Consider the following 105,718-nt stretch of genomic DNA (forward strand, 5'->3'; position numbering starts at 1 on the left):
AGGTTCTTAAATTAAATCCAAGTCTTCAGTTTCTGTTTACAACACAATGGTATATGTGCCAAACGTATCAAAACATCAATCAATCAAAGCAATAATTTCAAAACAGTCCATAGGCTGGAGAAACTAGCGATCCTGAGAGGCTGCTTTGCTCCAAATTACTGCACATATTTGCTGCCATGCCATATTACACCACTAGAGGCTGCTGTTGCCTAAGAGTAGGCAGTGCGTTTCAGTTGCATGAGTTTACGCATCAACCACACTTGGCCCATGTAGCTAAAATATTGTTTTTCTCCTGTACAACTAACACCCACAAAGACACATTAGGATAGGACTCCACAGTTGTTTGAAATACATAATGCTTACAAAAGTCGTATTGTGTAAGTATTAATATGACAGCTCCTCACTAAACACTCTACCTCTCTTTCTCTCCGATACAGAGACAAATGAAACACAATAGGCCATGGGTTAAGCAAACATTCATTTTCTACAGTCAATGACACCAAATATGCTTGTCATCTCAGTCAACACTCCCCTTGTCACCTTGTCCCCTTACAGTACACATATGCCATCTCTACATCCCTCTCCCCCTCATTTCCCTCTACAAGAGCCGGTGGGGTGGGGGTGACTAAATAGGAATTAGCACTGCTTGTCACTGAATACAGAGGGGAGATCATGTAGGAGACTTTTATTTATAATTCTCTTCTCCCCTTTCAATTTGTAAAGTTATATCACAGGCAACACACACACACAGACACACACACACACACTTGCATGTCGACAAATTCACAGAGCGCAAACAAATGAAAATGCTTTCACAATGGTAAAACTATGTCTGTTATCATTGAGTGAAGACTGATATCCCCTAGGACAGGCCAACTGACCTATGTACTGTAACTCTAGTGAAACCAAACCAGAAGCGTCACTCTCATCTCTCGCCCCTGTCCCCCTGTCCCTGTGTGACCTCGTGCCACATTCTAGCACCGGGCAGTGCTAAGAGCAGTAAACTAGACCAGCACCCCTCCAAACATGTCCCCTCATCATCCTAAATCTATTATTTTTCGCCAGGATCGGAGTCCATCCAAACTAAGTATGGGGAAAGTGTTCCAGGACTATCTCTGCCCATCCCCCCCGCCCATCATTCCTAGTCTGTCTTAATTTTTCCAATGGGCTGTCAATCGATCTCTTGCTCTTTCTATTTGAAACCATCGCCTCTGTCTCCCACCATCCTCTTCTTCACTGAAGGAGAGGTGGGGGCAGTCTGTTATTCCTCTCTGACTCCGCCTTCTTTTAACCCAACACACAAACACGCAGATGCAGACACACACCCATGAAAACTAGCACACACACACACACACACACACACACACACACACACACACACACACACACACACACACACACACACACACACACACACACACACACACACACACACACACACACAGGATCTGTGTCTTACTCTCGTCAGCCCTGTCACCTCGCCAGCCACTCTACTTCCCACCCACCTTCTTTGCCACACACACGCACGCACGCACGCACGCACGCACGCACGCACGCACGCACACACACACACGCACACACGCACACACACACACACACGCACACACACACACGCACACACGCACACCTACATCCATAATTGAGCCCACCCCCTCTTGCTCTCTCTGCCCTGTTTCCAGCTCCACGTGTGAGGAGTTGGTCTTGCTCTGCTCTGGGTGGTGGGGATCGGAAGTCCTTCCTCATTTTTAAGAAAATATTTAAATTTTAACTCACTGAAACTACAATTAATTTCCAAATAAGCAAAGAAACATGAATTGGAGCTGGGTGCTTATGGCAGTCCTTCTGTCTTGCGGGGGACTGTCATGGGGTGAGCAGGGTTTGGACTTCCCTGAGTACGATGGGATGGACCGGGTCATCGAGCTGACTACCAAGAACTACAAGTCTGTGATGAAGACGCATGATGTGATGGTTCTGTACTACCATGAGCATCCCGGATCCGATGCCGTTGCCCAGAAACAGTTTGAAATCGAGGAACTGGCCCTGGAGGTGGGTCACGGGGCAAGGAGGACTTGGTCAGGGGACAGGAGGCTGGGAGGACTGGGTCAGGGGACTAGGAGGACTGGGTCAGGGGACTGGGAGGACTGGGTCAGGGGGTGGGAGGACTGGGTCATGGGTCTAGGAGGTTAAGGGGTTCTTGGAGGACTTGGTCAGGGGGCTGGGAGGACTGGGTCAAGTACTAAGAGGACTGGGTCAGGGGACTGGGAGGACTGGGTCAGGGGACTGGGAGGACCAGTGGAGGCTGCTGAGGGGAGAATGGCTCATAATAATGGCTGGAACAGAGCGGCTAGAATGGCATCAAACCATGTGTTTTATGTATTTGATACCGTTCTACTGATTCCGCTCCAGCCATTACCACAAGCCTTTGCTCCCCAATTAAGGTGTCACCAATCTCTTGTGGGGAGGACTGAGTCTTGGGACTGAGAGGACTGGGTCAGGGCACTGAGAGGACTGGGTCAGGGGACTGGCAGGACTGGGTCAGGGGACTGAGTGGACTGGGTCAGGGGACTGGCAGGACAGGGTCAGGGGGCTGGGAGGACTGGGTCAGGGGACTGAGAGGACTGGGTCAGGGGAGTGAGAGGACTGGGTCAGGGGACTGGCAGGACTGGGTCAGGGGACTGAGTGGACTGGGTCAGGGGACTGGCAGGACTGGGTCAGGGTAGTGAGAGGACTGGGTCAGGGGACTGAGAGGACTGGGTCAGGGGACTGAGAGGACTGGGTCAGGGGAGTGAGAGGACTGGGTCAGGGGACTGAGAGGACTGGGTCAGGGGACTGAGAGGACTGGGTCAGGGGAGTGAGAGGACTGGGTCAGGGGACTGAGAGGACTGGGTCAGGCGACTGGAAGGACTCGGGCAACTGAGTGGGGGATGGTGAGGAGAGGGGATGGGTAACTGGGAGGTAGAAGTGGGACACACAGTGCCTGGGTAGGGATGCACCATCACTGCTATAATGAATCAACTGGATGAGGCATGATAGTGTGTATTAAGGGGCTACGTGGATACAGACAGTATTTACAGGTAACTAAGTGTTGTTGTTAAGGGTAAGGCAACTCAAATGTGGCCTTTGAAACATGCCACAACAGAGACAATGATTAAATTAAGATGTTCAAGGCAATATATAAGAAGCAAAAGCTGCAATGGTCCAACTATTGCATGGATTGGACAGTTTACTGAATTTGAAAGGCTTTTTAGTGAATGAATTTGGTCATCGGGGTAAATGGGTAGAGGCAGACATGAGATAGTAACATAAATTAATAATCAGCTGATACTATAAATTGCTAAATAAGCGCTAGTGCCTGGAGGGGACTGTAGGAGTACTGTGTTGACTCACCTGCTGTTCCAGAAATCTCTGGGTTGCTGGAAATATCCCTGGGGTGTATTGTTTTAAGACTGACTCATGATTTTGTGGTCTTAGATGAAATGGGAGATGGTAGAGATGGGTCTGTCTTTAAGGAATGGCGTGGGGCAGGAATTAGTGCAGAGACATAAGAGAGACAAAAACATTTGTCACGTGCCTGTGGCATGGAGGAGGTGTGAGACAGCATTCTTCACATGCAAAGTGCTGAGTCGTGAGGACACGGGATCCCATCACAAGTCCTGGCAAATGGTTGACAGTACAGATAGCAGGTGTTCGACCTGCTATCTGTACTGTCAACCATTTATGACTCAAACATGACATGGACAGAAGTAGCAGGACCCAAAGTCATCAGCTCGTTGACTGATCTGATTTTACAATCCATAAGGATAATCTTTTCTAACTTCCTAACTTCTATCAGAAATGTCCTACATTTCTTGTATTGATTGTAATAGGGTGTGCGGAGTAAATCCATATGTGTGTGTACATGGCCATATGTCCATGTTGATATGTGTGTGTCGCCATGGGTGTGTTGTGTGTGTCTGTTTATGTGACCCTGTTCTTTGAAGTACGCCCCTCGCTACATCCATCACACACTCAACTGCCCTTTTTCTTCTCCCTGATTTCCAACTGGCCTTCCTACCAGCCAACATGCCATCCCAATAACCCCTCACGATAGGCTAAAGGTCAAAGGTTAAAGCTCCATCCTGTCACTCAAGACGTTCAGCTGCAGAACAGTCCCGTTCAGCCTGGTGAGAGGGTTACACCCATAGCATGATCATTTAGACGCGTCATCGCCTCATTTCAACAGTGTCTGACAGAGTTACACCGTAGGTCTGCTTCAGACTACAGCTCCGTACATAGAAGAATAATTCACCCATAGAAATAAAATGTGTACATTGTATTTCAATGGCTACACCACTCCATTGTAAATCTGTTACTTAGAGAACTCCACATAGGCCTACTGTCAACACAATTCCATATGTTCAGTGAGAGATGTGCAGCTATTCCTCATTCACTCATATCTGAGCAATATGGATCACAAGAATGTGTGCATTGTGTGATTTCATAGACACTTTTTTGATTAGTTTTGGCACCAAAGCAAGTGCCAACCTACATTTCGAATTAACTACATTGTTCAATCTTAAACCCCTGCACTTTCTCACCCTTGAAAGGGGATAACGGTTCTTGATCTCCAGTGAAATCAGTAGCCCTCTCAGGAGGCACAAAGGTTATCTCATTCAGCAGTGAAACCCATAGGGTTTATAAAGTGGTTTATAAAGAAATATAAATGCTCTTCAGATGGCCAATGAGCTAATCCTCTCAAATCCAGCTCTGCCAGGACTGGCCCAAATTCTTAGGACTACAATTTAACCACTTTGGACTACATCTTCCAGGATTCCCTGAAGAGAAACACAACATAGCTCTGAAAGCCTGAAGGGCTATTTTGGGACTGGTGCCTCTTAAGGAGTTGTATGGTTTACTTTAACTCATTTAATCACCTGGGAAACGAATAACAAACAAATATACCAAAGTCTACTGTAGAATTTTGCCATGACCAGGTTCCCAGGTTGGAAATAAACGCTTCAGGAAACAAACACATCCACTTGCGTGTGTGCATGTATGTATGTATGTATGTATGTATGTATGTATGTATGTATGTAGGTCCGACATGTGTGCATGTATGTAGGTCTGTGTGTGTGTGAGACATATGTCTACTCAGCAGGGTGTTTTGATTAATGATATATTAATCATCATCTGAGAATGCTTGCCTGCCCCCTCCTCTGTATGTTATGGGACATCGAGGCCTAGACCAGGAGGTTCAGGCCCCAGTACTGCGGTGTTGGCTGACTGGACTGGGATGACTGACAGACGGCTGCAGTACTGTACCTGTCAGCGGATCCTAGAGACTTGAGCGTCACCAGCACCTTGCCAAAATAGTCCTTGGTTGGTGTGGCTCTGGGTCTATATTTATCAAGTGCTGCTGTTGTGGATGTTTGTGTATCCTAAAGTGCTGTGTTGCTATTTGAAAGGTAGTAGTGCCATGACATTATGTGAAATGAATGTGCACTCTGCACTCTGTTTTGGTCTATTGCAGAGAAGGAGAGAGAGAGAGAGAGAGAGAGAGAGAGTATATTACATAGAATGAATAGAACGGGCTTGGAACCTCTAACCCTGGCAATTTGACTGGTAAACTGATGTGTACACTCGCAATAGATGTGGTAAAGAGTTACAATTAAAAAACAAAATTGACTACCATAAACGATTTATATAAGCTAGCTATTCTAATCAGCTTCTATTCTAACTAATCACTTCTTCTAAACCTGAAAAGGGACAACTTCTACATGTTATGCAGCAAAAACTGCCAAATATATCCAAATCGGACTTAAGTAAACACATTGTGTGCCTATTCAATACCACCTTGCACACTCTTGCCTGCATCTAGCTGATCTAGGGTGTAATCATTAGTCCAAACAGTTGCAAACAAGAGTTTCTATTGGACAAGTTCAGGTATGTTTATCAGCACTCTGTTTTGTTTGCTTCCGTTTAAGATTCATTTTTACAGAATCGGCAAAATGAATACACCCATGATCCCCACCAACCACAGCTCACTTTCATAACAGCCACATACAAACAGCATGACCTCTTTGCTCATTGTATAATTCCTTCTCGCAGCTACACGCTATTCTGTGACCAGGCAAAAAAAAACTTTCCAAGCCAAACCTTCATACCATAACCGCTACACACAGCTTACATCAGGGTTTCCCAAACTCAGTCCTTGGGACCCCAAGGGGTGCACGTTTTGGTTTTTGCTCTAGCACTACACAGTTGATTCAAATAATCAACTAATCATCAAGCTTTGGTAATTTGAATCAGCTGTGCAGTGCTAGGGAAAAAAACACATGCAACCCACATGCTCCCAGGGACTGAGTTTGGGAAATGCTGGCCTACATCATTGTCACCATAGCTACTAAAACTAACGTGTTAGTAAACCCGATACAATCATGCAGTACAGTGTACAACAAGCGATACAGGCCCCTGTGGGAATAGATTAATACAACCAAAAGTTTACCTTGACTTGGAAGAGTTCCAGTGTTGGAAAGCCATAGCTAGTTAACATAGCATCCCTCTGTTTGAGCCGTGTGTCTCAGTAGGCTAAACTAGCTAGCTAGCTAACTATTTCACAGCGGTTTAGATGGTACAATGATTCTCTACACTATACTTGTTTTGTTACAAACTGAAATTAAGTGAACTATTAGAATTTTAGCAAGAAGGAAATGGCAGAGCAACTTCTACATAGTGCATCTTGAAGTGGAAAAATGTATACAACAAAATATAGCTAGCTCTCTCTCTATCTCTTGTATCTCCTTCATTTTGAATATTTATTTATTGAAAACTGTTCAACTATTGTCTCTCTCTAATTGAGTCACCTACTCATCCCATTGTATGCACTGCAGTGCTAGCTAGCTGTAGCTTATGCTTTCAGATTCGTTCTCTGATCATTTGATTGGGTGGACAACATGTCAGTTCATGCTGCAAGAACTCTGACATGTTGGAGGACATCCTCTGAATGTCGTCATAATTACTGTGTAAGTCTATGGAAGATGGTGAGAACCATGAGCCTCCTAGGTTTTGTATTGAGGTCAATGTACCCAGAGGAGGAAGGAAACTAGTTGTCCTCCAGCTACACCATGGAGCTACCCCAGAGAGTACTGTTGAGGCTACTGTAGACCTTAATTGCAAAAGTGTGTTTAATCAATTATTTGGTGACATGCATATGGTTTTATCTAAAAATGTTAACTTTTTTAAAAATGTTTCACTATTTTTATGAAATTCAGTGAGGAGGATGGTCCTCCCCTTCTTCATCTGAGGAGCCTCCACTGCATTCAAATGATGCTAACTGATGTGGCTCATGGAATGGAATTCATTTTTTTGTAGTGTCAGTTGAGTTGATTCAACAAATCGTAGCACAGATTGATGGGTACACTTCCTGCTTTTTCTTCCTGCTTTGCTGCTATGGGTACACTCTCAATGGCCAATCAAAAGAGAACCATCGCGCTCTCCCAGAAGCTTGGTAAAAAAACTGTAAATTAGGACAAACAAAAGGTGTAATGGGTCTGCACTCAAAAAGATGTCTCATAAAACGTACTTCGTTTTGAGAGAAAAAATTCACTACATCAGGGATAGCGTACACAGACGTTCCGGCTTTGCAGCCTTCTTCAGTGTGTAGGTAGAATTCCTTTTGAATTCAAAACAGCATTTGTAGGGAACAACCGATGAGACTGTTATACAACACTGTCCATATCAGATTTTACATATCGTTTATGAGTCAGTCCCACATATTTATGAAAGGCTGAGCTTCATGTCCTTTGCAGTGGGCTATCTCATGAATTGATGCCAGTCCACCCATTATGCCATCATCGACTTGAATGGAGACACCCATTCTATTCATTCTATTTCTATGGTATAATCTAGGTCAGGCAATGAGATAGATGAGGATAGCATGTCATCTCATTTAGATGTACAGTATGTGCTCCTCCCTCCTCCCTTCCCTGATTTGTCACGAAGCGAACTCTCCCCTTGCACTCAGGCAACAAACCTGCCCGCTTCACAACACTTGCCCCCAAACAGCAACCTTATATAGCTGTAGTAGTCTGTTTGGCTAAAAGCCTTTAGCTGAGTTTAGCCCTCAATCTATTTAACAGGCCGATCTAGATCCTGACCCCCTTAGAACCTCTTCATATGAATACCACTCCTCACATGACAAATATGGACACATAACTCACTGTGCACAGACGTCAGTTCAGCGTGTAGTTTTGATTCATATTTGATTGAGTTGTCAACTAACACGAATTCAAAGTGAAAATACCAAAAAGTCAAACCATGTCATTGAATTTAGGTTGGGTGAAAAAAAAATACAAAAAGTTCCTAAATTCATGCAATTTTCCACGTTGATTCAACGTCATCAGATTGAATTTTTTGTTGTTGAAATGACATGGAAACAAATTTGTTTAAACCAGTTTGTACACAGTGGGAAGTGTCTATGAGGAAAAACCTATTAATCTGACAAGTAAATAGTGGGGACTTTAGCTAAAAATCTGCTTTCCTGGGACAGCCTGCTATTATAATACAGTATAATAATTCACCTCGGACATTTGGGCCGCTGTTTTACAGTTAATCACAAATAAACATTCCCCCAAAAGGTACATAATATCAAACTGCACACCAAGACATAAAGCAGGGACCACTATTGCTTGCATCCTGCGGTTTCTGGCTAGGATCTTTAGGCCTACCATCAGTGCCAGCTATCATCATTGCCATGGTGTGGAACATGACAGCCTGGTTATGGGATTTTGCTATGCAATTAAATTAACTGCACAGAAGCACTGATAACTTATCCTTCATGTCAGTTTGTGTGTCTCTGTGTATGTATGTTTGGGTGCCTGCACCTCCTTGATGAAGTGCTAGAAGAGATATGTGAAAGCAGGGTTGCACCTGTTACCCCAACGCAGTCAGCAGAACTGTTATCCCACCCCCTCCATAAGCAGGCCATGGATGTGGCGACATCATTGGTTGAGCCGGTTGTCAGTTATAAGGGTCAAGTTTCACACAGATTTAGAAAGTGCATGGACAGCGCTCTGAGTCCCAGGTTTTTATGGTGGAGGAACTGAATGAAAATGTGTGAAATAAAACAACAACATTTCTGTTTGCTTTAGTGCGTACACAGTGCACTGAGAATGACACCTGTCCCTCCAGCAAACCCACAAAGCTGAGGGTGAAGTGAATGCACATCAAATTCCTTACAGAATACTCATTAAAAAAATTAAAAACAAACTCCCCAAAAGTCCTTATAAGTTCTTCGTACATACAGAAGATATTCCTGCTTAGGCATAAGGCTGCTACTGTGTTTTCAGTTATGTGAAAGTGTTGTTTTTTTCACAGCTTGCAGCTCAGGTACTTGATGACCTTGACGATGAGGATATTGGATTTGGCCTTGTTGATGAGAAGAAGGGCAGTGTTGTTGCTCAGAAACTAGGTAAATACGCACAGAAATAGACACTAATTACAGATATTCAAGATTCACAGGATTATTTATAGTTCTGAGGCCAGTTATGGTGAAATTGTCACCATCTTTAAACATGATCCATTTGTCAAAGTGTCACAATCTAATCTAGACATCACCACTGACCAGGTATGTGCTCAGTGGAGTAAACTGCTTGACCGGACTCAATGGATGCATCTCAATAGTCATACGTGGATTCCTCTCCTTGTCTTGCCTCCTTCCTCTGCAACTATCAATGTAGATAATTTCCCCTGTGGAGAGTGCTGCAGAACACTATTTCCCATTTCTACTTGTTTATGTGCACGAGCTGCTGTGTGGGTCACACTTCGACAGGCTGCTGACTAAGATACCTCACTCTTAAGATGACAGTTTTGCGGAGTACTGTTTTTCAAAAAGGTTCTTTTGAAGGAGGGGGTCACTGAGACTTACACTCTCCCAGAATTAGGAAATATATTATAGGAGAAAGCAATATGCTGGACGCCCATTGCCCACTGAGACATCACCTTTTGAATTATCTCACCTCAGTGATGATGAAGTAAAGGAAACAAGGAGAAGCCACTACACTTTTGAGATGGACATCTTGTGTCACTGTGCTAAGGCAACCTATGAGCAAGCCTGACCTCTAGTGGATTCCCGGGTATGACTGGATATGTAAAGCCCCGAGTTGAAATTCTGTTGTCTCCTCAGGACTTGAGGAGGCAGACAGCATCTACATTTTCACCGAGAACGAGATCATTGAGTACGATGGGGAGCTTGCTGCAGACACAATTGTGGAGTTCATCTATGATGTATGTGAGAGTAATGTAATCTATTTATGCTCTCTTTTACCTGGCTGCAATTTGTAGGAAACAGACTATTTATCCACTACTAATATATTCTGTACTGTTTCACTCTATTTTCCCACACCATGATATTCCTCTCTCCATACATCCTTCTTTTACTCTGTTCAAGGTTCTTGAAGACCCAGTTGAGATCATTGAGAATGATCCGGAGGTTAAAGGTTTCCATAACATTGAGGAGGATATCAAACTGGTTGGCTACTTTAAGAGCGAAAAGTCTGAACGTAAGAATATATCATGTATTATTTATTTATTTATTTCATTTCACATTTATTTAACCAGGTAGGCTAGTTGAGAACAAGTTCTCATTTACAACTGCGACCTGGCCAAGATAAAGCATAGCAGTGTGAACAGACAACAACACAGAGTTACACATGGAGTAAACAATAAACAAGTCAATAACACAGTAGAAAAAAAGAAAAAAAGAGTCTATATACATTGTGTGCAAAAGGCATGAGGAGGTAGGCGAATAATTACAATTTTGCAGATTAACACTGGAGTGATAAATGATCAGATGGTCATGTGCAGGTAGAGATACTGGTGTGCAAAAGAGCAGAAAAGTAAAGGTAGGTAAATTGGGTGGGCTATTTACCGATGGACTATGTACAGCTGCAGTGATCGGTTAGCTGCTCAGATAGCAGATGTTTGAAGTTGGTGAGGGAGATAAAAGTCTCCAACTATTTTTGCAATTCGTTCCAGTCACAGGCAGCAGAGAACTGCTACTGTATATGTAGCGAGGGCTAGCCGACTAGAGCATACAGGTCGCAGTGGTGGGTGGTAAAAGGTGCTTTAGTAACAAAACAGATGGCACTGTGATAAACTGCATCCAGTTTGCTGAGTAGAGTATTGGAAGCTATTTTGTAGATGACATCGCCGAAGTCGAGGATCGGTAGGATAGTCAGTTTTACTAGGGTAAGTTTGGAGGCGTGAGTGAAGGAGGCTTTGTTGCGGAATAGAAAGCCGACTCTAGATTTGATTTTAGATTGGAGATGTTTGATATGAGTCTGGAAGGAGAGATTACAGTCTAGCCAGACACCTAGGTACTTATAGATGTCCACATATGTGGTGATGCTAGTCAGGCGTGCGGGTGAAGGCAGCGAACGGTTGAAAAGCATGCATTTGGTTTTACTAGCGTTTAAGAGCAGTTGGAGGCCACGGAAGGAGTGTTGTATGGCATTGAAGCTCGTTTGGAGGTTAGATAGCACAGTGTCCAAGGAAGGGCCAGAAGTATACAGAATGGTGTCGTCTGCATAGAGGTGGATCAGAGAATCGCCCGCAGCATCATTGATATATACAGAGAAAAGAGTCGGCCCGAGAATTGAACCCTGTGGCACCCCATAGAGCCTGCCAGAGTACCGGACAACATGCCCTCCGATTTGACACACTGAACTCTGTCTGCAAAGTAGTTGGTTAACCAGGCAAGGCAGTCATTAGAAAAACCAAGGCTACTGAGTCTGCCGATAAGAATATGGTGATTGACAGAGTCGAAAGCCTTGGCCAGGTCGATGAAGAAGGCTGCACAGTAATGTCTTTTATCGATGGCAGTTATGATATCGTTTAGTACCTTGAGCGTGGCTGAGGTGCACCCATGACCGGCTCGGAAACCAGATTGCACAGTGGAGAAGGTACGGTGGGATTCGAGATGGTCAGTGATTTGTTTGTTGACTTGGCTTTCGAAGACCTTAGATAGGCAGGGCAGGATGGATATAGGTCTGTAACAGTTTGGGTCCAGGGTGTCTCCCCTTTGAAGAGAGGGATGACTGCGGCAGCTTTCCAATCCTTGGGGATCTCAGACGATATGAAAGAGAGGTTGAACAGGCTGGTAATAGGGGTTGCGACAATGGCGACGGATAGTTTCAGAAATAGATGGTCCAGATTGTCAAGCCCAGCTGATTTGTACGGGTCCAGGTTTTGCAGCTCTTTCAGAACATCCGCTATCTGGATTTGGGTAAAGGAGAAGCTGGGGAGGCTTGGGCGAGTAGCTGCGGGGGGGGGGGGGGCGGAGCTGTTGGCCGGGGTTGGAGTAGCCAGGAGGAAGGCATGGCCAGCCATTGAGAAATGATTGTTGAAGTTTTCGATTATCATGGATTTATCGGTGGTGACCGTGTTACCTAGCCTCAGTGCAGTGGGCAGCTGGGAGGAGGTGCTCTTGTTCTCCATGGACTTTACAGTGTCCCAGAACTTTTTGGAGTTAGAGCTATAGGATGCAAATTTATGCTTGAAGAAGCTGGCCTTTGCTTTCCTGACTGACTGCGTGTATTGGTTCCTGACTTCCCTGAACAGTTGCATATTCTGGGGACTCTTCGATGCTATTGCAGTCCGCCACAGGATGTTTTTGTGCTGGTCGAGGACAGTCAGGTCTGGAGTGAACCAAGGGCTATATCTGTTCTTAGTTCTGCAATTTTTGAACGGAGCATGCTTATCTAAGATGGTGAGGAAGTTACTTTTAAAGAATGACCAGGCATCCTCAACTGACGGGATCCAACTTCCAGTATACCCGGGCCAGGTCGATTAGAAAGGCCTGCTCGCAGAAGTGTTTTAGGGAGCGTTTGACAGTGATGAAGGGTGGTCGTTTGACTGTGGACCTGTAGCGGATACAGGCAATGAGGCAGTGATTGCTGAGATCCTGGTTGAAGACAGCAGAGGTGTATTTGGAGGGCCAGTTGGTCAGGATAACATCTATGAGGGTGCCCTTGTTTACAGATTTAGGGTTGTACCTGGTGGGTTCTTTATGATTTGTGTGAGATTGAGGGCATATAGCTCAGATTGTAGGACTGCATATCCCAGTTTATTTAAAACATTTTATTTCTGTGTTTTTACTGTATATTATAAGTTATGTGTACATTTTATGGATAAAACAGTGTATTAACAGTGTATTTGTCAACAAAAAAATCTAGATTTGACTAAGGTCTTAACAAATGCCTGTAACATTTCAGATTATTTGGCCTATGTGGACGTGGCTGAGGAGTTCCATCCACACATCAAGTTCTTCGCTACATTCACTCCCAAGGTGAAGAACCGTACCCACTAACAAGTACATCCTCAAAATTACACTGGAGCTCTACTCTCCTTTAAAAGTATCCCATTGTTCCTTCAATTCAATCCTCTGTATTCCAGGTTGCCAAGGATCTGGGCCTGAAGGTGAATGAGGTGGACTTCTATGAACCCTTTATAGATGAACCCATAGTTATCCCCGGAAAGCCCTACACAGAGGAGGAGCTTGTCGAGTACATCGAGGATCACGACAGGTGAGATTCATGGCCACAGTGGTCAGAATGGCGATATACATAATGAGATGGGTCAGGTGTTCCTTCCTGGCTTTGTGATTTGACTTGTAAAAACCCTATAACTAGGTGTAAAGGGAATTTTCAGGTGAACCAAAAGGAGGGCAGTCGTTGATAATATCAATCAAAATCAACAGTTGCAACAGGGAGACACCTCCAGAAAAAATGTATAATCGGGACTGTTGGAGACGGGCCCCTTTACATTCTAATCGAACAGTCCTAAATGTTCTCTAAACATCAGCCCACGAGGCTTGTACAAAGTCAAAACAAAAGACAGTAACTTTTCTGCTACAGAATCACAGAGGGTTCATAATGTCATCAATACAATACTAATCAGTGTGTCCTTGTTCCTTGTACCTTGAGTAGCTGCGGCGTCAATCCCTATCAAACGATATGAGAACAATCCATAACAGTCAGTAACAAGTCTAGTGACCATCAACCCGTACACAAATGAGTGTTGCAAATAGGTCTCTGGAAGTCATGTGTATTACAGAAAGGGAAAACATATAAATATGCTAAGTATTGTGTTAATTACTCTTAACTGGCTATTCCCATTAAAGTAAGACACAAAGTTTAAAAAGTGTAACCTTGCTCAATGAACAATAAATAAATATCTGACGTCCTATTTCTTTATAGACCAACCCTGAGGAAGATGGAGCCTGATAACATGTATGAGATCTGGGTAAGCTATACCAACTATTACCATAAAAATCACCCTACAAAACAAAATGGATGATGTCTTCTTAGTAAGCATGCCTCCCCAATTTTTATTAAGTATACTGAACAAAAATGTAAACGCAACATGCTGAACAAAAATATAAATGCAACATGCTGAACAAAAATATAAATGCAACATGCTGAACAAAAATATAAATGCAACATGGAACAATTTCAAAGATTTTACTGAGTTACAGTTTATATAAGGAAATCAGTCAATTGAAATAAATTAATTAGGCCCTAATCTATGTATTTCACATGACTGGATAGGGGTGCAGCCATGGGGCGGCCTCGGATGGCATAGGGAGCCAGGCTCAGCCAATCACAATGTTTTTCCCCACAAAAGAGCTTTATTACAGACAAGCCAGATGTGGAGCTCCTGGGCTGGCGTGGTTACACGTGGTCTGCAGTTTTGAGGCCGGTTGGACGTAGTGCCAAATTCTCTAAAACGACGTTGGAGGCAGTGTATGCTAGATAAATTAACATTACATTCTCTGGCAACAGCTCTGGTGGATATTCCTGCAGTCAGCATGCCAATTGCATGCTCCCTCAAAACTTGAGACATCTGTGACATTGTTTTGTGTGACAAAACTGCACATTCTAAAGTGACCTTTTATTGTCCCCAGCACAAGGTGCACCTGTGTAATGATCATGCTGTTTAATCAGCTTCATGATATGCCACATCTGTCAAGTGGATGGATTATCTTGGCAAAGAAGAAATTATCACTAATAGGGATGTAGACAAATTTGTGCACAACATTTGAGATAAATATGCTTTTGTGCGTATGAAACATTTCTGGGATTTTTTTTCAGCTCATGAAACATGGGACCAACATTTTACATGTTGTGCTTATATTTTTGTTCAGTTATGTGGCCTAAATGTGCAAACAAGGATGGAAATAGAGTTGTAGGTAGTCTATATTCCCTATCCCAGTTTTCTTACCTGGTGTTAGTACGTTTAAGGAGTCTGTCTTTTCTTAGGAGGATGACATCGATGGTGAGCACATCATTGCATTCGCAGAAGAGGATGATCCAGGTACAGAACCAAAGGGGAGGCTAATGAGTCAATAGGGCTGGGTGGGGGAGGAGGGAACCATTGTCAGCAAGAGGGGTTTCATAAGGCTTTATGTACATTTGACACTTGACCTTTGACTTCCAAGATGGTTTTGAGTTCCTGGAAATCCTAAAGGAAGTAGCAGAGGAGCACAATGATAATCCCAACCTCAGCATTGTCTGGATTGATCCAGATGACTTCCCGCTGGTAAAATCATGGTCACTTATCAATACAATATAATCCATCTATCCAATTTCCCACATGAAATATGGGGGATAGTGATATGAGATTCTGATTGCTGTTGATTTTTTCCTGGAATATTATCCATCCTCTTTAGCTTGTCCCATACTGGGAGAAGACCTTTGGAATTGACCTGGGCTCTCCCCAGATTGGTGTTGTGGATGTTGAAGATGTGAGTAATGTTTCTGTCATGTATGAGGAGTCATGTGGTTCTACACATAGAAATAGAATGAATAGAACAGGCTTGGAACCTCTAACGCTGGCAATTTAACTGGTAAACTCATGCGTACACTCTGAATGTATTTTTTTGTAATGTCAATGTGTTGTTCAGTAGATTCAACAAATTACAGCACAGATTGATGGGTACATTTCCTGCTTTGCTGCTATGGGTACACTCGCAATGGCCGGCAGTGCACCCATTATGCTTTCACTGACTTGAATGGGGACACCCGTTCTATTAATTCTATTTCTATGGTTCCACTGGCATTAAAAAACATTCAATAGTCTATCTCTGGCACTGAATTGCTTTTGTCTCTCTATAGGCTGACAGTGTATGGATGGAGATCGACAATGATGACGACCTACCAAGCGCAGATGAGCTTGAGGAATGGATTGAAGATGTTCTTTCAGATGAAATTGATCCAGATGACGATGATGATGATGACGACGAAGACGATGATGATGATGAGTAAATTGTTTATCTCATCATTTCACTGGCCTATGTCTAAATCTGGCCAATATAATAGAATTGTCCAATCACATCATCCCCTTCCTCAACTTGTCCTTGTCCTCTGTTGTAACACTTCATTAAATTAAATATGTCCGCTCATATGGACATCCTCATGTTTTCAACATCCTTGCTCAGAGCATCTTGTCAAAATATTGTTTCATTTTTTTCACTTTGCTTTGAATCCATAAAAGACAGTACTTTCTCAGAGACCCATTTTTTTTATTCACACCACACCTGTAACTTTGCCATCCATACAATATGAAAAGGACACAAAAAATAAATTGTGAAAATAATACATTCAAAATACAACTATTGGATATTCATTAGTACTAAATCTTAAAACACCTGATGCTTCTGATTTTTATATTTCAAACAAATAGAGGGGTTACTTTGTTGATGCATTTTAAGTCTGAGTCCATCTGTAAACTTGTCGTCTGAATGTATTTTATTTTTGTTTTATTTTCTCTAGATTAAATGTTCACCCCTCTCCTAACATGTCAAATCAAAGGGTGCAAGCAGGCTTTTCCTACATACAGGTCATGGGTCATACCAACCTACTCTGTTGAATTATTGTAACTTTAGTTGGTAAGCTTTTTTTCTTCTTGTGCACTGAAATGTGCTGTAAATCACATGGATGTTTTCTACTGACAAAGAAATATAACAACAGTATTCATTTTTTTTTAAACAAGAAAACTTAAACATACTGTAAAGGCTTAAAATAAATGACAGTTTGGAAAAAGATTTGAAAACGACTTGTGATCTGGATTATTGTGTGTGTGTGGACATGTTTAACTATTCTTGTGGGGACCAGAAGTCCCCACAAGAATAGTAAACAAACATACATTTGACCAACTGGGGACATTTTGTTAGTTCCCACAAGGTCAAATGCTATTTCTAGGGTTTAGGGTTAAGGTTAGAATTAGTGTTAGAATTATTTTAAGGGTTAGGAGCCAGGGTTCATTTTAGAGTTAGGTTTATGGGTTAAGGTTATGGTTAGGGTAAGAGTATGGGTTAGGTTTAGGAGTTCGGGAAAATAGGATTTAGTTAGTTGTACAATACTGTGTGTGTGTGCCATAAAACTCAGATAAGATAATAACAACAATTATCTCTCACTGTTAGCATTATTTTATTTTCCCCCATATTACATAATGAGATATTACCATATTACGCACCACGCTTTCCCCGGAAATAGAATGTATTTGGCACAAGACGCTAGGCGTACGTGTGGTCGTCACTAGTTAGCACAGCCACCAAATACTAAACCCCGCCCATTTCTACAATTTATCTTCTTAAAATGTGATTTTAAACCTAACCTTAACCACACTGCTAACCTTATGCCTAACCTTAAATGAAAAGTTCATTTATTTTTACGATATACTTTGTGGCTGTGGTAACTTGTGGAAACACGTACTTTTTTTTCATTAAACGTCAGAGACACGCCCCCGGTTTCTCAGACCATGTGGTTGATGATAAACACAGTTTAATATCGCGCCATGTTAAGTTTTTTGGTTTTAACATTTGTTCGATTTTAGTTCGATTTCTTACCGCGCGCTCACTATTAGCTGTCACCATGTCTGTTTCCGACGATGTGAATTTTGAAACCCAGATTGCGTCTGTTTTGGATTCACTTGCAAAGGTGGCCGTGGTGGAAATAACGAAACTGTTCGAGAGTCGCTTCCTTGCTTCGGGAACCACTATTCTCATTGAAGGGCAGAGTGAACAAAATGAAACCTTGCAAACAGTGGACGCTGTAAAAAAGTCTGGCAAAAAATGTCTTCGCAGTATCGGAGTTCAAGTGGATGAGGAAACAACAACGTCCTTAGAGCTACATGAAAGTATGTTGGCTAACGTTAGTAGTACTTCATTACACTGGTAAATCCATGGTAACGGATTTACGCAGAAATTCTATGTTTTCCAGATTAACATGTATACCAAACAAAAAACATTGATTTCAAAGTTTAGCAAACCATACAACTCAATGCACAAATACTAATTTTAACAATTTCCACTGACAATTTTACAAAAACACATTTACAGGAAGAACTTGTGCAGATAAAGTTGGGTAACAGAATGAAAACGGACATTTTACCATAATTCTGTTACCAGACTGCATCTGCACAGTTTATGTATTTACTGTGTAAATTGTTCAAAGTAGCCATTGTGCATAGAGTTGTATGGTATGAAGTCAATGGTTTTTGTTTGGCATACATTTTTTAAATTAAAACGTCGGGTCTCATTGTCCTGTAGCAAACATTGTTGCTCTGCAGAGAGTGCAGTGAAACGTTGTTCACAATCTCAACAAAACAATTCTTCTGGATACTTTGAAGCAAGTATACAATCGTGTTCTCACGAGAGCCATATGTTAAATTTTCCAAATTTGAGTAAATACACACGGTTTAGTATGCATTATGACTCATCATCTTTCTCTCTGAATGTGACTGTTGAAATACTTAAAAAAAATTATTGTAGGACTTTTTATTTGTCTTATGACTTATGACTTATGTCAACAAACAACATTTTTGGAGGCAAAAAATAACAAAGAAATACACACAATTACTGATTTGTTTAATCTCTTTGTTATTATTGTCAGTACTGATCTGCACCATGCTGTCTAACAAATGGAATGTTTGTGTGCTTTGCTTTCTACCCCTCCCCTTTCCCATGCATTCTCCAGACCCAAAACAGTGCTTGTCCTTGGAGGGAGGCAGTGGTTCTTTGAATGGGAGCAATGAGGAGGAGGGTCCTGCACATCGTATCCCCCTGCTGAAGGCTAATCAGCCTGCTGAACTCAAGTGCTCTGTTCTAGAAGAGAAGGTCAGTGAGTTGTTTGGGTTAAAGGGATACATTGTGATTTTGGCAATGAAGTCCTTTGTCTACTTCCTTCGAGTCAGATGAACTCGTATAATTTGTCTTTATGTGCATTTTGAAGGAAGTTGCTAACTAGCATGCTAGCTGTTACCATAGACTTCCAGACATTGTGCTAATGCTGATTAGCATTGGCTCACAAAACTACCTCAAACCTCCTTCATGCTGGATGTAGAGACATACAAATAGTATCCACGAGTTCATCTGACTGTGGGTAAGTAGATAAAGGGCTTCATTGTGAACCATAAGATGTGTTTGTTGTTTGTTACTAGGACTAATGCCCTTTTGACTTGTAGGCTTCAAGCTAATTTGATTAGCTGACACCTGTATTACAGAACCTAAGTAGTTGTCTTTTTGGCTTGTCATCTGTCATCAGGTTGTGGAGATGGTGGAGGGGATTAGTCTGGAAACAAAATCTTCAACAACCACTGAGCCAGAAGAAGAACAAGTGATCTATTCTGGTAAAAAAACACATTTATTCTAGGAGGTAGTAGTGAAGCTATAGACACTGAAATATATTTGCTATAAACTCTTTGTATATAAAGGGTTGAGGGTACTATTTAACAACTATTTTATTTTCTGTCCTCTAGCCATTGTGGATCCAATCCACCTTTATGTTCCTGTTCAAAGCTCCCCAACTAAGCAGAAACCCCAGCCCCTCAAGACAGAAACTGAGAATGGAATCAACATAGAATGTGAGACTAAAGTCATCTGCCAAATGGTCCCAAAGGCAGAGGACATCACACGACAGCCTGCATGCAAAGAAAAGCCTACCCAGATGGAGCCCCAGCAGGCCAGTTACAGGACCGCCAAAGGGACAGCCTACAGCCCATCCTCCTCAGATGGGGCTTTGGTTCCTGTACAGGCTAAGAGTAAGTTGAAATTTATGGGTGTAACAAACGCTCCCTCTGCTCTAATGAAGAAAAAGGTGGATGTCAAGCTGGACCAGAAAAAGAAGGTGGATTTCAAGCTGGACCAGACAAAGAAGAAGAAGGTGAACTTCAAGCTGGACCAGACAAAGAAGAAGAAGGTGGACTTCAAGCTGGACCAGACAAAGAAGAAGAAGGTGGACTTCAAGCTGGACCAGACAAAGAAGAAGAAGGTGGACTTCAAGCTGGACCAGACAAAGAAGAAGATGGTGGACTTCAAGCTGGACCAGACAAAAAAGAAGAAGGTGGACTTCAAGCTGGACCAGACCTCCTTGGAGCAGAAGTTGACGAGGCCTTGCTCTGTCCAGCTGGTGAACCTGCTTTTGGTGCCCGGAAGAAATAACTCTGGAGGGAAGAAGGCTAATGGTAGCAACTGTCATGACAACAAGAGGTTCCCCATGCCAAAGGACCTCAAGACCCACCAAGGCCTCCACACGGGCCGACGCCTCTGCTGCTTCACTCAGTGTGGGAACGGTGTCTGGCGGCTGCAAGGGGTCGTCTCCTCAAGCCGCGCCCATGGCTGCAAGATCTGTGGGAAGCGCTTCAAGCGCAGGAAGATCCTGAGGAGGCATGAGCGCTTCCACACCGGTGAGAAGCCCTACTCCTGCTCCCAGTGCTCCAAAACGTTCGCCCTGCGGAAAAGCCTCCGCAGGCACGAACGGTTCCATACAGGGCAGAGACCTCACAGCTGCCCCCAGTGTGGGAAGAGCTTTCGTCTCAGGGACAATCTGAAGGCTCATCTGCGCTTTCACACTGGTGAGAGACCTTTCACCTGCTCCTTCTGCTCCAAGAGCTTCAGAATCTTCCGGAATCTTGAGAAACACAGCATTGATCACTTGGGAGCGACAGCGAAATAGCACATTTTCCGGCGAAAGACAACTGTGCTAAAAGCATGAGCAGCCTTCTGTAGGCCACCTTACAAAACTGTCCTACCTCTAACTGAAACTACTGAATGTCCATTCCTCATTATAACCAACCATGTTGGTTATTTTTGAAAAGGTGCTATGATGGTAAATTGCAATCAGGTTTGGATTGTCCAGAATGATCATCAGAGTGCAAGCTTCAGTGGACACTGATGTTGTTGACAGCCATAATGTTCTAATACGGTAAGGGCCTGTTTTCCAGACACAGATTATGCTGAATTTTAAACCAAAAAGTTATTTCAATGGAGTTTTTCTATTGCGCGTGCTGGACTAGGCTTAAAGAGACTCTTCGGGATTTTGGCAATGAAGCCCTTTATCTACTTCCAGAGAGTCAGATGAACTCATGGATACCATTTTGACTCTGCATTCAGTTTGAAGGAAGTTGCTAACTGGCACAATGACTGGAATTCTATAGTAACTGCTAGTATGCTAGTAGATAACATAGATTTCCGGTCATTGCTCTAACGCTAGTTAGAATTGGCTTGCGAAACTACACTACATGACCAAAAGTATGTGGACACCTGCTCGTTGATATCGGAATGAGATGGTCAAACTTTACAGTTGGCACTATGCATTGGGGCAGGTAGCGTTCTCCTGGCATCCGCCAAACCCACATTCGTCTGTCGGACTGCCAGATGGTGAAGCGTGATTCATCACTACAGAGAACGCGTTTCCACAGCTCCAGAGTCCAATGGTGGCGAGCTTTACACCACTCCAGCCAACGCTTGGCATTGCGCATGGTGATCTTAGGCTTGTGTAAGGCTGCTCGGCCATGGAAACCCATTTCATGAAGCTCCCGACTAACAGTTCTTGTGCTGACGTTGCTTCCAGATACAGTTTGGAACTCTGTAGTGAGTGTTGCAACTGAGAACAGGCGATTTTTACGTGCTTCGGCGGTCCCATTCTGTGAGCTTGTGTGGCCTACCACTTCGCGGCTGAGCCGTTGTTGCTCCTAGATGTTTCCACTTCATAATATAAGAACATGTAGTTAACCGGGGCAGCTCTAGTACGGCAGAAATTTGACAAATTGAGTTGCTGGAAAGGTGGCATCCTATGACGGTACCATGTTGAAAGTCACTGAGCTCTTCAGTAAGGCCATTCTACTGCCAATGTTTGTCTATTGAGATTGCATGGCGGTGTTCTTGATTTTATACACGTGTAGCTGAAATAGCCAAATCCACTGATTTGAAGGGATGTCCACATCATTTTGTATACACAGTTGAAGTCAGAAGTTGACACACTTAGGTTGGAGTCATTAAAACTAGTTTGTCAACCACTCCACAAATTTTTTGTTAACAAACTATAGTCAGTTAGGATATATACTTTGTGCATGACAAGTAATTTTTCCAACAATTGTTTTCAGACAGATTATTTCACTTATAATTCACTGTATCACAATTCCAGTGGGTCAGAAATGTACATATAGTAAGTTGACTGTGCATTTAAACAGCTTGGAAAATTCCAGAAAATGTCATGACTTTAGATGTTTCTGATAGGCTAATTGACATAATTTGAGTCAATTAGAGGTGTACATGTGGATGTATTTCAAGGCCTACCTTCAAACTCAGTGCCTCTTTGCTTGACATCATGGGAAAATCAAAAGAAATCAGCCAAGACCTCAGGGAAAAATTGTAGACCTCCACAAGTCTGGTTCATCCTTGGGAGCAACTTCCAGACGCCTGAAGGTACCACGTTCATCTGTACAAACGATAGTACTCAAGTATAAACACCATGGATCCACGCAGCCGTCATACCGCTCAGGAAGGAGATGAATGTACTTTGGTGCAAAAGTGCAAATCAATCCCAGAACAACAGCAAAGGACCTTGTGAAGATGTTGGAGGAAACGGGTACAAAAGTACCTATATCCACAGTAAAACGAGTCCTATATCGAACATAACCTGAAAGGCCACTCAGCAAGGAAGAAGCCACTGCTCCTAAATCGCCATAAAAAAGCCAGACTACGGTTTGCAACTTCACATGGGGACAAAGATTGTACTTTTTGGAGAAATGTCCTCTGGTCTGATGAAACAAAAATAGAACTGTTCGGCCATAATGACCCTCATTATGTTTGGAGGAAAAAGGGGGTGCCTGCAAGCTGAATAACGCCATCCCAACCGTGAAGCACAGGGGGTGGCAGCAACATGTTGTGGGGGTGCTTTGCTGCAGGAGGGACTGGTGCACTTCACAGAATAGATGGCATCGTGAGGAAGGAAAATTATGTGGATATATTGAAGCAACATCTCAAGACATCAGTCAGGAAGTTAAAGCTTGGTCGCAAATGGGTCTTCCAAACGGACAATGAACCCAAGCATACTTCCAAAGTTGTGGCAAAATGGTTTAAAGACAACAAAGTCAAGGTACTGGAGTGGCCATCACAAAGCCTTGACCTCAATCCTATAGAAAATTTGTTGGCAGAACTGAAAAAGTGTGCGATCAAGGAAGCCAACAAACCTGACTCGGTTACACCAGCTCTGTCAGGAGGAATGGGCCAAAATTTACCCAACTTATTGTGGGAAGCTTGTGGAAGGCTACCTGAAACGTTTGACAGAAGTTAAACAATTTAAAAGCAATGCTACCAAATAGTAATTGAGTGTATGTAAACTTCTGACCCACTGGGAATGTGATGAAATAAATCAAATCTGAAATAAATAGTTTTCTCTACTATTATCCTGACATTTCACATTCTTAAAATGAAGTGTTGATCCTAACTGACCTAAGACAGAATTTTTACTAGGATTTAATGTCAGGAGTTGTGATAAACTGAGTTTAAATGTATTTGGCTATGGTGTATGTAAACTTCTGACTTCAACTGTATATACAGAGACGTAAAAATGGTATCCATCAGTTCATCTAACTCTGGGGAAGTAGATGAGACTTCAATGCCAAAATTATTCCTTTAATCTGGGTCTGGAAAACTGTCTCTCGGTCTTTACACTGTATTTCGTTGGACAAAACACAAGGGATCTGGGCTGAGATTAGTTTGAGATTATTTTCAGACCACGATCTGTGTTCATGATACATATCATCACTTTGTTGTAAATACCAACAGATTGTTCCTTTGTATCTTTGTTTATAAATTGTTTTAGAGATGGGTGTGAAGTTTGATACTTTTATCTCTAACTCTTACTAAACCATTATGCCAAATACTTTAGTAATGCAGCAATGTTCTCTCATTCTTTTTTATCCGTACTGCTGTGTTTGTCAGGTAAACATCCTCCTTACTTTTTCCTTTATAGAAGTAGGGAAGTTTCTCTAAAAACACATGACTTAGTTCAAAATGGGAAGTATGATGTTTCCTTTTAATGTGTAGTGAGAAGTTATTTCATATGTATTATGCAATTATAGCTGATGTCTCTGGCTTATTTTCTGAAGATATTAGAAATATATTACTTCATAGCTTTTTTTGTCAACTAATTGTATTCAATTCTAACCCAAAATGCTGTAATCTGTGATCCAATTAAAAAAAAACATGTTTTACTGGAAAATAGTTTTTGTAATCTGTGTGAAAATACTAATCAAAGGTCTGTGTTTTATTGTATGGATTTTAGTAAGTACTGTAGTAATCTTGTGGGAATTCCTGATTGTTACACAATCACAGCCACAAGTTGGCCCTTTGTCTGGCAATAAAAGACATCACCTGTATTTTTGGTTTGACTAATGACTTTTAAACATTCACACAACCAGACACTTCTGATGTGTCAGTCTCTGTTCCCTTTGTTCCAAAAGTTCATGTATGTTACAGTAGCATATTCTATTTTATAGCATATTCAAAAATTCCAGCCGCAAAGATGTCATAACTGGTCCTTGCTATCCGGTTTCCTTGGGACATCCCTGCCCCGTTGAAGTTTAAAATGGTAAGGGTTAAAGGAAAATTCCACCCAAAAACGATCTTTAGGTATTTGTTTCATTAGTTCATTGTTGATATAGTCCCAATGTTTTGTATGTCAGCGATAAGTTTTCGAGATGTATTACTTTCGAAATACAGAAATACAGCCAGTGTCATGCATTTTGCAACATATGAGTGAGCTTTGCTTTCAGTTTTGAATGCTTGAATTGCACACCGAGAGAGGGAGAATCTCAATTTCACACTCCTTGCGTCCTCTCTCCCCGCCTCTTCAAAACTCATTGGATGAGAAAGGCAGAGGTCTCTCCACTCGGACCTTCTCCAATTGGTTTTTAGAAGGAGGCAAGGACAGAGGATGTGAGGAGTATCCAACTGAAACTCTCCCAGAGAAATAAACACAGGCAAGGACTCACGGACAACCTCATAGGGAGGTTATTTTGTTTGATTTAGTTGCACAGACCTTCCCAGGGCTCATTACCTACTGTGTTAACATGCCATTCACTTCAGCATGTGGCTACCATTGAAACAGGCAACTTTGAACTCTCTGGGATTACACTCCACATTTCTGCCTTCTGCTCCAATCGTCTTTGAACAACAGGAAGGGAGCAAGATGGACAATAAATGTACCATTCCTCCCTCAAGGAGAACCCAGCTGGAGGTGATGCTGATATGCCCAGTGTGCCAGGACATAAGGACTGGCGCCAGCTGCCCTGTGGGCACAGCTACTGTATGGTGTGTCTGGAGGGTGTGATAGACTTCGCCTCGGATATGCCCTTCCACTGCTCATACTGCGGAGCCATCATTGGGGTCCAGGAATGCTATGCTACCCCTGGCTAACATCACAGAGGGCTAAAGAGAAATCCTGAAGGTGCTCCTCTCTTTGTTCACTGTTCTGGTTTATTACTTTTGCCAAGACTTCTGTCTTGTGTCTTGATATATCTGTCACTGGATTGGTTTGGTTGCCTTAGTATGACTGTGTCATGACTATCCATTTGATTAAAGATGCACTATGTAGAAATCGCTCCGCCATTTCCTGGTTGCTAAAATTGTAATAGTTTGCCAAATTTCAGTTTGTGTGACAAAATAAGCAAATAAAGTGTAGACAATCATTGTACCATCTAAACTGCTGTGAAATATATTTTCCATAACCAAAATAATTGTATTGTCAGCTCGTTGATGTACATAAACTGAAAGTAAAAGACGCAAAAACGAAGCTTCAGAACGGGAATCATAGAAATAGTGCTCTGGATAAGAGCGTCTGCTAAATGACTTAAATGTAAATGTAAATGTAGTGCACATACAGTACTTTCGGAAAGTATTAAGACCCCTTTAAGACCACATTTTGTTAGGTTACAGCCTTATCCTAAAATTGATAACATTGCTTCCCCCCCCACTCATCAATCTACACACAATACCCCATAATGACAAAGCAAAAACAGTATTTTAGAAAATGTTGCTAATTTATATTTAAAAAAATACCATACACTGATAGTACATTTACATAAGTATTCAGACCCTTTACTTTGTTGAAGCACCTTTGTCAGCGATTACAGCCTCAAGTCACCTGTATTTGGGGAGTTTTTCACATTCTTCTCTACAGATCCTCTCAAGCTCTGTTGGGTTGGATGGGGAGTGTAGCTGCACAGCTATTTTCAGGTCTCTCCAGAGATGTTTGATCTGGTTCAAGTCTGGGCTCTGGCTGGGCCATTCAAGGACATTCAGAGACTTGTCGTTGTCCTGTTGGAAGGTGAACCTATGCCCTAGTCTGAGGTCCTGAGCGCTCTGGATCATGGTTTCATCAAGGATCTCTTTGTGCTTTGCTCCGTTCATCTTTGCCTCGATCCTGACAAGTCTCCCAGTCCTTGCCACTGAAAAACATCCCCACAGCATGATGCTGCCACCACCATGCTTCACTGTAGGGATGGTACCAGGTTTCCTCCAGAAGTGACACTTGGCATTCAGGCCCAAGAGTTCCATCTTGGTTTCATGAGCCCAGAGAATCTTGTTTCTCATGGTCTGAGAGTCTTTAGGTGCCTTTTTCTGAGGAGTGGCTTCCATCTGGCCACTCTACCATAAAGGCCTGATTGGTGGAGTGCTGCAGAGATGGTTGTCCTTCTGGAAGGTTCTCTCATCTCTACAGAGGAACTCTAGAGCTCTGTCAGAGTGACCATCAGATTCTTAGTCACCTCCCTGACCAAGGTCCTTCTCCCCGATTGCTCAGTTTGGCCAGGCAGCCAGCCCTAGGAAGAGTCTTGGTGGTTCCAAATTTCTTATATTTAAGAATGATGGAGGCCACTGTGTTCTTGGGGACCTTAAATACTGCAGACATTTTTTGGTAACCTTCCCCAGATCTGTGCCTCGACACAATCCTGTCTCAGAGCTCTACAGAGAATTTCTTCGACCTCATTGCTTGGTTTTGCTCTGACATGCACTGTCAACTGTGGGACCTTATTTAAACAGGTGTGTCAAATCATGTCCAATCAATTGAATTTACCACAGGTGGACTCCAAGTTGTAGAAGCATCTCAAGGATGATCAATGGAAACAGAATGCACCTGAGCTCAATTTCGAGTCTCATAGCAAAGGGTCTGAATACTTGTGTAAATAAGGTATTTCTATTTTATTTTTATTTGCAAAAAAAACTGTTTTCGCTTTGTCATTATGGGGTATTGTGTATAGATTGCTGAGGATTTATTTTACTTTATTTAGAATAAGGCTGTAATGTAACAAAATGTGGAAAAAGTCATGGGATCTGAATAATTTCCAAAGCCACTGTAGAACAGCTCTACAGCTTCTTAGACTTGCTTTCAATGCGAATGACAGATCTATAACCCGTATTTCTATGTGAAATTGGTTGGGTTGCCCAAAAAATTACATATTGCAGGTTTAATTGATTGATTTCTGATTTCATTGAAGGCTAAGAGGACTAAGTGTGTATTGTGACTGCTGTCCAGAGAAACAGAGCCTGGCGTTGAAGACGTGTCTGAAGTGTGAGGTGTCGTTTGTTGGAGAAAAAAAGAGAGCAAACACAAACAGGCTCTTCTAGCCTTAATCTAAGAATCATGTCACATACTTGAGATTAGATCAGATTAGATCAATGTTATTATCCCAGGGGGAAATTAGTTTGGTCATGTGCTTAAAATACATAATATATTAAACAGAGAATGATACTCCACCCAGATACTCGGCCTATGCAGAGTGATTGGCACAGTATAATCAGGCTGTTGATTGGAATGTTGCCTCACTCTTCAATGGCTGTGCGAAGTTGCTGGAACACGCTGTCCTACACGTCGATCCAGAGCATCCCAAACGTGCTCAATGGGTGACATGTCTGGTGGGTATGCAGGCCATGGATGAACTGGGACATTTTCAGCTTCCAGGAATTGTGTACAGATCCTTGCGATATGTGGCCTCAGGATCTCCTCACGCAATCACTGTGCATTCAAATTGCCATCAATAAAATACAATTGTGTTCATTGTCAATAGCTTATGCCTGCCCATTCCATAACTCCACCGTCACCATGGGGCACTCTTTTCACAACATTGACATCAGCAAATTGCTCACCCACACGACCCCACACACATGGTCTGCGGTTTTGAGGCCAGTTGGACAGACTGCCAAATTCTCTAAAGCACCGTTGGAGGTGGCTTATGATAGAGAAATTAACATTCAATTTTCTGGCAACAGCTCCGGTGGACATTCCTGCAGTCAGCATGTCAATTGCACACTCTCTCAAAACTTGAGATGTCTGTGGCATAGTATTGTGTGACAAAACTGCACATTTTAGTGGCCTTTTATTGTCCCCGGCACAAGGTGCACCTGTGTAATGATGATGCTGTTTAATCAGCTTCTTGGTGGATGGATTATCTTGGAAATGGAGAAATGCTCACTAACAGGGATGTAAACAAATTTGTGCACAACATTTGAGAAAGAATATGCTTTTTGTTAGAATGGAACATTTCTGGGATCTTTTATTTCAGCTCATGAAACATGGAGCCAACACTACATGTTGCGTTTCTATTTTTGTTCAGTGTATAATGCTTTTAGTGTTTTTGATTTATTTTGAGATTCATAGTTTAATTTTTTTGTGCACAGAGGCGGACCTCTAATACCAATGACTCCAGCATGAACAGTTACTGTGGTGCTGCTGTGCCTCTGATTCATTGTCCTCTATTATGGTCTTGAATTTGAATATAGCATTCTTGCATCATCAGGAATCATTGCTCTCTTACCCACCCCAAATAACATTGTCAATGATTGACCTGCATACACTTGGACTTCGGCTAGGTGTATGTGTGAGCGTGTGCCTGTATGCCTGAGTGTGTGCACAGATGTGTGTGCAGCTATGTGTAGGTGTTTGTGTCTGTCTGATTATTTTTTTCCTACATCGTAGCCTATAGTTCCTCTGTTTAAAATCAGAATTTCACAGATACACTGAAGACACGGCAGACTCTCTTCCACAATGTCTACTCCTCCATGGCAGGTGAACATGTTGCTCTTTGTAGATAATCAAGCTTTAATATTATGGTACTGTAGTCATAAGTAGGTAATTACATATTTATTACTTGTTTAAGATTATTTGTTCAAGATTAAGATCACTTTACTGGTCAATTAAGGTCCAACCAAAATTTGACTTCCAACCCCCCATGAAAGACACACACAGGGTTTTTTTGGCAGTGGGGGGGGGGGGGGGTTGCCACACTGGGCACCCAGGGAGCTGTTGTTGTGGGGGATTAAGTGCCTTGCTCAAGGGCACAATGGCAGGAAATGGCATCTAGGATTTTATACCAGCAATCCTGTTTGCCAGCTCACTTACCACCAAATCTTTCCTGTCCGTCCCAGGATTCAAACTAGCAACCCTCCCGTTCCAGGCTCACCTCTCTAACCACTAGGCTACCTGCCACATTACTGTATGGTAATAAGAGATGTGATGTAGTTATTTACAGAATTCATGGTTTAAAATTCACCAAAGGGCCACAGAAATGCAGACATCAGATGAGCCCAACGTAATCAGTGTTTGTCACTGATCTGTGTCCATTTGTCTTCTTAGGTGCCTTGAATCTGGACATAGACTCAGCCAGTTATTTTCTCAATGTGCCCCTGGGCCGCCAGCAGTAAAAATACTTTAAAGTACTACTTAAGTAATTTTTGGGGGTATCTGTACTTCACTCTTTATATTTTGACAACTTTTACTTCACTACATTCCCAAAGAAAATGATGTACTTTTTACTCCATACATTTTCCCTGACACCCAGAAGTACTCATTACATTTTGAACCCTTGGTCCAATTCACACACTTATCAAGAAAACATCCCTGGTAATCCCTATTGCATCTGATCTGGCGGACCCACTAAACACAAATGCTTTTTAAAAAAAAATGTCTGAGTGTTGGAGTGACCCTGGCTATCTGTATATATTTTTTAAAACCAAGAAAATGGTGCCATCAGGTTTGCTTAATATAAGGAATTTTCAATTATTCTTACTTTTACTTTTGATACTTAGGTATATTTTAGCAACATTTACTTTTGAAACTTAAATATATTTAAAACCAAATACTTCTAGACTTTTACTCAAGTAATATTTTCCTGGGTGACTTTCACCTCTACTTGAGTCATTTTCTATTCAGGTAACTTTACTTTTACTCATGTATGAGAATTGGGTACTTTTCCAACACTGACCTCCAGTCTGTGGAGAGTGTGGTTAGAAATTGTCCCTCCCCCACTTTGACAAAGCACCTGAGGTTCTCACCACCCAGTGCTACTCCTCTGGGAGACATTACTGGGAGGTGGAGGCCGTGAGCTACTGGGATATAGTTGTGTCCTACCAGAGCATTTAATGCTAGGGCCTCACTTTTGGCCTCAAAAATGAATCCTGGAACATCACACACAAGGGCAATCGGTTTGCCTACCAAAACATGAAGAGGGAAATCGCCAATTCCCTGAAGGGCAACAGATTGGCAGTGGTGGTAGACTTTGGGAAGGGAACCATCACTTTTTCTCAAGTGGGTATGAAACTGACCCAGCTACACCAGTTCAAGGCTCAGCTCAGCCAGACTGTGACTTGGATTCAACCTCTACCGCATAGATCCTCCCAGTAGAGTCACAATTATAGAGACCCGGTAGTGGTCCTACTTTAGCCCTGCTTCTACCTGGTGCTAACATGTGCCCTTTGTCCTGATCTTGCCCACATTCTGATTGTGCTCACATTTTTAGAGCGGTGTAGATAAGACACATTGTGATCTGATCTTCCTGACAACCTCCAGAGGTAGTCAAGAACCCATTGTCTTGATATTTTATTTAACCTTCATTTTAACTAGCCTAGTCAGTTAAGAACAAATTCTTATTTACAATGAATGCCTACCCTGGCCAAATTTGCGCCGCCCTATGGGACTCCCAATCACTGCCAGATGTGATTCAGCCTGGATTCGAACCAGGAACTGTATTGACGCCTCTTGCACTGACATGCAGTGCCTTAGACCGCTACGCCAGTCGGGAGCCCATCGATATCAAGTGTAAACATATGATTGTCAAACCATTTAAATCATTAGAGGCTTTTAAAATTGGTGACAGGAAGCACCATTGACTAACGCAGTGTTCCCCAAACTCAGTCCTGGGGACCCCAATTAGCTTTTGCCCTAGCACTACACAGCTGATTCAAATAATCAAAACTTGATTATTTGAATCAGTTGTGTAGTGCTAGGGCAAAAAGCTAATTGTGCACCCATTGGGGTCCCCGGGACTGAGTTTGGGAAGCGCTGGAAGCGCATACTGTAAGCGATTGTCTTAAAAGAAATGCATGATTTTGAAAGAATATCTGTAAAATATTTTGCATACAGGGATGCACCAGCTAATCTGGTCACAATGTGGACACAGCGGAAGGATAAGAGACAAATTTTAATAATAATACAAGCGACAAACCTTGATCAGATCACAGAACACGTTAGCACAAGGTGTAAATGAGGTTTATGACACTATTCACCAAGCACTGAACCAAATGTACCGTTGTCTCAGGTTTCTTTTATATTACAATGTTGACATGACGCCATAGTATTTTGATTTAATGTTTTGTTTATGTACAAATATCGGTGTATTTAACTATTGCTTATTGTCTATTGTAAAGGATGTATTAAGGAAATGCATTATACAGTGAGGCTCAGAAATGACTTACTGAAATGCTGTCTGTTGTCTGATTTGATTGAAGCATACTCACAATAAATGAGACCAGAGTTTGAGCTCCATATCTTCATTGCTCTTTTATTCAAAATGTAATAACAAATTGACCTTGATTTCTGCTGATGTTTACTCACCACCGACACAGTGAACATTTCCTTCAGAGTAATGAAAAAATAAGAGTATTGGCCCTAGAGGGCACTAAACTAAATGTAAAAAGAAAACAAGAGAATTGTATGATACACTACTCCAAATCACATATTTTCAGTTTCACTGAAATGTTTTGTATTTTCCTGATTCTGTTTCTCTAAAAAGAAGAGACTGACAAATGTTTTTCAAGGAGCTAAAGGCAACCCCCCAAAAAAGGTGGGTATCAAATATATGTTTATCCAAATAGTTAAGATAGCACACTTCATTAAGCTTTTGGCTGCCATGGCTCACAAAAAATCTTGTATCCTAATTTCTCTCTGTCAAACCTGATTTCAATGAACCTATCAAATGGAGCTTTGTAACAACTAGTGGCACTATGTTCCAATGTACCCTCTGGAATAGAACCCTTTGGAATCCCACTATGACTTTCTTCTAACACTATCAGTGTGACTTAGACCTGTTAAAAGGTATGCACGTCCAAACAATAAAACATTAAAACATCTCGGCCACTGTCTCAACTATCCATGAATGTGTCAATGAATCCCATGTGTAATGTTCATAAATGATTTCCAATGGATCGCTTCGTGGTACACTGTGCTTTTCTTTTCCCCTCCGAACTCCATCTTTTCCTCTCGCCCCAATTGGTCTACCGTAGGCCTGTTATCACTCAACCCAACAAGACACATTCCTCCCTTTGTCTGGGTAATGCTGGTCTTTACTTGACAACCATGGTGTTGTGATTCCTGATGGAGCACCAGGCCATGAAGATATCCCTGAAGGAGAGAAAGGAGACAAGTGTTTAAGTCAGTTAACATGTTCCCATTTCTACTCCAACACCACTTTCATTTAAATGTCCCAAAAACAACATCAACCTTCCTCACATAAATAAAGGAACACATACATTTAAATACAAACCCACACACCTGCAGTGAGTGGCGACACATTCATTGCTGCAGTACTCTTTGTCCCAGTCCGTGCTCTCTATTGCAGGATTGGTGCATCCTGCGCGCACACACACAGTCAGAGAGCCAGAAGCCACATCAGTGGCACCTGGAGACACATTGAACTCCATTTCCATCTGAAGAAAAATAGGGAAAAGTTGATGATTGAAACACCAAGCATATTTAACATGCACATTGGGTCAATTTACAAAGAAAAACCTCAGCCTACCTCTCCTGACGTGAACTCTTCCGTAACTGCATCCTCATCTGCACTGGCCGTCAAGTCAGTGGACTTTGCCAATTGCAGAGCCACTGTAGGGGTGGAGTAAGCAGATGTAGGTACAGTGGAATTGGTGACACAAATTGAGTTGGCGGTTGCTGTTGTCGTAACAATAATGGGCAAGGATGCGTCTGCTTGCAAAGAAGCAGGGACTATCGTGATCTGTAGTGGAGGGGGAGGTGTCGCGGTGATGGACACAGGAATCCCAGGTCCAGCACTTCCTCTGGGCTTGGCCTGGAGGGGAGGCGGGGCTGGGGAGTGTACCATCTGCTGGAGCCGTGGGGGAGGAGGGGCATGCTGCATCTGCTGCAGAGGTGGGGGCTGGCGTGGGGCTGAGGGCAGCAGGGTGCGCACACCGCCAGGGAGCACAGTCACCATGGAGGTGGGGATCTGGTGGAGCTGAGCCCCGGCCTGGAGCATCTGTTTGGAGATGATGATCTTGGTGATGGTGGGGGTCAGCGTGGCTGTGATGTTTTGGATCAGGGTCGGGGTGGCTGTGGGGCCCAGGGTGAGGGGCTTGTGAGCCCCTGTGCGGGAGCGTGTGGTGACCTGGGGGACGTCCAGAATGATGTTGGAGGTGCAGATGTTGGTGATGGTATTCTGGTCAGGGTTGTGCTGGGGGAGGCGGGAGGGGCGGGTGGGAGCCAGGAGGGCCACATTCACTGGCTCAGGCACTGGAGGTGGTGGTGAAGAGGCCGTGTCCATCATCTCAATAGAGGGCTAAAGAGAACACAGTAAAAAAAATATATATAATTAATTGAATTGGTGAGATTAGAGTATATTACATTTGAGAAATTACAATATTTTCAATATAACATTGTCATGGCTACAGTCACACGATTTCTAAGCAAAGACAGGCCTAGAGATTTTACCTGTGAGAGCTGATTGGCTCTGTAAGCTGCTAATGCCTTCAAATACTCATTTTTCGCTGCTTCCGTCTTCCTCTTATACACCTAATAGTGATGGAGGGTATAATTATGTAGATAAAGACAAGAGTAAACACCAATCCTGTTTACATGAATTACAGTATATCCTTTTATCCACAATGTCCTTCAATTGTTTTAAGTGTCCCGTAAAACTTAAATGAAACGCAGTCTCAAATAGCCGCCTGTCCCTTTTAATAGCCGGGCATCAGCCCCGTCATTTCAACAAATAAATTCCTGTTTCAAATAAACGCCGGGTTCAAATGAATTGTTTACGAGTTTCCTGCAGTGTGTAACGTAAAGATTGGCAAAAGATGATAAAGGAAAGCAACATCATTGCCATGGATCAGACAGCTGTGTGGTTTGACATGCTCGGCTCAACTACAGGGGGCACAAAGCGCAACGAATAAGCTGTGTGCGTTTAGAAAATAGACTAATACATTTAACCTTTATTTAATTAGGCAATTTACAATGACGGCCTACTGGGGAACAGTGGGTTAACAGCCTTGTTCAGGGGCAGAATGTGTGTCAGCTCGGGATTCGATCCAGCAACCTTTCAGTTACTGGCCCAACGCTCTAACCACTAGGCTACCTGCCACCCCTGTAAATAAGCACCTGGGCTATTCATTGAAGTTTTACGGTATATCTTTTAGTAAAAGTGTGTATTGTATACCTGTTTCTGCTCTTCCCCAAGGCTGTCCCACATGGAGGCTACGATCTTGGACACCTCTCCAAATGTGGCATTGGGGTTCTGGCCCTTGATGGCAGCCTGGGTGTCCCTGAAGAACAGGGCGTACGCAGAGACGGGTTTCTGGGGCTCGTTGGGGTCTTTCTTCTTCTTTCCCTTCTTCCCTCCTCCAGGCCCTGCCGTAGCGGCCACCATGGCCGGCTTTCCCCCGCCGCGCCTCACTAATGCAGGGGAGATGGAGGAGGAGAGCATGGGGGCAGAGCCTGGCATGGTGGAGAGGTGGGAGAGAATTGCAGGGGAGACCGACAGGGACATTGGTGAGTCAACCAGCACACTCTTCTGGGTGACAGTGGGACCAGTGGACAGAGAGACAGGGAAAGATACAAGGCCAGATCAGTTGACTTAGCAAGACTTCAGCAACACATGACAAACCAACAAGTCCTATACATATAAATAAACATACAAACAGACACTCACCCTGAAGTCATCCATGTCATCATCCTGGAGGGAGCCTGCTGGAGAAGGCGTGGCAGACAGCTGGTCAGGGGACTTGGAACGGGACAGAATGTTCCCGCCATGAAGACCAAGCCCAAGCTGGGCACTCAACTCTGATTGATCAATAGTGGTTAGCTGATTGTGTCCCAATAGGCCATGATTCATGTCACCAAGTGGGACATCAATGGTCATTGGAGAGGAGCTGCTGAAATGGGAGCCAATGGAGTGGCCAAGTTCCTAGAGAGACAAAGACAGGAGTTTTCACAAGTCTTAAAGGATTACAATTTGAAAAAAACATTGATGCAGAAAGTCTTCTAGTAGTATTCATAAGTACACCACTTACCACCCCCAGTGTTGAGCTGAGCAGGGCCCCCCCTCCAGACTGGCTCATCACCCTAAGACTCAGGTGCTCCAGGCCCTGAGAGTTTGGGTTCACATAGGTGGAGGCAAAGGAGGGGTCATTGCCCCCCACCACAGCATTCCTCGCCAGGCTTTCAACCCCAGAAGGACCCCCTGCTCCCCCCGATAGTTCCCCAAAATGGGACACCTCGTCCCCCACACTGAGGGCAGAGTCCTGGTCCAGGGAGATGGGAGGGATCTCAAACACTTCATCTCCAAGACTGGGGGTATGGAATGTCTGCTAAACAGAGAGAAGGAGAAGGACAACTGTTAATGGGACAAATCGATTACATGAACATTTTCGGTGTGAATACACTGCACAATGTGAATAATACGCATTGCGGAATGTGTGCAGGCTTTGAGGATCATGACACCCACCTCAGAGGAGAGAAATGGATGACCTGCCCCAGAGATGGTGAGGTAAGTATCACTGCCTCCCGGAAACTGCAAAACACACATTGTTTTCATGTTGTGTGAATGGTCTCTATTTTTTGTTTATAAATAGGCCCCATACCTTGTTAACTGGGTCGTATCCATTATAACCCTGTGCTTCCAAGAACTCCTGTTCGGCATTCTGATCGGTGCCATCAGAGAGGTCAGAGTAAAAATGAAGATCCATCGTGACAGACCAATCAAAATTGTGCAATTTAACAACCAAGAGTGGTGAGCTCTTTGTGATGCAGTCTCCTAACCACTGAGCTATAATAAGAACTCCAAACTAGCTAGAGAGCACCATCATGCCAAAGGAGACGAATCAATCGCCTCACTTTAACTGGTGTGCTAGCTTGCTAACCACTAGCTGTACATCAATATACGTAAGCTGATACATGTTAGCTAGGTAACTTTGATTTACAAAATTACATTGCAAGTAAAGGATTTGTTCAGCATTATCAGAGATCTAATTAAGTATTTGACGAAATTAATTTAAAGTACTTAACCAGCTGGCAGGCTAGCCAACAATGCTAATGATAGCTTCCAGGGAATCATTCCGATTTAGCTCACGTTTGCTGTTATTTTTAACTAATTATGGGAACAATCTTTGTTCCCCATAAGAACCTAAATGTGCCCGTATGATATTTAGCTAGCTATAAGCAATGTGTCAAAATCACGTTGATAGGGTTCATTCCGTCCCTACTCAGCAAGCTCGACCACTAATTTTAGGCAGATATATTAGAAAGAGGAGAAAGGAATCCCATTGGTCAATGAATTGAACGTATAACGCATCACCAAGCAGCCTGTAGACCAATCGCGTTCACGTTGTCATGCTGCGTCAACACGGTTGCAAAGCTAATCGCCACGCCATCGCTTCTCAAAATCAGGTTTTCGAGAAACCTGCTTATTTTCCTCGAACGTACGTAATGTTACGATTCCAAAGCTATACGATATCACAGAGAACAAGTTATTAATATAGTTATTTATATGTCGGAAAAGATTTGCATTGTTGTACTTCTTGACGAAATTGCTAATGTTTGGTTTTTGAGCTTAGTGCCCAATTGACTGCTATTCACTAATTGAAAGAGAGCTCTCCTTATTCCAGAATGCTCGGCACACTGCCGACGCATACATTTCCCATCTCCTCAAAAGTATAAATTTAAATTCAAAGGGCCACATTAGCATGGGAAACATGTAAACATTGCAAAAGCAAGTGAAATAAACAAAAATGTACAGTAAACATTACGCTCACAAGTTCCAAAAGAAAAATACATTTCAAATGTCATGTGTCTATATAGTGTTATAATGATGTGCAAATAGTTAAAGTACAAAAGGGGGAAATAAACAAATAGGTATTTAGGTAAAGATGAAATAAATTGCCCTTTTCTTGTGGCAACAGGTCACCAAACTTGCTGCTGCGATTGTACACTGTGGTATTTCACCTATTGTCCAGTGAGTAAGTGACTCGACGCTCTTGATTGAAATATCGCTGGAACGTCTATCGTCAAATCTCACTCTACTGGACGTCGATATATAACTCTGCTGAGACCTATCCAACATGTCTAGGAAGTTGGGATAGAGGTAAATTTGGAATTATGTCACCATTGTCCTAAAAGAGGACTGTACACCCCCTCGTGGATTATCAAGGAATGGATTGGTGTGATAGTGGAAACTGGAAACCACCTAATTTACACCAACAGACTGAATAGGTTTCGAAAAAGTTTTGCCTAAGTATAGGCGTAATGAATACACCCTTGTTTACAGGGAGGCTATAACTACTGTACTTAGCTAAATATTGCCATAGTAAAAACGTGGTGTGATAATCGCTGTGAGTTGTTTATCAGCTTGACAAATGACAACCAGCATGATGGACGTGTCAAAAATGAGTGTTGGGGAAGTTTTGGTTAACAAGCTACCTGGCGTGGCTAATTCTTAGCATAGACTGAAGGCTATTAAAAGTGGAAAGACGGTACAAAATATCAAGGCGTTCAGTAGACTTAATCACACTCAATCTTCAGTAAAACATTTTTACAAATTCCTACGCTTCTTATCCTCTCTCTTACCTCCATCCTCGCACTACATCGGTCCACTTATTTTCTAATTAATTGTTTTAGTTGATACACTTGGTTTCCGGGTTTCCTTGATTCGGGGAAATGACGTCATTTAGATTCCGTTGGCCTTATTTACTGGTTATCATCGGTCATAATGTATTTGATAACAAAACATACCATAAGAATGCTATTTACAACACACAATTCACAATCAAATTAAGTAAAATAGAACAATAAGGGGGTTGTTCAAAAATATATATACTTTATTCACTATTTTCATTGTCATCTTGAAGAACGAGTTGCCCATTTAAAGTAACCCCAACAAATATTGCCCAACATAATTCAATATAACGTTAATGGGTGGGTGAATATTCAGTAGAGCTAATACATACCAGTACTTGCAACTATAGCACATGAATTGGAGCCCTGTCACTCGGTGCCGCGAGAACCCGTGCCCGGATGGCCCGAGCTGGTGGGCTGGCCCGCGAGGGCCACCTTCTGAGATGGAGAGATAGTGGGTTTGTTATAAAGCCATATAGAACGAAAACCAGTTATGCAATCAATGCCGGTCGCGAGTAATTGATATAATTTTAGTTGATAGAATTTAAGAAACATGGCAGCCCGCTCACACTAAAGACATGTCTAAAAGTCTCATTGGGGCTTGAAAGGCAGGAGAAATTTCACTCCAGTATAGGCACCAGATAAGGTACGCCAGAGTCGTGGCTTTAGACTGCTTTCCGGTGACCACTTATAAACGTAAATAGATTGTGACCAGCACCATGCTTGTTTATGTCAGAGCACATGTCCACTTGATGGATATCTGGTATTGCAACTTTACACTGTTCGTGTCCCCTGAAAAACGCCTGTGACTAGAAGGAGTAGGTTAACAAAGCACCAACCTTAACCGAAGTCTCAACCTGCCACCTTAATTATTCTAACCTGCTGCGTAAATAGTCCTTACCTGCATACGAAAAAGTCGCTTCCGGTCAGAACCCTGAAAACCAGCGACCTGGGGCATTGGTTTCCGCCTTCACAAACGTGGGATTTTCCCAAATATACATCTTCATTTAATCCTTTTTAAAACTCAAGATTGTAAGTGAACAGGGAAAATGCCTGAAAAAAACTGCTTTTTCTTGACAGCATGTGTTCAGCTATTTCACACAAATACACAAGGACAAGAGGACTTGGCTGCTTTCACTGTAGATTGTTATTCATATCACAGATACATTCAGGTCATAAAACAAGAATATTAACTCATCGTGGTCATCTTTGCACCATAGCACACAACTGACCAGTTCTACATTGTACAATACACCCATCTTCCTAGCACTGGATCAGTAACTTATATACCGGTACCCCCCCACCACCACCTTTACCCTACCAGAAAAAATGTACATCACAAATTGGACCCCTTCAAGTTCACTGACTCAACAGGGAGCAGAAATGGCCTATGACATCAGACTCAGGCATCATGGGAGCAAAGTTCTGGTCTGCTCAGTACGCATGTCCTCTCGTCCAGTTATACTGGAGGACTAGCTAGGAGGTTCTTTGATCAAATGCCTTCACAGCAGGGCTCCCCTTAAAGCTGAGACTGGGAATGGGTTTGAGGGAGAAGAGGAGCAGTGGGTTGAGAAACAGAGTTGGGTGTGGACTCACTGTGTGGTAGAGGGTGCCAAGGGGATGGTCATGGAGGGAGGGGGAATATCATGAATGAAGGGAATGGAAAGAGTTGGGTGCAAACCTGGTCCTTTCCAAAAATCTACATAAACCAAGTGAGTAAGAGGAACAAAAACCAAATTCATCCAAAATTCAATATATATCATGATAAAAATAAACAATGAGCAATAACATGAAAGGGAAAATAACATGATTTTTCTGGGACTATATCAGACTAAATGGGCTTGGTCAATCCTCTGAGCTGGAGGAAGAGTCTGAGTCCTTCTGAGTCATGATGACGTCGTCCAAAAGGGCCTCCCTGTCAGAACTCTCGTATCCGCCTTGTGACAAGCTGTCGCCGCCTTCCATCTTAACTTCAAAAGCTTGAGTCAGGAAAGGGGAATTCTCCAAGTCTTCGTCCTCCATCATGTAGGCCCCGTCTGAGACCAGGGTCTCTTCTACACCTCCGCCCAGGACTGGGTCCTCCAGCGGGGCAGGCTGAGGGGCATGGTGGTGGTGGTGGTGGTGGCGGCGGCGGACTCTCTTGGGGATGACAGAGCGTGCAGAGAGGAGCCGGTGGAAGAGGCTGTCTGGCAGAAAGCCCTGGAAGGACAAAATGGAGTAAACCAGGATCAGTTTTTGGAAATATTTTACAATGTGAAGCAGAACTGATTCACTGAACTTGATGTGTGCTAGGGCTGGGCGATATATATCGTGTGACAATAGATGTTTTCTATTGTTTCATATTATGCTCTATCGTTTATTTCATTGTGTCGCAAATCACTCTTTACGGCAATATTTTTTGTCAATTGGACAACACTTTGCGTTCACGTGTGGAAGGAAATTCGCAACACAAACATGGAGGAGAGTGAATGTGACACAGAGCACGGAGACACAGAGCTCGTACCTAAAAGAGGGGCTACTTCGGTTGTATGGACGTGGTTTGGGTACGAAGTCTGACACGGACCAGAAAACCGTCCTCTGCAAAATATGCCTCAGGCTAGTCCCAACAACAGGCTCAAACCACTAACATCTTTTACCACCTACGCAAGAATCATGTGAAACAGTACAGAGAGTCTACGGACGAGACCCCAAAAAGTATAGTCGAGTGCTCAAATCAAACCCCCAACTCAAACGTTGCAAGAGGGTTTTGCCTGCGGCACACCATATGGCAAAGAATCACGAAGCTGGAAGGAGATAGCATCTGCAAAGACACGGCCCCAATATACACGGTTGAGAAACGGGGGTTTCGTGAGTTGGTGCTAACACTTGACCCAAGGAACCAAATGCAAATTGATAAGACTAATTAATGCCAAAATAACATGCAAAACAGGCAAGCCCCCAAAAATATAAATATATATATATAGTTGAACTATAGTTGAAATGTTTTCTATTTACCTTTAGATTTTATACATTAATATTTCATATTTTGTTACATGCTTAATTGAATATTCGCACAAAGGTTCTATATAAAAGGAGAAATAATAACATATGAGTACGTACCTTTTATTTATAATAATAAAAAATGTAATAAGAAATAGGCCTTTACATGTGGTCATTTTATATAAACTATTTATTCATTGAATTTACAGAAAATGTGCTACATCGTGATATGTATCATTATCAGGATTTGAAATTACCGATATCAGGATAGGAGATTTTGGCCATATCGCCCAGCCCTAACGTGTGCTGTAAATAAGTTAAGGGTACTCACAGAGCTCTGGACCATCTCAGCCCATTCTGGTGCCACTGCACAGTCAGGGTTCTCCTCCAGAAACACCCTCAGATCCTGCAGCATAGGTCCATACGTAGCCCCAACCTGAATAAAAGGGAAAGAAAATCCACCCTTGAGCAATCAACATCCACAAATAAATATTTGACCGAGGATCCCAATGCACCCATGTAATTCATCCTTTGCCATTTCTCACCTTCTTTCCTGTCCTCATATCAATGATCTTAACCTTCTCACTGCCCAACAGTGCTGCGGTCTTCTCAGTCCTCTTCTTCCTCCTCCTCCTCTTCTGGTTCACAAGGAGCTGGGGGGGGGGACACTGTGAAAATCTCAAATGATACTGTATTTCTCACAAAGTGCAGTACTTCTGGCCTGAGCCTCAATTGAGACATAGGCAGAGACAGACATGGACATACTCTTCCAGGTAAATCTACCTCCAACATGTCTCCCTCCACCTCATAGTCTGGGTTCTCTTTCAGCCAGTTGGGCAGGTCTCTGCGGCGAGGGGCTCGCTCCCCACTCAGCACTGTGCCCGTCATGGCATCGACCACCGGGACCGCTCCGTCTGGATCTGACAACTAGGTGGAAGATTATGAATGAGGCATGATAAATGCAAACATTACATGAATGTTTGAGTACGTAGATTTCATAGTTTGTTTCTTTGTCTGCACATCTGTGTATTACGAGCAGTCTTAACCTCTGACTATGAGAATGTGCACTAGTATTGTATATATGTGTACTTCTTGGTCCCTACGCTTCCTGCGTCCGCTCCCCTCTCCCCCTGACCCATTGGACATCAATGCATGCTTAGAGAAGGTCAGCTTCAGCCCCTCCTCCTAAGAGAGTAGGAAGTTAAAAAAAAAAAGGGGGATGGAGAAAGAGACAATTTAGTCATTCCATCTGTACCTCAGTCAAAGAAGCTTTATCCCAATGTACTTCAATGGCCTAAAAAGCTGAATCAGGTGTTATTACTGGGCTAGAACAAAATACTGACCACTCTGTGGGTCCCCCAGCACCAGAATTGATTCAACTTTTCGGTGTTCCTCTCATCTCACCTTCAGGAGTTTGACGGTGAACTCAGATTCCTGTCCGTCTGCTCCTTCTCCACCGGGCGTGCTGTTGCCTTTCCGCATGAGCCGTGCAAAGCTGAGCTCATCCCCTGCCCCTAGGTCGTCAGAGCCTGGGTTGAGCTGAGCATCAGAGGCATAGCGCCGCCCTGTTGGCCACTGCCCAGACAGCACCAGGGTACAGAGGCTGTCCAGCCGGTTTATCAACACACGGTCCTGAGGGAGAAACCAGCCAATCACTCCACCAAAACAACAATCCCTTCTTCTGTACAGTTCATATTCAACTTCCTGTTAATACTGTATTTGAAGTACTAATGTGCAAGCAACCAGAACATCATCCACATATCTGGATCCATCCATACTCTATAGTTGCAGACTGTATATGTCCCCAACCTACATACCTTGGGCCAATCAACCCTGAATGGGTCGGTAAGGGACTCTGGTGGCGCACCATCTTGAGATGGAGTCATTGAGAGCAAGCTGTTCTCCCCATCTTCCTCCATCTTCAAAGCAGCTGAAAACAGAATTTAAAAAAAACTCATCAATGTGTGTTCAACCCCATCAATGTGTGTTGTCTTATCTCAATCCTCACACTTCGATATCACTCAGTCCCCACTCACCTCTTTCCCTCTCTGTTTCACTGTCGCCACTGTCGTCAGAGCTGCCTGATCGCTGGGAGGAGGTAGACGAGCCAGAATCAGAGTCAGAATCGGAAATCCCTCCTACACTTCTTTCTCCTTTATTTCCTCCACTTCTCGGCCCTCTCCCCCTGCTCTTCTTCCATCCCAAGCCGGTCCAGGCTCGGCCCTTCCCATCAGGACGGGAGAGGTGTGTGAGCTGGGTATCTGAGTGGCCGAGAGCCTCAGAGGCTCCAAGGATGCGGGACTCCTTGTCCAGACCCTCCTCTTCTTTGACGACTGAGCCCTCCTCTGCCTGTGGTTGGAGGAGGGGAGTGGCGGGGGCGGGCTGGTTCTGCTGGTTCTCGAGGTAGTCGTGGCGGGCCTGGCTGAATGAGAACTGCGGGTCGAGGAAGACCGAGAGCTCAGTGCGGCTGACGCCGTGGAGGGCGGAACCCAGCATGAGCTCCCGGTCATGGGCTGGAGTGCTCCACCAGGCAGGCAGCTCAGAGCTGGGCGGGGCCAGCAGAAGGAGCTCCTCCAGGGAAGGGTGAGGCAGGACGTGCTCACGGAGACGGCGCAGCAGGCTGATGCGGTACAGGGTGCGAGAGGCTCGCTCCTCAGTGATTGGGGCCAGAGACTGGCCCAGCTCTGAAGGGTCTGGGGACGGAGAAAGGGGTTAGAGACCCGTCTCTCTTCAGATCTACCAAAATATTAAACACCATACACTGAACAAAAATATAAAAACGCAACATGCAATAATTTCAAAGATTTTACTGAGTTACAGTTCATAAAAGGAAATGAGCCAATTGAAATCAATTCAATAGGCCTTAATCTATGGATTTCACATGACTCGGAATACTAATATGCATCTGTTGGTCACAAAAAAAAAAAAGAAGTGCATGGATCAGAAAACCAGTCAGTATCTGTTGTGACCACCATTTGCTTCATGCAGCGCGACATCTCCTTCACACAGAGTTGAGCAGGCTGTTGATTGTAGTCTGTGGAATGCTGTCCCACTTAGGGATGTGGCGATCATGACATTTTGTCAGCCGGTGATTGTCAAGCAAATAACTGCCATTTTCACGGTAATTGACCGTTAATTAACAAACACATTTAGCATCTCCTGACTTCCACACACAGCCTACAAACCACTGATGCAGACCTTTGGAACATCTACATTTTAAAAAGTCGAATAGATCCATGTAATATAGTCTACACCTTCACAATAAATCCATTATTTTAGACAGGTCTAAAGAAACATGATATGAAGAAAATGTAGTCTATTTCAGAAGAACAGAATACTCAGTTGTTCTAATGTTATGCTCCGATCTGGCTATGCCATATGGCTGTAGGCTACACTCGTTCATTTAGCAGAAAAGATTTGCATAGAATTCTGTGGCATTATTTTACAATATGAAGAATACAAGTGAACATAGCATAATAAAATACAATTATATTTTCTCCAAACAATTTTTGCAATATGCAGCTATTGCGTGTTGAACGGTTAACAAAGCACCAGGTCCACCTATATGCTTAATTTAGAGTTATTTATGCAACTTTAGTTGTGATACAAACGTTGGGCTATATGTTTAGATTTCTATTACATTCGAAGGCTGCATGAAGCAACTAACAAGGATTAGAAAAGAGTCGCATGAAAAAGGCATGCGCTCTGCTTTGGTTTTTCCTCGTGCTGCACACACTTCAGTCTCTAATTCACAATTTGACAAGCAATTGATAATGCCTTGAATTTCCCGGCAGCATCAACCTTTGTGTGGACGTAATGCCCCTTAAAAAAAAACATGCCTTTTGCAGCCAGTGGCCGTTGTGTCCTTCGGATGAATATAAATTAGAATTCCTTTCTCCTGGCTGCATGCGCCGAAGCACCTCTCACTCACATGGCTCTCTCAAATAGCTAAATTCTCATTAGACAATGCCCGTCACGTGATAGGTTATTTCTCAAATGCTACAAGTGAAGACAGACACATCAGGGATGCAACTGCGTGCGTCCTTATTCAATTCCGAGGTGCATATTAAAGATATTGGAAGAACGGTCCACATTTACTTTGTCAGCCAACAAGATGAGTAGGCCAAAAGAACAGCAAAAGCACTAGCCTATGTCAATCTAATATTCACCATAGTACCAAGAGCAACCAGGATGCCTGATTGCTCTTTAAAAGTGCTTTCCATCTTTCCTCTCCATCCCATTCAAAAGATGTAGAACCAGGAACAGATATAGCCCTTGGTTCATCCCAGACTTGACTGCCCTTGACCAGCACAAAAACATCCTATGGCGTTCTGAATTAGCATCGAATAGCCCCCGCGATATGCACCTTTTCAGGGAAGTCAGGAACCAATACACTCAGTCAGTTAGAAAAGCTAAGGCTAGCTTTTTCTAACAGAAATGTGCATCCTGTAGCACTGATTCCAAAAAGTTTTGGGACATTAAAGTCCATGGAGAATAAGAGTACCTCCTCCCAGCTGCCCACTGCACTGAGGGTAGAAAACATTGTCACCACTGATAAAACTACGATAATTGATCATTTCAATAACCATTTTTCTACAGCTGGCCATGCTTTCCACCTGGCTACCCCTACCAACATCTCAGCACCCCCTGCATCAACTTGCAATCTGGTTTCTGAGCTGGTCATGGGTGCACCTCAGCCACGCTCAAGGTCCTAAACGATATCATAACCGCCATCATCGACCTGGCCAAAGCTTTCGACTGTCAATCACCGTATTCTTATCGGCAGACTCAACAGCCTTGATTTCTCTAATGACTGCCTTGCCTGGTTGACTAACTACTTCTTAGATACAGTTCAGTGTGTCAAATAGGAGGGCTTGTTGTCCGGACCTCTGTCTCTATGGGGGTGCCACAGGGTTCAATTTTCGGGCCGACTCTTTTTTCTGTATATATCAATGATGTCGCTCTTGCTGCTGGTGATTCTCTGATCCACCTCTACACAGACGACACCATTCTGCCAACATCTGGCCATTCTTTGGACACTGTGCTAACAAACCTCCAAATGAGCTTCAATGCCATACAACACTCCTTCCGAGGCCTCCAACTGCTTTTAAATGCAATAAACACTAAGTGCATGCTCTTCAACCGATTGCTGCCCGCACACTCCTGCCCAACTAGCATCACTACGCTGGACGGTTCTGACTTAGAATGTGTGGACAACTACAAATACCTAGGTGTCAGGTTAGACTGTAAACTCTCCTTCCAGACACATTAAGCATCTCCAATCCAAAATTAAATCTAGAAATCTGCTTCCTATTTCGCTGCCAACATACCCTCCTAAAACTGACTATCCAACCGATCCTTGACTTCGGCGATGTCATTTACAAAATAGCCTCCAACACTCTACTCAGCAAATTGGATGAAGTCCATCACAGTGCCATCCGTTTTATCACCAAAGCCCCATATACTACCCACCACTGCGACCTATACGCTCTCTTTGGCTGGCCCTCACTACATATTCGTCACCAAACCCACTGGCTCCAGGTCATCTATAGGTCTCTGCTAGGTAAAGCCCTGCCTACTCAGCTCACTGGTCACCATAGCAACACCCACCCGTAGCACACGCGCCAGCAGGTATATTTCACTGGTCACCCCCAAAGCCAACACTTCCTTTGGCCACCTTTCATTCCAGTTCTCTGCTGCCATTGACTGGAACAAAATTGCAAAAACCACTGAAGCTGGAGTCTTAGATCTCCCTCTCTAACTTTAATCATCAGCTGTCAGAGCAGCTTACTGTACACAACCCATCTGTAAATAGCACAACCAACTACCTCATCCCCATTTTGTTACTTATCCTCTTGCTCTTCTGCACCCCAGTATCTCTATTCTCTACTTGCACATCATCATCATCATCATCTGCACATCTGTCATTCCAGTGTTAATGCTAAATTGTACCTCCCTACTCTTCTACATTTGCACACACACTGTACAGTCATGGCCAAAAGTTTTGAGAATGAAAATTAATATTTGTGTTAATGTCTGTTGCCTCAGTTTATATGATGGCAATTTGCATATACTCCAGAAGGTTATGAAGAGTGATCAGATGAATTGCAATTAATTGCAAAGTCCCTCTTTGTCATGCAAATGAACTGAATCCCAAAAATATATTTCCACTGCATTTCAGCACTGCCACAAAAGGACTAGCTGACATGTCAGTGATTCTCTCATTAACACAGGTGTGAGTGTTGACGAGGACAAGGCCGGAGATCACTCTGTCATGCTGATTGAGTTTGAATAACAGACTGGAAGCTTCAAAAGGACGGTGGTGCTTGGAATCATTGTTCCATGGTTACCTGCAAGGAAACACGTGCTGTCATAATTGCTTTGCACAATAAGGAAGACTGCACCTAAATCAACCATTAATCGGATCATCAAGAACCTCAAGGAGAGCAGTTCAAATGTTGTGAAGGCGGCTTCAGGGCACCCAAGAAAGTCCAGCAAGCGCCAGAACCGTCTCCTAAAGTTGATTCAGCTGCGGGATCGGGGCACCACCAGTACAGAGCTTGCTCAGGAATGGCAGCAGGCAGGTGTGAGTGCATCTGCACGCACAGTGAGGCGAAGACTTTTGGAGGATGGCCTGGTGTCAAGAAGGGCAGCAAAGAAGCCACTTCTCTCCAGGAAAAACACCAGGGACAGACTGATATTCTGCAAAAGGTACAGGGATTGGACTGCTGAGGACTGGGGTAAAGTCATTTTCTCTGATGAATCCCCTTTCCGATTGTTTGGAGCATCCGGAAAAAAACTTCTCCCAACCATCCGGGAACAGTTGTGACTAACAATGCCTTTTCCAGCATGATGGAGCACCGTGCGCCATAAGGCAAAAGTGATAACTAAGTGGCTCGCGGAACAAAACATCAATATTTTGGGTCCATGGCCAGGAAACTCCCCAGACCTTAATCCCATTGAGAACTTGTGGTCACAATCCTCAAGAGGCAGGTGGACAAACAAAAACCCACAAATTCTGACAAACTCCCAAGCATTGATTATGCAAGAATGGGCTGCCATATGTAATTAATAGCATGCCAGGGCAGATTAGAGGCCTTGAAAAAGAAGGGTCAACACTGCAAATATTGACTCTTTGCATCAAATTCATGTAATTGTCAATAAAAGCCTTTGACACGTATGAAATGCTTGTAATTATACTTCAGTATCCATAGTAACATCTGACAAAATATCTAAAGACACTGAAGCCACAAACTTTGTGGAAATTAATTTGTGTCATTCTCAAAACTTTTGGCCACGACTGTACATAGATTATTCTATTGTGTTATTGACTGTACTTTTGTTTGTGTAACTCTGTTGTTGTTTTGTCACACTGCTTTGTTTTACCTTGGCCAGGTCGCAGTTGTAAATGAGAATCTCAACTGGCCTACCTGGTTAAATAAAGGTCAAATAAAATAAATAAATAGTACAATAGTTGACCTACTCTATCCTGTGCGAGAAATATATATTTCAAACGTAGTCGGACAGTTATGGGATGCAATAGAGCCCAAATTAATACAACCCAAAAACTTTTATACTCAATTAGGCTGACGCAACAGATCAGAACGTTTAGTTGAACATTTTTGATAGCCTAATAGTTTATTTCTTCACATAAGCGCAGCAATGCGCACACGGCAGTAGGCTATAAGCGCAGCAATGCGCACACGGCAGTAGGCTATAAGCGCAGCAATGCGCACACGGCAGTAGGCTATAAGCGCAGCAATGCGCACACGGCAGTAGGCTATAAGCGCAGCAATGCGCACACGGCAGTAGGCTATAAGCGCAGCAATGCGCACACGGCAGTAGGCTATAAGCGCAGCAATGCGCACACGGCAGTAGGCTATAAGCGCAGCAATGCGCACACGGCAGTAGGCTATAAGCGCAAAAATTCCAAAATGCAATCAATTAGCTGGAAAACACTATTCTCAAAAGTGACTAGAAATGCGATTATGCATGTAATGCCTTTATTATTAAAAAAGGTGCCTTTTTATGGTGAAAATTCTCCCCCAAACTTGAAACTCACATGCTGCGTATGTATGCCAATTAGGCTCTACACTCATTTTAAAGCGGATTAAATGTGTTTAATTTTAAAGAAGTTATTTGGACACTTCAGTTGAGATACAAACCTTTTAGGCATTTGGGCTAGGCTACATGAGGTTTGCGACTACAATTTGAAAAAAAAAGAAGAAAAAAAAGGCATGCGCTGTTTCTTGCCTTACTGCACCCAAGCTGGTCATCATTCACAAGTGATAAGCTAGTGTTATCACCCATCAGACTATTCCTGATTTTATCTGGTCTTTGTACTAAATCATATAAGTGTAAAATTTGTTTTGATTTAGAATGGATCATTATCATGCACCCGTCTCGAAACAGGGGCAGGGGAAAACATTTATATAAAATGTCATATATGCACTTAAATTGTGAATGGAGGACGCTTTTCCCGTGGTCAATTTTTATGCCAGCCAGGTAGGCTATACTCATATTGTAAAGAGAAGCAATGTGCTTAATATTAGAAAAGTTGAGATTTAAATATAGTAGGCATAGACTCTAAAAAGGTGATTGGGATCCTTTTATTTGAGTGCAGCACTGTTTTCAAGCAATTGCATAGCCTATAGAAAATGTTATGCAACATTAGCTCTCATGAAGTGTTTGATTAGATTTTCGAAAAGATTTGCATTGATGTTAGAGTGATTAGAGAGATAATAGAGTGCTAAGTACCAGGCAGTTAGCAAGTTTGATGGGCTACTAATGACCATCAGCAGCATCAGAGCTTGGAGAAGCCCAATTACCGTGACTAAACAGTCCAAGAAATTTGACTGCCGTCGTGGCATTATTACAGTCACCTTAACAGCCCTAGTCCCACTCCTCTTCAATGGCCGTGCGGAATTGCTGGATATTGGCGGGAACTGGAACAGGCTGTCATACACGTCAATCCAGAGCATTCCAAATGTGCTCAATCAAATCAAATTTTATTAGTCACATGCGCCGAATACGACAGGTGTAGACCTTACAGTAAAATGCTTACTTACAAGCCCCTAACCTACAGTGAAGTTAAAAAAAATATATGGATAAGAAAAAGAGATAAAAGTAACAAGTAATTTAAGAGCAGCAGTAAAAAATAACAACGGGTGACATGTCTGGTGAGTATTCAGTCCATGGAAGATCTGGAACATTTTCAGCTTCCAGGAATTGTGTACAGACCCTTGCGACATGGGGCCGTGCATTATCATGCTGAAACATGAGGTGGAGGCGGATGAATGACAAGACAAGGTGACTCCGTACCTCGTCACGGTATCTCTGTGCATTCAAATTGCCATTGATAAAAAGTGTTTGTTGTCAGTAGCTTATGCCTGCCCATACCATAACCCCAACGTTGACGTCAGCATACCACTCGCCCACACAATGCCATACACGCTGTCTGCCATCTGCCCGCGTCAGTTGAAGCCGAGATTCATCTGTGAAGAGCACACTTCTCCAGCGTGCCAGTGGCCATAGAAGGTGAGCATTTGCCCACTTAATTCAGTTACGACAGCGAAACTGCAGTCAGGTTAAGACCCTGGCACGCAGATGAGCTTCCCTGAGACGGTTTCTGACAGTTTGTGCAGAAATTCTTCGGTTGTGCAAACCCAGTTTCATCAGCTGTCCAGGTGGCTGCCAATTGCCTCAAAACTTGAGACATCTGTGGCATTGTGTGTGACAAAGCTGCACATTTTAGAGTGGCCTTATAATGTCCCCAGCACAAGGTGCATCTGTGTAATGATCACTGTTTAATCAGCTTCTTAATCTATACACCTGACAGGTGTGGCATATCATCTTGGCAAAATAAAAATGCTCATTAACAGGAATGTAAACACATTTGTGCACAACATTTCAGAGAAAGAAGCTTTTTGAAAAATGTCTGGGATCGTCTATTTCAGCTCATGAAACCAATGTTACGTTTATATTTTTGTTCAGTGTATTTGACTGATTTAAAAAGGTAGACTCAACGATATGACATTGATGCAGAAAGTAAACAGCACAGTGGCTGAATTTCCACAATAACTAAGAGCATTGAAGCGCAAGGCTCAACTTCTCTGCTGTTTGGATCCCGTGGCTACCACGCTGTACAGAGTGAAGTGAACCCGTGCACATGCGCAGATATTGTTTGTGACTGTGTGAGAGCGAAGTCTTGCATCTCGCACATCTCAATATATGCGGTGCGGCTCGTGGCAACGTCATTTTGCTGAGTCTACCTTTTAGTGACTACACACTTTATCAACACCTTGACTGTAATAACATTTGATGTAGTTCTGACCTTCTCCGGAGGCGGGCCGCAGGTTGCACACCCTCCGGCACATAGCCATGAAGCAGCGGAAGTAGCGGCTCAGACTCTCGTCAGTCTTCTTTTCTAGACGGGCAAATGTCCGGAAGCGAGCCCATTCCAGTTCAGCCTCTTCCCCCTCAGGGGTATCTGCCGCTTTCTTTATTCGCTCCACACCGAATGTGGACACCACACGGTAGAAGTCACACTCCTCTCTACGGGTCCACCTAGCAAGGAGACAAAAGACTAATGTTTAAAGTAGTAAAACACTAAAAACTCACTCAATCTTATACCAGAATGTACGGTTAGGGACAGTTCCAAATTCACATGACCCTCCCTTTGTACTGTAAAAAAAATAATAATCTCACTCTCCTTGATTTAACATTGACGCTATATTTATAATTATATGTAACACATTTTCCACCAACAGGTTGTGCCAATGCACCACACTCAACCAATAGCCTTGTGGTTAGACCAGTAGCCTTGTGGTTAGACCAGTAGCCTTGTGGTTAGAGCGTCGGACTAGTAATCGCAAGTTCGAATCCAAATACAAATCTGTCGTTCTGCCCCTGAACAAGGCAGTTAACCCACTGTTCCTAGGCCATCATTGAAAATAAGAATTTGTTCTTAACTGACCTGCCTAGTTAAATAAATAAAAATAAAAAAATGTAGTAAACGGCAGGACAAGGAAGTGAAACCGGGTCACTGGCGTAAAAGCCAAACACCCTACATCGTGCCAATAGTTAACCCACTTCGTAGGAAACTGTATCATGGCTCATATAGAGAGGATTGTGATTCTGTACTGCACATGGCAGAGTATACCAAACAAATGTGCACCCGATTGATATAAATCATCATGATTTATCATGATTTGATCCGTATCATTCTGCTACTTTGCAGTCAACATTTAAATTGGGAAGGTTTTTGGGGAAAATCATTGAAAATGACTATAAGCACGCTTTGCTGATTTTATAGAGCCGATAAGCTATAGCCATCTTACGTTTAGAAATGTTTACTTCAGGCTGACTACAAGCATCTATTGAGTTGCAGTGTCCCATAAATATAATATCCAAATCAACTTCAAGAATCTACAAAATCAGTATATTACATTTGTATAGCCTTAACAAGATCAATAGGAGACCTTTGAGCTGCATGTCACATCTGTTCTTTCATGCAAGCAGGTAACATTCGGCTATAAAACATTCGGCTATTCTGGACCCCCAACCCAGTAAATTTCAAACTGTCCCTTACACCATACAGAGACATTAAACAAACATATCAACAACTGTACCTCAGTTTCAGGACACATATGCTTGCAGAGTTAATAGTTGAGGGTAGTAGTTGGTACCTCTGTTGGCGTTCCTGGCGTGCAATCTCCTTCAGTTTACTGGCCTGCTCACACCTCCTGCGCCTACGGTCGCCCTTCTCTGCTGCCTCCACCTTCAGCTGCTCTCTCCTGTAGCTGCGCTGGTATGCCGTGATTAGACGACGGAGCCGCGCGGTAAGTGATGAGCTGGTCGGCCACTCACAGGCTTCGGACTGGCCAGAGGGCGGCCCCTTGGTTTTAACAGGCAATGCCTTGTCCTCGACACAGATATCATCATCCATGTTCAAGGAGTCAGCCTGGGGGAGAGAAATTATCACTAATGTCAACAATATTCTACAACCAAAATCAAATCAATGAGAATAATAAGCACTGATTCACACCTCCTCGTATAGGTCTTTGGTGTGCCTTAACGCAGGCTTGAACTCCGGGTCTTCAGAATACTTGTCATCGTCTCCTCTGGGGGAATTGTTTTTTCAAGTTAATGGTGGTGAGGCCAGCTCTAAATAATTCAGTAATATATAGTTAGCGGGTTGTTTGGTGAGGTGCTAATAAGGTTAGCCAGTGTAGCTCACCCGTCTCCCAGCTCTGCGTCTGCAGAGTGCTGCTCAGCATCAATGGCCTGGTCGTCAGGGCGACCAGCTCTCTCCAGGAAACAGAGACAGTCGTCGGCACGCATAGTAGTGTACATCTCATACCCTGGAGCAACACACTGTGGAGTTACTACAAAACACACTCACTAAACACCACGTTCCTAAACAAACTCCTAAATACTTTTTCACATTCACACACACCATGTTTGAAAACTCCGACGAGGAGGGAACGGTCTGCCTCTGTATCCCACCAACCCGATGGCACCTCAAGCTGCTCCATCTCAGGCATCCAGATGTCAATATCCCTACGAGGACACAGACAGATGGATTCAGTATACGCCTGAGAGTGTGTGTAGATGTATGTGTGTGGGCATGTGTATCGCAGATAACAAGGATTTTTAATAGGTTGAGACCTGGCATCAGCTCCTCTCAGCACAGAATCAGCATGTTCTCCAATAACTTCCTGTCTCAGGTAGTACAGCATACGTACTCTCAGCAACACCCTGACGACGAGGAAAGGGTTAATGCTCTGACACTGAGCACAAACACTTCAGTACTCTCTATAGAGGTTGAGGGTGAATACACACTGACTTGTTGCACTGGTGCTTGAGATGTTTGCGGTAGCTGTCGTCCAGAAGCAGGGAGTCGGGGTTGTACTTGCGGATCCACTCCACCTTCTGAACATCAAAGGAGCTCTGAGCCTTCACTCTCTTCCCCTTCCTGCCCCGAGGAACAGGGATGGACAAACCTAGACATTGAAACACATTGAAACATATACGCAGGACCCTGGAAGGCAACGTTAAAGTGAGAGAAAATACATTAACAAAGTTATCCAAAACAGCAAGAAATATTTGGACAATGGGTTCGGTCCGTACCAGAGTGGTTGAGGGGTGTGTGGGGTTCAGTCCGTACCAGAGTGGTTGAGGGGTGTGTGGGGTTCAGTCCGTACCAGAGTGGTTGAGGGGTGTGTGGGGTTCAGTCCGTACCAGAGTGGTTGAGGGGTGTGTGGGGTTCAGTCCGTACCAGAGTGGTTGAGGGTGTGTGGGGTTCAGTCCGTACCAGAGTGGTTGAGGGGTGTGTGGGGTTCAGTCCGTACCAGAGTGGTTGAGGGGTGTGTGGGGTTCAGTCCGTACCAGAGTGGTTGAGGGTGTGTGGGGTTCAGTCCGTACCAGAGTGGTTGAGGGTGTGTGGGGTTCAGTCCGTACCAGAGTGGTTGAGGGGTGTGTGGGGTTCAGTCCGTACCAGAGTGGTTGAGGGGTGTGTGGGGTTCAGTCCGTACCAGAGTGGTTGAGGGGTGTGTGGGGTTCAGTCCGTACCAGAGTGGTTGAGGGGTGTGTGGGGTTCAGTCCGTACCAGAGTGGTTGAGGGGTGTGTGGGGTTCAGTCCGTACCAGAGTGGTTGAGGGTGTGTGGGGTTCAGTCCGTACCAGAGTGGTTGAGGGTGTGTGGGGTTCAGTCCGTACCAGAGTGGTTGAGGGGTGTGTGGGGTTCAGTCCGTACCAGAGTGGTTGAGGGGTGTGGGGTTCAGGGTGTGTGGGGTTCAGTCCGTACCAGAGTGGTTGAGGAGTGTGTGGGGTTCAGTCCGTACCAGAGTGGTTGAGGAGTGTGTGGGGTTCAGTCCGTACCAGAGTGGTTGAGGAGTGTGTGGGGTTCAGTCCGTACCAGAGTGGTTGAGGAGTGTGTGGGGTTCAGTGGTTGAGGAGTGTGTGGGGTTCAGTCCGTACCAGAGTGGTTGAGGAGTGTGTGGGGTTCAGTCCGTACCAGAGTGGTTGAGGAGTGTGTGGGGTTCCCGGCCGTTCTCTGGCGGTGTGATGAGCTCCCAGATGAAGCTCTTAATGTTCTCGTCTCCACGGTAATGCAGCAGGCAGAAGACCAGGATGACCCTGCAGATAGTCTCCACGTCTCGCTCACCGAGGCGCCGCTTACAGCGTGCATGAGACAGGATGTCCCTCCAGCGCCCCCACCTGGACAAACACAGGTCGCAGAGTGAGAAAGGAGGCTCAACACAATAGCGTGGAGCTTACTTTATTATAAACTCCGGTAACAACTTCACTATCATATGTATTATAACTACACCTGTACAGAAAATTTAAAAAAACTCCAGGCCCTAGCCAAATACACCTACCCGTAAACAAGCAGATGTTTCTCCACACGGAAGCAGTCGGTGCGGCCGTAGCCGTTTCCAGTGTGGCGCTCGGAGCGCCTAGAGGACCGGGACTGCCGGGAATTGGCGGGCGGGTACTCGTCGTCGCTATCGGGGTCAGATATCTCCCCACCCTCGCCCCTCAGGGTGGCAAACTGACGGGTCTGCTTCCTCACCCTGGGCGTGTCAATCACCAGGGTGTTCTACAGGGATGGTGTGAGAAAACATAAGGAAAATTAGCTTTTCTCACAAAAAACAAGCACAGAGTAAACATACACACGCCTGAGACGTCAGTATTACCTTCCTATTCATGGAATCAAAGTCTATGTCTGCCCTCTTGGCCCACTTCTGCCAGAACTCGGGGTCGTCCAGGGCAATGTCGGTCCTGTTCTCAGTAGCCACGAAGCTGGCCTTGGAGAAGGTGGAGCCCTTGCCCTCACTCTCAATGGTGATGGTGGTGGCTCTCCTTTGGAGGATCTGGTCAATGTCCTCCTCACAGAACTTGGAGCCCTCGTCCTCCTCGTCCATAATGGCAGCATACGCCCCCTTCCTCAGGAGGTCCTCGATCTCCTTCTTGGAGAACTGCTGGATTTGCTACGAAACGGGTGGAACAGGACGGACATTAACCAGTTAGCATCTAAACAAACAGCAGACAAAAAAAACCTCCATATTAAGTAAACAACAGCTTGGACCTCCTTACTCCGTTGACATTGCTCTCCTTGTTACCGCTCATGCTCTGCAGTACAGCCCGGTCTAAACCCAGTTTGAGGCTGGCCTTGTCTAGCATCTCCCTCTCATAAGAGTTCCTGGTGATCAGACGGTACACCTTCACCGCCTTGGACTGGCCGATACGGTGACACCGCGCCTGAGCCTGTTGGGAGAAGGCAGGATTAGTACATCAATAGAATGCCATTTGTACAGTGTGGTAAGGGTACTAGGACGAAACATTGGAAGGAACCAGACACAAAAGCGGGAGATCAGACATTACCTGCAGGTCGTTTTGAGGGTTCCAGTCGGAGTCAAAGATGACGCAGGTGTCAGCAGCAGTTAGGTTGATGCCCAGACCTCCAGCCCGTGTACACAACAGGAAGACGAAACGGTCCGAGTCTGGTTTGCTGAAGCGGTCAATGGCTGCCTGACGCAGGTTCCCTCTCACTCTGCCATCAATACGCTCATACAGGTATCTGGGCAGAACGTTAATAAAGACAACTTCTTACTCATCTAGATTACTCTTCACATCCAGTCTGTCTACTTTTAAAATTACCCACATCCTAGTCTACTACCACAGGCTGATAATGTAGTAAAACAAAACTTACTAGCAAAATCTATTGTTTTCAACATGCCCATACCCGTTGATGAGGCAGCCAGTCGATCTAGACCGTCATAAATATCATTTTATTTGTCACCTAAGCCAAATACAACCTTATCATGAAATGCTTACTGAACAGTCTGACTTGGGTAACCGGAGTCTGACATTTTTTGGGGCCTTCCTCTGACACGGCTAGTATATAGGTCCTGGATGGCAGGAAGCTTGGCCCCAGTGATGTGTTGGGTTGTACGCATACCTCTTGTTGATGAGGCAGTCTATCTAGACCCGCATACCTCTTGTTGATGAGGTAGTCCTCCAGGATGTCCAGGCAGCGCACCATCTGGGAGAAGATGAGCACCTTGTGTCCCCCGGCCTTCAAGCGAGGCAGCAGTTTGTCCAGCAGGACCAGCTTGCCTGCGGATCTCACCAGCGCCTGCAGGTGAAAGTCTGGGGCCACGGGATTGTAAACACCCCTCAGCTCAGCCACAATCTTCTCCTCTGCCCCTGGACAGAACAGACAGAAGGGGGGTTACTATCCCATTGTATACCATTGCATCCTGGGAAAGGTATGAAGACAGTGGCGTATACAGATGAACAGTTGGAGTGATGTTAGGTCAACAGATGCTGTGGTAAGCATCAAGTGACTGCAGGCTAGCTGCATTAAGAGTCGCTGTTGGGGTTATTGTTTTTGGAGGAGGAAGGGTATTGAAGTGTTGTTGTGGTGTAAGGTACCAGTAATAAGGTAGGGGTGGTTGCAGCACTTGCGTAGCTCCATCATGGTGTTGAGCAGATTGGGCACGTTGCTGTTGCTGGTGGCTCCCATGCTGAGGAAACTGAAGTTCCTCTCTAGGATGGCTCGGTAATATTTCTTCTGCACATCTGTCAGCTCCACCTGTGTAAATAAGGTTGTATTAGCTTGATGGTTATGGTCCATTAAGAAAAACATTCTGCTACGCATATACAAGGTCACCTTGGTTATATGGTGCAATATTATTAATTTTGAGTGTCAAATCTTACCTCAATGATGGTCTCCTGTTTTGGCGCCAAGTTCTTCTCCACGTCCTCTTTGAGTCTGCGCAGCATCATAGGCTTCAGAATGGCCTGGAGCTTCTGGACCTGCTCCTCTGTTTTGAGGTCTCCAAAGTCACGAAGAAATTCAGCCTCTGATGAAAACTGAGCTGGCTCCAGGAAGTGCAGCAGACTGAAGAGTTCCTCCACTGTGTTCTGGAGGGGGGTACCAGTTAGAAGCACCTTATGCTCCTGAGAACCAGGGAGGACAGGGGAGTGGAATCGAGAGTGGAGGAGGAAGACAAGGAGATGAACAGAGAGAAAAAGAGGTAGAGGGGGTGTTTTTATGCCTCTTTTTAAACAAGACCAAAATGTTGTCACATCACAATACATTTGTCACCCTGTCCCTTAGACTATCTATCCCCTGATTACTCACCAAGTCCAGCATCTTGAGACTGTCCAGCAGCTTGCAGTTGCGGTTCTTGAGGCGGTGAGCCTCGTCAATGATCACACAGCGCCAGGAGATCTCCCTCAGCTCAGGGCAGTCGGACAGAATCATCTCAAATGTGGTGATCAAGGCATCAAACTTATACGCCCCTGGGATCAGATGATCCTGTAATACAACACTCTAGTTAGAGGAACTAAATGTCGATGTACCAAGAATCAAATGATCTGAACACGAGAGAATCATTGTCTTCCGACAGTTCCTACTGCACAACACTAGCACTGCAACCACTGTAATCCATTCTTCTGTTCTAAGGTTACACAAATAGAATGCGACACACACACCTTGTCATCCTTGCAGTACATTTCGTACTGCTGGATCATCTGCCTGCTGGCCAGGCTGCCGTGGTAGACGATGGCGTTCATGTCAGTCCAGGTGGCAAACTCCCTCTCCCAGTTGGTGATGGTAGAGAGAGGAGCGATGACCAGGAAGGGGCCCTGGACCCCGGCACCAAACACCTCGGACAGCAGAGAGATGGACTGGATGGTCTTCCCTAGACCCATCTCATCTGCCAGGATACAGTTCTGTCTGTAGGGCGAGAGGATGTGTTAATATGGATAGAATGGGATGTGAAATGCATTCAATAAAAGAAACATTAGTACCTGTTGTACCAGTTGAAGAGCAGCCAGTTGACTCCTTCTAGCTGGTATTCTCGGAGTACGTTCCCACTCTTATACTCTCTGAATTCCTCCAGCTTCTTCCATGCAGCTGCTTGGGGTCGGGGCTAATGAGAGGAGTGAATGGTTTAGACTGTGGAATGATGACTTATTGGATTAAAGCAGTGGCACTACTCACATGGAACGTTGTGAACACACACGACCAGTGAATACCCACACGCACCGTTCTCTTGAGTTGAGGTTGGCGGTCTTGGATCTTCCTGAACTCCTCCACCTTGACCTCGTCCACATCCTCTCTTAGCTCCCAGGTAGCATCTTCATAGGGCAGAGAGCACCACTTCACCAGGTAATACACCACCAGCTGGAAGATACAATACACACTTAGACAAATAATCCTAACCCAGAATTTTCACAATGAGATCAATTCATGGTTTACAAGAACAGATTAAGACTTGTCCTTTAGAGATCAGAATTCAGTCATTGACTTCTCTCACCTCTCCATTGTCCACACTGTTGGACTCATCCAGGATCCGGTCCACCTCCACATAATCTGGGTTGAAGGGCTCCTCTTCCTAAGGACAGGAGCACAGAGAGGATGACACACACAAAAAACACAGCGAATCCCTAAAGTTACACCTCTATACACATACCCACCTACTTCACAATCGGAGGGTTACCAAAATGTTTCTGTGAAAGAGGCCATAATTATTCCCTTACCTCCTGTAAAAGGTGTCTCATCTGTGCATGTTTGGCCTTGAATCTCTTGAGCTTCTGATGGATCCTCTTGTCTCTCTCCAGCTGCTCCAGAGTGGCCCACTCACAGTGCATGTAGGAGCTGAGAGAGAGAACAGGGGGGTCAGGGGTCAGCCATGGATGTAAAGGAAGACACTCCCCATGCACTGTTGATCTTGGATGCTCCACAAACAATTTCATGGATCTCAAACCGACATTTTAGTCAATAGACATCCCCAGGAAAGAGTGAGACTTACTAGTTCTTATATTTGACAAAAAATTCCTCAGCATTGATGTAATGTCCTGGAGACACCTTTAAAATATGAAGAGAGGAACAAACATGATACATAATGATTTGCAACTTCTTAAATTAGCAAAATCCCCAAATACTAACACAGAAAAAAAGCACAGTAAGCACACTCACCTCCTTTTCAGTTAACCTCATGGACAAAACTTTGTCAACAATTGCTGCATCTTCCTCATTGGGGTTTTCCTGTGATACATATACATGTGTTATACAGCTGTCATGTACAGGTGATAACACTCACTCAACAGAACAGCTCAAACCTGATCAAAATCTCCCACTCACCACAAAGAACTGCATGCTAGAAAGGCTGTCCCCGTCCAACTGCAGCTCCTGTTTGAGCTGCTCTCCCATCAGCTGCCCCGTTGCTCCTCCGGTAATGGACGCCACCGCCGCCGTTGTGGTGGTTACGTCCACGTCCTCCTCCGGTTCGTCCTCGTCGTCAGTGATTTTGATGTCCAGATCCTCAGTGTATTTCTTCCTCTTCACCTGACGGTTAGAACGTCTCTTCTGGTGGAAGAGGGAGATGACATGGAAAAGTCAGACATCGGTCAGGAAGTCTTGACAAACATCCAGTGCAGTACTGTACGTATTATGGGAGGAGGGGGGGTTGTGTGTAAGTGTGTGTCAGTAGGAGGGACGTGACTCACCGCAAGCATGTCCTCATCCAGGGCTTTAGAGGGAGAGGCGGGGCTCAACTCCCCATCAGAATGGTCTGAGGAGGCATTCCTCTTCCTCTTCTTACCCCCCACTAGAGTGATTGTACTGGGGCGAGAGACAGGGGAGGATGAGAACGAGAATTAGTTGGAGAAATAGATACAACACCCCCCCCAAAAAAGACAGAATGAGAACATCACAACTTACTTGATCTTTGCCTTGCTTTTGCTCTTGCTGCAGCCGGTTCCAGCCGCCCCTCCAGGTGTCCCACCAGCAGTCCCACCTGCTGCCTTGGCTTTGCCCTTCTTTTCTGCACCAGCCCCGCCCTTCCCTGCTGCCGACACTGGGCTCTTCTTCTTACTCCCTCCTCCCTTCTTCTTGGCTCCAGGTGTGCCAGTGGTCGTTGCAGCTGCCCCTTGGTCAGCAGCCTTTTGTCCGGCAGGCAGTTCGTCCTGGTTGAGGACTCGTGGAATGTTCCTCTCTCCCCGGGCCTTGGCCCTGGCAATGGCCTCAGCCACAATACGGTTGGCCTTCTCCTGCTTGCACAGGGTCTCCAAACGACGTACAGGCTCCTGGGCCTTGGCTATCCGTATCCCTGGTGACGACATAGTGGTGGTGGTGGAAGGGGTGGAGCCAGCAGCTGAGGTGTTGATGACCTTCACTACGGAGACAGCTCTGCCTGCTGTCGAGGTGGCATTTGTCTGTGGAGGTATATATAGATAGATACCTCTTAAGTTGTTAAGAGGCAAAATAACCTGAACGTGTATGGTTTGAAAAGTGAGATTTGAAACTCGATACATCTATCATGTAGACGTGTGTATATACAGTACCAGTCAAAAATTTGGATACACCTACTCATTCAAGGATTTTTCTCTATTTGTACAATTTTCTACATTGTAGAATAATATTGAAGACATCAAAACTATGAAATAACACATGGAATCATATAGTAACCAAAAAAGTGTGACACAAATCAAAATATATTTTATATTTAAGATTCTTCAAAGTAGCCACCCTTTGCCTTGATGACAGCTTTGCACACGCTTGGCATTCTCTCAACCAGCTTCACCTAGATGCATTTAAATTAACAGGTGTGCCTTGTTAAAAGTTCATTTGTGGAATTTCTTTCCTTTGCGTTTGAGCCAATCAGTTGTGTTGTGACAAGGTAGGGTTGGTAAACAGAAGATAGCCCTATTTGGTAAAAAAACAAGTCCATATTATGTCAAGAACAGCTAAAATAAGCACAGAGTAACAACACTTCATCATTACTTTAAGATACGAAGGTCAGTCAATCGGTTTCTTCAAGTATAGTAGCAAAAACCATCAAGCGCTATGATGAAACTGGCTCTCATGAGGACTGCAACAGGAAAGGAAGACCCAGAGTTACCTCTGCTGCAGATGATAAGTTCATTAGAGTTAACAGTTTTTGCAGCCCAAATAAATGCTTCACAGAGTTCAAGTAACAGACACATCTCAACATCAACTGTTCAGAGGATACTGTGTGAATCAGGCCTTCATGGTCAAATTGCTGAAGAAACCACTACTAAAAGAACACCAATAAGAAGAGACATGCTTGAGCCAAGAAACACAAGCAATGGACATTAAAACAGGTGGAAATCTCTCCTTTGGTCTGATGAGTCCAAATTTGAGATTTCTGCTTCTAACCTGTCTTTGTGAAACGCAGAGTAGGTGAACGGATGATCTCTGCATGTGTAGTTCCCACCGAGAAGCAGGGAGGTGGTGGCGTGATGGTGCTTTGCTGGTGACACTGTCAATGATTTATTTAGAATTCAAGCCACACTTAACCAGAATGGCTACCACAGCATTCTGCAGCGATACTCCATCCCATCTGGTTTGCACTTAGAGGGACTATCATTTGTTTTTCAACAGGACAATGACCCAACACACACCTCCAGGCTGTGTAAAGGCTATTTGACCAAGAATGAGAGTGATGAGTGCTGCATCAGATGACCTGGCCTCCACAATCACCCAACCTCAACCCAATTGAGATGGTTTGGGATGAGTTGGACCACAGAGTGAAGGGAAAGCAACCAATGACTGCTCAATATATGTGGGAACTCCTTCAAGACTGTTGGAAAAGCATTCCAAGTGAAGCTGGTTGAGAGAATGCCAAGAGTGAGCAAAGCTGTCAAGGCAAAGGGTGGCTACTTTGAAGATTCTCAAATATAAAATATATTTTGATTTGTGTAACACTTTTTTGGTTACTACATGATTCCATGTGTTATTTCATAGTTTTGATGTCTTCAATATTATTCTACAATGAAAATAGTAAAAAAAACTTTTGACTGGTATGTATGTATGTATGCATGTATGTATGTATGTATGTATGCATGTATGTATGCATGTATGTATACCTGTGGTTGCAGCAGCAGTTTGAGGGGCACGGCTAGTCTCTGTCCACCTTGACCCTGGGAGATCTGAACAACCTGTGGGCTACTACCTTGCCCCCCGGACACCAGCTGAAACTGCAGGACAGAGACCGTTCTAGTTACAGATCAAAGTCTTCATAGAACAGGTCAGTATTTCTGATTAGTTAACTGAGAGTGGAGAATTTCCTAATTACTAATTCAAGCCACTCCTCCTCCTCCTTACCTTGGGTCCCCCCTGTTGGTTGGGTTGCTGCTGCACTTGCAGCTGGATGGTGAGCACTTTAGGCTGTGTCCCCGTCTGCCCTGCCCTTGCCTGGGTGAGAGCAGCCAGCTGACCCCCCTGGAGGACCAGCTTCCCTGGGAGATTACCCAACACCAGCCTCTGCTGCTGGCCCTGCTGCAGCTGACCCGACCCACCGACTGTCACAGCACCCCCCTGGGCCGCACCACCCTGAGGCTGCTGCAGCACCAGTGTGATCCTCTTGGCTTCACCCTGAGAGAGAGAAATGATCAATTAGAAGATAATAATTTAGTTAGAAATGTGCAATCTTGAGACCTGAGGTGAAGAGCCCTGGTTAATGGAGGTTACTGACTACTGAAAACATAGTATTTGACAATCCTGATGGTTAGGCCAAGTTGAGCTCAGAGGGCAATCTTACCTGTTGTGGTACTGTAGTGAGGGTGACCCCTTGTGGTCGGACTGTAGTGGTGCCTGTAGCAGCAGCGGTTACCTGTGTCTGCATGGCAGACTGCAGCTGCACCTGTGTCTGGGGCTGTAGCTGGATTTGTGTTGCCTGTCCTTGGGTCTGGAGCTGCACTTGAGCCTGGGCTTGGGCAAGCTGGGCTTGCGGTATCTGCACCTGGACAGTCTGAGTCTGGCTTTGGGACTGGCCCTGAGGAATGGAGATCAACTGTACCTGCTTCAGGGGTCCGTTGGGCGACTGAACCAGCCTCTGTACCCCAGTTCCCACCTTCACCTGTCCCTGCCCAGGAGACGCTTGGTTCAGGACCGTTCCTCCAGACAGTATCTGCATGCCGGGCCTGAGTTGGGTTCCAGACAGTACCCTGGCAAAGGTGACCTTCCCCGCTTGGGAGCCTGTCCCAGCAACAGTCTGCAGCAGCTGTGCTTGCCCCCCAGGTCCTTTCAGGATGACGATCTTGGCACCTCCCTGGCCTCCGGCCTGCTGGGTGATGGCAGCTAGCTGCTGAGGAGTAAGCTGCTGTGCGATCTGTGTAAGCTGCTGTGTGGTGAATTGTTGTGTGGTGATGTGTTGCGTGGTGCCAGTAGAGCTATTGACAGTCAGAGGTGAGCTCAGCAGGACTGTGGCAGCCCCACTGGTGTTACTGGCTACAGAGAGTGTTGTCTGAGGTACTGTTGTAGCTATTGAAACAGTCTGAGGGAGGGCAACCGGGACTGGGGCCAGCTGCTGCACAGGTACTGGGTCTGGGATGGTTGGAGCTGCCACTGGTATGCTGAGCGCTGGGGTGGAGAGGTCTGGGGTTGGTTCAGAGGGGGGGTCCACCTGCCCCAGAGCCAGTTTCAGAGCCTCCTCCACGGGGTCTGTGAAGGCATCGTCTGGCAGGGCATCCAGGTTAAACAGTGGCGTGTCATCAAAGAGGTCCATGATGGGGTCTGCCATTTTTCCCAGTCCACAGAAGATATAGAGAACAAAACAGCCTTGCTCTCAGTCAGAAAGATAGGGAAACCGTAGATCTGACCAGTATGTCCTAAAAAAAACTATCGGAAAAACAAAAAGATCATAAATATCCTTCTGTGATTAGATAACCAAAACACATTTCTATCAAAACGTCAATCACTTACTAAAATGGATTCTGAGGTTTCAGTCCTGTGCAGACAATTTACGTGGGCTTTGTCTGTGTATCCTCTAATGACATATTTGGGTAGTGTAGATGGGGGGGGGGGAATCTACATTTAAGCTAGATACCAGAGAAAGAGGTTCGGGGAAGAGGAGAATCGCACTATTTTTTCCACCTCTTCCTCACCCCTTTCCTCTTCCTTGTTTTCAGTGCCTACTTCTCTCTGTGTGCAATGATCCCCATCTGAGAGATCATTCGCTGATGTCTCTTTCCTAAAGAAGACAGAGAAGATAAGGGGTTAGCTTAACCAGGGAAAATCACTATTCCAATATACTTTCTGAAAGTAGCAGGCAAAGTGTGCCATGACACTCGCTGCTCTTGGTGGGATGAAATTGTCTGAGTTGTCATGTGGTATCTAGTTAGCTAGTAACGTAAGCTAGTTCGTAATGTAGTTAGTAAGCTAACTAGCGTATCAGGGGCCCTGTTGCTGACGTATTTTCATGATTTTGGTGAAAATAGTATAACATAAAAGCTTTGTTTCAATAATACGAAAACAATCGATGCATGCAGCTTCAAGTAGGGGTTCTGAAAAACTATCTATATCATCATTCCCGTATTGTTTACCGTTTCCCGGAATCATAAGTTGATCCATCGATGCTAGCTAGCTATAACAACAACAAACACTAACTAGTAGTTTGTTTTTCCTTCAATCAAACATGCCTTCATTGAGATCATAGACTATTTTACGCGCAGTGTTTGTATGGAAAGTAATAGTTTAAATGGCAAGTGGGCGAAAAACATCCGTCTAGGATAACATGGATTCTTTCCGACCGTGTTGTTCTCCGCAAACCCGCTTCAGTACAGATATAACGTTAGCATTAAATTGCTATTTGCATTGGATGAGGCTGTTTTGGGATAGATCTATTTTAAATGGTACGGTACTATATAATAGGTCAGTCAATAGGTAGCAGCATCTCCATAATTTACTGCATAACGTTACCATCCACTATTTCAATCTCATCAACAAACCAGACCAAACCAAAGGCAACGTGCCACAATAACCATAGTCTGTCTACGATCAGACACGGGTAAGGCCGCAATACTATTTGGGTTGGACTGCGTCTGTTCATCAGAAAAAATATCCCCTAATAACCATACTATCCACTGCCCCGACTCTCAGTTACAATTTAGGGGTGCTAAATGTACCTTTCCATCGACACACATGGCTTTCTCCGTCTCACAACACTGTACGATTACAGGAAACGGCCAGCAAAGAGCAGGAACTAACGTTCTTGCCAGCGAAAACGTTGAACGTGTGCCCATCGAATCCCATCCGCTTAACTATCATTGGTCTGAATTTACACAAACCGGCAGGATTCTAACATACCATTGGCTTAATACGGCTGTCCATCATATAATGAACGGAATACTGGGCGGGAGACAGTAATAGACGTAGTTAGGTTGAGAAAACAATAAATGCGGCCTAGTTGGGACAATTTGGCTCAGAGGTCCAACACGTTGGATTTTGCTGTCAAACATCCAAACAAACGCGTAACCACCAGTTTACTGAAAGTTTAACTTGAATAAGAAGTAAATATATGTCCTATTACCTGCATAATGTATATAATAATGGGGAATGTTTTGCTAACCATCCAGGCAATATTACAATTTGACCTCTTATATTTTCAGTCTCTTCAAAAGGTGACCATGTTGACTCAATTATATAACTATTCACTCAAAATTTTAGCTGTGCCCAGACCGGAGATGCAATGCTTATTTTAAAAGGTTCTTAATTATATTATTTCTGTACACTAAATCAAAACTGAAATGAACATTGAGGCTTATGTGGTGATGGTCTCTATAGAAGGTGCATCCATCAAATACATTATTATTAGCACTGGATTCACTAACAAAATCACTGGCAGCAGAGGAATGTATGACACCTCACCTCAATTCTTTCAAATGCCCAGTTGTCCATTAACTGCTACCTAATGAGATGCCCTCATCTCACCTTTGCCCATTATGCTCCAAGTAGATGATTTTCTGTATGGTGCTCTCTATTTAAGTTGAAACTGGGTATTTTCTTGTGTTTTTATTTTCCTGGTACACACAAACTGAACTGGTACATTATAGTAAAAGTGGCCTGCTAAATGAAAGATAGCTTGCCAACAGTTACTGTATTTTTACAGCTCTAGTATCCAGTAACGGATTTTCGGTGTTCCTACATGGCTTTGGAGACCTCCAAACAGAGGAACAGGTTCACACTCACAGTACACACACACTCAACATTGCCACCTAGAGGTGATAGTGTGTGTAAACTGAGTGTGAACCTGTTCCTCTGTTTGGAGGTCTCCAAAGCCATGTAGGAGCACAGAAAATCAGATACTGGATACTGGAGTTGCAAAAATCCAGCAACTTTGCCCAAATGCCATTGTTTTCCAGAAATCCTGGTTGGAATCAGGAAGGAATAACAGGATATCTGTAATCCTCCAACCAGGATTTCTGGAAAACCTGTGAATTTTGAAAAATTTACTGGAGTTTTTGCCACCCTACTTGATACAAATTACATGACATCTTTTAAAATATTTAAGGTACCCCCATGTTTAATAAAAGCACAAATAAACACGTTACATTTAATTTTTGTTACTCATTTTCAAATGTACTCATGTAAAAAGTAGGCTATTAGCCTTGAGTACATTTTTTTTAAGCAAAGTAGTAAAGAAAAGTAGATTGTCACGTTTAACAACTAGTAAAGAACACTCAATGTTCTGACAAGTATAATTAAGTAAACATTCACGTTTAACAACTAGTATACTATGTTCACATTTAACAACTAGTACATAACTCAATATTCAAAATATATACATACATACATATATATACACTGAACAAAAAAATAAATGCAACATGCAACAATTTCAAAGATTTTACTGAGTTACAGTTCATACGAGGATATCAGTCAATTGAAATCAATTCATTAGGCCCTAATCTATGGATTTCACATTACTGGGGAGGAGCACAGCCATGAACATTCTATTAAATGGTAACAGCTCTGTTGGGCATTCCTGCAGTCAGCATGCCAATTGCACGCTCTCTCAAAACCTGCAACATTGTGTTGTGTGACAAAACTGTATATTTTAGAGGCCTTTTATTCTCCCCAGCAAAATGTGCACCTGTGTAATGATTATGCTATTTCATTAGCTTATTGATGTGCCACACCTGTCAGGTGGCTGGATTATCTTGGCAAATGAGAAATGCGCACTAACAGGGATGTAAACAAATCTATGCACAAAATTTGAGAGAAATAAGCGTGTTGTGTTTATGGAACATTTCTGGGATTTTATTTCAGCTCAAGAAAAATGGGACCAACACGTTACATGTTGCATTTATATTTTGGTTGAGTATAATAATGTCACGCAGACAAACATTTTTCAAACATAAATCTCTGTTTAAATCTCAGTGCGCACGGCCTTTTGATTACTTTTAAACAGCTTAACAAACACAACCAAGAATACACCTCTAATACATAATCTGTGAGAAAAATCCCATTCCTTTTTCATTCAGGGAATATTTTGTCCTGTGTGCATATTTTGCTGTTGTAACGCAAAAGGAGAACTTGCTCAAACTGATCATCAGTCAGACCATTCCTTTGGGGGGTGAGAATGTTCCCATTATGACTGAAGAGGCGCTCCACAGGAGCACTTGAGGGTAGGATGGTGTTGAATTTGAGGAACAGATTTCTCACTCTTGGGAAGTATTTCAGGCAGCTGAGATTTTTGCTGGTTCCCTCTAGGTACCTCCGGACTTCCTCTTCTGTGTCACTGTTGCCGGTCCCAGGTCCGAAACTGAAGAATTCATCTTCTGACTGCATGTCGTCGCTGCCGATTGGTGCACCATCAGTCAGCTCCATTGGGGTCGCCTCAGCTACTAGCATCAAATGCATGTCTTCTCTCTCAGCTTCTGGTAGCCACCACAAACGAAATTGTGGAGTAGTTGCTGTTGCCATTTTTGCATCCAGACTAGCAAACAGCTGTTTGAAGCGGGAATCTATTGCTTCTAGAACAGGGTTGATTACGTCAAAGAGATAGAGTGTAAGAGTTTTCTTCTCACATAGCTTTTTCTTCAATGTGAGTACCGTTGGTATGACCAGTCCAAGAAAACATTTTTGCTCTCCTTGGAAGAGGTCCAACGCAAAAGCAAGTGGCTTGAAGACATCTACGTATTCTTTTAAAAATGCTATCTCGTAAGATAGCAGTCTTGGGACCCCCAGGCTGTCACAAACATCCATTAGTTTTGTTTCAGGGAGAGAAACCATCTTTTCCACTGCACAGTATTCAGAATTCCAGCGACTCTCACAAGGAGCAGTCAATTTCATTTTCTCTATGTCCTCCACTGCTGCTATAGTCAATGGGGATTGGTGGACTCTGTTCCATACTACAGAACACTTGGCCATTGAGCTGTAGTACACTTGGGCAGTTTCTCCCTGTGATAGAGCTTGCGCTAGGTCATGGGAGGCAATCAGATTCAATGCGTGTGATGCACATTTCTGGTGCGGCAGCAGAAAGAGGTGCATGGCCTCATCTGCTCCATCAAGAATGGTGCCCACGTCCTCAAATTCAACATTGTCATCTTCATCATTTTCATTGTCCCCCTTTGAAAACTCTTTAAAGACTTTGACGAAGTTGCTCCCATTATCAGTGACAGTAGCCTGAAGTTTGTTTTCAATATTGTAGGCCACATGAATCTCGTTTATCTTCGCTGCAATTGTATCAAATGTATGTGCGCCCCGTATTCTGGCACAGGCAAGTGCAGCAGACTTCCTCTCCAGCTCATTCTTCTCAATCCAATGACATGTCATCCCAATGTAGCTTCTGTTGTGGGCTGTCCAGATATCCGCTGTAGTGCACACTGATTGTACACTGTCCAGATTTTCCTTTAGTTTATCCTTCATTTTGGAGAATGCCATCTCAATTCTATTGATAAATGTATTTCGGGTCATGGACATCTTCCCTCCACTTAAACCCTCAATCAGCTTCCTGAACGCAGGCTGTTCCAAGACAGACAGCGATTGGACATCATCCACCATGAAGTTGAAGACCAGGGCGTTCACTTTTGGCTGTGATGTCATTTGATGGACTAGGCTTTCCATCTTGGATTTCTTGTACTTTGGCTCCTTAGGAGAATCTGAGGTGGTTGGTCCATTTGGTCCATTCATCTCAACTTTAGGGGACTTTAAATACATGCTGGGATGCTTTCTCTGAAATACAAAAATAAAATGCATTAATACAGAAGCATACATATCAGAACATCTGTTATATTTGTAATGCCCAAAATATTTGCCCAACCTATTTATTGCAATATACACAGAGCCCATCCTTGTGCAATTGCTTCTGCAGGTAAAAACACACATACACACTGACCACCAGTAGAATCCCGTTTACCCATATGATATACTTCTCATGCATCTCAAGTCTTAAGTGGCATCCTCAGTCCTCTCCAGCTTTACTTATAGGACGAGACAGGCTATGTGAAACTATCAAGATCCCTTTACTTTCACTCTTTTCTTTCTTTATTTGTATGCAAAACACAATCTTAACCAAGTCACAAAATATATCAGTCAGTCAGCAAATGAACAAATGTGATGCTCTTGGACATGGCTACTCTATTGAGAAGCGCACCCCTTCCCAAATGTCTTTGTGGTTGCTGTCTTTTTGTTGTTATTTTTCAGTAGGTGAAAATGACAACGCATTGCAATGCTTAAGAATGTTCGAATTACATTTCCAATATACTTTTTTGTCTGATCGTGTTATTGTATATGGGGGGTATGTCGACGCATGAGGGAACCAATGAAATGTCTGTATTATGGGCTGGACGAAATACACCGCCACCCAATCAAAACACAGCGAAGCCTTCATTCTTTATTGGGAAAGAGATGGTAGCAGAGTAGTAGCTAGGCCACAGCTGGTATATAAAGTTGATACGGGCTTTGGTTACATTTTTTATAAACTATCTGCATTTTTAACACGCCATACAACATGTTAATTGAAAGCATTTACTAACCTCTAAATGTTTCTTCAGATTTGATGTCGAGTTCTTGGAGGTAGACAGCATGCGGATTTTGGGTTTGCATAGAACACATTGAACGATTATATTCTTGTCTTTTACTTCCTTGAAAATAAAATGTTGTCGATATCGCCAGACGTGGAACGATGTGGCAAGAGTACCGGTATCCATACTGGTATCCATTTTTTAACAATTTATCCGTACAATGTGTTGCATTTAGAGCGAGACAGCAATTTGTGGAAACAGACAAAGCACACTGCGGTAGTCTGATTACGTAACCACGTAATCCGGATTACTTGTAATGCGTTACTACCATTGGTTACTTTCTACCGAAGTAACCCAGCCCCCTGTATGTTTGTGGCTTTGTTCCAAATGGTCTTTATTACAGTCGTGTGTATGATCACAATTTAGGAGATGATATTGATGTGGCACCTGGGTATAATTACTTCCCCAATAGTGAGTTTTTTCTAGAAGGGATACATATTTTGTCAAATATAACTTTTCGTTTTATTTTTTTTATTTATCTAGGCAAGTCAAGAAGAACAAATCAGGGAACAGTGGGTTAACTGCCTTGTTTAGGGGCAGGATGACAGATTTTTTACCTTGTCTGCTCATGGATTTGATCCAGCAACCTTTCAGTTACTGGCCCAACACTCTAACCACTAGGCTACCTGCCACCCCAAAGGCTGTAGGTTTAAGAGAATTTATGCAGCAGGTTCAAATCAAATGTTATTTTATTTGTCACATACACATGTTTAGCAGATGTTATTGTGGGTGTAGAAAAATGCTTGTGTTTCTAGCTCTGACCGTGCAGTAATATCTAACAATTCACAAAAATGCACATACTATACACAACCTAAAAGAATGGAATTAAGGAATATATAAATATTAGGATGAACAATGTTGGAGTGGCAGACTAAAATACAGTAGAATAGAATACAGTATATACATATGAGATGAGTAAAGCAAAAATATGAAAACATTAAAGTGGCCAGTGATTTCAAGTCTATGTATATGAGGCAGTAGCCTCCAAAGTGAAGGGTTATGTAACTGGGTGGAAGCCACCTAGTGATGGCTATTTAACAGTCTGATGGCCTTGAGATAGAAGCTGTTTTCAGTCTCTCGGACCCAGCTTTGATGCAACTGTACTGACCTCACCTTCTGGATGATAGTGGGGTGAACAAGCAGGGTGGTTGTTGTCCTTGATGATCTTTTTGGTCTTCCTGTGACATCGGGTGGTGTAGGTGTCCTGGAGGGCAGGTATTTTTCCCCTGGTGATGCATTGGGCAGACCGCACCATCCTCTGGAGAGCGCAGCGATTGAGGGCGGTGCAGTTGCCATACCAGGCGGTGATACAGCCCGACAGGATACTCTCAACTGTGCATCTGTAAAAGTTTGTGAGGGTTTTAGGTGCCAAGCCACATTTCTTCAGCCTCCTGAGGTTGAAGAGGCGTTGTTGCGCTTTCTTCACCACGTGTGTGTGGGTGGACCATTTCAGATCGTCAGTGATGTGTACGCCGAGGAACTTGAAGCTTTCCACTGCAGTCCCGTCGATGTGAATAGGGGCGTGCTCCCTCTGCTGTTTCCTGAAGTCCACAATCAGCTTCTTTGTTTTGTCGACATTGAGTGAGAGGTTATTTTCCTGGCACCAAACTCCCAGGGCCCTCACATCCTTTCTGTAGGCTGTCTTGTCATTGTTGGTAATCATGCCTATTACTGTTGTGTTGTCTGCAACTTGATGATTGAGTTGGAGGCGTGTGTGGCCATGCAGTCATGTGTGAACCGGGAGTACAGGACGGGGCTGAGCACGCACTGTTGTTGGGCCCCTGTGTTGAGGATCAGCGAAGTGGAGGTGTTGTTCCCTACCTTCACCACCTGGGGGAGACCCGTAAGGAAGTCCAGGACCCAGTTGCACAGTGCGGGGTTCAGACCCAGGGCCCCGATCTTAATGAGCTTGGAGGGTAGCTAAAGAGTTAGTAGAATAGTTAGGGTTAGCTAAAAGGCACACATTTGGGGGGGACAAAAACTGTATGACTCAATAGTCTGTCACCAATTACATTTCAAAGCAGGTATGGGCAACTCCAGTCCTCAGGGGCCTGATTGGTGTCACTCTTTTGCCCCAGCCCTAACTAACACACCTGATTCCAATAATCAACTAATCATGATCTTCACTTTAGAATGCAATTACTTTAATATGCTGCGTTTGGTAAGGATGAGGAAAAAGTGTGACATCTCTCCAGCCCCTGACGACTGGAGTTTCCCGTCCCTATTTTAAACTTTTGAAAATGGTCCAAAATAACTCAATGATTTTGATTACTTTAAACATCTTCTTCAGGACCGCTGGACTGATTGGCACCAAATTTGGTATCCATCATCTCTGTCCCTATGTCTTTAAACGCAACATTTTCCATGATTTTAAACTCAAACTATATGGCTACATTGAGCCAATGAGCATGCATTAATGTTTTTTCATGTCCAACAGCGCCACCATGCGGCATAACTGAACCATACTTTACAGGCTAGCTAGACTCGTATCCCTGAGCATGTGTTCCAATGTAATCACTGAATCGAACAGATTAAGGTATGTAAACATGTGCCCTTTATAGTGCCACTGTGTGGTTGATGTGCTTAAATATGTCTTCACAGTGTTTGGAACATGTGTACCAAGTTGTTACAATATGAATATCCGTGACTGATTTATATGCAATTATGTGCCAGACCACGCCCATGTGAATGCTTACTGGTCAATAGCGGCCATGTTGTCTTAGGTACTAGTCTGGAAAATGTTGTGTTGGGAGAACTTTGTACATAGATGCCACATATGAAGTTACATACAGATTGGTCATTCGGTGCCAGAGGAGAAGCTTTTTAAGTATTTTTCACAAAATAAAAATGGCGGAAAATCCATCATGGCAGACCTTATGGGTCCTTGAGGCAAATTTGTTCATTGTGAGGAGCGGGACCTACGTACCGAATTTCATGACTAGGTCAAACGGGGTAAGGGTCAAAGGTTGCATGTTAAATCGATTGTTATAGCACCACCATGTGGCCGATTGGCAAGACATTGCAGGGGAGGGTGTGGCCCTTGGACCTTTACCATCATACCAGGTTGCATCCTCCTAGGCCTTATAATCTCACAGGAATTTGCATTTTAATTTGGCTTTACAGAAGTAGAGAAATATTAATTAATGCTGCAAGCTCCGTTGCCGGGGTTCAGCTGTGCATCCACTGTGCCACCATCAGGAAAATGTTTACGGATTTCCCTATGACAAGTTACTTCTGTACTATTTATCACACTTGACAAATATCAGAACTCAAAATCAAACTGATCATGCAATATAATATGCTTTTGAGGTATTTTGGAACATTTTCAATGATATTGAGGACCGCTGGACTGATCAGCATCAAATTTGGTAGATAGCATTTACAGCATGTACCCATGTTTTTAAACGCAACATTTTCCAAGACTAGCTCAAACAATATGGCCACTATGAGCAAAGAGCTTGAAACCAAACTAAACCATGCGTTAAGAGGTTAGCATGTCCCTGAGCTTGTGTGCTAAATTTCATCACTCGGTCAAACAGATTAAGTGATATAAACATGTGCCAATTATAGCGCCACTGTGGGGTTGATCTGAATGTGCTTGCATAGGTTGAGTATAGTCTGGGAAAATGTTGCTTTCAGAGACCTTGGCCAATGCATGACATGTATCAAGTTACTTTTAGATTGGTCATTCGGTGCCAGAGTAGTAGAATTTTAAGTGCTCTTCACAAAATTCTAAATGGCAGGATATACAACATGGCGGACGTTATGGGCCCTTGAGGAAAAGGTGTTTCTTGTGAGGAAAGAGACCTATGTACTGAATTTCATGATCGTAGGTCACGTTGTGAGGGGCGTGAGCTTCCAAAGTTTGTATTTTAATCGCTTGTTATAGTGTCACCATCTGGCCAATTGGCGTGGGATTGCAAGAGAGGGTGTGGCACACGGGACTTTACCATCATGTTAAGTTGCACCTTTGTAGGCATTATCATCTCACGGAAGTATACATTATAATAATGAACTGGAATAATAAAAATAGGTCTTTAGCAGCCTATGCTTGCTGAACCCCTAATAATAATAAAACGCTAACAAATACAATAGGGTTTCACCAGCTTAGCTGCTGAACCCCTAACTAGGGAAGCGTGACTGACTAGTTGTGACAGCACACCACACCACACTTGATCCACAGGAGTCCGGCTAGGACGTGCTTGTGTCCTCGCCAAAGACTCCATCTGTTTGTGCATGACTGTTAGCCCTATGAGGAGTATCCGTTATTCACTATGCTAATGCTCTCCACACTTGCCAATGCCCTGCCACCATGCCAACTCTGGTGGTGAGAGCTATATTTACAAACAGCTGTCATGATATTGGTTCAATGAAGAACACAAGAGTGAATATTGATACTCTGTAACCTAATGTAACATGCATAAAACAAAAATAATAATCTAATTCACATAGTACTTCGAAAGACTTCTAAAGAGCTAATGTAAACATTAATTTTAATATGACTTTTAAAAATCTTCATAAGAAGTATGCACTCTGCAAAACACATACATGCCAATAGGGAATATAATCCTTCACAAGAAAAACAGGTTAAACAAAACAGGAAACCATGGGGCTGGCCAGATTGACAGGTAAAAATACCAGAGATCCAAATGTCAATCGAATGTTGTATTCAGGTCTTGCCATGTTTTAAGGGCTACAGGATTTACTTACTTTATTACTTTTAAAAGTGAAAATGAAAAAGATACAAATTGATTGCAGATACTGCTCATCATCAACTCTGGTATCTGAACAAAAATAGTCTCAATCCTCCATCCTACAGGACAAGTTACACATAAACTGGACACGGCATGAGACAATTCACATACCCACAGCTGTCAATGTTCATTACGTCTTTCTGTTTCACTCCATCTTTCATCTATAACTGCCTCTCTTAGACGTGAAATCCTATCTCTTTCTCAGTCGCACCGTCTTACCACCGTATCACTCTTTCACTCCATATTTCCCTCTGTCCTCCTCTCCCTCCTGCTGACTGTCTCCCTATAAGGAAAAAACCAAGAAGCCGGAGGAGGTGTAATACTTCCAGCCACCCATCAGGTTTCCCCTCTTCAGTTTGAGGTAGGTCTGGTCTCCCTTCTCCATGATCACCAGGCCTGCGTTGGTGGCTGCCTCCCGCGTCACATTCTGGTCCCCAGTGAAGGCTGAGATCATTGGCCACCCATTCACCATCAAACTAACCTGGGGAAGAAGAACCACAGAGTCTCAATGCCAAATAACTAACCGTATGTGAGACGTGTGATTGCTACATATGATGTATGCGTGGTGTGTATCTCACTTGGATAGTTTGTTATAGGCCTTCACAACATGGCAGTTAAAGCTGTAGACTCCCCTCCTGGGGGCTAGGAAGACACTGCTCTCCTGGTCAAAGTGATTTCCCACATTCACCAGGATCTGAGGTAAGAAGAGAAAGGGAGATAATTAATACAGGAGAATAAGAGAGATGGGGAGTGGTGGTATAGAAATCATCCTGAAGAAGGCACAGTGATGCCGAAACGTTGGTGATTTACCCAATAATTTACTGGGAGTTTATAAACTCAGCAAAAAAAGAAACGTCCCCTCACTGTCAACTGTGTTTATTTTCAGCAAACTTAACATGTGTAAATATTTGTATGAACATAACAAGATTCAACAATTGAGACTTAAACTGAACAAGTTCCACAGACATGTGACTAACATAAATTGAATAATGTGTCCCTGAACAAAGGGGGGGGGTCAAAATCAAAAGTAACAATCAGTATCTGGTGTGGCCACCAGCTGCATTAAGTACTGCAGTGCATCTCCTCCTCATAGACTTCACCAGATTTGCCAGTTCTTGCTATGAGATGTTACCCCACTCTTCCACCAAGGCACCTGCAAGTTACCGGATATTTCTGGGGGGGGATGGCCTTAGCCCTCACCCTCCGATCCAACAGGTCCCAGACGTGCTCAATGGGATTGAGATCCGGGCTCTACGCTGGCCATGGCAGAACACTGACATTCCTGTCTTGCAGGAAATCCTGCACAGAACGAGCAGTAGGGCTGGTGGCATTGTCAAGTTGGAGGGTCATGTCAGGATGAGCCAGCAGATAGGGTACCACGAGGGAGGAAGATGTCTTCCTGTAACACACATCGTTGAGATTGCCTGCAATGACAACAAGCTCCATCTGCAAATGCTGTGACACACCGCCCCAGACCATGATGGACACTCCCCCTCCAAATCGATCCCGCTCCAGAGTACAAGCCTCGGTGTAACGCTCATTCCTTCGACGATAAACCATCACCCCTGGTGAGACAAAACCGTGACTTGTCAGTGAAGAGCACTTTTTGCCAGTCCTGTCTGGTCCAGCGACGGTGGGTTTGTGCCCATAGGCGACATTGTTGCCGGTGATGTCTGGTGAGGACCTGCCTTGCAACAAGCCTACAAGCCCTCAGTCCAGCCTCTCTCGGCCTATTGCGGACAGTCTGAGCACTGATGGAGGGATTGTGCGTTCCTGGTGTAACTCGGGCAGTTGTTGTTGCCATCCTGTACCTGTCCCGCAGGTGTGATGTTCGGATGTACCAATCCTGTGCAGGTGTTGTTCACGTGGTCTGCCACTGTGAGGATGATCAGCTGTCCGTCCTGTCTCCCTGTAGCGCTGTCTTAGGAGTCTCACAGTACGAACATTGAAATTTATTTTCCTGGCCACATCTGCAGTCCTCATACCTCCTTGCAGCATGCCTAAGGGACCTTCATGCGGATGAGCAGGAACCCTGGGTCTGTAAAGGTCTCTTTAGTGTCCAAAGTTTTCATAACTGTGACCTTAATTGCCTACGGTTTGTAAGCTGTTAGTGTCTTAACGAACGTTCTACAGGTGTTCATTAATTGTTTATGGTTCATTGAACAAGCATGGGAAACAGTATTTAAACCCTTTACAATGAAGATCTGTGAAGTTATTTGGATTTTTACAAATTATCTTTGAAAGACAGGGTCCTGAAAGAGATGTTTCCTTTTCCTGAGTTTATATAGTGTGCGACTCTTTATTTTATAGCTTATAGTTTATTCGCCGTTAGTCAGCACCTCTACATAGAATTATTCTATCTGGGTGTGCGCCAGCTCATGTTTTTTATAAGGTATAGAAATCAATCATTCATCAATGATCAATCATAGAGAAATCAATCAACATCCAAAGGGAATTCATTAATCAGAATCAGAACGCATGAGTCAACTTCACCTGCTGATGTGATACTTTATATGGTCAGTGTTTCTTTGCATTTGTTCACCTGGTCGAAGTAGATGATCATGGTGGGGTTGCTCATGGCTGTGGGCTCATGGTTGGTCTGGCCGGTGGCAGAGAAGGCCACCCGGCCCGTGCCTGAGCGTACTGACATTCCCAGGGCATTTCCAGCTGGCTCAGAGTTGGGAGTGGAGTCACAGATTACCAAACACTTCCCTTTTAGGACAATAGGCTCTGTGTCATTCTGGGCCTGAGCCCCTAGAGGCCCCCATAGGAGCAGCAGCACTGTGGGCTCGAAGTTGGAAGGATGAACCAGCCTGGGATACATGCTTTTAATTGGCTGTTTTGAATGTAATTCTGTGATTGATTCAATTATGGAGGAATGTTACGTAGAGACATAGATACACATGCTCAAGCAAAAGAGGTGTACGACTTATAAATCAATAGATATTCTGTCCTTTGCTGGTTGAACTTGGTCGAACACCCTGATCTAAGACAGCAGTCTCTTATCCCACCTAGTGTAGACCCTAAATAGGAATTCTTCCAGTAATAGAAACAGAGGTGAGTCAACAGGTAGGACTGACAACCAGGTTTTGTGGTTATTAGTGTTCAGCAGCAGGAGCCAAATTCAGAACACATGCAGTCGCTTGCTCTATTTCCCACCCACACTATCTGTCTGTCTGTCTGTCCTTCCCTACCTCTCTCTCTCACTCACTCAGTTCTCACCGATGTCTCTCCTGTGGATTATGTGCTTGTTTGCAACTGCGGCAGTAGGGGGAAGGATGGCAAGGACAAATAGACATTTGGGTGTGTTCCAATCTACTTCATCATTGCACAAGACCTGAGGGAGAGAATGAAAAAGGGAGGGAGGGATAAATTGAGAAAGGTAAAGATAGGGCACCTGTGAGGAATCTTGGCATTGGCTACCAGAAAAGCTTATGAAGAGGAGGTTGAAGAGGAGAATATTGTTAGTAGGGGAGCAGGGGAGGATGTACAATCCAGGAGATAGTGAGAAAGAAAGAGGGAGTGAGGGAGCAACGCCCTCCTGACGTTCAACATGCCCCCCTCCTCCTCTCACTCACCATGTTATCACTTAGTGTCTCTGTCCTTCTCTTTCATTTACTCACTTAATTCCTCAGGTGTTTCTTTTCACAACTAAATATATGGTTACTGTATATCACACAGAGAAGATGGCACTTAATCCAGTATTGATAGTATACATATAGGTAAATGCCCAAATAAAGGAAACACTTGAGTAAATGAGGAATTCAAAAGTACATTGAAAGCAGGTGCTTCCACACAGGTGTGGAATTAACATCCCATCATGCTTAGGGTCATGTATAAAAATGCTGGGCAGGCCCAGGTGCCCATTATTTTGGCTACCATGGCGAGAAGAGATCTCAAGTGACTTTGAAAGAGGGGTGATTGTTGGTGCACGTTTTGCAGTGACTTTAGTGACGAAGACTGCTTAACTTGCTGATGTTTCACGATATGCCTTGGCCGTCTCAGTCACACAATCTTATGGGGAGAGTGTTACAGGAGATTCTGGAGCGGCCCCAGAGACAGCTTTTTCCACCACCATCAACAAAACACCAAATTATGGAATTTCTTGTGGAATAATGGTATCGCATCCCTCCAACACTTGTAGAATCTTTGCCAAGGCACATGTTTTGGCAACTCATCGTAGCCCAACGCCCTATTAAGACACTAAATTGGTGTTTCCTTTATTTTGGCAGTTACACGTAGAACAACATTTTAGACTTTATACTCTGTTTGTGATTTCCTTTCCTAAAATAATCTCTCTACATTTTGTAAATTCAAGTGTAAAAAGACACGGACATCTGATGGTCACACTCTTTGACTTTAGTGATTAACCTGTTATAAACAACCTTTTAAACTATGACATTAGTGATTAACCTGGTTATAAACAACATTTTAAAACAACCTTACACTCGCTCTTCAAACACCCACGCACTCCCTCACACGGACCCAACACGGTATGTTTCAGAGTTGGTCCCCAATATTCAATAAACAGTCAGAAGATGAACAGTTTTCCTGAATGATCCAATATTTTAAACACAAGCAATGTAGGGATTTGCAAAACTAGGCATTTATTCATTGAGTACTGTAATACAATCCTGGAGTCTAGGTTTATGTTAATAATTTTAAAAAAGAGATGATGATATCACCTGTTTCAGTTTGAAAGGTGTCCTCCTTGCTTTCCATATCAGTTGAAGTCAGTCATTTGTCCTTAGAGATGGAGTGATAGCAACACGTTCTTCGTAACATCTCTCTTCTCTGTTCTCCCATTCTACAGTATCAGACACCTCCCTTTGAAACAGGCATCTAAATAGCCATGCCAGAGGACCCACGGCTCTCTCTCGCACTCACACTCGTTTTTTCTCTAAAAATGAAAAGTGCCAGTGAAAGTATTGCATCTGAGATGTTTCAATATTGAAGGTTATTTTGTTGAAGGTCATACCTTGACCATCTTCAAGTGAATACTTTTCAATATAATAGACTACGTAAAAGGAGTGTACAAAACATTAGGAACACATGCTCTTTTCATGACATAGCCTTCACTTAGATTCACCTGCTCAGTCTATGATCCATTATTGCTGTCACTTCAATCAGTGTAGACGAAAAGGAGGAGACAGGATAAAGAAGGATTTGTAAGCCTTGAGACAATTGAGACATGGATTGTGTATATGTGCCATTCAAAGTGTGAATCAGCAATACAAAGTATTTAAGTGCCTTTGAACAGGGTATGGTAATAGGTGCCAGGCGCAACAGTTTGTGTGTCAAGAACTGCAACCCTGCTGGGGTTTTCAGTTTCCTGTGTGTATAAAAAAAATGGTCCACCACCCAAAGGACATCTAGCAAAACATGACAACTGTGGGAAGCATTGGAGTCAACATGGGCCAGCATCCCTGTGGAATGCTTTCGACACCTTGTAGAGTCCATGCCAGACAAATTGAGGCTGTTCTGAGGGGGCAAAAGGGGGTGAAACTCAATATTAGGAAGGTGTTCATGATGTTTTGTACACTCAGTGTAATTTAACTTTTGTGAAAGCTTCTAATGCCTAATGATTTTGTAATCTATATTACAATATGGTTCAGTCCACATACCTTCCACCTTTTCTTAACAACATCATTTATGGTATTTAGCTTGGTACATGGGTGCCACAGAACGCATTGATTATTGTATGCATAAAAAAATTGTCTAAACAAACTCGTGAAAGGAAATGGGACCCCATAGCTGTTACATCACAATAATCTAGAACTATCAACTGAATGTGTACTTTTCTAATTCTTTAAGAATATTGTCCTGTAGTTTGGATGTATTTGATCAAAAAACCTTCTGCCTTGGGTCCAAGTTACCTGGGTCTTTCAAATTCCCCTAAACTGTGACAAATTTAGGACATACACATCCATTCCTTACTGATTCAAAGTCATAGTTCACATTATTTCAAGTCCTGAGTGCTGTAAGAATGTAGTCTTACAATTATTCATGCTCACACAAGCTCTTTTGTTCATAGTCCAATCCCTCATGAGATCCTGGGAGATGTTCCAGAAAGAAACCTCCCACAAAGTCTCCATCCCTGAGGCCCACCCCGAAGGTGTCCCAGCTATAGAAATATAATTTTTATTCTCTGGTCTCGAATGATCCCTCACACCCTCACTATAGAGATTCTGCTGTGGAGTTCAGCCTTGTAGAGGCCAAAGCCTAGGCACACAGGCTGGTTGAAGGAGGTACTGAAGGTGTGCAAGTGGGTCAGGGTGTTGGAAGGCCCCACCTCTGAGAATGTGATTGTGCCTATGCCATAATCCAGGGCCACACCCACACGGTTGCCTGACATCCGGCTGGAAAGGCGGGTCTTCCTGCGGTTGTGCCAGGCAGCCAGCTTCCTGTCGTGCTGCTGCGTCAGGCTCCAAGACATCTGCAAGTCAAAACCTCATCCATCATCTAGCAGTTAATAGAGAAACCAACCAATCTCTCTTGTGATGTCAGTTGTATTTAAATAGACCAATTAAATTCCTCAATCAGTTTACAAAGAAATTCAAAAAGGCTTGGCTACCACCATCAAATAAACTAATATCTAATACTACTCTTATTACCACAACTGTTCCTATTATTAAAGACCATATGTAGAAGATGGGTGATGATAATATACCTTGTTATTCCCAAAGGCAGTGCCCTCCTTCCCTTTCCGCCCGATGCTCCGGTAGGACACCGCAATGTCCCAGAAGCCCTCTGCCTCCAGCTCCCAGTAATGGGTTCCTGAGGAGAAGGTCTGGACGGTCAGGACTTGAGCCCAGTGGTCAAAGCGGTCAGGGTGAGCGGCACACGGAAGGCGCTGTTTGACCCGCATGGCTGACCGCAGGCCGTCCGAAATGCTCAGGAGAGGATGGGCAGAGTTAGTGTCCAGAGTCAACGGACTTGTTACTATGGAAATAGAGAAACAGACATGCAGTGCATTCGAAAAAATATTTAGACCCCTTGACTTTTTCCACGTTAAATAGTTTTTCTTCATCAATGAACATACAATACCCCATAATGACAAAGCGAAAACAGGTTTAGAAATTCTAGCAAATGTATTAAAAATAAAAATAACAAATTCCTTATTTACAAGTATTTAGACCCTTTACTATAAGACTCGAAATTGAGCTGAGGTGCCTCCTGTTTCCATTTGATCATCCTTGAGATGTTTCTACAACTTGGGAGTCCACCTGTGGTAAATTTAATTGATGGGACATGATTTGGAAAGGCACACACCTGTCTATATAAAGGTCCCAAAGTTGACAATGCTTTTCAGAGCAAAAACCAAGCCATGAGGTCAAAGGAATTGTCCATAGAGCTCAGAGACAGGATTGTGTAGAGGCACAGATCTCGAAGCGTACCAAAAACATTCTCTGCAGCATTGAAAGTCCCCAGCTTGAAGCGTCATACCCAAGAAGATTCAAGGCTGTAATCACTACCAAAGGGGCATCAACTAAGTACTGAGTAAAGGGTCTGAATACTTATGTAAATTTAATCTTTCCGGGGGGGAGGAAATAAATTTGAAATACCTGTCTTTGCTCTGTCATTATGGGGTATTGTGTGTAGAGGATAAAACACTATTTGATCCATTTTAAAATGTAGAAAAAGTAAACGGGACTGAATACTTTCAGAATGCACTGTACGAAGCAGAGGGAAACAAATATATGAATGAATAAACATCCTGAATTCCTCCCATCTCAAATATATGGGTTGAAGGTTTGGCCTGTGCACTCACAGAGCTCCCTCTTGAGTTCAGTGAGACAGCGCAGTGTCTCGGTGATGAACTCTCTGTACTTGCTCTCGATATCCTCCATAATATACTTCCTGTCCAGGCTGAGGGAGTCAGGAGTGAACAAGGGACAGTTCAGGTCCGCAAGCAGCCTGTTACACATAGCACAGCAGGTTAGACATAAATCATATTATACTCAAACACACAAACAAACAAACACACACAATATCATACTAATGAAGGTCTATTTTTTATTTACCTTGAGTCATCAGATTGAAATGCCTGTGGACAGAACAAAAGAACAGGAGTCAAGGACTGTTGTAAGACTTAAAATGCACTGTTATAAGACAATAATAATAAGACAATAACACAAAACTGTTAAAGGGATAGTTTGGGATTTTGGCAATGAAGACCTTTATCTACTTCTCCAGAGTCTCCGGGGTTAGTAGATAAAGGGCCTCATTGTCAAAATCCTTAACTATTCCTTTAATAAAGTTAATCAAATTTTCCATCAAGAAAATAGACATTCATTGACGGTAATGAATTGAAGCACAAAGCCTTTAATGCCATCGTACAAATCCTGCACAAATGGCCCAGTGAATCTCCCCCAGATGGACAGGGAGGTAAACAGATTAGTTTAAATCCTCCGTTATGTAGTATACAACAGATGCTGTCTCATAAATAAATACAGTAGGTGGTTAAAACATTGCTGTACAGTACAAAGGTGAATGTTGAGATTTAGAATGATTACCAGAATAGTGACGTACTGTATGGAATCTGGTGGTTTGAGATGATGGCTTTGATCTATTTGGTTTGTTGGACATTATTCAAAGGTTGTGTCTAACACACAGAGAATAACTGCCTGAAATGGTTACTGTGAGGTTGGATATGTATTGCCATATCGCAAAACTGACTCTGGAGTAGTCACAAATAATCCCATGGAACTTGTCCCAAAAGTAGGGGTGTTAACTCCACTAGCCTGGCTGAATTCCCAAACTGGCTCCTCTTACTACCATGGTCCCCAAATCATCCCCAGATACAAATTGGCTCCTTCAAACCCTCTCCCCTCTCTGGTCATATTGGTAACTGGTAAAAAGGTTATTAATAAACATTTCACCCAGATGAGCAGGAAGGGGTCTGTCTCCTCCAGCAAGGAGCCCAGGTAGTGGTGGATGTCCCGGGTCTGGCTCAGGTCCTCTCGAACCCTGCTGCAGTTGTTCTGGAGGCGATCCACAGCCTGCTGCCTCTCTTTCCTGGTGCTCTCCCTCAGGGCCAGCACCAGCCTCTCCACCTGCAGCTGCAGGGCTATACCCATACGCTCCACCTGGGAGTCATCTGCCACAGACAAGTCCTGCAGGCGGACAACAACCACAACCACCACCACCAAAGACTAAGGTCATAACAAGACCCAACGTCAGGGCAGAATAGAAGGCCGGATAGACTAACATAAGCACGAACAGTAAATTGATGGACTGCTATAAGCATACAGTGTGTGGTTACTTACTGTTATAGTGCGGTCAGTGTTCCGGTGCTCTTGGAGGATCTGTTCACCTTTATTCAGCTTCTCATCTGCTTTCTGGAGAAGGCTCTGGAGGATGACCTATGGAAACATACACACAGATTTAGAACTGTTAAAGCCACAATATAACACCAGCTGTAAGGAACTACATCGCTAACTGACCTTCAGGTCCTCCTCCACCTTCCTCAGTCCTTTAACCCGGTGCTGTGTGTGGCCACCCTCCAATAAACAGTCTGCACACACGTACACCCGCTCGTCTGCACAGTAGTAGCGGAACATCTCCTCATGGGCAGGACACCTGCGGTGGGACAGGTCTCCCAGAGGTTCCACTAGCAGGTGTGTCTTGAAGGCGGGCCGCTCCAGGTGGGGCTTCAGGTGCTCGGCACACAGAGACACCTCACAGCGCAGACAGGTCTTCACCGCCGCAGCGTTCCCAGACTGGTCCCCATCCCCCACAGGGGGGCAGCAGTCACACGCCACAACCCCCTGTTCCTCCTGACACTGTGCGCAGGTGAAGCGACCCCTGACCCCCGCCTCCCCGTGGCCCCAGGCGTCTCGCACACATGCTGGGCAGAAGCTGTGGCCGCATGGCAAGGGCTGGGCCTGGCTGAAGACGTCGCGGCACACCGAACACGTCAACTCCTCCTCCAGGGACGCCATGACAACCGTTTTGTCAACAGGAACACAAAAAGGAAAAGGCACCTTTGTAAACAAAAACATCAATGTCAACATTTGTGTCAAGTTGTCAATAATAATGAGCAGTTGAAATCATCTTAATTCCCAACATTTTATTTTCAAGCCACAGTTGCCACATGATGACCGTTATAAGTGGTGAGTTGAGTCCTGAGGACAGGTACGTTTACAGTACACTCTTTTAAAAAAGGAGCTATATAGAACCCTAGTGTTTTTGACTGTCCCCATACTCAAGCATTTATCATTCAAAATAAACAAACCACAGCCAAAGAACCCCTTCGGAATCCTTTTTTCTAAAGAGTGTTCACACCAAAGTCACTTATGTAAAAACTAATACTAGGAATTAGGAACAGGGCCTGTTCAGTCTATGTGTAGTCCTCTACACCGGCCTCTTTATCTGCCTACTAATCAACCATTAAATCTGTTTATAAGGTCTTCGGCCATTGTCCTCAATTGTTAGAACACCTCAAGATCTCCCACCGATCGCTGCAGCTGTACATAGTCTATCGGTAAATAGCCCACCCAATTTTACCTACCTCATCCCCATACTGTTTATATTTATTTACTTTTCTGCTCTTTTGCACACCAATATCTCTACCTGTACATGACCATCTGATCATTTATCACTCCAGTGTTAATCTGCAAAATTGTAATTATTAGCCTCCCTCCTCATGCCTTTTGCACACAATGTATATAGACTCCCCTTTTTTTCTACTGTGTTATTGACTTGTTTATTGTTTACTCCATGTGCAACTCTGTGTTGTCTGTTCACACTGCTATGCTTTATCTTGGCCAGGTCGCAGTTGTAAATGAGAACTTGTTCTCAACTAGCCTACCTGGTTAAATAAAGGTGAAATAAAAAAAACAATTGTCTTTGGTGGCAGACAGGTCTGTTAATTCTGTATTGAACTGGTATAACCCGTATCACTGAGTTTATTCTCATCCTATGGAGTTGTAACACTGACCTGATGCTCATCCCAATCCCTGTCTGTCGCAATGGAGGGATCAAGGGATCATCCTCCCTGCCCGCCTAAAAAATGTGACTGAGATACCAATTCTTGGTATACAGCCTGAAACAAACCACTCCAGAAACATGGAAAGTTTCCTTACAAGCCAGAATGCTGAATAACATTTAATTTGATTTTACTCTACTGGTTGTCTGTGCAGTTGGTCCTTCAGTGGGTCATTTTTGTTAGACCAAATATCCACAGGAAAGTATTATTTACCCGACTTTTTAGAGTGCTGGTACTGAAATGTATATCACCCGGCACATGCTTAAAACCACGTAAACACCTGCAAGACTTTCGTTAGTATGCATGCATGTACTTTCGTCTTGTGCACGTGCCGTAGGTCGTGAGCAAACAAATCTTCATTGCCACACAGAGACCCGCATTTTGAAGTAGGTTTAATAATACTTCCTGTGGATATTTTGTCTCAAATATCGACCCACTGAAGGACCAACCCCATGGATAATCGGTCAATTCAAATATAATTGTATTCAACATTCGTGACAGACATGGGACGTTTACTTTTTTAAAATATATGTAAATGTGTGTGGCAATCTACTCACAATGGAAGGCATCGCCACAATCGGGACTACCGGCCTGCCTGCCTATGTGATCCTGTTTTCCGGTTTACAACTGTCCTATACACATTCTGATGAAACTCTTCGTTCTTTCTTCTGATTGTTCAGTATAGATTGCCCCTACCTGTTTGTGTCCCAAGGCTGTCAGAGTGTGGCCATCGTTAGGTGTTTTCCTGTCAATGTATGTAGAAACCGGCTAATCCCATACCTATGTCTGTTTAAGCAGAGGGACTGACCTCTGAGAGCACAGAGTCACATGACCAACTCAGAGAGCGAGTTTCCATCTCAAATCTCTAAGGAGGCTTCCTCTTCTCCTTTCCTGCATATGCAGCGCTATGAAGTAAACGTAGATAATTGGGTAATATTCGGTAGATACCTTGATCAATGAGATTCCAGCCTATTTTCACCCACTCAAAAAAACTGCCAAAAGTTCGGGAATTCAACAATGTGTCATCGCTATGCTTTCAACCATCTAAAAGCACAACCAAATTCCAATGGAAAATGTCAGATAAAAAAAATAAAAAACAGTAACAAAAATGTGTTATCTGGCATTGATTTTCCATTAGAATTAAGTTATATCAGATATTTTGCTTATTTTTAGAACAAGCTAATGTGTTATCACTATGCTTCATCTAAAACCACAACCAAATGACCTGGATTGCAATTGAGATTACATTGAAGTAAATACATGCTGCAAGTGATCAATGACGTTTTGAGATTCTGTGCAGATTATTATAGCAATTGTGAAGATTTCCAGAACATGCACACTTTCTATGGTTACATAAGAATACATGTATTGTTACATTAAGATCAAAATGTGGCAATGGATGTCTTACTAATTTTAAGAAAGAAGAATTCAGGACAAAATATTTTTGAGATCTGGGATGTGAAAACTTTGATGCTCAATAATTCATAACTATGCTTTGCGCAGATAGAACCTTATAGTCCCAAAGTCACAATAAAATGTGTTAATAGGCTATTTACAGTCTTGCAAAAGTGATATTGAATTGTGTTTGGTTGTCAACACTACCAAATATCAACATTTGAAGGAGATGTTTCTGCTGCTTGGATAGCTCCATCTGTGCCACTGAGTCTGGCTTTAATTCCAGTTTGTCTGCAAATAATAATTGATATGTTGGATTCATGTCTCCATTTCAACCAAAAATCTAGATCAAAGAATAGGACTAAATTAAATCAAATTTTAAATGTCCTTTAAATACAGTTTGATTTGATTTAATCCTATTCTTTCATTTAGATTTATTTTTTGAGGTGGAGACGTGAAACCAACATATTTATTATTAACTTGTAGATTCCATTTGAAATCAACCAAAGCTTGAAACCCTTGGCCTATATGTATTGTATATTTTTAGTTGAATCCTGGACTGAATTTAAACAATAGCTGTTGAAGACTTCCCAAATGCTATATAGGCTTAAATAGCATCATTGATTTAAAAAAAGTAAAACAATTATTTCACCTTTTATTTAACCAGGTAGGCTAGTTGACAAGTTCTCATTTGCAACTGCGACCTGGCCAAGATAAAGCAAAGCAGTGTGACACAGACAACAACACAGAGTTACACATGGAGTAAACAATAAACAAGCCAATAACACAATAAACAAGTCAATGACACAGTAGAAAAAATAAAGTCTATATACAGTGTGTGCAAAAGGCATGAGGAGGTAGGCAATAAATAGGCCATAGTAGCGAATAGTTACAATTTAGCAGATAACACTGGAGTGATAAATAAGCAGATGATGATGTGCAAGTAGAGATACTTGTGTGCAAAAGAGCAGAAAAGTAAATAAAAACAGTATGGGGATGAGGTAGATAGTACATCTGTAAATAGTCCACCCAATCTATGTACAGCTGCAGCGATCGTTTAGCTGCACAGATAGTTGATGTTTAAAGTTGGTGAGGGAATAAAAGTCTCCAACTTCAGCGATTTTTAAAATTAGTTCCAGTCACTGGCAGCAGAGAACTGGAAGGAAAGGTGGCCAAATAAGGTGTTGGCTTTGGGGATGATCAGTGAGATATACCTGCTGGAACATGTGCTACGGGTGGGTGTTGTTATCGTGACCAGTGAACTGAGATAAGGCGGAGCTTTATCTAGCATAGACTTATAGATGACCTGGAGCCAGTGGGTCTGGCAACGAATATGTAGCGAGGGCCAGCCGACTAGGGCATACAGGTCACAGTGGTGGGTAGTATAAGGTGATTTGGTAACAAAACGGATGGCACTGTGATAGACCTCGTCCAGTTTTCTGAGTAGAGTGTTGGAAGCTATTTTGTAGATGACATCGCCGAAGTCAAGGATCGGTAGGATAGTCGGTTTTACTAGGATAAGTTTGGCGGCGTGAGTGAAGGAGGCTTTGTTGCGAAATAGAAAGCCGATTCTAGATTTGATTTTTGATTGGAGATGTTTAATATGAGTCTGGAAGGAGAGTTTACAGTCTAGCCAGACACCTAGGTATTTATAGTTGTCCATATATTCTAGGTCGGAACCATTCAGGGTGGTGATGCTAGTCGGGCGGGCTGGTGCGGGCAGTGAACGGTTGAAAAGCATGCATTTGGTTTTACTAGCGTTTAAGAGCAGTTGGAGGCCACGGAAGGAGTGTTGTATGGCATTGAAGCTTGTTCTGAGGTTAGTTAGCACAGTGTCCAAGGAAGGGGCAGAAGTATACAGAATGGTGTAGAGGTGGATCAGGGAATCGCCCGCAGCAAGAGTGACATCATTGATATAGACAGAGAAAAGAGTCGGCCCGAGAATTGAACCCTGTGGTACCCCCAGAGACTGCCAGAGGTCCGGACAACATGCCCTCCGATTTGACACACTGCAAAGTAGTTGGTGAACCAGGTGAGGCAGTCATTAGAAAAACCAAGGCTATTGAGTCTACCGATAAGATTACGGTGATTGACAGAGTCGAAGCCTTGGCCAGGTCGATGAAGACGGCTGCACAGTACTGTCTTTTATCGATGGCGGTTATGATATTGTTTAGTACCTTGAGCGTGGCTGAGGTGCACCCATGACCGGCTCGGAAGCAGGATTGCACAGTGGAGAAGGTACGGCGGGATTTGAAATGGTCAGTGATCTGTTTATTAACTTGGCTTTCGAAGACTTTAGAAGAGGGGGATGACCGCGGCAGCTTTCCAATCTTTAGGGATCTCGGACGATACGAAAGAGAGGTTGTACAGGCTGGGGGCTGTTGGCTGGGGTTGGAGTTGCCAAGAGGAAGGCATGGCCAGTCGTTGAGAAATTATTATTGAAATGTTCAATTATCATGGATTTATCAGTGGTGACCATGTTACCTAGCCTCAGTGTAGTGGGCAGCTATTGATGATACAATACATGATTGATAATGTATGATTACATTTAATTTGCTCTGTTGAACCTACCCTTTGTAATGACTTTGATAGAAACAGTGAATCAACAGTATTCAGTGGATATTTCTCAACAGTCATCATCCCGATAGCGCATTGGTTATAGTCAGTGAAAAATATCACAGCTACAGTGCCTTGCAAAAGTATTCATCCCCCTTGGGGTTTTTCCTATTTTGTTGCATTACAACCATTAATTTAAATAGATTTTTATTTGCATTTCCGCTCTAACCACTAGGCTACCCTGATACGCTCAAGTTCTGTTTTTTTGTATTTCTTGTTTGTTTCAAAATAAAAAGTATTTTGCATCTTCAAAGTGGTAGACATGTTGTGTAAATCAAATGATACAAACCCCCCAAAAATCGATTTTAATTCCAGGTTGTAAGGCAACAAAATAGGAAAAATGCCAAGGGGGGTGAATACTTTCGCAAGCCGCTGTAAGCTGGGCTTGGTTAAAACCCTGGATGGGAAGGGATAGCTGTAGATAAATCAAATAGAACAGGTGTAGTAGACCTTACCGTGAAATGCTTATTTACAAGCCCTTAACAAACAGTGCAGTTCAAGAAAGAGTTAAGTAGGAGGTGCTGCCCAGCCTATAGTTTTTTTGTATAGTGGATATTACGTTGAAGATCTGACATTGTTTCAAAAAGGTACAAATTCAACATATTTTATACAAGATTTGTCTATGATGACATAATCCTGTGGTTGAAATGTATTTTCCACGTAGATTCCACATTAACATACCTTGAAAAATTAAGTTGAAACAATGTTGATTTAACCAGTTTGTGCAGAGTGGGTAGCTTTATTTATTTTTCTTGAGTTTTCAGATGAGCTGAAAAACACTTTAGCCTGTTGAGAGGCACCGAGAGAGTGAGAGAAACAGAGAGAGTGTGACGGCCTAAGTGACCACATTTGTGTTGCTCTACAACTACAGGTGTAGGATCTTAATTTGAGCACAGTTTGCTAAAACAGGAAAATAATCTTGCAGCAACAAGAAATTTGACTTATTATGTAGATTATTATTTATGGACATTTTTTGTAGGCGTTTATACATTTTTCATCTGAAATTTCAAAGTGGAAATGACAAACTTGAGGCTTTTTTAAACTTCCAATACACTAAACATTTAACATTTAACATTTAAGTCATTTAGCAGACGCTCTTATCCAGAGCGACTTACAAAAACTAAAACATTTACATTTCACTGCAAAGCTCACCATTCAGCTTTGAGCTGTGCCTTTTTGGCCACAATGTGACATGGTTGACAACAATAGGGGTGAGCATGCTGTCTTTATAAACCCTTTGTTATTTGCATATGCTCATCATCTATGTTTTTATGGCATCTGCTTTATGCCATCATTATATATGTTATCATTTTGTCAGGCCAACCAGTCACTGTTTTACAGTATGCACAAAATGGATATAAACAAATATGTCTAACCTGATAGCCTATTATTGACTGAGCGAGATGGATAGGAAGGAAGAGAAACACCAGAACAGCAGACAGAGTGATGTCAGTCCCCGGACTTACTTCTCTAGCACTGACCTTAAAATGGTAAACATGGTTTGCATGTTTCTATGTAATAATGACAGCAGGGTAAGTACTGGAATGGTTCTGCCCAGGATGTGGATAAGTCTTAACTAAATGTTGTCTAGAGAGAGGACAAAACGTGACTAGTATTGACAGACGCGGAGAGACTAGGTAAGCACATAACCATGTAAAACAGAGTAAAACATCTAGGGATTATATAGGGAGGAGTTTCACCATCTTAGATGGGAGGCAATTTGCAGTAAAGCAACAGATGAGCAAAAACAGTAATTGAAAAGTGTTGAAGAATTTAACCTTTTTGTATTTCAATTATTTTCACTTCTCACAGGGAATTGTAGAGGGGTTGGGTAAGACGATCACCCTCTTCAAAGCTGATCACTGCTCCATCCATCACCAAGTAAGGACTCTAACCTATAAATCTCAAATTACCAGGAAAGGACATCTCTACTTTTTAGCTTTAAAAATAAATAATAATACTCATCGGTAATCAGATGATTGACGTTAACGACACCACTGCCTTTCCATGTGGTCTGGATCCACCCTACTACGCAAACATGATAGGTATCGTGGTGGACTGGATCATATTCCTCATAGGATTTCCTGCCGTCTGCCTGGCCAGTTATGCCCTGTTCAGTTTGGTCAAAGCCGGCCGAGTGGCTCCTGTCTACGTGATCAACCTGCTCATCTCAGACCTTCTCCAGATCACCATGACACTGGTCTTCATTTTCAGTAGGTTCTTTGACACCACATGTTTGCCTTTCATGATGGCCCGCTGCCTGTCAAGGATCTTTGTTCGCCTGGGCCTCTGCACCAACCTGGGTTTCATGTTGTTGATCTCCCTGGAGAGGTACATGGTGGTGGTCTGTCCTCTGTGGTACCGCCTCCGACGCTCAGTCAAAAACTCCACCCTGGTCTCTCTGAGCCTCTGGGCACTGGCACTGGTTTACGTTACCTTCGATTACATATTCTTGATCGACATGCGGTACTCACTGACGATTTTCTCTGCCATCTCCCTGTTGCCTGCCCCTTTCCTGGTGTTGCTGTTCTTGGTCACTCAGAGGGCCCTCTCCAGGAGTATGGCTTTCAGGGGGGCAGAAAGAAGGAGAAGGATTCTGGGAACTCTGGGTCTGGTCCTGGGCAGTTATACACTCCTCTTCCTCCCGTACAGCATCAGGAACCTGTACTACTCCATCAAGCCCCATGACCCCTCAGTGTCAGACCCAGTCAGGGACCTGTCCTCTGTGATAACCAGTGCCTTGTTGTACCTAAGCCCTCTCACTGACTGCTTTCTCTATATCTTCATGAGGAGGGACCTCAGAGACACTGTGGATGCCTTCCCCTGCTGCAGGAGGCTGCTCAATGTGGGAGATGGTAACAGGAGCAGTAGACAGACTGATCAGGGAGACACACAGACTGGCCCATGACTAGCCAGTTGATCGTGTCTGAGAACATTATTTTGTGCAATGAAAACGTCCAATGTTTCACTCACATGGCTTTCTGCTATGGTACCTTCCTATCCTCTCATATTTGTGTGGTTAATTTTATTTTGTATTTCTATGTGGGCACCAAGTTCTACAGTACGGGGGGGGAACCGTTTCAGCACTGCACCAACTTATGCAGAGAAAAAAAACATTTCATATTTGCAAAAATATACATTTATTTTGTATCACAAAAACACTTAAATACTATAACAAGGTGACAGTCAGAAATGTTAATATACAATGTCACATGGAACCTACCTACAGTGGGGCAAAAAAGTATTTAGTCAGCCACCACATTGTGCAAGTTCTCCCACTTAAAAAGACGAGAGGCCTATAATTTTCATCATAAGTATACTTCAACTATGTCAGACAAAATGAGAAAAAAAATCCTGAAAATCACATTGTAGTGATTTTTAATGAATTTATATGCAAATTATGGTGGAAAATAAGTATTTGGTCAATAACAAAAGTTTCTCAATACTTTGTTATATACCCTTTGTTGGCAATGACAGAGGTCAAACGTTTTCTGTAAGTCTTCACAAGGTTTTCACACACTGTTGCTGGTATTTTGGCCCATTCCTCCAAGCAGATCTCCTCTAGAGCAGTGATGTTTTGGGGCTGTTGCTGGGCAACACGGACTTTCAACTCCCTCCAAAGATTTTCTATGGAGTTGAGATCTGGAGACTGGCTAGGCCACTCCAGGACCTTGAAATGCTTCTTACGAAGCCACTCCTTCATTGCAGTGTGTTTGGGATCATTGTCATGCTGAAAGACCCAGCCACGTTTCATCTTCAATGCCCTTGCTGATGGGAGGTTTTCACTCAAAATCTCACGATACATGGCCCCATTCATTCTTTCCTTTACACGGATCAGTCGTACTGGTCCCTTTGCAGAAAAACAGCCCCAAAACATGATGTTTCCACCCCCATGCTTCACAGTAGGTATGGTGTTCTTTGGATGCAACTCAGCATTCTTTGTCCTCCAAACACGACGAGTTGAGTTTTTACCAAAAAGTTATATTTTGGTTTCATCTAACCATATGATTCTCCCAATCTTCTTCTGGATCATCCAAATGCTCTCTAGCAAACTTCAGACGGGCCTGGATATGTACTGGCTTAAGCAGGGGGACACGTCTGGCACTGCAGGATTTGAGTCCCTGGCGGCGTAGTGCGTTACTGATGGTAGGCTTTGTTACTTTTGTCCCAGCTCTCTGCAGGTCATTCACTAGGTCCCCCCCGTGTGGTTCTGGGATTTTTGCTCACCGTTCTTGTGATCATTTTGACCCCACGGGGTGAGATCTTGCGTGGAGCCCCAGATCGAGGGAGATTATCAGTGGTCTTGTAGGTCTTCCATTTCCTAATAATTGCTCCCACAGTTGATTTCTTCAAACCAAGCTGCTTACCTATTGCAGATTCAGTCTTCCCAGCCTGGTGCAGGTCTACAATTTTGTTTCTGGTGTCCTTTGACAGCTCTTTGGTCTTGGCGATTGTGGAGTTTGGAGTGTGACTGTTTGAGGTTGTGGACAGGTGTCTTTTATACTGATAACAAGTTCAAACGGGTGCCATTAATACAGGTAACGAGTGGCGGACAGAGGAGCCTCTTAAAGAAGAAGTTACAGGTCTGAGAGCCAGAAATCTTGCTTGTTTGTAGGTGACCAAATACTTATTTTCCACCATAATTTGCAAATAAATTCATTAAAAATCCTACAATGTTATTTTCTGGATTTTCCCCCTAATTTTGTCTGTCATAGTTGAAGTGTACCTATGATGGAAATTACAGGCCTCTCATCTTTTTAAGTCGGAAAACTTGCACAATTGGTGGCTGACTAAATACTTTTTTGCTCCACTGTATATACCAGCCATACAGATCTACAAAGTCCTTTACTTGTATTATAATGTCTATGATGTTCACCAAACGAAGTACACAGAAAATCATGGTAAGACTGTACATGTAGAAAGAACATTATGCAACTTCAGAATTAAAATACTTGACATAAAGTTAATTTTTGGTGGTATGGTACGTAGAGTATGACCATATCGATAACAGGTTTCACGTTCAATATTTGTAAAGCTGATGTTTCCTCTGTAAAATGTTACTTGATTTCACTAATGTTTTCAACATTAGTCAATTTCACAATAAAAAAAGGCCTACATGACATAGTCAGCTTCGGTTTTCGTCAAACTAGCTAAATAAATTGACATGGTGTGTTGGTGTGGATTAAAGGGTTTACTTTCAAGATTTAAAAAGTGTATTTTTTCCTTCTAAAATATAACTTGTTGTCCCATCTCTCCACTTCACTGGACCCACTGGTCTCATGAGACTCACTGGACTTATATTCACTGGTCCTATATCCCGAAACATCTTTAGCATTTCCAGACTTCCCCTCTGTCAGCCAATCGGATACCCTCAGGTATTCAGCCGAGCTCACTGGTAACACAGCACAAGAGAATTCAGGCATTGTGAATTAACAGAGAAAATGTTCTGACCATTCACTCAACAAAATACAACACATTATAGAATTGTACTTTGGATGTACGGTACCTTCAGAAAATATTCACAACCCAATTTAAAATGGATTAAATTGAGATGTGTCACTGGCCTAGACATTTTTACAAACTAACTAAAAATGTAAAGTTTAAATGTCTTGATTCAATACGTATTCAACCCCTTTGTTGTGGCAATCCTAAATAAATTCAGGAGAAGAAAAAAAAAAGCCTTTTTTTGTACCCATTGCCTGATTTATGAAGGTCAACAACCATTTGTCTCTTTTTGTTTGAGTTCTTTGCATTTTCCCATGGTAATGAATGACAAAGGGATTTCACATTCGTGTTACCTCCTTTTTATTCCCCAGTGAAACAGGACGCCATGGAAGGCCACAATACCGTGTACTTCCTTAAAATGAGATTAACTTAAAGTAATGCAAATGTATTAATGTTAATGCAAATGTCATTTTGTTTGCTTTTATTTATAAGAATCTTTAGGGGTGCCAATAAAAACAAAACATTGTAAGCAGACAACAATCAAAGCTATATACAGGTGTTGTCAAACAGAATTAGCATAGAAGGTCCTTGGAAAGCTTTTCTGAACAGCCCAGTCTTTAGCTGTGCCTTAAACGAGGCCAGAGACTCTGCAGCCCTGACAGTGACCTCAAGTGCGCTCCACAGCCGAGGAGCTGCAGTACTGTGTTTCCCTGGGACAGACAGATGGCTGACCCAAATCACCTCCCAGAGATGCAGATCATTCTCCTGGGTAAGAAAAGGGCTGATAAGTGTCTGGCAGGCAACAACATACCTGCCCGAGTGGAGTCTGAAATCAACAGCGAGACCGTGGACAATGTAAGGAGACAGGGGGACGTCGGGGGAAAGTGGCAACTCACCGTAGTGGAAACTCTAGGATGGTGGAAGACCTTCTCTCCGTGGAGGTCCTGGAACTGATGATGACAGAGATAGTGTACAGTGTGTCTCTGAGTCCCCCAGGCCTTCCTCCTGTTCATTGATTTGTACTCAATACTGGACGTTAAGAGCAGGGGTGCTGTGGAGGAACACCTGAACATGGTAGGCCTTACCGTGAATGGCTTGTCTTTGTGTCCCCCACGATCCCATGCCATCCTTCTAGTCATTGCCTTCACTGAAGCCCACCTGAGGTCAACGCTCTGGTGATATTCAGCTGGTGTGACACAATGGGTGCCACCTCCATACAGCAGTTCATTGAGAGTGATGGGAGAGCCCTCCAGTGGCTCCTCAGGAAGAGTGACAACAGATACCACATCCTCAATGTCAAGAACAGGGTGGATGTCACTCAGGTCATAGAGCTTCTGGAGAGGATTGAGTTGATGGTAAAAGCGATATTCAGGGAGTGAAGTCAGGCGAGGTGCATATGTGACAGCCGAACGTTGGACACTGACATGGTAGTGCGTGTTGCCATGGTTAATAAAAGTGGTTCTTTATAATGTTGAAATAAACATGTATAATATATGTGTGTGTATGCTACATTGTACAATCAAATATCACATTCATTTCTACATATCCATTATAAACATGAATTGCAGCAAAGTTGGTTCCTGTTTCAGTCAGGTCTTTGGTCACGTTCGTGTGGGTCAAACACAAACACCCTAATGGTTAGTTGACAACGGAGCCTCCCACAATGCAGGCGATCGCTGCAAGATAAAGTTGGTGAAGCTTGCAGAATCTTGCAGTCGACTACAGTCAAAACTTCATGACCTTTGGTCACATGATTTTAGTCAAGTTCATGCAGTCCACATGTAGGCGCAAGTCAGACAATTTGTATCCCCATAATGCAACAAACTTTGAAAGGCAGGACCAACGATGGTCACCAACTTGACAAAAGTGATCCGCTCGAATGTGCCCAATGCATTCAATGGCTGAAACACAACCTTGTTTTTCATGTTAGTGAGCCACCTAGTGGACACATTCCTCTTCATGAAGGTTTTAGATTTCATAAATTACTGCCTGCGGCTTGGCTGGTGTAGACCAAATACACCCTCCTTGAACATGCAAGTGTGACTACCATCTAAAACACAATGCGAGACTATCTACTGGGTTTAATAGTAATATATTGGCCTACACAGCCTGATAATAACAGTTGCATTGTTGGGGAGTTCAGTAGACCTACATGTCTGACCAAAGCCTGAATAGGGGCATTATATTTTCATAGACCTGTAATTGTCTGAGATGTGGGATGGTATTTTGACTACTAAAAGTTAGGTAGTGGCACTGACTATTGTTAATATCTTCATTTGCCATTTATTTATTTCACCTTTATTTAACCAGGTAGGCAAGTTGAGAACAAGTTCTCATTTACAATTGCGACCTGGCCAAGATAAAGCAAAGCAGTTCGACAGATACAACGACACAGAGTTACACATGGAGTAAAACAAACATACAGTCAATAATACAGTATAAACAAGTCTATATACAATGTGAGCAAATGAGGTGAGAAGGGAGGTAAAGGCAAAAAAGGCCATGGTGGCAAAGTAAATACAATATAGCAAGTAAAACACTGGAATGGTAGTTTTGCAATGGAAGAATGTGCAAAGTAGAAATAAAAATAATGGGGTGCAAAGGAGCAAAATAAATTAATTAATTAAATACAGTTGGGAAAGAGGTAGTTGTTTGGGCTAAATTATAGGTGGGCTATGTACAGGTGCAGTAATCTGTGAGCTGCTCTGACAGTTGGTGCTTAAAGCTAGTGAGGGAGATAAGTGTTTCCAGTTTCAGAGATTTTTGTAGTTCGTTCCAGTCATTGGCAGCAGAGAACTGGAAGGAGAGGCGGCCAAAGAAAGAATTGGTTTTGGGGGTGACTAGAGAGATATACCTGCTGGAGCGTGTGCTACAGGTGGGAGATGCTATGGTGACCAGCGAGCTGAGATAAGGGGGGACTTTACCTAGCAGGGTCTTGTAGATGACATGGAGCCAGTGGGTTTGGCGACGAGTATGAAGCGAGGGCCAGCCAACGAGAGCGCACAATTTAAATGTGCTGCATATTTTACTGTAGGCTTACTGCATTCTTTTCATTGTCTTTAATGAATTTCCTCTATGTAGCCTACTATGTATGCATTTAGAATAAAATAGAAGGTTCTATTCTAAGGAGACACATAGGACCATTATAATGTGACCACAAAAGATAGCCAGGTGGAAAAATAACATTCCTCCATTGTAACTTCTAGGGGTAGGCTGAGCCTTATCCAAATTGTGCCTGGGTGTTACACTGGATTTGCAGGGTGTTACACTGGATTTGCACAATGGGCTAATACGGGAAGATGATTTAATTCGATACATTTGTGGTTTTCAGAGCAATATGCCAGGCGGTAAAAATGCTCAGTGGGTAGGCTCGTCTAGTCAGGGTCAGACTGTGTCCTAGGCCAAGTCACGGTGGCGACGAATGTCATTAATTATAAAGGGAGAGTGTCGGGATAGGAGGGACAGACCGCCAAACAGACAGCCGTCAGTGCCGCAGAGACCACAGACGCAGGCCGAGAAGCAGGCCGCCCTCGCCAAATAGTCTACAAAGAGGGTTGAATGGGGAAGGGGAGGAGGATGACAGAAACACTAATCCAATTCCCTTTCGTTACCGCATAGTAGCTTATCTCCTCCCCCGGCTGTTTCTCTGGGTCAGTCAAAACAATGAATTGATGGACTACATTTACGATATCAAATAGTCTCAATTCACGGCGAAGATATAAATAAATAATTTAACAATGCGGTGTTCCGCCCGGCTGTCAAAGGGACGACTGCGCATCTTTGTGGCTGTATGCCGGAAAAGGCTATGTTGATGTCCCGACTGGGAGACGTAGCCTATTGCACAACATATTTTATCATTTTGTAAACCACTATCAAATATAATCGATTCATACATGGTGAGTAATTTCCTTTATCTTATTCATGTCGACGACGAAAACTAGGGATATGAGCAATTTGTAGCGATATTTTAGGGCAGTCATAATAATTTATGAAATCATAACTTGTTATGATCCGTGCGCGCGCAGGCATGCAACAGGTCGCCGGTACAGTAGCGGGACAGCAGAAGTTATCGCGCTGTTCTGACTTGTATGAAAATGTTAGATCGTTGCTTTAAATGTCACGGTGCGATGGAACGAAAAACACAAATGCTTTGTTGGCACAATAGGCGATGTTTTAATAGAATGAAATAGTTTGCGAAACACGGACAACAGATTGAAATGTTTCTTTGTATAAACCTTATAAATATTTGTCTAGCTATAAAACGCTGTCTAAATATATCGTAAGCCTCTGAAAAGGGAATTCTAAAATGTAAGGCTAATGAATGTGTAGGCCATATCAAACAGTCAAATCAGGACATACATCACTATCCGGCAGCATAGACAAGTTGATCCAACCATAAATTCCCCTTTCAATACACAAATTATGGGAGGCAAGGATTACAAATGTGGGTTATTATGACAAATAGGCCCCTAAATATATTTTTTTGTATCGTTATTGACTCAAAGCATATGGTGCCAACTGTGACTCGGAAACCTACACTAAGAAAAAAAGGTTCTAACCAGAACCTAAATGTGTTCTTCGACTGTCTACATAGGATAACCCTTTAAATAAAACATGTTCCCGGTATAACTCTTTTGGTTTCAGGTAGAACCCTTTCGGGTTCCAAGTAGAATAATTTCTACAGAGGGTTCTACCTGGAACCAAAAAGGGTTCTCCTATGGTCAGACAAAGAACCCTTTTTTCTAAGAGTGTATTTTATAGATACACTTAAATAGGCTTGGTGAATACCAGGCTTTCTTATTTTAATATTTAGATGTTTGTATAGGCATACAATCCACAATGATAAATTATAATTGAATTTCTTGATATGTACAAGATTGATGTTATCAATCGATTTTCAATGATTAAGTAAAAGTGATTTGGGGTAACAGCAGAGGGTGCAACACAGTGAAGCCTGTGTTTGTGTGTATTTGGGGGCGATGTCCGCCCAAGGTGTGCGGGCCTGTGTGCAGACCAGGAGGACACGGTCAAAATCAGAGCAAACTATTCGCATTATTCATGTACAGACATTTGCAGAATTACGCACAATCATGAACACACATTTGATACAATATAGGCTAGCCTAGACCTACTGTACACTTTACATTTATGGAAGTGTTTCATGTTGGCCTATGTGATAAATGTAAGTATAACACAGGGAACTGAGCTTGTACCCATATGTGGCCACTGGGGCTTAGCCTATATGGTAGGTAGCCATGCCTAAGGCCCGGCATTTCTTTACCGTATTGTCTTGTTTCCAGTTTTGTGTAAACGCCATTGCAAATCGATTGTGTAACAGGCCTGCAGTATAGCCTATATATTGTGTGTATGCAATTGGAGGCAGGTAGCCCAGTGGTTAGAGCGTTGGACTAGTAACCGAAAGGTTACAAGATTGAATCCCCGAGCTGACAAGGTAAAACGCTGTCGTTCTGCCCCTGAACAAGGCAGTTCCTGTTCCTAGGCCGTCATTGAAAATAAGAACTTGCGTAGTTTAAAAAAAATAATTTGATGTAAAATGCGTGCGTGGTAACGTTCCTCCATCCAGCAGTAAAGACTCAAGGCCTATAATCTTAGAGTTGAAATTACGTACAGTAATTTACCGCTTGTTGTGGCTAGAGAACATTTGACTCACAGGGAACCAAAAATATATATATATTTCCCTCAATCTGGCTATCCCTCTTTTTCATTACCTTTCATTACCTTTCCACGTGGTAAGCAGTAGAGCTCGAGTTTGAAAAGGAAGCATTGTGCGTCGCGTCAGTGGTCCTGTGTATTCGAGAGGCTCGCAGAGGGTGATGCTCATTCAGCTGTGTCCTAGCCCCATTGTTGCGAATTCCTGTTCATTCAGGGGCCTGTTAATGGAGCTCGTGCATCCGAAAGCTGGTAGGGAGGTAATTCGAATTCCAAGTTGGGGTTCCACCAATCACCGTCCGCCAATCATTCTTTCCAAGCAATTGACTGGATACACTTACTTGAATAGGACATACATAATGAAGGGAGGATGCTATTTTATGGGTAGGCCTACTTGTACCCAAACACTCGCGCGCGCGCACACACACGCACACACATACACGTCGTATACAATATAAAGAGAAACATCTAATCAAGGGAGAGGTGTAAATGAATTGGTCTGTTCTTCATCAAATGTATAGGGACTATACATGTAGCACATGGGGACGCAAAACTTTAGTATATATATATTTTTTTATTTAATTCACCTTTATTTAACCAGGTAGGCAAGTTGAGAACAAGTTCTCATTTACAATTGCGACCTGGCCAAGATAAAGCAAAGCAGTTCGACAGATACAACGACACAGAGTTACACATGGAGTAAAAACAAACATACAGTCAATAATACAGTATAAACAAGTCTATATACAATGTGAGCAAATGAGGAGAGAAGGGAGGTAAAGGCAAAAAAGGCCATGGTGGCAAAGTAAATACAATATAGCAAGTAAAACACTGGAATGGTAGTTTTGCAATGGAAGAATGTGCAAAGTAGAAATAAAAATAATGGGGTGCAAAGGAGCAAAATAAATAAATAAATTAAATACAGTTGGGAAAGAGGTAGTTGTTTGGGCTAAATTATAGGTGGGCTATGTACAGGTGCAGTAATCTGTAAGATGCTCTGACAGTTGGTGCTTAAAGCTAGTGAGGGAGATAAGTGTTTCCAGTTTCAGAGATTTTTGTAGTTCGTTCCAGTCATTGGCAGCAGAGAACTGGAAGGAGAGGCGGCCAAAGAAAGAATTGGTTTTGGGGGTGACTAGAGAGATATACCTGCTGGAGCGTGTGCTACAGGTGGGAGATGCTATGGTGACCAGCGAGCTGAGATAAGGGGGGACTTTACCTAGCAGGGTCTTGTAGATGACATGGAGCCAGTGGGTTTGGCGACGAGTATGAAGCGAGGGCCAGCCAACGAGAGCGTACAGGTCGCAATGGTGGGTAGTATATGGGGCTTTGGTGACAAAACGGATTGCACTGCATCCAATTTGTTGAGTAGGGTATTGGAGGCTATTTTGTAAATGACATCGCCAAAGTCGAGGATTGGTAGGATGGTCAGTTTTACAAGGGTATGTTTGGCAGCATGAGTGAAGGATGCTTTGTTGCGAAATAGGAAGCCAATTCTAGATTTAATTTTGGATTGGAGATGTTTGATATGGGTCTGGAAGGAGAGTTTACAGTCTAACCAGACACCTAAGTATTTGTAGTTGTCCACGTATTCTAAGTCAGAGCCGTCCAGAGTAGTGATGTTGGACAGGCGGGTAGGTGCAGGTAGCGATCGGTTGAAGAGCATGCATTTAGTTTTACTTGTATTTAAGAGCAATTGGAGGCCACGGAAGGAGAGTTGTATGGCATTGAAGCTTGCCTGGAGGGTTGTTAACACAGTGTCCAAAGAAGGGCCGGAAGTATACAGAATGGTGTCGTCTGCGTAGAGGTGGATCAGAGACTCACCAGCAGCAAGAGCGACCTCATTGATGTATATAGAGAAGAGAGTTGGTCCAAGAATTGAACCCTGTGGCACCCCATAGAGATTGCCAGAGGTCCGGACAGCAGACCCTCCGATTTGACACACTGAAATCTATCAGAGAAGTAGTTGGTGAACCAGGCGAGGCAATCATTTGAGAAACCAAGGCTGTCGAGTCTGCCGATGAGGATGTGGTGATTGACAGAGTCGAAAGCCTTGGCCAGATCAATGAATACGGCTGCACAGTAATGTTTCTTATCGATGGCGGTTAAGATATCGTTTAGGACCTTGAGCGTGGCTGAGGTGCACCCATGACCAGCTCTGAAACCAGATTGCATAGCAGAGAAGGTATGGTGAGATTCGAAATGGTCGGTAATCTGTTTGTTGACTTGGCTTTCGAAGACCTTAGAAAGGCATGGTAGGATAGATATAGGTCTATAGCAGTTTGGGTCAAGAGTGTCCCCCCCTTTGAAGAGGGGGATGACCGCAGCTGCTTTCCATTCTTTGGGAATCTCAGACGACACGAAAGAGAGGTTGAAATTATGAAATTATACTGAAATCAAAACTTTGGCATATACTGAAATCAAAACTTTAGTATATAGTGAAAACATACTGAAATCAAAACTTTAGTATATACAGAAATCAAAACTTTAGAATATACTGAAATCAAAACTTTTGTATATATTGAAATCAAAGACAGCACTTGGGATACTCACGATTGTGTTTATCTGAAGGACAGAACGTGATGGCTTTTGTGGGTGAGGTGGGTTACTAGAAGGAGGCAAGTGAAGTGAGGAGGGAGTCATGGCTCAAAAGAAGTGTTCATTCGCCATTTGAATGCAAATGTAGTGGTTGAACAAGAGGACTGTGTGTGTGTGTATGTGCGTGTGTGTTTTGTGGGAGGAGGAGGGGAGGGGGAGGAGGGGGGGGTCTAACGGTGAGTTTGAGAAAAGAAGACTTGTTGAGAGAAATTGACACATATGACTGTAGTCTTCGCACGTTGTTCTCTTTTACACCAAGATGCCACCAACGGAGTTGAACATTTGTGGCGGAAAATTCACCTGCGCATCGCTTCTAATTCGGACAATTTAGTTAACTACTTTTTCAGTGTGCAGGGAGAAAAAATGAAAGCATTCTGTTGGCCCATGTGCAGCTGAAGCATGTCTCGTCGGAAACAGAAACGGCCCCAGCAGCTCATGAGCCCGCTCCCTTCAGCCTCTCAGATATTAGAGCATGGTGAGAAATGGACTACTATTGATATGCAAATTAACAATAGAATACAGTAGCTATTAGTATGGTGGGTAGTTAATGCCTTTATTTTCTCTACATAACAGTGATTGTGTAGTGGCACATGCATATAAAATAAACGTAAAGAGTCAGTATATTCTACGTGTCATCTGGACAGTTTTTGTGATAGTTTGATTGAAAATGTTGACTCCCATCACTGACAGTTCAAAATCTAAAGTTATGGTGGTGCTTTGATGTTCCTTTTATTAATGTAAGCAATAATGTAATATTATTTAATTTATGGTGTCTTAGGAGTCGTTGTTTTCTGTTGTTGTTTTCTGTTTTCTGAACTTATTTTGATCAATCCCCTCACCAGCCCTCCTATTGCCAGGCTCAGAGACACAGACCACCCAGTTAGTGGGCAGATAAAGAATAGAAAAGACATGAGAACTTAGAGGCAATACAGTGTATTT

The 105,718-nt window shown here is 43.4% G+C and overlaps 7 protein-coding genes across 20 annotated transcripts; 2 read left to right on the forward strand and 5 right to left on the reverse strand.

Annotated features, from left to right (window-relative positions):
- Positions 1-1,656: 1,656 nt before the first annotated feature.
- LOC115114669 (calsequestrin-1-like) lies at positions 1,657-17,080 on the forward strand. Its single transcript, XM_029643096.2, has 11 exons — positions 1,657-2,046; positions 9,355-9,448; positions 10,163-10,263; positions 10,427-10,538; positions 13,251-13,324; positions 13,432-13,562; positions 14,235-14,280; positions 15,297-15,351; positions 15,476-15,576; positions 15,707-15,781; positions 16,152-17,080. The coding sequence occupies exons 1-11, from the start codon at positions 1,810-1,812 to the stop codon at positions 16,299-16,301; spliced, it is 1,176 nt and encodes a 391-aa protein (XP_029498956.2). The 5' UTR covers positions 1,657-1,809; the 3' UTR covers positions 16,302-17,080.
- A 193-nt stretch (positions 17,081-17,273) lies between these two features.
- LOC115113992 (zinc finger protein 37 homolog) lies at positions 17,274-24,699 on the forward strand. The gene is made up of 4 exons (XM_029641925.2): positions 17,274-18,174; positions 19,014-19,153; positions 19,581-19,665; positions 19,795-24,699. The coding sequence occupies exons 1-4, from the start codon at positions 17,688-17,690 to the stop codon at positions 20,988-20,990; spliced, it is 1,908 nt and encodes a 635-aa protein (XP_029497785.2). The 5' UTR covers positions 17,274-17,687; the 3' UTR covers positions 20,991-24,699.
- A 7,435-nt stretch (positions 24,700-32,134) lies between these two features.
- On the reverse strand, positions 32,135-38,546 carry LOC115114670 (TOX high mobility group box family member 4-A-like). 8 transcript variants are annotated; one of them, XM_029643100.2, is made up of 10 exons: positions 38,442-38,462; positions 36,461-36,520; positions 36,325-36,390; positions 35,891-36,187; positions 35,530-35,784; positions 35,038-35,391; positions 34,314-34,394; positions 33,391-34,161; positions 33,122-33,298; positions 32,135-32,993 (listed from the first exon to the last, which is right to left on the reverse strand). In XM_029643100.2, exons 1-10 carry the CDS (start codon positions 38,445-38,447, stop codon positions 32,754-32,756), a joined length of 2,307 nt encoding a protein of 768 aa, XP_029498960.2. In that variant the 5' UTR covers positions 38,448-38,462; the 3' UTR covers positions 32,135-32,753. The 8 variants fall into 8 exon arrangements, with proteins under 8 accessions (XP_029498960.2, XP_029498962.2, XP_029498961.2 ...); XM_029643102.2 differs by lacking the exon at positions 36,461-36,520 and having other exon boundaries at positions 35,891-36,184; positions 38,442-38,546; XM_029643101.2 differs by lacking the exon at positions 36,461-36,520 and having other exon boundaries at positions 38,442-38,546.
- Positions 38,547-39,613: 1,067 nt separating this feature from the next.
- On the reverse strand, positions 39,614-66,519 carry LOC115114672 (chromodomain-helicase-DNA-binding protein 8-like). Of its 5 annotated transcripts, none has more exons than XM_065013567.1 (39): positions 66,413-66,519; positions 65,424-65,478; positions 64,048-65,126; positions 63,612-63,881; positions 63,374-63,484; positions 61,206-61,699; positions 60,992-61,106; positions 60,627-60,851; positions 60,462-60,530; positions 60,295-60,350; positions 60,023-60,140; positions 59,800-59,877; positions 59,529-59,666; positions 59,291-59,412; positions 58,973-59,216; positions 58,620-58,796; positions 58,193-58,435; positions 57,908-58,067; positions 57,469-57,679; positions 56,855-57,050; positions 56,567-56,737; positions 56,167-56,460; positions 55,849-56,069; positions 55,485-55,687; positions 54,316-54,472; positions 54,138-54,227; positions 53,926-54,029; positions 53,707-53,830; positions 53,515-53,590; positions 53,156-53,430; positions 51,802-52,034; positions 43,505-44,161; positions 43,286-43,398; positions 42,873-43,100; positions 42,558-42,653; positions 42,234-42,395; positions 42,014-42,121; positions 41,800-41,904; positions 39,614-40,688 (listed from the first exon to the last, which is right to left on the reverse strand). In XM_065013567.1, the coding sequence occupies exons 3-39, from the start codon at positions 65,026-65,028 to the stop codon at positions 40,335-40,337; spliced, it is 7,779 nt and encodes a 2,592-aa protein (XP_064869639.1). In that variant the 5' UTR covers positions 65,029-65,126; positions 65,424-65,478; positions 66,413-66,519; the 3' UTR covers positions 39,614-40,334. The 5 variants fall into 5 exon arrangements, with proteins under 5 accessions (XP_064869639.1, XP_064869638.1, XP_064869641.1 ...); XM_065013566.1 differs by having other exon boundaries at positions 65,393-65,478; XM_065013569.1 differs by having other exon boundaries at positions 42,252-42,395; positions 65,211-65,478.
- A 1,598-nt stretch (positions 66,520-68,117) lies between these two features.
- zgc:161969 (uncharacterized protein LOC569044 homolog) lies at positions 68,118-71,563 on the reverse strand. Its single transcript, XM_029641926.2, has 2 exons — positions 71,267-71,563; positions 68,118-70,463 (listed from the first exon to the last, which is right to left on the reverse strand). Exons 1-2 carry the CDS (start codon positions 71,450-71,452, stop codon positions 68,763-68,765), a joined length of 1,887 nt encoding a protein of 628 aa, XP_029497786.2. The 5' UTR covers positions 71,453-71,563; the 3' UTR covers positions 68,118-68,762.
- A 4,355-nt stretch (positions 71,564-75,918) lies between these two features.
- Positions 75,919-78,892, reverse strand: LOC115113994 (cerebellin-1-like). The gene is made up of 3 exons (XM_065013571.1): positions 78,611-78,892; positions 76,648-76,762; positions 75,919-76,554 (listed from the first exon to the last, which is right to left on the reverse strand). The coding sequence occupies exons 1-3, from the start codon at positions 78,890-78,892 to the stop codon at positions 76,352-76,354; spliced, it is 600 nt and encodes a 199-aa protein (XP_064869643.1). The 3' UTR covers positions 75,919-76,351.
- Positions 78,893-80,406: 1,514 nt separating this feature from the next.
- On the reverse strand, positions 80,407-102,356 carry LOC115114674 (E3 ubiquitin/ISG15 ligase TRIM25-like). Of its 3 annotated transcripts, none has more exons than XM_029643108.2 (8): positions 102,254-102,356; positions 85,515-86,054; positions 85,338-85,433; positions 84,951-85,184; positions 84,093-84,115; positions 83,840-83,985; positions 82,739-83,010; positions 80,407-82,504 (listed from the first exon to the last, which is right to left on the reverse strand). In XM_029643108.2, exons 2-8 carry the CDS (start codon positions 86,010-86,012, stop codon positions 82,235-82,237), a joined length of 1,539 nt encoding a protein of 512 aa, XP_029498968.1. In that variant the 5' UTR covers positions 86,013-86,054; positions 102,254-102,356; the 3' UTR covers positions 80,407-82,234. The 3 variants fall into 3 exon arrangements, with proteins under 3 accessions (XP_029498968.1, XP_029498969.1, XP_029498967.1); XM_029643109.2 differs by having other exon boundaries at positions 102,244-102,356; XM_029643107.2 differs by lacking the exon at positions 102,254-102,356 and adding an exon at positions 87,755-87,880.
- Positions 102,357-105,718: the final 3,362 nt, after the last annotated feature.

The sequence above is a fragment of the Oncorhynchus nerka genome, linkage group LG9b, assembly GCF_034236695.1.
Source record: "Oncorhynchus nerka isolate Pitt River linkage group LG9b, Oner_Uvic_2.0, whole genome shotgun sequence".
NCBI classification, from domain to species: domain Eukaryota; kingdom Metazoa; phylum Chordata; class Actinopteri; order Salmoniformes; family Salmonidae; genus Oncorhynchus; species Oncorhynchus nerka.

Coding starts and splice junctions, on each gene's coding strand:
- LOC115114669 (XM_029643096.2), top strand. CDS start 1,810: ATGAATTGGAGCTGGGTGCTTATGGCAGTCCTTCTGTCTTGCGGGGGA. Junction 10,264..10,426: donor TTGTGGAGTTCATCTATGAT/GTATGTGAGAGT, acceptor ACTCTGTTCAAG/GTTCTTGAAGACCCAGTTGA. Junction 13,563..14,234: donor TACATCGAGGATCACGACAG/GTGAGATTCATG, acceptor ATTTCTTTATAG/ACCAACCCTGAGGAAGATGG.
- LOC115113992 (XM_029641925.2), top strand. CDS start 17,688: ATGAAAAGTTCATTTATTTTTACGATATACTTTGTGGCTGTGGTAACT. Junction 19,154..19,580: donor GCTCTGTTCTAGAAGAGAAG/GTCAGTGAGTTG, acceptor ATCTGTCATCAG/GTTGTGGAGATGGTGGAGGG. Junction 19,666..19,794: donor AGAACAAGTGATCTATTCTG/GTAAAAAAACAC, acceptor TCTGTCCTCTAG/CCATTGTGGATCCAATCCAC.
- LOC115114670 (XM_029643097.2), bottom strand. CDS start 36,565: ATGGATCTTCATTTTTACTCTGACCTCTCTGATGGCACCGATCAGAAT. Junction 35,785..35,890: donor TCAGCTCAACACTGGGGGTG/GTAAGTGGTGTA, acceptor TTGTCTCTCTAG/GAACTTGGCCACTCCATTGG. Junction 34,395..35,037: donor TTGGGGAAGAGCAGAAACAG/GTATACAATACA, acceptor CATCACTATTAG/GTGTATAAGAGGAAGACGGA.
- LOC115114672 (XM_065013567.1), bottom strand. CDS start 65,028: ATGGCAGACCCCATCATGGACCTCTTTGATGACACGCCACTGTTTAAC. Junction 56,070..56,166: donor TTGATTCCATGAATAGGAAG/GTAATACTGACG, acceptor CCATCCCTGTAG/AACACCCTGGTGATTGACAC. Junction 41,905..42,013: donor ATATGAGGACAGGAAAGAAG/GTGAGAAATGGC, acceptor CCTTTTATTCAG/GTTGGGGCTACGTATGGACC.
- zgc:161969 (XM_029641926.2), bottom strand. CDS start 71,452: ATGGATACCAGTATGGATACCGGTACTCTTGCCACATCGTTCCACGTC. Junction 70,464..71,266: donor ATCTGAAGAAACATTTAGAG/GTTAGTAAATGC, acceptor TTTGTATTTCAG/AGAAAGCATCCCAGCATGTA.
- LOC115113994 (XM_065013571.1), bottom strand. CDS start 78,892: ATGTATCCCAGGCTGGTTCATCCTTCCAACTTCGAGCCCACAGTGCTG. Junction 76,763..78,610: donor TGATCATCTACTTCGACCAG/GTGAACAAATGC, acceptor TTCTTACCTCAG/ATCCTGGTGAATGTGGGAAA. Junction 76,555..76,647: donor GGCCTATAACAAACTATCCA/AGTGAGATACAC, acceptor TGGTTCTTCTTC/CCCAGGTTAGTTTGATGGTG.
- LOC115114674 (XM_029643108.2), bottom strand. CDS start 86,012: ATGGCGTCCCTGGAGGAGGAGTTGACGTGTTCGGTGTGCCGCGACGTC. Junction 85,434..85,514: donor AGGTGGAGGAGGACCTGAAG/GTCAGTTAGCGA, acceptor ATGTTTCCATAG/GTCATCCTCCAGAGCCTTCT. Junction 83,011..83,839: donor TGAACTCAAGAGGGAGCTCT/GTGAGTGCACAG, acceptor CTATTTCCATAG/TAACAAGTCCGTTGACTCTG.